The 144179-nt window shown below is 40.8% G+C and overlaps 2 protein-coding genes and 2 long non-coding RNA genes across 11 annotated transcripts in view; 3 read left to right on the top strand and 1 right to left on the bottom strand.

The window, feature by feature from the left end:
* plekha6 (pleckstrin homology domain containing, family A member 6) overlaps nt 1-24006 on the top strand; it is a 208910-nt gene extending 184904 nt beyond the window's left edge. For 4 of the 7 annotated variants that reach the window (XM_037101582.1, XM_037101584.1, XM_037101581.1 and 1 more), the window contains 9 exons: nt 2431-2598; nt 4961-5036; nt 6442-6533; nt 7486-7644; nt 11884-12036; nt 17995-18128; nt 20100-20248; nt 21048-21155; nt 23858-24006. In XM_037101582.1, coding sequence (XP_036957477.1) covers nt 2431-2598; nt 4961-5036; nt 6442-6533; nt 7486-7644; nt 11884-12036; nt 17995-18128; nt 20100-20248; nt 21048-21145 — 1029 coding nt within the window. In that variant the 3' untranslated portion in view covers nt 21146-21155; nt 23858-24006. Of the gene's footprint in view, nt 1-2430; nt 2599-4960; nt 5037-6441; nt 6534-7485; nt 7645-11883; nt 12037-12313; nt 16050-17994; nt 18129-20099; nt 20249-21047; nt 21156-23857 lie in introns of those variants that run through there. The other 3 variants (XM_037101583.1, XM_037101585.1, XM_037101586.1) reach the window with 3 other exon arrangements.
* A 17287-nt stretch (nt 24007-41293) lies between these two features.
* LOC119021313 lies at nt 41294-44863 on the top strand. Its single transcript, XR_005075516.1, has 3 exons — nt 41294-41459; nt 41535-41608; nt 41749-44863. It is a non-coding gene; the product is annotated as an uncharacterized LOC119021313 (long non-coding RNA).
* A 9251-nt stretch (nt 44864-54114) lies between these two features.
* LOC119020956 lies at nt 54115-58206 on the top strand. Of its 2 annotated transcripts, XR_005075452.1 has the most exons (5): nt 54115-54308; nt 54503-54525; nt 56367-56464; nt 56557-56673; nt 56802-58206. It is a non-coding gene; the product is annotated as an uncharacterized LOC119020956 (long non-coding RNA). The 2 variants fall into 2 exon arrangements; XR_005075451.1 differs by lacking the exons at nt 54115-54308; nt 54503-54525 and having other exon boundaries at nt 54839-56464.
* aldh1l1 (aldehyde dehydrogenase 1 family, member L1) lies at nt 57916-128798 on the bottom strand. The gene is made up of 23 exons (XM_037100778.1): nt 128692-128798; nt 127759-127897; nt 125997-126231; nt 125751-125916; nt 124896-124997; nt 123127-123216; nt 118799-118936; nt 90933-91058; nt 90729-90820; nt 85418-85565; nt 85194-85313; nt 84929-85056; nt 81854-82004; nt 81655-81725; nt 81314-81419; nt 79402-79489; nt 76750-76843; nt 76558-76657; nt 76372-76470; nt 64076-64241; nt 59744-59849; nt 59404-59603; nt 57916-58463 (listed from the first exon to the last, which is right to left on the bottom strand). The coding sequence occupies exons 1-23, from the start codon at nt 128785-128787 to the stop codon at nt 58408-58410; spliced, it is 2817 nt and encodes a 938-aa protein (XP_036956673.1). The 5' UTR covers nt 128788-128798; the 3' UTR covers nt 57916-58407.
* Between the last annotated feature and the right edge of the window lie 15381 nt (nt 128799-144179).

Here is a 144179-nt window from a genome sequence, read left to right as displayed (position 1 = left end):
TAGCTCTCCCCCAACCCGGAGGGGACAAGCCACCTTTTTCCGGTCAAGAACCATGGCCTCAGATTTGGAGGTGCTGATTCCCATCCCAGCCGCTTCACACTCGGCTGCAAACCGCCCCAGGACATGCTGGAGGTCCCGGCTCGAAGGAGCCAACAAGACCACATCATCCGCGAAAAGCAGAGATGAGATCCTGTGGCTCCCAAACCAGATCCCCTCCGGCCCGTGGCTGCGCCTAGAAATTCTGTCCATGAAAGTAATGAACAGAACCGGTGACAAAGGGCAGCCCTGCCGGAGTCCAACATGTACCGGGAACAGGTCTGACTTACTGCCGGCAATGCGAACCAAGCTCCTGCTCCGCTCGTACAGGGACCATACGGCCCTTAACAGGGGGCCCCCGACCCCGTACTCCCGGAGCACCTCCCACAGAATGCCACGAGGGACACGGTCGAATGCCTTCTCCAAGTCCACAAAACACATGTGGACTGGTTGGGCAAACTCCCATGAACCCTCGAGTACCCTGCGGAGGATATGGAGCTGGTCCAGTGTTCCGCGGCCCGGACGAAAACCGCATTGTTCCTCCTAAATCTGAGGTTCGACTATCGGCGGAATTCTCCTCTCCAGTACCCTGGAATAGACTTTCCCAGGGAGGCTGAGGAGTGTGATCCCCCGATAGTTGGAGCACACCCTCCGGTCCCCCTTTTTAAATAGGGGGACCACCACCCCGGTCTGCCAGTCCAGAGGCACTGTCCCCGACTGCCATGCAATGTTGCAGAGACGTGTCAACCAAGACAGCCCTACAACATCCAGAGACTTGAGGTACTCAGGGCGGATCTCATCCACCCCCGCTGCTTTGCCACCGAGGAGCTTCCCAACTACCTCAGTGACTTCGGCTTGGGTGATGAATGAGTCAACCTCCGAGTCCCCAGCCTCTGCTTCCTCTATGGAAGACACGTGAGCGGGATTGAGGAGATCCTCGAAGTATTCCTTCCACCGCCCGACAATATCCCCAGTCGAGGTCAACAGCTCCCCACCTCCACTGTAAACAGTGTTGGTGGAGAACTGCTTCCCCTTCCTGAGGCGCCGGACGGTTTGCCAGAATTTCTTCGAGGCTGACCGATAGTCCTCCTCCATGGCCTCCCCGAACTTTTCCCAGACCCGAGTTTTTGCTTCCGTGACCCGTCAGCTGCTTCAGGAGTCCCCCGGGCCAACCAGGCTCGGTAGGACTCCTTCTTCAGCTTGACAGCATCCCTTACTTCCGGCGTCCACCACCGGGTTCAGGGATTGCCGCCACGACAGGCACCGGAGACCCTACGGCCACAGCTCCGGACAGCCGCGTCAACAATAGAAGTGGAGAACATGGTCCATTCGGACTCGATGTCCCCAGCCTCCCTCGGGATCAGGTCCAAGCTCTCCCGGAGGTGGGAGTTAAAGACCTCTTTGACAGAGGGTTCTGCCAGACGTTCCCAGCAGACCCCTGCGCCCGGCCGGGTCCCGTGGGCGAAGACCCGGCCACCAGGCGCTCGCCTGCGAGCCCCAACCCCAGGCCTGGCTCCAGGGTGGGGCCCCGGTGACGCCGATCCGTAAACTTCCTTGGTCTTCGTTCTGTCATCAGGGGCATTTGAACCGATCTTAGTCTGACCTGTCACCTAGGACCTGTTTGCCTTGGGAGACCCTACCAGGGGCATTAAGCCCCGGACAACATAGCTCCTAGGATCATTCAGGTGCTCAAACTCCTCCACCACGATAAGGTGCCGGTTCAAGGAGGAGAAGTTAACATACAAATAATGTATATCATGGCAGTCTTCAGTTCCAGTGATCTCTACAATGCTTATTTTTGTGTGATGGAATTAGTGGAACTCATGCTACTTTATCAAAACTATACATACAGTAATTCTAATATTTCTGTCAAAAAAAAGTCCTCACCGAGCAAAGCAAAGATATGCCTCTGAAACCTGCCATGTTGCAGCCAGTGAAAACGGGCATTGTCTAGAACGGCTGCAATATGCTACATTTACCGTAGCACGAATTTAACTTTAAAATACAGTATGTTGCATGGTATTAAAACATCAGTGACAACTTAACATTCCTATGTCTTGGCAATGCAAAGCTGTAAATATTTCACATAGCCACATTAGCCTAAATAATCCATTTCCTTTTCTGTCTACTGTAGATGACAAAATTACTTACATAGTGATAGCTGAAATGTAGTAGCTGACAGAGCCTTTTTTATGGACTGTTTGGTTTTAAGAATTCATAGAATCTGTCAGGCTTCACCTCTGAGTCCAATACCTAGAATCAAGACCCCGCTCCACAGAATCATTCATCCTTTGGCTGACTTATAATTTTTCTCCTCATGTGCAGCACTCTCTTTTCCTTCTATCCTTTCTCGTCTTCCCTTACTCCCTCCCTCCTACCCTTATGGTGATCTAGGAAAGTGTTCCCCCAAGGCCTCCCCTCCCCAAGTCCTATTACCCTTTGGAGCTCTCGTCTACCTTCTCTCTCTCAACCACCACCCCGCCCTTTGACAGCACCGCCTGGCTTCGCAGCTTGGGCATTGATGAAGGTTACTTTGATTTTGAAGATTCTCACTTCAGAAAGGTATTTGGGCATTTCTGCCCGTGTCTTGTCCTGTCTTGCTTCATCCAGTCCTAACTGTTGTCCAATGCTGTTTTTTTAAAAACATTTTGAAATTTTAATCTTCCACTATCCATGAAAGTCTACTTGTTCTTCCTCTTTACAAACCTCCATTTGTTCACTGGACTCACTGCCTGTGCCTGTGTCGCTGTTGTCAGGATGGTCTGCAAATCCAGACTACACTCTGTTGTGTTCTTGTGCACATCTCATCTGATGCTGAACACAGGCACGTCATGTTGAACTCATGTTTATTCCTGTTTGGATCCAAAAAGAGCAAAATGTTGTCATCTTCTCAACAACTCACCTCTCACAGTCGAACTCAGTGCAGATTGACATAAGCTTGAAGATAATTCATTACATGGCAATAAAAAAGGTACAATAAAATATGACCAATTTTCAAATATTGCTTTGTGTCTAATTACATAACATTCAATTACATTGAATATACATCTTTTTTTTCTTCATATATTTTATTGGATATTGTTCAGTTTACATTTCCAATATGACATGATAAAAGTCTCCATTTTACATTTATGAACAAAACAGTTCTTCCAAACACATGTACTTATTCCAACATTCCCCTCCCCCCACGATCCTAGGAGCCAGGAAAGCATAATGGATATGAAAATTATTTAATTATAACTATAACTATAACTATAACTATAACTATAACTATATATATATATATATATATATATATATATATATATATATATATATATATATATATATATATATATATATATATATATATATATATATGTACAGTACCTCTATAGTAATCAAGTCAGATTATGCATAAAATCAGTGGAGAAAATGAGTGGTACCTGATTTGTGCCCAAATTTTGTACCAGTCACTATAGGGTTAGATGTGTAGAGCGATGGGGAGAGAGGAGGGCTACTGGGCCTGGAATGAACAAGAGGAGCATGACAAGCTGTATCCCAGGAGAAAGAGGCTGACAACAGCCCACACACACAGCAGAAATGTGTTTAGCTAGCTCTTTCAGACTCTCAAAATGCACTTTAAAAGTAGAATATCAGACACAAAAATATGTGGTCTGCCCTAAGGATATTAAGAATAACTAAACCACCCTGTTCACTTAAATCAGCAATAAAAACTTCATAATTTTGATTTATGGAAAAAATATTGAGCTTGGGGCAGACTGACGAGAGACCGGAAATTACACAGTACATCTATAAATGATTGGTAGAGGGCGCCTTTACACAAATCAAAAATACAGCACTCCCAATGCCAAGAATGGTGACCTTGCAAACAGCAGAACAAATGAGGGATTTTGGTAAAATTTACACAAATTACATTAAAACAAATATCAAAAACAAAAACTAAGAAAAGAATATTTTTGTCATTTTGTTCTGTCTTCTCCATATCACTTGTTCCACACATGATTGCTCCCTATTGGCTGTATTCAAAGCCTCTGCCACTTATGTTTATGTTAAACCCAAAAAACCCACTAATGCTCACATACATCTACAATGTGTTTAATTCAGAATGGTAATGATTGAGACGATTTTAAAAACAAACATTTAACATTTTCTGGATGCAGTCTATTGAGGTGTTGGATCTGCTGCTTTTAAATGTTCCCTGTTTGCCAGCCTGTTCATCACATTGAGTGTTAATCACCTGAAAAAGAAAACAGAAGGGCAACCTTACTGGTAGTCTCTTACTTGATATAAGTGCTTGTACCTGGTTATATTTGGTATCTGTATTTGGTATTCTGTCAAACTCTCTATGCCTGTTTGCGTTGTGTCTTGTTAGTGATGTTGTCATGTTAGTATATGGTTGCTCTAGCAAGTAACACACTGACAGACTCTTTCACCCAGTCTCTAAGTGGACAACGACTGAACACAGATAATTCAAGAGAATATATATGTACATTCACCCATATACTGTATATACCATGTTGCATATACTCCCGGCGAAATAACAGTAAGTTATCTCCGTTTCCTCAAAGATCGACATGTCACGTTGGTTTAACAACTGGTCTGAAGATCAAAAGTCAGCCCAAAGCTCACTGAACAAAGCTACTCATCTCTGCAATTCCACTGAAATGAGTTGATTTTAGTCTGAAATTTCACTGTCAACATACTTTTCTGATTATGCGTCTTTAATACATTAATAAAAGATTAATACATGGGTTTTCAAGTAACATATTGACTTTGCCTTTACAGGAATACCAGGTGTTTTGACATGATGCCCCCATGTCCATACATAGCAATCATGCTATTTTATCAGTGGCTATATTTTCACTACTTTGAGGTTTAATTGTAATGACTTGAAAAATGATATCAGCTCTCTGTCTTCCAGCTCAAGATTAGAGAAGAAAAAGCTACCAGTGATGTGCAGGATGAGATCCAGGACAGACAAGCTACCACAAATAAAGGTACCACAACTCATTCAGGATTATGTAAATACATTGATGAAGGTTTTCAGTAATCCAGGTCATGGTAACTCTAAGTGCTGTATTGTAGGCAACTGGACATGTTTCAGTTTCTTGAAGACATTTCACTTCTTCACAGAAAGTATAAATACTGTGGACATTAACATCAACTTTACATGGGAAGATGTCAGCGTAGACAGTGTGCCTTTCTTGGACTGTGCAGTAAACATCAAAGAAGACAGAAGCCTCAACATTGAGGTGTACAGAAAACCTCCACACAGATCAATACTTGCTGTTTGTCTCTCAGCATCCACTGGAGCATAAGCTGGGGGTCATCAGAACCATAAACCATCAGGCTGAAACCGTACCCACAATTACAAAGGGAAAGAATAGGGAACAGCAGCACATCTGGGGAGCACTTAAAACATCTGGCTACCAAAACCGGACCTTTGTCAAAACCTCAAACCCTGACCCTACAAACATGCAGAGGCAGAAACTCATCCTTCCCTAGGACAGAACACCCTGGCATAAGCAGAATAATGTAGTGTATGATGTTCAGTCCAGCCAGGACTGCACAGATGTGTACATTTGGGAGATAAAACAACCTCTCCATAAACAAATGGCACAACATAAGAGGGCCGACTCCTCAGGTCAAGACTCCACTGTCCCATTACATCTGAAGGAGACAAATAATTCCTTCAAGGACAATAATGTTAATATCTTGGCCACAGAAGACAGATGATTTCAAAGAGTAAAATGATCCATCTATGTCAAACTGGAATGGCCATCCTTGAACAGAGGAGGTGGCCTAGAACATTACTTATGACCCACCTACCATGTAAATTCCCTCATGAGAGAGCTGTCACACCTGGGTTCACATAGCCATAGCAGCCCACATGAAGGCCGCGAGAGTCCAAGACCCACAAGTGGCCCTAGTGACTCTGAAACTCAGAGCTCACACATGTCCTTAACAACTCAGTAAGGACAGTCCCACACTTAGTTTAAAACCCTGCAACTCTCCTCTAGTTAGCTAGAACTGAAAAAGCCTCTTGGATAAGAGGTGAAATGTCTTCAAGAAACTGAAACGTGCAGTTGCCTACAATACAGCACTTAGAATTACCATGACCTGGATTACTGAGAACCTTCATCAATGTATTTACATAATCCTGGCATTAACTTTTGGGTTGGTACACAGAACCACACGGATCATGCTATTACACATATGACATTGCTTCTATTAAAATTTGTAGATTACATATGACAGAAAACCCTCTTTTGAGATTTGAATGTCATTAAATCTAGTGAGACAGTCAGGAAATGCATCCATTGTCAAAGTGTTAGCTTTGCGAATTCAGCTCCCTCTTCTTTTTACCGTGATTTTGAATTTGCCTCTTTTGTCCCTTGTCAGTTGGCATTGTTCCACCTAGAACGAAGTCCCCCACCGACGAATCACACAGCAGCTCTATTGGAGTTTCCTGGTATAATGCCAGAGTGCCTAGGGTATGTCAACCTGAACTATATGTTAATTCTATCCAAATGTAACAGATGTGTGGCATCAAGTTTTCATTTGAAACATCGTGTGGAAATCAAACCATCCTCTTTGGGACCCTTGACCAGTATACTCATGTGCACACTGGTCAAAGGGTCCTTGTATCACCTCTGATAGAGCAGGCACCATAGATTGAGAACCTCAGTGAGTGCCTCCTGGTGGTCCCAATATTAGATAACTGCCATTACATTAACCACTGATTGCCTTATCTGAGATTCTTTATAGTATTTCTTCACATTTGACAGATTTAGTACAAGATAGAAACAGCCAAACATAGTATGATTTCCATCAAATGAATACCTTAAAAACGAACAAAATAAATAGTATAACATGAAAACAGATCTTCCGCGCAGTTCTGAGCAGATTGCGATGTTAATACTCAGCTATACGGAATAATATTCATTAAAGAAATCAAAGATTGACATAGAGGTACTGTCAAAATGTGACTAGCTGTTAAAATTATTCCTCTTCAGTCTTGCCTTGATTAATAAAAGTCTGAGGGTACCCATATGGATCAAGTTAGGTTATAGTCATTGCCATAGTTGCCAAGTGCTTAATTTATCATGTTTAAACTTATAATGACTGAATTACATTTGATCTTGTGATTTACATCAACAGCAATAGTAATAACATTAATAATAATAATAATAATAATAATAATAATAATAATAATAATAATGATAATAATAATAATATATGGTTATGATTGGTTTTATTGTTCTGCTAATTTGTCCAGTGGGTGCATAGAATACCTAATATTAAACCTTGGAGAACACATGCTGGTTTTCCCAAATAAATAGTTACAAAGTGAGGTGAAATCGCCTCCATCCTTAAGATCTGTAAGTTCCAATCAGACTTGGACTGAAGTCGTGCCTGTTTTTCTTTGCCACACCTATTTCACAGGAACGTCCAAAGAGTGCTGTGTTTACTGCAGAGGTGAAGTCAAAGATGAGTGTGGAGGAGCAGAATGATCGAATCCGCCGTAACCAGAGCAGCTCTGTGAGAGACAAGAGGCGGAGTCTAACCCTGTTAGGTGGCCAGTCTCCAGCCCACTACAAAGTGGTATGATCAACCATGTGATGATCTTTGTCCAATAATAAAGCCACAAATTTAATGGGGTGATTGGGGAGACTGTGTTCTCGAAGCAGTGGCCAAGGGTTCTAGTCTGACCTGTGGTCCCTTGATGGTATCATCCCCTAGCTTGCATCCCATTTCCTCACTTTTCAGCTCTAAAATAAAAGACATTAAAAGCCTAAATAAAACAGATAAAACAACTAATTTAAAAGTAAAAAAGAAAAGTAAAACCAGTCGTCAGTAGACTAAAGTCTAACCCAGTGTTTGCAGTAGCTACTGGCATCTTTCAGATGACAGAACAACTCAGCTCTCTGCGCTGCACTCCAGGGGAAGGAAGATCATGATGACAGAGTTCTGATGGAAGAAATATTGATTTAAGATTTGAGTTGGCTGACATTTTTACATCTGACAGGTGTTCATGGAATAATTTTTACACTTCACTAAAAGCGCAAATACAGAAGTACACAAGTAACACTGCTGATTTGAGCGGTTATGACAACGTGGATCTATAATTAGTGTTTGATATGAAGTGAAATTAAATGTGAGATTAATCATTATGTGTACAATAATGCCTCTCATGTTTCATTTCTAAAATCTTTCTTTAATTAACCACCTCTGTGTCACCAAATTCCCTAGCATCCACAATGTTCGTAGCATCCTCCTTTGGCCAAAATGAGTATGACAAAAAGAAACACAAAAGTTAGCCTTAATTTCCTCTTGAACACAATGTTTTATTCTCCCTGAAATCAGGTGTTCCAATCACTTCCATGGCCACAGTTGTATAAAAGCAGCACGTAGGCAGGCAGACTGTTTCTACAAACATTTGTGAAGGAATGTGTCTCTCAGGAGCTCAGTGAATTCCAGCGTGGTACTGTGATAGGATGCCACCTGTGTAATAAGTCCAGTCGTGAAATTTCCTCACTCCTAAATGTTCCACAGTCAACTGTCAGTGATATTATAACAAACTGGAAGCAACTGGGAACAACAGCAACTTAGCCACAAAGTGGTAGGCCATGTAAAATAATGGATCGGGGTCAGTGGATGCTGAGGTGCAGAGTGCTCAGAGGTCACCAACTTTCTGCAGAGTCAATCACTACAGACCTCCAAACTTCATGTGGCCTTCAGATTAGCTCAAGAACAGTTTGTAGAGAGCTTCATGGAATGGGTTTCCATGGTCTAGTAGCTGTATCCAAGCCATACATCAGTAGGTACAATGCAAAGTGTCGGATGCAGTGGTGTAAAGCACGCCGCTACTGGACTCTAGAGCAGTGGAGACGCATTCTCTGGAGTGACAAATCGCACTTCTCCAATCTGATGGACGAGTCTGGGTTTGGTGGTTGGCAGGAGAACGGTACTTGTCTGACTGTACTGTGCCAAGTGTAAAGTTTGGTGGAGGGGGATCATGGTGTGGGGTTGTTTTTCTGGGCTTGGCCCCTTAGTTCCAGTGAAAGGAACTCTGAATGCCTCAGCATACCAAGAGATGTTTGACAATTCCATGCTCCCAACTTTGTGGGAACAGTTTGGACCCCTTCCTGCTCCAACATGACTGTGCACCAGTGCACAAAGCAGGTCCATAAAGACATAGATGAGAGAGTTTGGTGTGGATGAACTTGACTGGCCTGCACAGAATCCTGACCTCAACCTGACAGAACACCTTTGGGCTGAATTGGAGTGGAGACTGAGAGCCAGGCCTTCCTGTCCAACATCAGTGTGTGTGACCTCACAAATGCACTTCTGGATGAACTGTCAAAAATTCACATGTGTGAGTCAAGGCAGGTGAGCAAATACTTTGGCGATATAGTGTAAGTGGGCATTGTTTCAAAATTAAAGGATACATGTGGTAATCAGAGCACACTAACATACAGCAAGGTGAGTGCTAAACATTTTCTTCGTCTATGAACACTTTCAAAAGGTTGATGGTAGAACGGACGCGCCATAGGGATAGGAGGGGGACACCCTGCTGTGCGGTCTACGGCAATGAGTTGTTTCCTTGAAACAAGTGATCACAGTGAGATTTTCTGACAGAGACTTTAGCATGATAAACTCAACTCAAATATTCTCTGGTTGTTTGTGTCTTTTTATGGTGGTTTGTTTATATTGTGGTCAAAATGAGTATTACAGAGAGAAACACTTTCAAAACTGAGCCTTAATATTCCTCTTCTGTGCCGGAAAAATGCACTTTCTTTGTCTACCTCTCTGTTGAGGCTGTCATTCTCTGTTCACTGTAGACATCCACTGATGAGAAGGCTGACAATACACAGTATTCCACCCGTGACACTAAAGTCAGATTAGCGCTTAGTATGACAAATTCCTCATCAAAAGAAACTCAAGTTACATAACCTGTCAACAAACAAAAAATATTTTTAGTTCTAAGAAAATGAAGCACTAGAAAAATACCATTCTAACTTGAGACCTCAGGGCTTTCATACATACATGAGGTTGATTGTATGGTTGATTTTGCTGTTAAGGTTTTCCTTAAGGAAACTGTGTAATTCTCTTTTGACAGACACCACAGGGTTTAGACGGGGTTAGGGACAGGGTTTAGATGTTAAAATATTTCACAACCCTGCTACTACTGGTACTATTACTGCAACAACTACTTTAACTACTATTAAACTGCATCAAAGTGGATATAGCATGTGGCTCAGGGTCCCATCTCCTTACTTTATCATATATATTCAAACTTCACAAATGCATACACTTGGTTTATTGGATGGTTGAGTACACCTATAGCAATGTCTAATTGCTTATTTTTTAAGATATCATTTTTACTAGTCAAGTACTGAGAGTACAGATCACAAGTTTACCACTGGAAAAACTATGAAACTGTGTCAGAGTCTCTGTTGATGGATACTACATGTTAAAATACAAAGCATTTCTGAAGTGCCACAGTAGTTCAATTGATAGAGTATGTCCCTCAAATACAACAGCTGTGTCCTCACTATAGTCTGCAAGGGTTTTGATACACCTTGTTTCATTTCCTTTCAAACTATCTTATCCTATCACAATAAAGCTATGCAACATCTAAACTTGTTTAAAAAAAAATAATAATAATAATTCCACATCCGTTATCCTTCAGAACTTTTATTTAACTTTTTCACACATACTGACATGCACATAAACTTTGCAGTCTGGCACAGTGGCCAGGAGGTTTGTAATGTGTGTATCTCTGTACATTTGAGAGTGAGACAGAAAAAAATATGGTCTCTTAATCTCATCATGTGGTTGAGGACTCAGAGTTGATGGCATTCCTGAGGCAGTGGGTTGAATGTTTTCATACTCAACTATGAACTCGAATATTTTTTGAGTCACAACCCCCACGAAATTACTCAGAATTTGATACATAAGCGCTGTTAACATTTGTAAAGTCTAGAAGAGCCATATTATTAAATAATTTAATTCTATTCAAGTTCAAGTTTATGCATTTCAGTTTCATGATATTTCTGGCAATCCATTTCACATCTCTGCATTTTCAGCTATTCTTTCACACTCAGTTCAGCTAGTAGAATAATGGGTTCTTATACAGTTGAGGGAGAGGCCTTCTGCACTTGACAGGCCATAATTTTCAGTGTTTAATCTGAATAGGACCAAATCTGGAAATGTTGTACATAGGGCCATACTGCATCAGTCTGTACATTTTTTTTATAATTCCATCCCCACATGGTGCTACAGAAACTTTGCAGCAACTTAAAATCTAGTGTCTTGAACCTTTGCACAGGAGCTTTCGATTAAAATTGTGCTGCATGTCAAAGCACAGTGCCAACAGCGCCCCTTTGTCGCCATTAATAAACTGTCACTGTATCTTTGTAACACATGAAGATGGAACTTGGTACACAAGTTCTCCTTGAGCATGTGCAAGACTTAATACAGCATGGTACCAAAAAGTTTTTCTAGTTTATATTGCTGTCCGTACATCAGTCTTTACAAAGCAAACACAAACCACTCAGATGTATAAACATACAAGGTATTAAAAAATTTAACCAAGTTAATTCTGAATGTTTTTTTTTTTTATACAAAACCACTTGAAGTCAAGCAAGTTTGACTGACACAGCACACATTTTATATTCATCTGGTGACCTTATCAGAAAGCCTTGGCCATCTTATATCCTTGTCAATAATTGACAATAATTGAATAATTGACTTACTAAAGCTAGGGACCAACTTTAAAGCTTGTGGTTTATCAGATTGTATTTGCTTTTTCATGCATATATCTGTGTGTGTGCGCAGATCCGTAGGCGGCTGACAGCCCATGAGATTGACATCAAACACTTGGAGGCTGCAGTTCGAGGCCAGGGGCAAGAATCACCTCGGGAAGAAATTGCTCGCCTGCGACGGTTACAAGTTGAACCAGAACACTATGACTTTGACATCAGCAAAGAGGTGAGATCATCCAGCTGATGCATTTGGTCCCTCATTCAATCTTTTACTCATTCCATTTGAGGCCCTGAGACAGGGTGCAAGTTACATGGGAGCCAGTGGGAGCTGAGCCCCCATAAGATGTGGTCTGAGCTCTCATGAAAGCAGTAAAATCACACATTTGTGAGATATGAAAGTAACAAAAATGATTATTTTCAAAACCAATACTGATTGTCTCAATGTAATGAGTATTGTTTACATTAGCAACATAAACAGCTTAAAATTTACATGTTTTCCAAAGGACCTATGTTAAAGCATGGACTGAGGAGTCTGAGGAGGCTCTGACTGCTTTGACTCAACTGTGTGGGAAGAACTGTGTTTCTCACGGGGAGGACATTGACAGTTTAACAGGCTGCATAACGGACTACATTAACTTCTGTGTTGATAACACTCTACCCACCAGGACTGTACGGTACTTTTCTAACAGCAAACCCTGGATTAATTCTGATATAAAGGCCCTACTTAAGGAGAAAAAGAGGCCTTTAGGTCAGGAAACAAGGAGGAGCTGAAGGCTGTGCAGAGGGAGCTGTGGAAGAAGATCAGAGAGGGGAAGAACAACTACAGGAAGAAGATGGAGCACCAGCTGCAGCAGAGAAACGTCAGTGGAGTCTGGAAAAGCCTTAAAACAACTAAGGGCAGAGGACTCCAGACTCCCAGGCTGCAGGGGATCAGACATGGGTGAACGACAAGAGCCTATTATTCAATAGATTTGACCAGACACCCACCCCTCCCCCGGCCCAGTCATCTCTGCTGCCCCCACCACCTCTTTCATCCCCCCTGTTTATTGCCCCATTCTCACCTTTACCTCCCTTTCCACAGCTTTCATGTGGCAGACTCCCCCCATCCGACACTCAGCCCCCCTGCTCCAGTGTGTCCCTCTCGTCTCTCTAGGTGAGAAATGAGTTGAGGAAAATGAAGATGAAGATGGTTATGGGTCCAGATGGGATCAGCTCCAGGCTCCTCAAGTCCTGTGCAGACCAGCTGTGCAGGATTGTGGAATATATCTTCAACCTGAGCCTGAAGCTGGGAAAAGTGCCACTGCTGTGGAAAACCTCCTGCATGGTACCTGTACCAAAGATCCCTCACACAAAAGACTTTAACAGCTACACACCAGTTGCTCTCACTTCACACCTGATGCAGACCATGGAGTAGCTGGTCCCCGTCCATCCCTATCCTCTGTTGGGTCCTTTTATGGACCCACTCCAGTTTGCATATCAACCTGGCATCGTAGTGGACGACACCATCATTTTCCTCCTGGACAGATCACTGTCTCACCTGGAGAAGCCTGGAAGCACTGTGAGGATCATGCACTTTGATTTCTCCAGACTACATGTCAGACACAATAATCTGCAGTACGGGAGCCCCACAGGAAATTGTACTGGCAATAGTACTGGCAATATAATGGCAATAATGGCAATATCCCAGATTCCCTTATAAATCGTGTGATTTTAAGAATTGTTGCATGACAACAATTTAACAATTTCTGAAAAAAAACAATTTGTGAAATGTCTACACGTAATTCTGAATCATTGGTGCCTTCTTGTAAATTCAGTATTAAATACAACACATTAAACTGTCTCTTTACTTGTAAAGCATTTCACAGCATCAGTGTCTGTTTTTGATGTTTAACTTGCATCCCATCTGCTTGATTGGGCCATTAAATTGGACTACTGCCATTGTCCCAGTATACGAGCACTAGGGGAGAATAGATTTATTGACAGTATGTCCATAAGTATGCCTGACTGGTGGAACCACAGTAGCTGGTGATAGCCATTGTTTCCACTAGTTGCTACTGGACCCTCAACCAGTTGACTTATTACATCACATACCAAACAAGTTAAGAAGTGGCAAACATACTGCATAGTGAATGGTGAGACAACATGAATTGTGTCTTATCATTTGTACAAAAATGTGCTGTTATGGATTTATGTCATGGACGACTTCCTGGTCAATGCCCAGTGTGGGGACTGTGATGGATGCACAGCACGGCGAGTCCATTTCAGGTCCGACTAAGCTAACCCCAGTTTCTGGGTCTGTTAGTCCGACTTTGAGAAATTTGATTTAGTAAAATTTCAGTCAGAATATCATGTTTACATGGGCAGTTTAAGTTGGACTAACACAATAGTCTGATTTGTTCAAATGTCATGTAAACATAGTGACTGATTTCAACTAGGGTTTTTACCAATTACACCAAATTGATTAAAGAATATAACATACTGAGGGTTAACATGTAAAATCCTACAAATTCAGTAAGAAGTAACTATTATTAGATTCTTCTTTGGAGAAAAAACTAAGGGGAGAAAATCACCAGAAAAAAGCTCCATAAGACTCTTATGGCTGTATGAATGTTGTGAAATGCTGTCTACAACAAACATAGTCACTTTACTGATAAAATACATGCATACAAAAGAACAAGCTGGCAGAAGATAGGTCAAGGACAAGTGGCAGGCTGAGGTCAGCGTTAAGCAGTAGCTTTTAACTGTCACCAAGGCCACACATTTAAAGCATATTTATACATCTGCTGAAGAAAAGAAAAAGAAAAAAATACATGACAAAAAAAACTGCATTGATGTCGTCCAAGCACAACAACCTTAGTATCCTCAAGTGAATTGACTTGCACCACTTGAGACTGTTAATACGTTTTGTCACGCACCTTCTCATATTTGGGCAGAACAAAATGAATCAAGTAGGGCAATTAATGCTATGTACTTTATGATGGTGCTACAGTCCCACCCATTGGTAAAATGGTGCCGAATTTGTTATGGTCACTCAGACATCACACTCAAAATCTTTCTTATATCCACAGGGATGGTGACATACCGACTTTGTCATGGAAAAAACATATTTTTTCTCATACACCTTACAATGAAAAGCAATGGCACCACAAGTGCCAGTCTAGAATATTCTTGTTTGAACTTAAATTGCCTTCTGTCAAGATGATGGTCAGCAAATTCTGAAAGGAATCACAAAACATTCTGCTGGTTTCGGGTGTCAAAACATTCAGTGATGTTTCACCCAACACTAACCAAAAACGAACTTTGCATACAGTAAGTTTACAGATACAATGCAGTCATAATTTGACAGCATTTGAACCAGCTAAATGGCTTTTGTGTCAATTCTGGGAGCATTTGAATGAAAACATTTTTTCAGTGATATGCAGCATATTTGCTTATTTGCATATTATGAAAAATGTAGAATAATAGACTTTTTAATTGAAGTTAACTTTTATCACACAACAGTGCCTGTGCTAAAAGAAATTCAGCTCTGTAAGATGTAGTACTGATTGGTTTTGCCGGTGGAATTTTTGTAGTAATCCATGCCCATCTTAAAGCCCCTCCTTAAGGATAGGGCAGTGCTTAGTGTGTCAGTTGTCGAACAAGAGAAGACGAGATAGCTGTGTTTAGAGCAGACTTGTGTTAGCAGTAAGTAGAAGGAAAAATTTAGCAGAGAAGTTTTTCTTTTAGTAGCCGTAAATGTACAGTTCAGGTTACAGTTTGACCATGATTAAACTTTGCAGGTCGTGGATTCACAAGAAGAACTTATGTTTGAGTGACAGCTAACTATTCCTGCAAATATCCATTCATATCAGTTTTATCGCTAATCCATGCTAATGGTGTTGATTTTGCTAGAACAGAAGTCTGGTTACGATGGTAATAACTATTCATTACTATTAACCATACCCATATTCTTTGTATGAGAAAGAACTTTGAAGTTAGACAGGGAGAGAAACTGACTTGAGGTGGGCTTTAGTCAATCATTGCAAAAGTGTGAATCATCTGAGTCATGATTCTAGATTGTGCAAACAGAATTTTGTAGGAAGCCATGCATGCATCTTCCACAAAAAATATAATCGCTGAACACAGAAATTGTAGAACAGTTCAGGTCACACTTCAGCTGTGTTTTGCGTATTACTGTCTTTTTTTTAAGTATTATGATTTTTTTTTATTATTATTTTATTCAGAATATGCAAATGAAACACAGCTTCCTGATTGCTTTTAACAAATTATTTGCACAACATAATATCGAAATGAAGATTTTGAGGAAGCAACATAATAATGAAGCACGGAAATAAATAAATAAACAAATAAATAAATGACATATTTTAAAAGGAGTGAGAAGAAGCATAGCTTGTTAGCCCTCACACCTTTGGGTAAATGAAATGAATCTATATATCTACATACACATATACACACCCATATATATATATATATATATATATATATATATATATATATATATATATATATATATATAGAGAGAGAGAGAGAGAGAGAGAGAGAGAGAGAGAGAGAGAGAGAGAGAGAGAGAGAGAGAGATAGATAGATAGATAGATAGATAGATAGATAGATAGATAGATAGATAGATTGGTTTGGTTGAGTTCCTCACTTAGGTTGTTCCATAGCTTGACACCAGAAATAGGTATACAGAAACTTTTCAAGGTTGTTCATCTGTTTAATATTTTGAAGTTATGTTCCCCACTTAATTGATAACCTCCCTCCCGATTCCTAAATAAATGTTGTAAATTTTCTGGTAATTGTCTGTTTTTTGCCTTATACATGATGATTGATGTTTGGTAAGATACAATGTCAGTGAATTTCAGTAGTATTGATTGTATAAAAAGTGGATTTGTATGTTCCAAGTAGTTGATCATGTGAATAGTCCTTATAACTCTTCTCTTCTTCAATAACACTGTACTGTCTCTGTACAGTCATTTCACTTACACACTGTTTATCTTATCTTAGTATTGAGTCGTGATGTGCAATATATCAAAAGTAATTGCTAATTTTGACGCAAATCTTTAGTCATCTTTGGCTGCTTCAGGCACCAGCAATGTAATGCCACACATAGGCATTCATCAAGTGGCTACCAGTTGTGCAAATTAGTTCCTAGTTGACAGCAGTGACATATCTGTGGATGACAGCACTTGTATTGCCATGTCAAAAATTATACAATGGCTGGCAAAAAGAAAGTCTCCACCAGGATTGAACAAGTCAAATAGGTAAGACCCTTCCATTGGATAATTACCGCAGTGATTAATATGTTTCTGCTGGCAACAAGTTGATTAACCCTTGCTGATGCAGAGAGTAGCTTCTCATTTCATTAACAACCATTTCCAAAGACATATCCTGTGGTAATGGAAAGTATGTTATTCTGTTTCAGAGGGGTCAAATTATTGGCCTGCATCAAGCAAAGAAAACAACTAAGGAGATTGCTGAAACTACTGAAATTGGGTTAAGATAGTGGTGAACTTTCACCTTCGAGGAAAATAATCTTGAATGATCTTGATCAGGTAAAACCAAATACGTCCAGAGTCAAATTGTAAAAATTCAGCAGTAGAACTCACAGGTATGTTTAATAGTGAAAGTAAGAGCATTTCCACATTCACAATGCAAATAGAACTCAAGGGTTTAATGACCACATCCATTCTGAGAATATTTCTGTTTTGTTTTGTTTTGTTTTTGTTTGTTTGTTTGTTTGTTTTTACTGGATTTCTTTGTTATTTTACGAAATAGAAAATGAAAAACTTTTTTTTTAAAATAGATCCTCCTTTTTGACCAGGAATTAGAAAAATGCCATGCCGTTGAATTTAAAATTTTATATTTGCATTTTATATTGAAAATCAAACAACTAATTTTGTGTTTTTAATACCCATTTCCAAAAAGAAAAGTGAAGGGCCAAAAGAAACACTTACCAAATACATAAAAATACAAAACTGTTTTTTTTTTTTTTTTTTTTTTTTTGTGTAATTTATTACTTTCACCCCTGCACATAAGGCACTTATGAATATCATCCTTACAAAGGTCTTCCTGAGTCATCATTTGGATGCCAAAGAAGGCATATTATATTGGGATATCAGTGTTTTTGCCTGTATAAAAGCTGTATGGATGCCAATTCATGATTTTTGTATCATGTCTCTTGTAGCTGATGGCTCCTGACAAGGTTGTGATCCCAGAGTGTTACCTGGATTTGGGGAATGACACTCCTCTGAGCCCTGAAGAACAGAAGGAGAAGCAGAAGAAACTGGAGCGGATCAAAACCCTCATTGCCAAATCAAAGTGGGTTTTGATTTAGACATAGCTTTATTATTCAGTTAAAAACTTTATAAACCATACAGGTTCTCATTCACGTGAAGGCAAAGTGTGCTTTCTGACAAATGCACTTTACTTAGGAAAGCCCACATTCAGCAACTTAAAAGACCATTTTGGTCGTTGTAGAGAGTTGTTTAAATCAAATTTGATTTGTAGCATGGCCGCTTGACTTCTTCTGAGTGATTGGGATTTATAACAGCTGGTGAGGTTTCTGGGCAAATTTAAATCAGGCTTGCTTGATATACCCACCACACTGCCACAATAGGGAAGAAAATTGGTCAGGATGGTCAAGATTCCAATCCAATCCAATCCAACTTTATTTGTTAATCAATTTAAAACAACCAAAGTTGACCAAAATGGTGTACAGAAAAATAAATAAGACATGATAAGTAAAAGACATAACAGCTCACATGAGGTGCAAAATTTCATAGAAAATACAACAATGAATTTTAAAATGGATCCTAAATTGAATAGGCAGCCAGTGGTGTGAGGCTAAAATGGTGGAAATGTGCTCACATTTGTGTGCCAGTTAAAAGACATGCAGTTGCATCCTGTACTATCTGGAGACGGGCGATGGAGGACCCATTGACCCAAACAAACAGTGCATTGCAGTAATCCAGCTGAGTGGTAACAAAGGCATGGATTACTGTCTCAAATTGCTGCCTTGACAGAATTGGCCTCATCTTGGCCAACTGCCTCAAATGGAAAAAGCTTGTTATTACAACAGCCTTGATCTGATTGTCAATCTTGAGCTCAAGGTCCACTTGCACCCCTAGGTTTGTGATGCTTGGTTTAATATACTGGGCCAAGGAACCCAGATCTATGCGGGGTTCCCTGTGGTGCCACCACAAACCATCACTTTCGTCTTTTTATCATTAAAATTGAAAACGTTCAGAGCCACCCAGGCCTTTATGTTGTCAATACATATTAGTAACAGCTTGACAGAGTATTCATTTTTCTTTTTAAGAGGCACATAAATCTGACTGTCGTCTGCATAGCAGTGAAATGAAATGCCGTGCTTCCTAGGTGTGAGAGTCAACCAAATACCACTAAAAGGCAAGTCAGTCAAGAATACCACGTCAAGCATAGTGGTGGTAACATTATGCTGTGGGATTGTTTTGCTGGCAGCGGATCTGATGGTCTAATGGAAGTAAATGGAATACTAAAGAAGGAGGACTGTCTTAAAATTCTTCAGGAAAACTCATCAGCCAGACGATTGGGTCTGGGGTGCAGTTGGGTGTTCCAATGGGACAATGATCCCAAACACACAACAAAGGTAGTGAAGGAATGGCTAAATCAGGCTAGAATGAACATTTTGGAATCTTCTCAAAGTCCTGACTTTGAACCCCATCAAGAACATGTGGACTATGCTGAAGAAACAAGTCTGTGCCAGGAAGCCAACAAATTTATTTAAACTTAATATTCAGCCAGAGGACTAGCTGAAGTTTGGCTATCAAAACCATTTTATTGAATAAAAAACTGACACTTAACCAAATATTTGAAATTAATATGTGTACACTCATCCAATCACAGAAAAATGACAATTGTAAAAATCAGTGGAAAAATACCATGATATAGATGTTCCTTACAAGTGTATATGTATATATATTAGCAGGTGTCAAAGTATATTTGCCATATATAGGTATATTTGACTATTAAAGCACCACTATTTTGAACTTATGTAGGCAAACTCTTGAAGCAGTTCTGAAAGAACATATTTTATTTTATTTTTCTCATTCTCAGGTCACCACTCAGGTGGTTCACATTCTTCATTATTATTTATCAGGTGTATAGTTAAGCTCAGACACAATTATATATGTATAAATATTACTGACATAGATAAGCAGAATATGTTCAGTTTGTCAGATGCTGCCTAATAAAACCACAACCCTCTTGTTTTGTCTTTGTCTTTGCATCTGTTTTTTCTACCACTCTCAGTTTACAGAACATTGTTCCTCTTCTGGATGGCCCAGTGGAGGGTGGAACTCCAGTCAGTTCCCAGCAGCAGTTGCAGGAGCAGGAAAAGCGTATAGAGCTTTCCTGTGCTCTGGCTGCTGAGGCCTCTCGTCGCAGCCGCCTTCTCTCTGGTGAGGAGTCTCTACACATGGCCGCCAATGACACTTTCAGCACAACTCTTCTGCTAACTGCATGCTGTGATCATATAGCACAGGACAAGCCACAAACAATCTCATACACATTTCTGCTCTCCTAGTATACACTGATCGTCTTGTTAATAGGCAATGTCCTGCTGCAAAACCTTAGGCCCTAGCATTCATGTGGATGCACCTTTACACCATAGCAATGGCACTCCTCAATGGCAGTAGTCCACCCAAAAGGACAATGACATACCACATAAACTGCTCAGGAATGGCCTGAGGAACATGACAAAAAGCTAAAGTCCGGTCCATCGTGGCCCCACAGTTGATCAAACTTTAGCTTTTTGTCATATTCCTCAGGCCATTCCTGAGCATTTGATTGAACTTGGCTTTTGAACCATTGAGGTATGGACATAGTACTTCTTGAGGTGTCCTGCTTTGTCTGGCACTAAGGGCACTGGTGGTGGATCCTGTGGGTTTTGAACGAGGGCCATGGATCAGACTTAGTTCAGCGGGTCCCACAGATGCTTGATCAAATTGGGATTTGGGAAATTTGAAGACCAGCTTGATGCTTGCAGTTCTAGTAAAATACCAGTGAAAAGGATCTGTTTATAGTCATATTTACACCTAGTAATATTACACAATTTAGCAAAGTTTCAAGGTCCGTATCTGTGGAATTTGAGACAGACATGAAAAATAGGTAGGCTTCTGTCCTTCTCTCTTTGATGGTTCATGGCTTGTTTTTCTTTCTATTTTTATATTATTCCTGCCTCCCTCCATTTTATTCCAGTCCAGTGCACCTCCAGTTCCCCCACCTCCCCGACCAGCCTTGTACCTACCCACTGCTCTGCTGACTTTCCCAACCCCATCCACATCATGAAGGTGTGAGTCACACAAGGTGAGTCACTGCACAGCAGCTTTTGTCTGCTAACCTGTTCAGACACTTTTGTCATTTCACGCCATGTGACTGTTTTTCATGTACTGAGGTTTATAATGTGATACAGTGTTTTTGACTCACAGGTTTTAGATAGCAACGCTCATGTTTATCGGTTTAAGAGTCTGATGATCCATGTGTGTAAAAGTGCTCCATATCACCCTCAAGCATGACAAACAAACAAAACATTACAGTCATATTATAGTCATTTAGCTGTACCAACAAAAGTAGTGCAGCAAAAATGAGATTGCATCTCTCTGGGATCAACAACACAAACACAATAAACACACACAGTATCTAAATATAATAATTTAAAACTAAAACTATGATGAAGGATCATTAAGTGCAGTAGTACACATGCAGATCAACAGTTCAGCAATCTATCAGCTCGTGAAAGGAAGCTGTAAATTACTCTGTTTGTTCAGCCTTTTTGATAATCTGGTTTCCCTCGTGTCTGGATGCACAGTTGTGTGTTAGCAGTGTAAACAACAATAGACTGAGTATACAGCCTTGAGGAGATCCAGTGCTCAGTGTAATAGAGTTGGAGTTGTCATTTCTATCAGAAAGTTCCAGATCCAGAGACATGTGTGTTCAGGCCTAGAAGGAGGAGCTTCTCCATTAGTCTCTGGGGGATGATGTTAAATTCTGAGATGAAATCGATGTATGAGATTATGGCATAAGTGTCTTTCTGGTCCAGATGAGTGAGGACTGAGTGGAAAGTGGTGGATATTGCATCCTCTGTGGAGTGGTTAGGGCGATAACCAAACTGGTGTGGGTCATATAGTGCAGGGAGCCTGACTGGGATGTGTGGTTTGACAAGTGTTCAAATGTTCAAAAAGTGTTTTGAGCACTTTGCAATGTAGTTGGTTGGCTCAGCAGACTCTTCAATGTCTAACTGATCTCCCTGGGGGGCTGCTGTCTTAAAAACCTCCCAGGCGGTGTGAATGAAACAGTCCTGAAGTGCAGATTCTGCCGCCTCAGGCTAGGTCCTGATTTGTTTTTTCACGTGCCCGCTACGCTTCAGTAGTGGCTTGTGAGCAGGCACCAGCATAACATGGCCGAGGTGGGGGCGGGGCATTGCCTTATATGCATCAGGGGAGTTTATGTTCGCTCCTGTGGATTTAAAGTCCACAACTTGCTTGAACTTGGGAAAAACAGCCTTTAGACTTGTGTGGTTGGTCCCTTCCCACCACTACACAGGTGTCCGTGTGATTAGTCAGGAGCTCACTGATGGCATCATGTAGCCCTCCAAGTGCCATAGCTTATCATTTGTGCTAGGACCTATGTAAACAATGGCTACAATCACAATGGTGAAATTCCTTTGGCAGATACAATGGCCAGCATTTTATGATGAGGATCTCAGCCAGCTGAGAGCAATGTTTACTGACTAACCTGGCGTTTACACACAGGTTTTTGTTGATATAGATGCACAGGCCCCGTCCTCGACTTTTGCGGTGGTAGATACGTCCCCTCGCATCTGTGATATTGTCCTGGAGCCATGTTTCAGTTAAAACAAACACACAGCAGTCTTTGCACCCTCTGTGGGTTTCTCTCAACAGACGTAGCCTATCTAGCTTGTTGTCGAGTGTCAGATTGGATGTTGGAGAACAGGAGCTACGGTACTGCTGGTCTGGAGGGGTTAGCCTTTAGCCTAGCATAGACCCCAGCACTCTTCCCTCTCTTTTGTTTACACCAGTGGTGTCAAACTGATCCAGTAAAGGGCCATGTGGCTGCAGGTTTTCATTCCAACCAAGCTTACTTGGTTGGCTGATCCAAATCAGGTGTGTTCTTGCTTGGTTGGAATGAAAACCTCCAGCCACATGGCCCTTTACTGGATCAGTTTGACACATATGGTTTACGCCTTCTCTTCTCACGGTTGGCTGACTCCAATAAGATCCCTTGCCAAGCGTCGCAGTTTTGGCAGCCTGCGTTACCCTGATTTTTAGTAAAGTCTCTCAGCTTTAAATTTTGCAAACTGAACATCTGGGTGAAATAATGTATCATAATATGTATATATAATGTAATAACATTTATTCATTTATAAATGCATTTATAATTAATATTAATCAATTAATATTATTGTTTTCATTTGCAAGAAAGAATGTAAAGTGACAACATAATTGTCTACTGCTTTTGTGCAAAAATTTGCAAATCATGTATACTTGATGGGAAAAATACTTTTTCTATCTGAGTATCCTTTTATCGGAGCTTAAATTTTGTTCTCAAAATTCATTCAAGACAAGGTCGAACTTTTTTGAAACCATCTCACATAACAAGAAAGCACCCCCATTCACTGATAGATACAGACAGCCAGTAAGTTTGTGTTGAGAATTTTTGGTCACTGACAAGTATACCATCCATTAAAGCTTAGAACATGTTGGGTACACGGGATAGTAGATCAGAACCACTAAAAATCACTAAACAATCTTTTCTGCCTGTATAAATCCTGCCATAGTGGTGATAACAGATGTCATATTTTTATAAGACAAAATCATGACATTTATCATCATCATCATCATCATCATCATCATCATCATCATCATCATCATATATTTCCTATGAGAATCAACACTAATGGGTATACTGTACCCAATGATACTCGTGTAATCTGAGATGATCTTTGTATCCCTCTTACTCTGTCTTTCTTTACTTCCTTTTGTTTGCAGCTCAAGCCCCAGCTGCAGTAAGGTCCAATGGAGCATCTTATTTTTTATGTTCTTTAGCATCTGAACTACAAAACAAAAACACATACAACAGTCGATGAATGGAAGGGAAGATTTAAAGACTTGCATGCCTCCCACACAAAGAAATTCAAATTGAGTAATATTCATGTATAACTATATAACTATATATATATATATATATATATATATATATATATATAGTGGAAGAAAATCTATATATCTATATATATATATATATATATATATATATATATATATATATAGTGGAAGAAAATCCACTTAAAACGGTTGAACAGCTTGAGCTGCAGATGGAGGAGACAGCGCAGTCTGTGAGAGGAGCAGGGAGCAGGAAGGTTATATATATAAAAAAAACTCAGGACACATCAACAAAGTAGAGTAATGTTTCAATAATGTTTTAAACTTATAAGGACAAATGTCAGTGAATCAGGGTTTGAGGCAGATAAGTTTACAAGGGAACACTGCATATGAGAGGCACATGCTGAAGACAAACAGGACAAAACTGCAGAGAAGAATTAAGGGAAAGAGTTTGTGATGACGCCAGATGAAGGACTCTGAGGTCAACTACTGGACAGAGCCTCACAAATCTATGGAGAGACTTGAATACCTCTTTAAAGCTAAAAGGGGGTATTTATTATTAGATTATCTCCATATCAGCCTTGAAAAACCACCAATGGCTTGTGGCACAAGGGGGAGTGGGGCTCATTGGCAGGTGAAGGGTGTTTCTGCACACTGACACTTGGACAAACGACGAAAGTGAAGCCTCTCAATTTTGTAAATGGTAAGGACTGTCCTTCTGAACTCACTGTGATGCCTGTTCACCCAGACCTCCATCTTCTACACAACTCCATACACTATACTCATCATGTCTGCTGTCAGTTACACTCATATGCAATCATAAACATTCCATACATTTGACTGGGTCAAATTTAATGTCTGTAATGTCCTCGGCCAAGGGTCTGCAACCTGTGGCTCTGAAGCCCCTCTGCAGTGGCTCCCTGTGGCTTAGACATTTTACATGTAAAGGAATTACATATATATCATCATCTTCATAATCAACATCATCATTTAGGCCTATAGTAATTCTTGCATTTTCCAAAAGTAAAAATGCATAGCCTACACACAAAATTGTATCTGTTCTATCAAGTTGTGATTCATTGATTGATCCTGAGTTAATATTATTGTGATGTATGCCCAAGCTCAAGGGTATATTGCAGTTTGTTGCTGAGGGTAAAAAACTAAGGATTTACTCAAATGGACTAAAACAAAATATTTTTGTTTTTGTTTTTGTTTTTTACATTTACTGTTTTTTTAAATTAGCCTGCTGCTATGTGTTTTATTTATTGTCAAATTAGGCTACGTTTGTGTACATTTTCAAACAAAGAGTAGATCTGCATATATAGTTCTGTAATGCTACTCTATTTCTATGTATTGTAGGCTATTTCTTTTGTTTCAGAAATGGATCAACAGATGGCATTATTGAAATGGAAATGTATAGTTCAGGTACCTTATACTGTAAGCACAGGTAGTCAGTCCACTGCAGAGTTGCCACATCATTTGAAAATATAGATTAATGGCAGTTTAGGATTATTATACGGAAGCCATACCGGCCATGCATTCATGTATCTTATTTCCTCCGTTTTCCCATGATAACGAGTTAATTGCATTTTTTTTCCTGAGATCACGAAACTGTAGTTTCCCGAGATAACGATATACTTAAGAGTGAGTGACTGTGTGTGTGTGTGTGTGTGAGTGAGTGAGTGAGTGAATGAGTCAGTCAGTTAGTGTAACAACGGTAAATGACCTTTAATGTGATAATTGTTTATAAGAACATCTTGTTGTTTTGTTTTGTTTACGATATTCTTTGAAGCCAGGTTATTATTTCATTAATTATATTAGATGCTAAACGCAGGACTTTTATTTTGAAACTGTCTAGCTGTGAACCGAAAACATTCATGTTCTTTTAAATCATGTGTGTCTGCATGTTGAAAGTGTGCCTGCATGGTTTATGCTGAACGTGATGAAAATGGCCTGGCTGATAAAGGGTACAAGCTCTTATGGTGTGTCCGAAGGTGTGTTCGAGTGTACAAGGTTCCTGTAATAAATACCTTGGACCATAAGTCTGACCATCACGCATCCGAGGGTGCTACAATGACGACATCAGGCTCACTTCGATTGTACCTCTGATATAGCTGAAGCCTTGCTCACCGTCTTCTTAGATTACACACATTAATGTGTAAATTATCTGTAATAGCAAGGCATAATGCTTTGTCAGCCTGTGTCAGGCCTTGATTGACAAGATATGTGACGCGGTGATCTATACGCTCCTGCTCCTCTGACACTGCTACACTGAATGATGTTTCCTACAATGATTTAATATACTACACTATCATTTTGTCTTCTTGAGATCTCAAATTAATTATATTGTTATCTCGGGAAAACAAAGTTTTGCTATCACGAGATCTTGAGAAAATTATCCTGTTATCTCGGGAAAATGGAGGAAATAAACTCGCTATTACAGGAAAATGGAGGAAATAAAATATATGAATGCATGGCCGTTTGGGAATTCCATATTATTAATAAACTTGATAGGCTATTTTAGACTTTCTAGGCCTCGTTCCCTTCATTACAAGACACAAATATGTTATGTGGCTCCGGGGCAAAAATGGCTCTTTTGATCACTGAGGTTGCTGACCCCTGTCCTTGGCCATACTTTCAATTCAGTTTAGTTCATCAGACTTACAAGCAAAATAAGCTGTAAAACAACATTAAACATGGCAAAACTGAAAGCTACCAAGTTTGAAGTCAATAAGTCAATATGTCCCGACTAATATCCAGTGAAGAATAAATTGTCTTCTGCAATGATTTAGTACACAAAAGGTTAACAGATCTTGTTCTCTACTAGTCCCACCTCCCTAAACTAATATGCTAATATGAATGGCATTGCATTTTCTTGCTAACATATGATAGGCTGGTTCATGAATGTGGGCTTGCTGTAGTAGCTAGCTACATCCTGGCTGAATTTATTTGTGCCAAAGCTGTTCCGTGCACCCGGGGATAAATAACATCTGTCTCATACTGATTCAGTCAGTCACAGTAGCCTAAATTTGTAACATGCTCTATCAAATTCTGTCAGATGTTGCAAAGGCAATTTTTTACATAAATGTGAATGTTAACATGATGAGACGATAAATACATTACTGAAGCTTGTAAAGGCATAATAATCACAGAAAACCAAAACCAAGCCTACATTCTTGGTTTAAAACAGAGATATGAGACAGGAAATGTCATGTTTTTCCCATTTATAATTAAGAGCATAACCCTAGCAGTGAATTATATGTGAAGGGAAACTGTGTGTATTTCATCTTTAACAAAAGCTGTTTCATATAAACAGCAGACAAAAAGTTTAAGGCAAAAACAAATCCAACAACGAAAGTAAGGAATAGCTAAAAGACAAGATTTTGAATTGTACAATATAAAACATTTGTTAACATTAGATTCTGACTGACCCTATTGACACAGTTAAGTTAAGCTGCCCACATGAGTCTCTCTTAATGGAGAGACAAACTCATAGTTCCTTCTGCCGGGGGATCACTGCTGGTAATGTAATTAATATTTTCTTCATAATGATGTACAATTTATTGCATCAGCCTCTCAGAGGCAGAGGTTCCACCAGCTCAGGACTACATTCCCTCAGTAAAAATGTGGTGTGATGTTTAAATATCAATGCCCCAGGTCTGGAAACACCATAGATCGTTTAAATGGGACTCATATTCTCAGTCTGCATAACCTATACAAATCCACAGCAGTCTGTGGGCACAAATTGCAAAGTAGCCTATTTTCTGAGACTTTTGTCAGATGCAGGATTACACTGGGCAGCCTTCATTTATATGCACACAAATGTTCTACTTTTATTCCAAATACAACAATATTCAGAATTGTTGTTTTAACATTCTCTGGATATGTATACAGTGAATTTGTTTTTTTTTTACATCCATTTGTGACACACAGCTGTTGTATGAGGCCTAGCCAGTTTGTGTGCTGGGGTACAGATGAGAAAGAAAAGAAAAGCCCACATTTCTGGACGGATTTAGCAACATGCCTATTTTTAGACATTATAAAAGACTTGGATAACTACAGAAATTTATTTCTATAATTTTAGAGAGAGAAATTCTGCTCAATGCACAATGCCTCAACATCTTGTGAGGAGTTCTCTCACGCCTGCAGGGCTTAATTTGTGTCGGATCCTACCAGGACCTCTGTGAATGGGACCGGTACTGATGTGAAAGGATCCAGCAACTCCATTGTCACCATCAGATAAATGCTGTATAATATTTAATGCTATCTATCTAGTCCTTCTTTTATTTCCCACTGAAGTCTCTCAAAAATCCCTTGTGTTTCTGTTCTGCAGGCAGTCTAAATCTAAATGGCAAGTGATTTTTGCATTTCACTGTTTAAATAATTTGGCAAATTATCTTTGAAAATCTCACAAGGGAGTGGGTGTTTGTGTTTAAGATGTGCGTGCATAGGTGTGAGTGTGCAACACTGTCCATCATACTGAAGGCAATGATCAGCAGACAGGCAGAACATTTCATGTTGCTGGTTTCTTGGCCTGCTGCTTTTTGTAGTTGTTGGTAGATATTTCAACCCCAATTTCTTTCCCCCCATTGTAGCAGTCCACAAACGGGGGGACAGTCAACGGTGGGGTGAAGGGACAGTCAAAGAAAGAGAGAGAATAAGAGGAAAGAGGAAGTGCAACAGTAATGTTAATCAGCTGTTACTACGAACCTCTCTTTGCAGTTAGAGTGTTAATTGTAAATGTTGTGATTAGTACATTTAAATAAATAATGCTCAGTTTGTAACAACACTTTTAATTGTGTTACTGCTTGTCCCAAGGTGTTGTCCAACGTGCTGCAGGCACTGTGTATATTAATGTGTTCCCTCAATTTTTATATATAAAAATATATTGATTAGGTTTCATAAGCTGCAGTGATTCTCCAGCAGCAGAAATGTGTGTCTCAAATTTTCCAAGAGAACCATCTCAAATGGTAAGGAAAAACAGAGCATTTTTAAATGTTTTTACAGTAATAGGATTGTGAATATAAGCAAATATCAAAACCTTTTTTAAGAAAGTGGTTGAAAGAATGAAAGGAGGCAGCAGGGTTCATATGGTTAAAGTAAGTGCATCACCAGTGGAATACTTTGAATAAACTTATTTAAACGCATCCATATTTGATGTGATGAACGACATATTAGAGCACACTAATCAAATTATTATTCACCGCTGCATGTAAATGAGAATATTAGCAGAATGTCTATTATCATTGGTCATGTAAACAGCTTAGTCAGAGTGTGCATGTTAACACAGTCGCTGTAGGGAAAAGATTGTCTGCTAAGCAGTTAAAAAGTTGCTCAGATAAAAAAAAAAATAAAAAAAATGAATTCATGGTTTAATTTAAATGTTATCAAGTCAGAAAAATAACAGCCTTTAATTTGTTGTGAGCCAAGAGATCCTAGATTAAGATAGTGATTGCAAGTGGAAAGGCCAAAACAGCTAAGAAAGTTATCGTTAAGTAATTAGTATTTCACCTTGACACCAGCTGTGTAATAATTCAAAAGGATAGAATATACAAACAGGGCATATAGAGTGTTTAACTGATTAACTTAATCCGCTTAAAGGAGAACTTTGGTTGATTTAAACATGCAGCTTCATTGCTCAAGCTACCCTTGACTTGTCAGTACCGAAGACGCGAACACATTTGGTCCAACCATTACAGGCTCTGTGAACAGAGAGTTAGCATTGACAGCTAACAGCATGGGGTCAGAACTTTACACTGTGTTTTAAGTTTCTTAACATGCTCCACATCTCACCCCAAAAGTTATGCAACATCAGCAGACATCTCACAACACAGCACTGTAGCCTGTATGACTCAAAATGAATAAAAAAGTAGTTAAAACAGTGTGTTTGTGCAAGTAGCTACATACTGGTTTGTTGACATCCGTGTCCTCCGGTAGCTAGACCAAACAAGTCAATCCGCCGAGCGTGTGATTTGGAGCATGTTAAGAAACTTAAAACACAGTGTAAAGTTCTGACCCTATGCTGTTAGCTGTCAATGTTAACTCTCAGTTCACAGAGTCCTGTAATGGTTGGAAAATTATCTACCAAGGGTAGCTTGAGCAATGAAGCTGCATGATTAAATCGACCGTAGTTCTCCTTTAAGTATTAAATACCTAAATTACATTTGCAAAAATCATCCAGAATGGTAAAAAGATCAGAGGACATACTTTAGCATTGGAGTTTATACTACATTGTTTGTATTTGTAAAATTCTTCCAACCCTTCTCTTTGGGTTGATAGATTGGGTGGGTCATCAACCCAAAGTGAAAGTATTTGACGTTGTATTGGATGAGTTGGGAATGAGACTCAAAAATTATATATTCTACAAATAGGAGCTTTATGTTAAGACAGGAATTTAGTTTGAAGGCCAACAGTTATCAAATCAAATCAAATCAAATCAAATCAGATCAAATTAATTTTATTTATATAGCCCAAAATCACAATCACATTGCCTCAATGGGCTTTACAGTCTGTACAGTGAACGACATCCTCTGTCCTTAGACCCTCTATACGAGTGGATCCCTCTTCCAGGACGGACAGACATGCAATAAATGTTGCATGTACAGAAAAGTCCAATAAATCACAGTTTACAAGTTACATTAACAGAAGGTCTGATACAAGTTATATGTAAAGTTATACAGGCATCCAACACCATGAACTCCACACTATCACTGAAGAATATGTGAATATCGCATTTCTGAACTATTTTGGCAAGGAATGTTGGGATCTCTAATCCAGAAAGAGACAGCATCCCCTCACCATCACAAACTGTGTGCAGTTCCTGTATATAATTCAGTGGATGTCCCATAGTTCCCATAAAATCCCCCTAGTGATTGCTTTCTTTATATATATATATATATATATATATATATATATATATATATATATATATATATATATATATATATATATATATATATATATATAACCTTTACTTAACCAAGACAGTCCCATTGAGATTAAAAACCTCTATAAAGCTATCTGTACGTGCACAGTGAAAATAAAAGTGACCTTAGAAGAAGTTAAACTCTGCAAGAAAAACACTTGTCAGTGTAAAGAGGTGTTAGCCTATGATGCAGTGCCATTAAGTCTGAAACATGTGTTTTATATGTTGTCGTGAATAGATATATGCATTAACTGAATTAGAAAAGAGTTTGAATCTGGAGGAAATGCAATGATTGATGGTCCCAGTGGCATTGCCAGTTAGAGGTTGTTTTTTTTTTTCACATCTACAGAGTGGCTTTATGTGTCTTATGTATCTTAAAATTCTTCCATGCTCAGGCTAGATAGGGAGTCAAAATCGACCTGGCAGGCTGCCAGGCTCACATTCACTTCCCATAACTATTCTACATTAAGCCACTGATTGAAAAGAATGAGCATGTGGCTGCGTGGATGGTTGTTACCATGACTGGATTTTGTAAGTTTCCATGAACTGAAATTAGAAACAAATATTATTATGATCTGTATTATGAAAAACATGAGCAAAAATTTGGTTGTGTTTTTATTCCAAAGTATTGTCTTGTTCTTACAGGGTCATAGTTTTAGAAATGCCTCTGCATCATTACAACTTCCTCCAGATTTGAATTCTGAAATCACATAAACACACACCTGTATATGTTATTTATGTGCTTTTTTTGCCTTGCACACCTATATGTCAATGTTATTTTAGGACAATACAGAGACAATACAAACAGTTACATCTCTCACTAAGCAAAAACAAAGTAACATCTTTACATTGTCAGCAATATATTGTTGTTTTTGTTGAAAGTAAGGGAATAAAAGAATATACATATTTTTTTTAGATGCACAAACATTTTATGACAAGTTGACAGGTTCAATTTTTAAAATGACTTACATTTTTTTTCACAAAGAAGACTTTTTAATTTATTGCTCTTGAGGATTGTTTAAGGAAGCAGAACTCAGATTTTTTTTTGCTTCAGTGGACAGACACACACACACACACACACACACACACACACAGACACACACACACACACACACATATATATATATATATATATATATATATATATATATATATATATATATATATGTATGTATATATGTATGTATATATATATATATATATACACACACACATATATATATTATACTAGATGTAGCATTTGAGGATGATGAAAATATAGAATATACATTATATACTTTATGTATATATCTTTTTCGTTTTGAGTTCTTGTTTACTTCACGGTCACATGTATCTATTGCTCCTTTGGGGGAAAAAAAATAGACAAACTGCTTGAACTATGCAAATGAGACAAATAATATGCCTGCTTTCAGAAAACTTAGCAATAAAGTGAATGTAAACCAATAATGTGTTTCTTTAAATGCTTCTGAATTCATCAAAGTATTTTGTATGATTAAACATGTTTTGCTGCCTGGAACGATGATACTGCTGTTAATTTAATCCACTTGTAGCTGATGCATTTCACTGCCAAAAAGACTACTGAGGTTAAATGTCCAGACACATCATTACCAACAGGCTCACTGATGATATTCCACAGTCTTTGTTGTATGTGTGTGAATGAATTAATAAAATGCAAAAACAAAGACGGACTGGATTCTTAAACACCAAAGCCATTCAACTGAATTCATGTAAACTACAAGTTCTTCTACAAGTAATAGTGTGAATGCAGTTTGTAACTACAGTTTTAGCTTTGTGTTCCCTCACTTTTTCACAGCACCCAGTTTGTGTTCCGGGATGTCTTGCCGGAAGACATCCAGTCCACGATGGTCCTCAAGCAGACTTTCTGCAGACTTCCAGAGAGTCTGCATATAACCACCTGATAATACATAATTGTTTAGTATAGACTGTAGAGGTTATGCAAATACATTTTATTACTGTAGTCTTTAAGGCTGTCTATCAGTGCCTTGTAGTCTCACACATTCACTTGACATGATAACAGTGAACACGTCAGGGGATATACAACCAAAGTCCAGAAGTTCAGAGGGTTGAAATTTGAATGTGGCCAGTGTGTAATGTGAGATATCTAGAGGACAGAGGCCTGGCAGTCACACCATTACCTATGAGACAGACATTATGGCTGCCTCTAAATGTCCAGACTTCACCTCACTTGCAGGCTTGGGGACTGTGTGGGTGCCTTTGTGGGAAGTCTGCGAGTCTTAAGGCACTGTCCAAATCCACAATTTATCATCACAGGGGCTCTCAAGTGGACTAACTGCAGACTTCGATAGAGTTTGCTTTGGGAGCAGAATCACCAGACTTCAGTGATTTAATTATCTACAATTCACTGCAATACGGGTGTATATAACAAAGAAAAATGCTCAAAGTGGGCTTAAATGACTTTGGACCAAAACTGAAAAACAATTGAAAATTGACAATTGCATGCCAAAAGAATGATCAAACTTCACATATTCCTTGAAGGGAAACTTGCTAGAAAAACCTATTTTTAGTGATGCACTGTTTAATTCTGTATATATTGCAAAAAGATGCATATTTCACAGAGATATGCAAAAATTGACATTATTTTTTTTACACAGATTGTAAAGCACAGCTCAATTGAAAAAATGTCCTCCATAATGTTTATGCAACTTTACACATTTCTTGGTAGGAAACTTTTTTTCATTGAAATACCACTTTATTTACTTAACTGTGTGTAACAGAGTTTGTAAGGTATGTCATTCTACTTTCCATTATCACCATATTTTGATCAGGGTGTATTTTTTGGAAATGATTGTTTACTTATGGTGGTAAACCAATACCACTAGTCGGAAATGCTGCCATTTGATGAGAGACATGCTAAAGGTGAGTTGTCAAGTGCAGTGCGGTATAAAAATAATGTGTATGAAAGCTGTAGTCTGTAGCTATTTTTGTTATATTTGCTAAAATCGTCATTATGATCTGACAGTGAAATAAGATACAGGTCAGCTCTGTAAAAATCCTCTGTCTGTGGGTCCACCCAGTGGCTGTAATCTGATTTGCAACCAATCAGAGCCAAGGGGAGTATCTCAGAAGTGTCAATCATTCTCGTGCATATGCTGCTGCCAGCCCCCCTCCCTCATCTAGCGCGTACTGGGCAGTGCCCCTCCCCCACATCTGCTCAGATACATGAAATTGCCAAAAGTATTCGCTCACCTGGCTTGACTCGCATGTGAACTTGGAAGTAAAACTCTCGCCAAAAAGCAACCAAGGCTTTATTTGCGATTGAATATGTGTCAAACCTTTGTGTAAATGCATAATTTTGACAAAAGAGGAACTTTTAAAATTTACCGTAGTTTCGTTTTTGGGCAAGCTAATTTTCAATGGGGTGCAGGGGCACTTTTATGCTAGCATCAAAATTGTTAGGCTCAAACAAGCAAAGGCTCAACACAACATGAAACTTTGCTTGTAGTATCACCAGGGTCTCTAAACATGAACATGAGCATTGAGAACATTGTTTGTGTACACAGAGTTTACTAAAAAGATTTTTGAACGACTCACAGTTGCTGCTGCACCTCCCACACAAAAAGGAGGAGGTTTTGTTGCGTGGGCAACAGGGAAGAGCAAGACTCCGTCGACCATAGTAATCATTTTTATTAGAAAAAAACAGCTGATGTCTGTATTCTAAAGATCCTCATACATGACTGCATCTTTTGGATTGCGAAACCAGGTTTCCCACATTGTGAACAGATGTGTTGTGTCCTGTGCCACAGGATTTATTGATAATTTTTTGAGAGTATGATTATATGTGGATGTCACTATAAAGGCAGAAACACACCGGCCCAACCGTTGGATGTCTGAAGCATTTGGGGAGATTCGGACGAGGTCAGGAACAAATATGTTTGGTGTGTTCAGCTGTGTCCGAAGCGGAGCCGCGCGGACACTGTCGGCTCTGATTGAGCATGCGAAGTCTGAGATGGAGGGCAGTCGGGTGTCTAAGCCATTGGATTCTCTGACTGGTTGTGTGCCGGCTGAATGGCCGTTTTTATTGGTGGTGTGCTAGCGAATCAGTGCAGTGTGTGGGAAGGGTGGAATACTGTGTGCACTTTGTTTTTCTATGCATTCTGTTCCGTCATTTCTTGTTTTTATGTTTTCATGTTTTGCAGTCCTGGCACGAGACTGGTTGTTATGTCCGTTCAGGACAAATTAATTTGTGTTTGTTTGGTAATGCCTCGCTGCATGTTTAGTATGCAGCTGTTTTTATCTGAAATAGTTAAGTTTCATTTTGATCAAAAGTAAAGAGAGTTGCGTGCATAAACCTCTCGTTTACAACTCACAACACGAGCGTCACCCGCCTATTGCATCTTGCTCAAGCACAGAACGTACACACTACTGTGCAGTAGGCAGCACATCGAAGCAGTGTGTTTCAATGCAACTTTTATGCCAAACGGTTCAGACAAGAGGCAACAGAGTGGTCAGAGAGTGGTCGGATAAGGAAGTTGGAAGTCTGGGCAGTGTGTGGGGGGCTTAAGGTTTTAAGGACTGTGGGAACAGTAGAAATGAGAGGGAGAGAAAGGAAAGAAGGAGTTCATAAGCACTGACATATACACAAAGTCATCCATAGCAGTGTCATTCAGACAAGAGCATACATACAATACAATAATAAATTAGATATTGTGTTGGGTTCAAATTCATTAAAATGTCTGCAAAGAAAATTCCAGACGGTAGTGTGGATGATGGCTGTGTTGCAGCCCCCTAGGACTGGACATAAAGGTGAAATCGTGGTTGAAGCAACTTAATAGGAAAGTCAAAAGCATGCAAGAGTGTTCCTCTTTAATCTCAATGGGACTGACATCATCTTCCCACTATCATAATAAATCTCCTGTGTCTGTGCAGTCATGTTGGAAACAAATAAAGTGTGGGAGATTAATAAATAGTGTAAGAATCTGTAGTTATTTAATACGTCTTAAATATTGAGGAGGCGGAGTGAAGGGAAAAGAAAAAGCGGAGGCAAAACTAGAAGGACAGGGAGGAGCTGAGGTCATTCATATATGCTGTCTTATAGTGATTAGTATTAAAAGGCAGCCGTGATATGGAAAATACACAACTTTATCTGCCTGGCTGTGAAGGTCTCCCACCTGGTGGGAAGATGTGTTAAATCCTGTGCCACAGGATCCCAAAATAACCTTTTGGGTGTGTTAGCTTATAAGGAGCACCCAAGGGCACTTGAGTAGATGAGGAGTTGGGAGGGGAGGGAGAAGGAAAAGAGAAAGAAAAAGAAAAGAGACAAGTCATGAGTGCGGGCACATAAATATTCACACAGGAGAGTACATATACACAAACACATACATTTCACTTCATTCAGGCAAAATCAAGCATACAATAGAATAAACAGTGGTAAAATGAAATTCTTTAAAATGTCTTAGGAACACACGTAAAATTAGTAAATTATAATTAAGTAAGAAGAATGCAGGAGGCGGCATTCCTGAGAGGGAAATCCAGTGACGTCAGCAATCCACCACCAAATCACCAAATCTCCCGTTTCCGTGGAGCCCGTTTCGTTACATGCAAAGTGTGGGAAATAATATCGAATTGAGTGGTCATTGAATGAGACTGTAATGTATACGTCTTTAATTTCGTGGTATGGGTTTGCAAGATGTTATGCAGCATCTCCGGTATGAGCTTTAGTGGAAAAATCCTTGTTTGTTAAGGGAGGAAAGCAGTGAAGATGGCAGTGAAAAAGAATCTGTGAAGCGCAGTGCTTATGGTTAGGTGAAAGAGGGATTGCTGTTTAGTTCCCTGTGGAGTTTTGACTGCGCGGGCAACATGGAAGAGCAGGGCTCCGTCAACTCCTGGCGTCATCCTCAAACTATCTCACAAAATCTTTTGTTTCTGTGCCATCATGTATGATACAAAATAACATGTGGAGGATTAGTAATGGTGTAAGAGGAAATACTCATCAGTTGGATACTCAATATTGAGGAGGGGGAGTGAAGGGAATAGAAGAGCTAGGGTTGGTTTTAAGCAGGCAGGCACTGCTGATGTAATATGGAAAATATACACTTTCATCTGTCTGGTCACAAACCGGGGTCTTCCACATCGCAGGCAGACGTCTCACATCCTGCGACGCAGGCCCTCATAATGATGATGAGGTTGTGTGGATTTATATGGAGTCCCTAAGTGCACTTGAGACACTTATGAGTCAGGAGCAGAGCATGTGAGCGGAGCCGCTCAGCTCACATGCTCTGGTCAGGAGGAAGGGAGATGGCAGAAAAAGAAAAAGAGAAGGAAGAAGAAGAAAAAGAAAAAATGACAAGAATAAAACAAGTAATAAGTGCTAGCATATACACACACTAACAAAAGGGCAGTTATACTCAAAAACATACATTGCACTGCATTCAAGCAGGATCATGCGTGCAATAGAATAAATAGTTGTTTATTCAAATTCATGAACATGTATACAGAGGAAGAGGAGTGTTGAGAAGGTGGGGTGAATGAAAGGTGGATTGCAGCCCCCTGAGAATAGGCGTTAATATAACAATAAAAAAAATTGCAATTAAATAGGAACAGACATAAGGAAAAACAGGGGTACAAAATAGAAAGCATGCAGAAGGCGGCTTTCCTGAGGGGGAAATCCAGTAACATCATCCCCCCCAACTTAGCAGCCATCTCGATATAGATAAGGTGTGGGGTATTGATAAATATTGTTAAAAAGCAGACGTTCAGGTGAAAATACACTGGTAGATCTGTCTGGCTGCATAACCAGGTCTCCCACGTCCTGGACCATGAATTCTGTTGACAATTTCAGGGTATTTAAGTTTATAAGGACTCCCTAAAGGCACTTGAGAAACTTTAGGAGTCAGGAGGAGAAGGAGAAGGGGAGAGCAATAAGTAAAAAAGAATAAACAATAAATCCTAAGTGCTGATACATATATGTGAATCTATAAAAGAGAGCACATACACACATATACATTTCACAACATTCAGGCCAATTCATGCATTCATTAAAATGAATAGTGATAAAGTCAAGTTCATTAAAATGTCTGAAAAGAAGGAGGAATGTGGAGACGGTGGAGTGAATGGTGCCTGGATTGCAGCCCCCTGGAAGGAGGCATAAATATAAAGAATATGCGGTAATTACTATTCGATAGGAACACACGTGGAAAAAAAATGTAAATTATAAATAAAATGAGTAACATGCAGAAGGTGGGGTTCCTGAGGGGGAAATCCAGTGATGTCATTCCTCCGCCACCGAATGACATCTCCCGTTGTCGTGTAGTCTTTGTCTTTGCATGCAAGGTGTAGGGCATTTAATAAGGTATGAACTTGAGATGGTATTGTCTACATCTCTATTTTAATAGTATGTGTTTATCAAAGTTGTATGCAACCACTCCAGTATGAGTTGAGTAGAAAGAGAGTTCAGTTTGTGACTCCTTGGAAGGGTTAAAACATATATAGGCATGGGAAGTAACGTGACGCAATGCGAGGAGAAGCCACGGAGTAGGGCGCTCCACACTGCATTGCTGCCTTTACAATTTTAAACATTTATGCCAGAGATACTACCATCCAGCATATTGGTTTTTGCTTAAAGAGGGTGCAGACATGTCAAAACTTTAGAAGTCCGAGGCCTGTGGAGATATCAAACAACCGGTCGCATGGAGCTAATGCCATGATGCAAGGTCAAGATCGAGCTGACGAGCCTGAGCAGCAACAAGCTAACGACATAGTGCAAGATATCAGTAACATTTATTCAGTCCAATCAACAAAGATTTCAACAAAGATTTCTGTAGACCTGGGGGGGCTCGCAGAAATACGCAGTCGCACCACCGCGTCGGTAGAGACTAAACTTTCAGCCCTAATTACAAGACTGGACAATGTGGAGAACTGAGTTGAGTACTTGGAAAGAGCCGAGCAGGAGTGGCAAGCTAACCCGCCAGCTAGCAAAACAGATGTCGGACAGAAGTGGGACAAATTGAAAGACATGGAGAATTGTTTGAGGTGCAACAACGTGTGCATCGACTGCTTTCCGGAGGGCAAAGAGGGAGGAGACATGGTGTGATTTTTGGAGGAGCTGTTGCCAAATTTGCTGAACACAAGAGGGGAGACGAGAGATTGAAAGGGCACATCAGGTCGCTGGCCAGCGACCCGCACCAGGAGACAGACCCGGACCAATAGGCTACGAGCACAATGGAACTTCCGGTTTACTTCCGTGTATTGAGTGTACGCGCGACTACTTCCAGTAGGTTTTGTTGTTGTGGAGATTTTCCGGAGATGCTAGTTTCGAGTAACAGTTTGATGGACAAAGATTTAATATGAGTGGATTTCGGGTAAAAGAGAGGCGGTTGGCCTATCAACGCGTGAACAAGACCGCACTCCATTGCTGTGTACCTCTTTGTACCAATTCGTTGAGGTACAATAGTTCTCTAAGCTTCCATAGCTTTCCAGTGGATGTGTATGCGAGATGGATGGTGAGGGTACAGTGGGATGACTTAACACCAAGCAAGATGAGTCGTGTTTGCAGCAGACATTTTAAAAAGGAAGACTTTGTTGACAACCTGGGGAAATTGAGAAGGTTGAAGAAAGTTGCCGTTCCTGCTCTTTTTCTTGGAATAATTTTCAAAAACCATCACCAAGGGCGAGGGTGTGGGAGCGGAGATCCAGAGTGGAAAGCCCTCGTCCTGTCCATGACATCGACTCAGAGGGAGGGATAGAGGTGGCTACCCTGGCACCAGAACATGATTATTGTCTTACTCCTACAACAACAATGATTGCAGATCAGTTGGCTGAGGAAAATGATACACCTCGCCAGAAAGTAAAGGAGCTTGAACTACAAATTCAGGCTCAAGCTGCATTTGTTTTGGACTGAAGCGCTTTGCAGGATCAGATGAAGACATCCGATTTTATACCAGGTAAGTTATAATTACGGTGTTTTGAATTGCAGAAAGCTTATGTCTTGTACCATATTCACAGTGATGGACAAAAAATCACATAAGTCCTGTACTTAAGTGAAAGTAAAGATGAGCTACACAAAATGTTGCTCCACTAAAAGTCCATCTTACAAGCGTATTTTCCTTCAAGTGTACATCAAGTATCAGTAAAAGTACTGTACTTTATGACTAGCATAATGATATGATTGGGCCCAAACATGTGCTACCTACAGCACTCAATCAGATGTTTAGGCACAGTTATTCCTATTTTCTGTAAAACAGGGCATGTGAGCAGAGTGGAGCAAGCGGGGAGCGAAGCATGCGAAATATAGTCAGAGCGCAGAGCGGGTTTTAATCCGAAGGCCAGAGCGATGATTCCGTTTCGCTCCAGTTCCGTTCCAATACTGCTCTCCACGAGTTTAAGGCATGCACAAGTCCACACACTCACGTGTGCCTTCAAGGGTTAGCCTACATCAGAGGTCATTTGTTGAGAGATGGAGTTTGTAAAATATTTCAAAAAGCAAGCAGACAGGTCATATAGGTGCAACATCAGGAATTGCTTCCTCTTTTAAATTTAAGTGAGCGTAGAGCGATTTCACCAGAGCTGAATGAAATTTTAGGTGAGCGGCGAGCGGAGCAATCTGGTATAACAAAAGGAGCGAACACCCACGTAAGCGGGGAGCGGAAATTCTCGCCGCTTAGTTCTGCTTAAATGCTCTGATGTAAAACAAACATAGTATAGTAAAAAGATAATTGACCTTGTGAAACTAAATTAGTCTACAATGACTAACAATGTTATTTTTGTGTATTTTGTTTGAAAGATTCCATTCTTAGGACCACCTGTTGGCATTCTGGAGGCTCATCAAGCCAGAAACATCAAGGATGATCCGTGTGACAAATGCCAGAGAAGCAATGGTCTCTGGGGCCGAGAAGAGAACATCAAACATCAACCAAGTTGCTGCCCATAGATGAGTTTCTTTTTCTTAATTATCTATCAACTGGATGCACACAGAGAGAGCTTGGCCAACATCCATCGAACAGCAGCCAGCAGAATCATCACAACCTGGGCCAACTTTCTTTACTGCCTACTGGGAGCTGTGTGTATCTGGATGACACCTGAAGAAATCACAGCCGACCTACCTCTTGAGTTCAAGGAATATGCAGACACTAAGGTCATTGTTGACTGCACAAAGCTGCGGTGCCAAACTCCATCCTTGCTTGTGCTACAGAGTGAGGTGTACTCACATTACAAATCACACTGTACCTTCAAGGCCATGATTGGCATGGCACCACATGGTCCTCTGACATTTGTTTCTGCGCTCTTTGGGGGGTTTATTAGTGACCGTGAGCTCTTCAGTCTGTGGTTCAGTCTGTCCCTGACATGGCTGTGATGGTGTACAAGGGCTTTAGGGTGGACAACCTTGTGCCAGTGTGGCCATGTGGGTCATCTCCCCCCCTGGTCACTGCATGGCGCGGTGCCAGCTGGTGCTGGTTAATTGTTTGGTGGTGCTGCGGGTGATTAAAACCAGGTGTGTTGGTCAGCGCTCTCCCCCTCTGCTTCTGCTGTGCGGTGCGTCTGGTGTGTTTGGCGTGCACGTCTGTGTCTCCCCATTGTGTCATTAAGGTAGGCATTCTTTACTATCTGCCGTTGCGCTTTTTTTATTTGGCTCTCGCGCTTCATCCTCCCGTTCCGTTGCAGTGCTGGGAGCGACGGTGAGCCGGAGGGAGCGAGCGGTTCCGGTGGGCATGTGTTGGGTGCAGTAGAGCTCAGAGGTATTTGTCTGCTGCTGCAGTTTTCCATTTTGCACTAGTTTTGACACTTTCTTTTTTGCTGTGCAGCGGGGCCGCCATAACCAGCAGCTCCCACTCTCCTAGCTCTGCATTTATTTAGTTGGCGTCTTGGTGTGTTCCAGTCATCGGCCACCACGACAAAGTTGCTGCTGTCCTGGCTCGGCTCCAGGTGGACTGAAAAGCTCCATGCTGTTTGGTCACTGCACGTGTCCACGGCTGCAGTTTTGGTGTGAAGGCATCACGCCATCATCGGTGCCCCCATCAGATCCAGTCTGAGTCCAGCCAAGTTTGGCTCACCTGTCTCTTCTTTTGATTTAAATCATTATTTTCCTTACTTAATTTAAATATTAAAGATTGTTGTGTTACAATTCTGGTTGCATTTGAGTTTAATATTTGTTTGCTAATAGTTTGGATTATTTTGTTTATTGTATTACGCTGATTTTGGGTTTGTTTTTTTTTTTTTGTTTTTTTTGCTTTGTTTAATGTTTGATTTCCTAGACTAAGTTGGTTTATATGGTGTTTCTTTGTCAATTTTCTTTAACTCCTCAGTTGTAGACCGAATTTGTTATTTCTTTTTTTGTGTGTTATATGAATTGTTTCTATTTTGTATTGCTTTCTTCCAGGTTTCTTTGGTATTAATTGATCAATCGCGTATTTGGGTTTCTGTCTTCTTTTAACCGTAGATGCCCTCATGGGTCCCCACACTGTGCTTTGTGTTAATTTTGTGTTTTTCTCTTGTTTTTCAACAGGTGCTGAGGCCCAATCGAGTGGCAGCCCTCCCCTGGTGGTGGTGTTTGACACAGGTTTTGTGGTTGCAGTGCACTGGTAGTTTATCGTAGGATTTTGTCCTTTTTTTGAGTTCCCTGCCGCTGTGGTAAGCCCCAGTCCTGGTTGGGTCCTTTTTTGTTTGTTGCCAGTGTGGCCCCATCTGGGCATATCTCCCCCCCGCTTTGGTCAGCCAACCCATTCTCATACCAGGGTTCAGCAGGATAACAAAGTCACCTGCAGATGGAAGGAAACCCAGGGTGGATACAACAGGGGTTTAAAAATGAATTTCATTGTCGTTTATGGTGTGATTGTATGATTGGTCGCTGTCTGAGTCGAGTAGTTGCTATGTTATTTTTTTTTCTTTTAAAGGTGACATTAAGTGTTTAACATGCATAAACTGAAACTAAATGATTATGATATGTTTTGGTGCAGTTCTGCAGTGTGTTGCTGAAGATCAGAGATTTTTTTAAAGTTCCCTTTAGTTTAAGTTAAATAAGTTCCAGAAGAACAATAGTATTGTACTAAGTTATAGTATGTACTGCTTTTAACCTACAAATCCAGTTTTCCCATTTCATTTCCTCATAAATTGCTTTAAAATGGTTATATTTTCATTTAAAATCAGAATCACACATCCCGTCCAAGATCATTCCTGCTCTCCATTGAAGCCACATGTTTTTACTGAATAACTTACTTGACAAATTTAAATGAACTTAAAACAATCAATAGATGCTCTCAAAGTTCTTCCTTTTGGTACAGATAAGCCATTCTCCGACTGATGTCTTTAATTAGCAAACACCATGAAAAACTGAAATAAAATGAATATTACAAACAAGATATTATTAGCACCAGAATGAATACTACAAACACAAGATATTATTAGCACCAGAATGAATACTACAAAACACAAATATTATTAGTGTAAAATAAAATTCAACCACAACCATGCACCTTCTGACCAAAAACGTAGGAGTGGTTACCATCCTTTTAAATGTTGCACAGCTACTCTTTAGTAACAAGTCTTTACTGCATGTAGCTTTCAACAAAACACATCCTCTTTCTCTGATTGGTAATTGAGCATGTGAGAACAGCACACTGCCCACTCAGTCCTATTTACAGGCTTGGCCAGTAGGTGTCACCACAAACAGGGGAACCAATATACGTTTTCAAAATACCATTTACAATTTAAAAAAGGGAAACAAAAATCAAATCAAATCAAATCAACTTTATTTATAGAGCACTTTTCATACACGCACGTGCAGCACAAAGTGCTTTACACAAGAAAAACAGAAGCATAATAAAGGATAAAGAAAGCCCCTCGCTCCCACCCCCCATACTACATACCTGCACACACACAAGGACATTCAGATCTATGGGGAGCACATTTTCTGCTACAGCTACACAATGCACTTTTATTACAGCAGATATTTATGTAGGTATGTGTAGAAAAAAAGATGTCTGCTTGCTCTCTTATTTTTTGCATCACACCACTGTCCCAGTATATTCTTTGAATCAGGGTGTCAACCTCTGCAAACACCACAAAATTACACCACTCCATCCCTGTTAGGAGCAACTGTCCCTGCACCTGCCAGTAGTAGCTATGACCCTGCTTCAATTCCAGGGTGTCATCTTTCATTGTCAGATGTGGATAATTCACATAGCTTTTAATGTTTGGACATTTTATTTCATTAAAGTTCAGAGCTTTCTGTTGGGTCAAAAACAACACTATGTGGGGATGTACCTACCCATGGAGTGTCAGGGTGTATAATGAAGCCACAAGGGTAGTGGTTCACCCTCTTGAGCTTGCAGTACTCTTCAATGGCATCAGCTTCCATTTTGAGACCGCTCTTCATTGCTGCTGCCTGATGGACCCCGTTTGGCAACTGGTCTGCCATCTTTTCTAAGGTGCATGGTTTAGCATGGCATTTTTCCCCAAAATGTGAGGAGGTGAGTCTGGGATTTCTCAGTCTATGTGTTACAGCTATGAAGACGGCGGACACCAGGGCTTGAGTCTTCAATGATGCTGACTTTATTCTTTACCAAAAACAATTACAGTCACCAAGCACATTAACTTGTCCAGGTCACCAAAGCGAGACTTCGCCGCTGCTTCTCCGGTCTTTTCGCGCCAACCCGCATAACCATGGCAACCAGAGCAAAAACACCTCTTCTTCGTCGGTTCTGTCCGACCCGTGCTCTCCGGTGCAACCTGGTGGCTAAAACAGAGAACTGCACGCAACCACGTACAGCATTGAACACATCACATAAACATGTCACTTCACCTCTTCCCTGCAGAACATGAAATTAACAGTTGTAAACAAAGAAATTATGGGGTCCCCCTTTTAACCATAACAGTGAATCGTCACATATGCCAGTGCTGGGTAACCTCAAGTGACTTGAAGTGCAAATGTTGATGCTCAGTGAAAACAAACGGACAGCATGATATCTCCAGTTTGCAGCCAGCCAATGGCAAATTTGGATGTGGTGGAGCATCGTGGTGAGCAACAGGGTGACTTCTTGCCTTGGGTTACTGGTATGACAGGGGACTGCCTGCTTCTACCAAACCGAGTGCAGAGTCCGCCAGTGGCACCTCACTGGTGATACCCATTGTACAAGTAGTTGGTGCAGAAACAGGGTGAACTCTTTGTAGATCTCTGACACTCAGAAAACAGTCCAGGTCCAGCAACTCTCCACTGATGGCTTTATACAGTGTGGACCTATTTGAAACAAACTGAGAGACATCAGTAAGATTCATCACTTCATAACTACAAGTAACAAAAGTACAGTTTTCTTGATTTCAATGAGAAAAGTAGGCCCAACAAATGAATTAATAGGCTACTACCTACTAGTCAAATTCTCACCTTACTCCCTTGGCCATGGTCCTCTGCTTTGGTTTGGCAGACATCACAGTCATCTTCTCAACGGGACCTGGTTTAACACCTTGTGAATATAGGCCATAATAGCAGTGATAAGTGTCTGTGATGTGTGTGTGTAAATGCAGTATTGAAATTATAGTCACATTATTCCAAGACTTCCCAGGGTTCTTGGTTTGTGCCACTGTTGTTCACTCCCCATACAGCTCAGCACTGGTGGAAATACTGGAATGTCAAGCTGAGAATAAGGTGCAGACTGGAAAAGCAGAGCCACACAATGGTTACACAGCACTGATCCAGCTGCACACGTACAGCTGTGATGGGCCAGCTCTTCAGGGATTGAATCCTTCAGGCCCACCTGTAACAAGATGTTAAACATGTTAAACAATATTAAAAAGTGCAGCACAACTTATTTTTCATATATTTATATGGACCAGTTACACAAGTAGGCTACAATTTATTTTTGTACACTGTCAAAATTAAACAGTTTTTTTGTAAACACTGTTCTTAAAGGGATTAAAAATCTTTTTCTTTTGATGTTGTCAGTGGTGCAGTCCATTTGATTTTCAGGTACACTCAGTGTCCCCATTTAAAAAGTACCAAGATTGCAGAATACCAACCTAGACTCAGCAAGTTTACATAAACTTGTATATATATCTGATGTGTTTCACCTAGCTGGGATGTTCAGCATACCTGGAAAAGCATACAACATACCACTAACTATACTACACTACTGGTTGCTGTAAGTGAAAACATAGTAGTAACGTAGCACTAAGCATACACTGGTCGTTTTAATAACACTAATAAATTATGTCACAATATGTATGTCTGACATGATTTGATGTGGGTTAGAAGTACTTAGCTGCTAGCCAGTCATTGTCTAACAAGCTAGCAGCTAACAGCTGCGGTCTCGCTGCTCACCTTCAAAGTTCTGGATGTAACTTGACATGTACAGTTTCAGTTCTTTTTCACACTTGCAACCAGGTGCAGGTGAACAGTGGTCGACAATCCTGTGGACGTCTGATGGACTGATTTGTTGCCATTTTCATCCTACACACCTGAAGGTTATAGACACTGGTGTAGATTCTTCTTCACGGCAGCAGTGCATGAGGGGTACGATGAGAGGAGCCTCGCAGACCTGACAAGGACTGTCGGACCTCCGTTGGAGGGGCTTTTGTGGAGGTTTGATGTCATGTGGGCGGTGTTTGACGTCCAGTCGACAGTTGCAGCAATCTCTCTGGACACAGAAAAGGCATTTGACATGGCGGATTGGGGGTATCTATTCAAAATGTTAGAGTTTGATCCAGAAGCAGCAGTGCAGACTAATGGGCTGGTCTCGGATTATTTTAGGTTGGGTACAGGCACCAGGCAGGCTTCGCCCTGCCTCTTGCAGCAGCTATATGTGGGGCTACTGACTTCCTGGATATCACTGTAGGTGGTATGGTACATAAATTGATGCTTCACGCTGATGACATTTTATTACTGGTGTCCTACCCCAGCAGATTTATACCATGTCTTCTTAGTATCATAAACTCATTTTCCAAATTCTCTGGCTACAGGGTGAACTGGTCTAAGTCTGAGGCACTCCCTTTAACAGCTTATTGCCCCGCCACTGCCCTCCACCCAGGTGTATTTCAGTGGCCTCAGCAAGGTATTATGTAACTGGATATCCACTTTCCTAGACAGCTGAAAGATCTGATCAAAGTTAACTTTGATCCATTATTACAAACAATTTATTGTGATGTTGAAAGATGGGCAACTCTTAATTTGTCTATGGCAGGTAAAGTTAACGTTTTGAAAATGAACCGTGTTCCCAAACTTAATTATCTTATCCAGTCCCTCCCCTTAGAAATTCCCCATTATTATTTTAAAAGGTTTGACAGGATATCCAAGATATTTATTTTGAATGGTAAACGCCCCGTTTGAACCCCAGCAAGTTACTGAGACCAACTGATAGAGGAGGCTTAGGGGTGCCAAAGATGTTGTTTTATAGGTCTCTCCCTCCTGAAAGGCCCAAGTCCAACAATACTGGATCAATATTTATGATAATTTGTGCAAAATTACAGAGATATGAATGCCAATTAGCCCTAGATTATTTATTTTGGGTGATCATTCAGTTTTTAAAGGACAGGATAAACATGTCAAAAGTTATGTCCAAACCAGTATTGCCCAGTCCTCTGTTTACACGGAAGACAGGTGGTGTACTCACCCCTGCAATCCCAGGAGTAATTTCCCCTGGTTGAGTTGCATGGTGCTTGAATGGTACGTTCACAGAAGCGTCCACGCCTGCCCCTGTAACATACGTGAGTCCACCCGCCATCCTGCTGGTAAGGCATTACGGAGTGGGTTCTTAATTGTTTTTAACCTCTATTTATTTGTTATTTATTAATGAATGAATGAATGATTGAATGAATTTATTTATTTATTAGGGTAGGTATGAATAAAAATTCAAATGAATTGAAAATAAAATAAAAAAAGAAATGAAATTGTTTTTAACGTATGTTTATGATTTTAACTTATATTTAAATAAACTATGTGTGCCTGTTGCGACGTTTCAATCCTGGTGGATCTTCCTCAGGCTGAAGGCACACTTAAAACAAAAAAAAATCTGCTGATTGTAATATTTGTATAAATCCGTTTCCGTTTTGCTTAATCCGTGAGGGTCGTGGGATGGTGCTGCTTTTTTCCCCCTAAGGGGCTGCAGGGCTTACTGGGGCCAAATCCAGTTCACTCGATGGGCGAAGGCCAGGGTATATCCTGCATGAGTCGCCAGCTCATCACAGGACCCTTACTGATGGCAGTGGCTGCCACACAAGGTGCCAACTGCACATCAGTAGCAACTTTGGGGTTCAGTATCTTGCTCAAGGATACTTCAACACATACACACATGAACCAATGACCTTCTGATCACCGTTCCACCAGCTCTACCCACTGAGCTACAGCCAATCAGAATATAAAAATCATTAAATGAATAATAAATTTATTATATAGAAGGTTTTTAATTCATAAGACACCTGCTCTTGAAGACATTATAACCAGCTTAATGGACACGCCGTCTATTTTACCCAGCCTTCTAAAACTACTCTCTCATTTGGGATTAATAAGTGCTCACCTCATTGCCACCATATCTTTAAAAGAAAAAATCCATACAGGAAAAAGAAAAAAGGGGGGGGGGGGGATTATACTTATCAATTATCTAAGTTTTTTTTCATTTAAGCCTGTTGGTGTTATTGCAGATAGTTTCTCAATCATAATATGCTCCCGAGATTTACGTTGATTCACGCTCCACAATGGATTACTCTCCAAGTCGATGTACCTAAAGTTCTGAATGCCCTGTAAAGTGAAGTGAAGTGAAGTGAAGTGAGCATTCAGTTTTGTCTCTACACTAGCATTACGGATCTGGTTCAGATGTTCATAAATGCATATCCTCGATCTTCTTGCTGTTTCACCTATGTATAACAGCTTGCAGTGCTGGCATTGTATTGTGTAAATCACATTACTTGTTTTTGCGCTGTCAAATTCCAATTTCTCAAAATTGGGTGACCCAGCCCTGAACCAGCATTAAAACCAAAAGGAGCGTGAGTCAAAAGCCACGGATCATCCCTTTGTTTTCTCTTATCTAAAGCTGTATGAACCAACATGTCTTGAGTTTTTTATTTCTCCTGTAAGCCGCAATCATTCTAAATTTGGTGAGAGGTTGACAAAGTTCATGTGCCCATTTGAAATTCGCTCTGAGCCTGGCATTAAATCCTCCCAAACGGTATGAAAATGTTTCGACCATCGGGATTAGTGGGAGGCTCTCCCCCTCCCTCTTATATTCCTTATGTTTTATAAAAGATAGCATTAACCTTTGTGCTAGGGCTACAAACAATATTCTTGTTGCCTCCTCTGTGTCATCTGGAAAATTGAGATTTAATCAATCCGAGGTATGTGTGCTGTGGGTGATAGCTGCTCTTCTGTAAAAGTGCATGTCTGTCAGTAGCCTAAAAATAAACTTTTGTGGCAAGTTTTTTGCTACCGCCGCCCAAAACCAGAATGAAAACACCTCAGTATCCAGAAATTCAACTTAGTGTTTTTGTAAATTACATTTAAATTTTATTTGGGGATGATGAGAATTAAGGATTCTTCAAAAGATGCTTCCGTGTCCGCCCACAGACTAAAGCTGTCGTCGAGGTAACACAAATAAAGTATAGGTAATCTTATGACTCCTGTCAGGGCAGCTCCTTCTTTCCCTTTGTTTTGTTGTCTGTTTCCCTCGTCTGTCTGATCCTCATGTCTCCCCCATCCCCTGTCTGTGGCTGTGTCTCAATTCAGGGGCAGCATCCTTCATAGTGCGTATTTGAAGTGCAATTACGTCACTAGTCCGCGCGAAGCCTGTCCCAATTCAAAGTGTGCTCAAAAAGCTCCCCACAAATGCCTCCTTCTTTTGCCTGTTTCTGGAGGACACACCACTACTATCCTTCACGGCTACAAATTGCCCAAGATTCATTGTGCGCCCAAAGAGAATAAATAAATAAATAGATAATGGTGACCTCAAGTGGCGCAGATTTCGCATTTAAATGTAAGTATTGGGTTTATACTTGGTTTTTACTGATTTGAGAGTCAAATGCCAAATATGTTAAACTTCAAGGGACCTTAAAACCTCAAAATATCAGTTAAAATATGTTTGTAATGCTCAGCTTGATGCCTTTTATTGTCAAACATTAGACGTTCAGAGGTTTACTTATATCTTATTGTGACTGTGGAGATGTTATAGACTCGTTTTACTTCATGTACATAAAATGGACCAAGATGAACAGATTTAGTCTAGCTAAACGCTGGAATAAAGAGCTATATATATATATATATATATATATATATATATATATATATATATATATATATATATACTACTCACAAAAAGTTAGGGATATCTGGCTTTTGGGTGAAATTCATGGAAAATGTAAAAAGTCCCCACTACAGTTTGGTATTATATATTATATGATGACAGTAGGGCATTTAAGTAGCAACATACAATGGTGATTTCATCTGTAAAGGTTGTAGTGGATTTTAGGTTCATCGTGAAACAAAAACAAAAGCTCAATATCCCTGACTTTTTGTGAGTAGCATATATATATATATATATATATATATATATATATATATATATATATATATATATATATATATATATATATATATATATATATATATATCTGTATTAGAACTCTTTTGTCTGTTCACATAACACAAAACATCTTTTACATTTCATTGTGTTTTAGGGAGCAAACAGAGAGCTTCATCTATCCAAGGTCAGAATAGAACAACATTTTTTTCACAGGGCAAAATATTCCACGGCTGGATGGAAGTAAGGCAATAATATATAATAATAAATAATAAATAGCTAATTTATCACTCCTGATGTCACTTTTTGTAAATCTTTGCATCCCTGTGTTAATATGATCTTGTGTTGACCTTTTCTCTTGCTTCAAGGAGGGTTAGGGTTAGGGATGGAGAGGCTCTTCTCTGCTCCAGTGTCACATCGCGGTGAGGTTGTCTTGTCTTGGGATCTGTCTTGTGAACTTCCTGTTTTATTTTGAAAGTAACTCTCCTCTCGTTTCAGGTCACTTACCCTTCCTCCTGTGTCACTGGTCTGACGTCATCCCTGATTCCTGATTGTTTCCACCTGTGTTCCCCTCCCTCATGTGTATAAAGTCTCTGTCTTCCCCTGTCTTCGTCGCCTAAGTATTTCGTCTTCCATGTCGCATACTAAAGCCTTGACCCACAGCCTTGAACCTCGTCGTGTTAAGTATTTTCTTGTTTTATTCATCTGTATTTTGCCTCTCTAGGAGAGTGATTTTTCTTTGTAAATTTTCTGGTTAGAAGTTTTGAGTTTGACGTTTGAATTTTCATAGCCTTTTGTTTGTCCTCATTGTGAGTGAATTTTTGTTGATTAATTTTGATAACTTAGAGCAGTGCATTTCATAGCCTGTCTTTTCCTCTTCGGAGAGTTTTATTTTGTAATCGTTAATTTCTTAGAAATTCTAGAATAGAGTAGATTCCTCCTTCGGGAGCGCCTTTTGTTATTTCATGTTCCTTGTTGTTCGTCTTGTTTGTCTCATGAAGATTTTCATAGTCATTTTGTTTTCATTCATCCTGGAGAACAACAAAATCAGATTAATAAAATTTGATTGTACTTCCGCCCAATCTGCATCTGAGTCCTATTTTCTGTCCAAGTCTGTCATCCAGAGGACAATCCTGATATTATTTTGTTAATAACGTTAATGCTATGATGCTGATATTATTTAATTAATGTATGGGTTCTTTTTAAATTATTTGTTAATAATTGTTCATTTTATATAATTCAATCAATCAATCTTTATTTATATGGCGCTTTTCATACAGAAAAAAGTACCTCAAAGTGCCTCACAGAAATAAACAAACAACAGCAGAAAAATAGAAACAGCAAAATAAAGTTAGGAGAAGAAAATTAAAAGAACCCAAACCCTCCCACCCCCTCAGACATGGACAGAGACATACACACTCATACACACACTCACATATATGCACGCAGACACACACACTCATACACACCCATACAGTAGCTGTCACTAAAGAGACATGGCTGGACAGCGAGACCTGGTGCATGGAGGAAGCTACCTTTCAGGAGCCAGCCACACCGGGAGAGATGTCGGGCCAATGCCGCAGGGAGCACCACCACAGAGACCACCCCAACCCGGGCAGACAGGAGGCCCCACACCAAGGTGCAGAGCCCTCTGGTCATCCGGGCCAGAGCCGTCCATGGGACAGCACCCCCCGCGGCCAGACCAGAGACCACCCCCAGCCTGGCAGGCCCCCATGAGGAAACACTGGAGATTAAAAACTGACAGACTAAAACAGTAAAATAAGGCAAAAAGCATAGAAGCTAAAAACACGAGGGACTAAAACATATAAGTATAAAGGCTAAAAACACGAGGGACTAAAGGTTAAAATATGAGAGATTAAAACAGTAAAAGAAAAAATAAATAACAAGTAAATTCATGACAAAATATGGTTCTATTGTTACACGTTGTCTATTCCATTCAGTATTTACAACTTAAGTACAATTTATAACAGCAAACGTCATCAAGTGCTACTTCTTAGGAACAACACGGGATTCAATGTTTTCTTTTATTAAGGTCTTAACATTTACAACTATTGACAAAATTACAGCATCTATCTATTTACAGATTATTATTTACTATTAACAAAAACAATTATTAAAAACAATATTAAAACAGTTACAGATGATGTACAGTAACAGGCTGAGCAGGAGTCCCTGCAGTGCTGCTGGGCTGGATGGTGTCAGTGGGACATCATCTGGGTCGGTACTCAGGGTGTTTGGGGGTCCAGTGTCCTCTGTCCACCACAGCGTCCATCAACTGGGTCTGCAGTTCTGACTCCATGCCATGTCACTGAGAATGTTTTAAGAAAGAGGCAATAATAATGATAATAATAATAATAATAATAATAATAAATCACAACAAACAAAACTATCTACCAAACCTTTTAAATACAATGCCTTTAAAATTAAAATAAAATCATATGTGGCGATCAACAATTTATATGTCAACATTAACGTAATGTTAATTACTCCAAACTGTTAGTGAGCTAATAATGGTAATATTGATAAGATTACTGTGGGATCAATAACAGGTTTACCTCTCCACAGTCCTCTCAGCCTGAGGTAAACCAGCTGCTTCTCCTCTTCCTCCACATGGAGCAGGATTAAAAAGGAAATCAGGAATTCCTGCAACTCGAACAGATCTGACAGTCAAACTTTACTCTTTTTGTCACTTTCGCGGACCTGGGCTGCATAAATATTGACGTGCGGGTAGGAGCGGGAACATCTGGTGACGCAATCAGGAAATGCTTTGAAGGGTAGACTGTCCCAGTTAACAACCGGCTAACACAGCCTGCAGGTCTCTCTGAAGGACCCGGCCTATGCTGGTGGCGAAGGATGGGTCCTTGAAGGATGCTGCCCCTGAATTGAGACACAGCCTGTGTTTTCTGTTCATGGGCGTGGCTAACTCTCTCTGCAGGAGCACCAGGTGATACCACTTCCTCTAATCAACCACTGCATAAAGCCTCTGGACCTTCACCCACTCATCGCCAGATCATACTTTCAGCTACAGCAGTATTTTGAGTTCTGATACTGGTTCCCGCGTGTTCTGTGCTGTTCTTGTGAATATAGCTTGTGTAGCTGTCTTGACCTGTTGTCTTCTTTTGCCACAGTTGCTTCATCTTGTCTTGTGTTGCCTGCCTGCCTGCCTGCCAGTCTACTGCTCCTGCCTGTTTGGGTTTCGAGCTCTCGCTGTTTGCCTGCCAGTCGGTACTCCGGTGCTCCCCGGTCCCAGTCGTGGGCCTTCCACCATGTGACAAGACAAACAGTGGGATGCCCACGCGGCGCCACCATTACACAGAGGACGCTGAACAAAGGGGCTTAACTCACCAGCTACCGCTGCCTTACCTCACAGACTCTGGGATTCTCCAGCACATCACTTCTTCAACCCTGCACTATTAATGAATTCATCATGTCACAAATGATTGAATTTGAATTGACTTCCCAGAGTCTGAGTCGTGCGTTTGGGTTCGATATTACAGTTTTTCTCGATTGTTTACACACAAAAGCTGGTACTTGAGACACAATGACCACAACATGTAACTCATGCACCAACCCCCTGAACCAATTCTGCTAAACTACAAGCACAATTCCTGCTTTACACTCAAATTGCAGTTCTAAAACACACTTTTTTTTCAAAACACTACACACAATTTTCTGCATTTGGCACAACTTTCATGGAGAAAATCTCTTGTTTTCACAAGGAACACACTGTCATTCAAAATTCTAAAGTCAATTGCCCTACTATGCACACTGACTCATCACATGGGCAAACACCTGTCACACAGTTTTACAATTAGCAATCAGAGCTTTAGCATAAAAGGCCAACATAAAAGGCTCTTCTGCTTTGGAGCAATGGATGCCAACATTGGAAACAGAGGCAGAGCCAGAGGAGTAATGAGAATAGGTAAGAAATCTACTCTCACTAGAAAATTGCAGTACTGCATATCAATACAGTACTCAATGAGTACAGTAGTACAGTATTGCCTGTGGACTGTTCTGTTGACTGTAAAAATAAAGTATGTTTCAAGTATTTGGGAAATGTATTCCTACTTTGTATTCCTACACAGTATTTACAGTATTTTACTATTTTTATTGCAGAACTGAAAGATTACCAACACAAGGTGGGTAAAATATATTTGTTACCGCATATTTGTGTGTCCTGAGTATAAAAACAATATTCTCAAATATTTTACAACACACTCATGTATGAGCTGTCTGTAGTAAGTGTAACACTGAACAAAAAAAAGGCCTAAGTCATTATGATCAATGAAGAAGTGTTGTCCATTCATCACAGTGTTTTACATTGAGCACATCAGTGTTCAACTGGTTCTTCTAAATGTCTATTCATTTGATGGTTTGTGTGTGCCATTTGAAAACAAAATACCATTTTGAGAAGAAATAACATTGTTTTGAATGTAAAGTTTCATTTTGCAGGAGAATTGAGGGGTTTTGCCCATTGTGTGTGTGATTTTTGATTTGTGTGTAGAGTTCTGAGAGTATGAGGCATGCTTTCAGAAAATGTGTGTAAACAATCGAGAAAAACTGTAACTATGGATTGAATTATCTGGTGTATTTCAGGTTGCAACGGATGTGCCAGTGGGATGTAATACTTCCTGTCTTGCAGCTGTCTATTAGCCTTTATAAGATAACTAGTGCGATCCTGGAGGACAATCTGGCCATCCTTATCTACTGGTTTAATAATGATGTCCAGCTTCATTAAACTTGATTTTGGCATCAGGAAAGGTCTGTTTTGCCATGCTAACTAAAAGGCCCAATTTTTTGTCTGTCATCGCTGGGAGAAGACGCTTCAGACAGTTATTTAAACCAACTGACATGATTACCTCGCGCACCTTCTTGGCAGGCTTAGGTTTTTAAAACATTTCTTGAATGTAATGACAAGTAGCTCCTGGAAAACTATCGACTTGAATGTCCACATTGTCAAAGATAGGAATGTGGGCAAGATTGGAATCACCCAGAATGGCGACGAATTTGACCACATCTAAATTCTACTCTTTAATTTTCCTATAAGTATTAGGGTGTCTCTTAGGCTCCTTCCTAGAGGCTCCAGGGCGAGGGGGGGGGGGGTACCAGTGGCTGAATGACATCCTCAGAGTTTACCAGTAAGTCATTAGTCTCCGTTCTTTTGGTAACCTTCCTCATCGGATGTGCCACCGTATTCAATTTGGTTACTCTAGCCTTCACGTCACTCAAATTCCTGTCACGTCGTGTTCCAAGAAATGCCCCATTATGTTCAATGGGGATTTCCTGTGACGAGGGGAGAGATGAGATGGAGTCCGGTATTACTGTTGCTACATTATTTAAACAAAGTAGGTTATTATTTATTACCAAACTATTACTTATTGATTCTCTATTGTTTTCTACGTTAACATCCTCATGTTCTGAAGTCTGTCAAACTCATCAAGTTGCGCATTTTCTTCTACATTTACGTTGGCATGGGAGATGGCAGTTGCTGATCACGTGTGCAGTAATTAACATCAGAGGTGACAGATGGGCAGATAGGACGCACCATTTTGGGCTGTAGCCTCCATTGACGGAGTCGAGTCAGTCGGTCTGTCTGGTTTAGGAGTTGTCTCCTTTGTTTGATGTGTAATAACATCAGAAGAACCCCCCCGTTCTCGTTGGTGGACTCTGTGGAAATGGCACTGGTAAGTTATTAGCAGCTATATTAGTGCTATTTTTGCCGTTATTAGTCTGAATACCTGGCTTTATAGCAGTCTGTGATGGTGTTATTGGTCATGTGTCTGACTCGGGTTAGGGGTTAGGGTTTATTGGACACGAAGCAAGTTCGGCTAAGCTAGCTAGCAAGAGCTGGGTCAGCGGCATGGCCATTGTCGAAAGGAGGCCTGCGCTGGGTCGCCATGGAGACTGTCGCCAATGGAGGGCGCTTCGCTGCCACAGTAGGACATGGTGGTTTATTGCTGCGAGCATTTTGTTTTCACAGACTAACCTCTCCTCACAACGAGGCCGTGACCTCCTATTTGTTCGGAGTTATGTCTGCAAGTCCAGATTTACATGATGCTGATAATGACGCCATTGTGTGTAAGTAACTTTTACTGTTTTCCCCTTCCTTGTTTAATTTTACTGTGACTTACGTTTTTTTATCATACCACTGTCATGTAATTGTTTTCCAGCTGCCTGTAAGACATTACGAGACAGTGTGCAGGAGCTTCAGGTACAAACAACCAGATCTTGCATCGCAGGCGGAAGCTGTGAAGAGTTCAGCTCAGAGTTGATCGAGAAGAAAGAGGGTAAGACTTATTAGATTAGATCTGTTTTTGGTCAATGTGACTATTTATCAGGTGCATTAATAGATGTGTTGTGTCAATATGCAGTGCATCATGCAGTACTGATTGTCTTTTGTTGATTGATTTTACAGCTGCTGGAAACGAGACAGTGTGCTCTCTGAGGATGAGGTGGACCTTTGGAAGTGCACCACCATTATGTCTGTCACTTTTTAAAAAAATGAAGTTCGAACAAATTTTGAAATGGCATGCAATTTATTTGAATGAATATTTGAATTGAGGGCAGTAGGCAGTCAGATGAGGTTGTACACTCACCTGCTAACGTTAGTGTAAGAGGTAATCTGCACATTTGTTGCCATTGTAGAGTCAGACAGCTGCTTTGTACAAAGTCGACAAACAGCTTTGTTAGTTACTTTTCCATCTACGATGTAGAACAGTAAATACTTCCATACACTTCATCTCAGATGCTTTGGTGTCGTGATTGTCCGCTCAGGACGGCTTTGCTCGCTAGTGTCCTTTAGATTCGTGGCAAACAAGGGTTAATAGGGCGTGCGATAGGTCAAGCTGATTTAGAGCGCCCTCTGCTGGATCACAAGGCAAATGACTTCATACGGTCTGTTGCGCTTATATACTGTACATTTTGATTTCGAAAAGGTCATTACATTCGAATAAGAACTTTTCCACCCACTTCGAACAAATATTCAAATTTCGAATAAAAAGTGACAGCCCTAACTACCATAGACCTAATGTCTGATGAGGAAGACGGCAGGGTGTCTGGATGGATTGTGCGACCTCCGTCCCTTCACAGACAGCTCTGATTATCTGACAGTAAACGGTGAAAGTCTGCCTCTTGTTGCCTCTTAATGGTCATTCCTAGAAACTGCAAATGGAACTTTTAAATATATGTTCCCTGCCAAACCTTCCTGGCCAATGACCTTATTGTAGATTTTTTTTGTTTTTTTTCTGAAACTTGCTTAAACTCCGATGCACCTGCTATATTCATCTAAATGACATTTCCAATTCTTGCAGATGGGGAAAGAGGGAAGGGTGGGTTGGCTACCATTGTGTGTAAGGCCTCTGAGTGTAGGCATTTGATGTTTTTAGCTCTTTTGAATATTTTGCTACTGTTTTTAACTGTCAACCATATTAAAAATCACTGTATATATTTGGACAGTTCCAAATAACTGTCCAAAGTTAAAATGGATTTTTCAAAGCTTTTATATAATATGAATACAAATTACAACAAAATTCTTAGTGTTGGTGATTTTAATTCGCACATGGACAGTCTCTTGAACATCTTGGTTTCAAGTCTATGGACATACCCACAATCGTGTTCATACTTAGTGAGGGCTGAATGTGGAAATTTCATCAATGAGTTTAAAATGTATTAGAAATATTACATTTCTTAAAGTTTTTTTATCAGTTTTTAACTCAATCACATCGATTACAAAACAGTCTCAGAAGTCACCTTTGCATAGTTTAGGACAACATTTACTACAACATGGCTCAGAGGTGTGTTATTAAGTGGACTGAACCAACTGAATACGTAAATGATTAGCATGATGAGGGAAATAAAGTGTTACAGTGAGGAGCTGACAATGAGTAGAAGAACTCCACAGGTGTGAGGTGATTTTGGTGAGACGACGCCGTCATCCAAGCGACCCTATGCTTCCGTCCAGGCATGTCTCTTATGTCAGCAGGGAGCTGATGTCTCACCATCTCTTTTGGCTCTCATTTGACTTAATACTCAATGGTCACTGCTTTTGTCTTCAGGTATTCGTTCAGAGCCTCTTGCCCTGTTGGATAGACATGGACACTGTCAGTAAGTATGGATATCAATCAGGATAACAAACTTGAGTAATTTGTCCAAATTCTACAGACAGATGTAAACCACTGAGGAAACAGGGATGACACAGACTGATGTTTGTAAATTCAACACAGTGAACAGCTGTCAGCTGAACAGCTGTGAAAATGCTGGCATTTAATGGAGCTACTCGCCACCATATTGAAATCCACACTAACACAAGATACAGTGAAACAGCCAGGAGCTGGTCAGTATAACAGTAGTCTTATTTGTAATGTAGTACAATACAGCATGCCAAAAACTTCTCCATGTCCGTTGAGTATTGTTCCTTAAACCGGCTCATTGGTGCTCAAATGCCAGCACCTGGATTGGTGAATTGTTGGACACACTAAGCTCTGAGTACTGCTTCAGATTTATATGAGGAGAACTGCTAGACTTAACATTTTTGCATAGCTTGGTAAGTCAGCTATTTTCTTTCTACTCAACTACACCCAATAAAGTGTATCAGAACACAGAGGGAAGGGTGCATCTTCTAATGGATGTGAGGTTAGCTAACTGAGCTAGCTAATGTTACAGCAAGAAGGACGCCATTCATTTTTACCTCCCACACAAGCCTCTCTACCATGAGTAGATGCACACCTCCTTCTGCCCAGTTATTAAGTTTGGCAGGTATAGTTTGGTAGAAACAAACTAGTCTCTGCATAAAATGCCCTGAACAAGTTATGTGGATTATCTTGAGGAACCAGGTCTTGATTTCTGGAAAGAGAAATTCCTGTTGGGGTTTTCAAATGTTTTTTTTCTTCCCTCTCGTTTTCACCCTGGCCTTAGGGATATTTTTTTCCTTCCTCTTTTAAGTGGAATTCTGCTGATTCTATTAACCTACATGAATAAAAGAACCACATTGACTTAGTGACAGCTGCAGTTTCTTTTACCAAGGTCTTTGCCAAAGCCAGACTGTTTGAAACCTCCAAAAGGTGATGCCACGTCAGTCTTGTTGTAGGTGTTGACAAAAACTGTGCCGGCGTTGAGCCTTTCACTGACATACAGAGCTTTGCTGATGTCTCTTGTGAAAACACCTGATGCCAGACCATACTCTGTAGCGTTGGCCCTTCTCAGGACATCGTCCACCTCGCTAAAGGGCAGAGACAGACAGGACCCAGGGAAGGAGGGAGAAACAGTTGAAAACATAAGAAAAGACAAGGGGTAAATTAGGTGATTAGGTTAGGTTGGGTTAATTGGTGAATGAATGAAGTAATTGTAAGTTAGTCTTACCCACTCTGGAACTTGGAAATGATCATGACCGGGCCGAACGACTCCTCTTTAGCGATGAACATGTGGTCTTCTACATCAGTAAACACCGTGGGTTCAAAGAAAAAGCCTGGAGGCAGACATTTAAGTCAAACATTTAAGTCAAACTTCATCACAGTCAAACTTCATCATCTGTCATATCAGAGGTGAAGCTCACTAAACCATCAAGCTTCAGTCGAACTGGTTAAAAAATGACACCAAGGTCAGAATTTTAGCAAGATTGATGCCAATCCTGCGCGATGCAATATATGCAAACAAGTCATTGTTGCTACTCAACTCAACTCAATTTTATTTATAAAGCCCTTTAAAAACAGCTGCAGCTGACACAAAGTGCTGTACATAAAATAAGACATATAAAACAAAGAACAATATAAAAACAATAATAAACGATAAAACAATGTTAAAATAATATTAAAACAAAAACAGAAACAGAGTCTCATGCTGGATTAAAAGCCAAGGAATAAAAATGGGTCTTAAGACGTTTTTTAAAAACGGACAGTGAAGGGGCTTGTCTAATACATAACGGGAGGTCATTCCACAATTTAGGACCAGCAACAGAGAAGGCTCTATCCCCTCTGAGCTTCCGTTTGGCCCTTGGTAACTCCAGGAGCAGCTGATCAGCTGACCTGAGGCACCGGGCAGGAGTGTATGGGCGGAGCAGCTCAGAGAGGTAAGGCGGGGCGAGACCATTTAAGGATTTAAAAACAAATAAAAGAATCTTAAAATGGACTCTAAAGTGCACAGGCAGCCAGTGGAGAGAGGCTAAAATGGGAGTAATGTGCTCCCTCTTACGCGTTCCAGTCAGGAGGCGAGCAGCAGCATTTTGGACTAACTGGAGACGCGCCAGGGAGGACTGGCTGACTCCAAGATAAAGTGCGTTACAGTAATCCAGCCGCGATGTAATGAAGGCGTGGATTACTGTTTCAAAGTGCTTTTGTGCAAGGAAGGGCTTCACCTTTGCCAGCTGCCTAAGGTGAAAGAAGCTGGACTTAACTATTGCACCGATTTGCCGGTCAAGTTTAAAATCACTGTCCATCTTAAAACCCAGGTTTGTAACTGTTTGCTTCCTGTAAGGCAGCAAGGGGCCCAAGTCAACAGGAAGTGGTTCACAAGAGCCACTGGGACTGAACACCATCACTTCTGTTTTATTTTCATTAAATTTTAAAAAGTTCAAAGACATCCAGGCTTTAATGTCTTCAAGACATAACAGAAGTGGTTTCAAGGAAAACCCGTCCTTCTTCTTCAGTGGCATATAAATCTGGGTATCATCAGCGTAACAATGAAAAGAGATACCATGTTTTCTCAGGATGGAACCCAGGGGCAGCAAGTACAGTGAGAAAAGCAGGGGCCCTAAAATTGAACCCTGTGGAACCCCATATGACAGCGGAGCAGAGCGGGACTCAGAACCACCAAGGCTTACGCTCATAGTCCTGTTTGCCAGGTAGGACCTGAAGCAGTCCAAGGCGGTACCAGAGATGCCTACTAGCTGCAACCGATGCAGTAAAATGCTGTGGTCCACGGTATCAAAAGCTGAACTTAAGTCAAGGAGTAGAAGGGTTACATAGTTTCCAGAGTCATTTGCCAAAAGGATATCATTAAAAACTCTTAATAGAGCTGACTCTGTGCTATGTAGTGTTTTAAATCCGGACTGGAATACCTCCAGGACCTCGTGCTCATCCAGAAACGATTTCAATTGAGTATACATAACTTTTTCCAGGATTTTTGAAATGAAAGGCAGTTTGGAAATGGGTCTAAAATTGGCTAGCACACCAGGGTCAAGACTGTGTTTCTTGAGAAGGGGTTGCACCACAGCATGTTTAAAACTTTGGGGGACAACACCAGAAGACAGACTGCTGTTGATAATGGCCAGAACCGTCTGCCCTATACTGGGGAAAACATCTTTAAAAAAGTGGGGCGGGATAGAGTCACGGGGAGAACCTGATGGTTTAATCCGGTCAACCACATGTTCTAAGGCCTTCAGAGACACAGGCTCAAACAAATCAAATACAGCCAAGCAAGGGACAAGGTCAGAGGGGTCAGATGCAGGAGTAGGGATGAGAGCCTTTGCAGTACTAAAGCCGGAAACATGACTAATTTGATGAAGCACCTGACCGTGCATGGAATCAATTTAAGAGCAGAAAGTTACTCCATGTTTGACTGCAAGAAGAACAGAATGCAGCCATCCACTTTTCCTGCTTACGTCCCCCTCATCAGATCAACAAAGCCAAGTATCAAAATCGTCAAAGCTTGGCCAGAGGGCACTTTGTCTCAGCTGCAGGACTGCTTTGAACGCACTGTCTGGGATCTGTTTGACCAAGGTGACCTGGAGGAATACACAGAGACTGTGCTTTTTTACATCAAGCGCTGTGCTGACAACGTCGCAGTTCAAAAACAGATTTGTGTTTTTCCTAACCAGAAACGCTGGATGTCAAAGGAGGTCCAGATGCTCCTGAAAAAATGCAACACCACCCTCAGGTCAGGAGACAAGGCACTGTACAGCACTGCAAGAGCCGACCTAAAAAGAGGCATCAGGGAGGCAAAGATAGCCTACAAAAACAGTATTGAGGACCACCTAAGTAAAAGCAACCCAAGGCAAGTATGGCAGGGAATTCAGCACATCACCAACTACAGAGGCAACAGCAACATCAACTCTGCACATGCAGATGCCTCACTGGCGCTGAACAGCTAAACAGTTTCTTTGCCCGCTTTGAGATTAATAAGCCTGCGTCAGTGCCCCCCTGAGCCCAATGATCTACTCCCTGTACACCTACAACTGCACACCAGCCCATTCGTCAAACTTCTTCATCAAATTTGCTGATGACACAACAGTTGTGTGGCTCATCTCAGGATCTCAAGATTTCTGTAGGTTTAATATCACTGCTGGAGACTGATTTAGGGACTGTCATTAAATTACTTAGCACAAAACTTATTAACTTACTTATAACACTTACTTATACTTATTAACACAAAATAACTGCAGTTTTTTCATTATCTTCCAAGTCATGTGGCCCAGTGACTCCAATCCAACAGCAGGTGGTATTAGTAAACTGGAGAAATGAGACACAGCTTTTTTATTATTATTATTATTCTTTTATTGTATTTTAGTGCTTCCCCTATTTTATATGAATGTATAATATGCAGGAATTATGATTTTTTTCTTAATAGTTTCCGTGTCATGTGGCCCACTGACTTCTGAAACAGATTCTGTTTCCATACAAAAAAATAATAAAGAAAATAATGGTAAAAAAAAAAGTTCTCTAATGCTCAAGAGGTTAACATATTGTCAAGCAGCAATGTCAACTTCTACACTATTTTGTCTCATGTCTTAGATTCTGAACTTCTGAAAACGATGATTTTTTTTTTTTTTTTTTTTTTTTTTTTTTAAAAAGTCTCACCAGTAGTCATCATTCAAAGGGTTATTTTTCAAATGTTCCTCCAGGGGGGCATGCCCCCAGACCCCCCTTGTGTTGCTAGGTTACAGACTCTACAGAAAAATCTTGGGGAAACACTGTGTTCTAAGAATTTTGGATGTGAGGGGTGAACTATTTCTTTCTTAGCTGCAGCCAACAACGGGACAAAATAAATGCAAAGAGAGATATAGGGGAGCCGTATATTCACCTGCTTTTTTGTCCTTTGCCAATCACACCTATGAGTTGTAGAGGAGGTGGAAGAAGTAGTACTTTAGATGGTTCCCTACTAAAAAAAACATCATTTTTTCAATAATAATCTCTGTGCTGTTCAGTGTTTTCTACAGGAAATGTGTTAGTTAAAGTTGGGATTGTGAACACTTCAGTGGCCGCTCAAAACATATTTTGGCCGGTAAAATTTCAAACCCTAAAACTCTCAAAACCCAAAAATCTAATTATATACCCTGCTCAAGGACAGTGCCATGTCCCTGCCACCTCAGGCTCGTGTGTGTCCTGAGAAAGCAGACATCTTGATTTTTGTGAAGAAAAACTGCAAAGTGAAAAGGTCCTCAGTATGTAGCAGTGAGCATTATATACTGACTTGTAACTTGTTTGAAAGTGTTCTTTTGCACCAGAAATTATTCGTTGCTTATTTTTCCTGTAAGAAAACAGTTTGGAGTGGAAAAATACCAAAGCTGAAAAGTCAAACTCAAAATTTGTACTGTAATGTGTTATGTCATTTTCTTTTTGTTAGAATTGATATCATTATCATATTATTATTATTATTATGGAAGTGAAGGTATCATAGGTATGGTAGGTGGTGAAGGTATTGGTGCTGGTATCGAAAATCTTTGATTGCTACCCAGCCCTACAGATATCATTGCCTTACCTGGTCGCTGAACTTGTTTGCCACCACAGACCTGTGTGGCTCCCTCCTTGATACCATTCTGACAGTACTCTACCAGTTTGTCTAGATGGGCTTTGTGGTTCTGAGGGCCGTGGTCTGTGGAGCGGTCCAGTGGATCACCGATCTTCATCTTCTTGACCTCCTCAACCTGAAAGACAAGACATTTAAATAAGAAAACCACAAAAGGTAGAGCTGCACCCTGTATACCCCAAGACCTTAGTAAAGTTGTCATGCAAAAGGATTTTGTGATTACAAATCTTTTGTTCTTAAATCTCTCTTTCTCTCATTCCAGTATGTGGGTCTGAGTGAACTGTATTTCTGAATTTCAATCACTTCTATTTGATTTTGTGTCTAGAGTTGAGTCCTGTGTCCTGGCTGCAGTAAGACTGGCTCAGTGAAGCTAGCCTTGTATAGCTGCTGTATGAAAAAAGGTGGAAATGTTTGATTTTGTCGCCCAGTCTTAGTGTTTCTGAAGTGCTTTTGTGGAAACTGAATTTTAATCACATCTATTTGACTTTGTGTCTAGAGTTGAGTCCTGCTGTCCTCCTGGCTGCAGTAAGACTGGCTCATTGAAGCTAGCCTTGTATAGCTGCTGTATGTCAGGGAATTACCACATGACAATCAATTCATATTATGACTATGTGACTATCAAGGGATGCTAAATGAAAGGTATGTATCAGTGCATTAATTGTTTACAACACACTAGAGCTGGACAATATGGCTTGATAATAATATTGTCATGTCTTCAGGCTCTATCATGATACAGAATATATATCATCTCTAGATATTTTTAAATTTCCACAAAAGCACTTCAAAAACACTAAGGCTGGGTGGCAAAATCAAAAATTAAAATGCAATACCTCTATATTGATATTGTGACAGTATTGTGGTGAGTGTAGTGAGTCCAGAAAAAAATACTTTACAGTAATGTAACTTTAAAACCAGGAAAAGACCACACTGATGACCACACTGATCATAAGTCACAGTGTATCACAGCATAAAGATATGAACAATCTAAGACCATATATAGTTGCATACTATGATATTGATATCATCTGGATATATTGCCATTTTGCTAAGTGTTTGGCTGAAGCATACAGGAGCGTGTTAAATAGCGAACTGGATGCATAAAGTCAGTTTACCAGCTTTTTAAAATCAAACAGGGTTACTCACCTTTTTATAAGTAATCCATTACGGACAGTTATGGACAGTTCAGCCAGCGGACATTTAGATTACCAACTTTTTAATTAAGTTTTTGTTGCACCTTGTGTGTTACAGCGCCACCCTGTATTGTTCAGAGGCTGATAAACTGAGGGACTAAACTTTGGGTTGTGAATAAAATATTGAGATTTGTATTTATTTATTTCAGTTGTCAAGGAGTCTGCAGCAAGTTGATGCTGCTCATTTTAGACACAGGATATAGCGCATTAATTTAGAGTAGTAAACAGGACGTCTCACTGGAACCGCTTGAGGTGGTCCAGAGGTGCCTGTATATCAAAAGTTAATTCACACCTACCAGCCAATCAGAACCAAGTATTTACCCAGACCATGGTATTACAGATAACTCACTGACATGACAAGAGAAGCGTCTTTTTGCATTGTGAAATATATTAAGATGGATTTCACTGAAAAAGGGTTTTTTTCAAGTAGGTCTGCTATGCTAGAATATGTTAAGTTGGATGAATATAATGGCAAACATGGTTTTCACTTGTTCTTAAATTGGATTTTGTTCATAAACTCACTTATGTCAATTTCGAGCATTTCTAAGCGAGAGAAGTGTCTTTTTCCACTCTGAAATTGATTAAGCTGGATTTCATGTAAAAAAGTGTTTTACAAGTTAAGATTCCTATGTTAGTATCTGTGAAGTTGGATAAATAGATAAATCTTTTGTCAGTGAGAGAAGCATATTTTGCATTGTGAAATATATCTTGCTGGAGTTCACCTAAAAGGATGTTTTTCAAGTAAGTTTCCTATCTTGGAATGTGTGAAGTTGGATAAATATTATGGGAAACATGGTTTCACTTGTCCTTTAATTCAATTTTTGTCATAAACTCACAGTGTCAACTGTGAGCGTTTCTAAGTGAGAGAAGCGTCTTTTTCTGCTCTGAAATAGATTAAGCTGTATTTCACTGAAAACATTTTGTTCAAGTTAGTTTTCTATGAGTGAAGTTGAATAAATACACTAAACTATACATATAAAAATAATAATACAAAATAATAATGTAACACATTGTTTTTATTAATCTGTGTAAAGTGGCTGTATCATTCATTCATCCATCACATCTGTGGTAGTGAGCTTAATCACCATCACTGGACTAGCCTAAATCCATAAATTAGTGTTAGGGTAAGGGTTCAAATTTGTATTAGCTGACAAGATATATAAGTAGTTATTGCTATTCTCTGAGTGAAGTAAGCATGACTCCGCGATTCCACTGGATGCAGGTTCGCTGCATTCCAGCTCTGGTCTGGTTTTGCTCTGCTGTCCAGCAAACTGCATTTTGAGTCCGGCATGGCGCAGCACTGTCAGACAGCTGGAGTTGCGCGATAATTACATAATCACTCACGACCGCAGTTACATGTATATGTTATAAACACAACACAAAGGGTTCCTGACCAAAGGAATAGAAGAAGAGCTTGTACCTGTCTGTTTTTTTTTTTTTCAGATTTTTGTGCTGGTGTCAACATGGAGTGTTTTATTTTGAAAATTAAGCAGCTGTTATTTTGTTGTGTGACTTCCTGTCTGCTCTGTGCTGAATTTGGTTGAAATGTGCGACATGGCTCCGGCATCAGCCCAAATAGAATTCCTGCATATCTGCTCCGGACGGCTCTGGACTGCCAGAGCTGGGATGGGGCAGATACGCAGAGTGGACCTGGTGGAAGTTAACATATAGACTTCAGTCAAACCTATCAGCTCTGCTGCTGTGGTGGAAACCTGACAGAGAGGAGCCGAACCAGACACGTATCTGGTGGAATCAAAGGATGAGGTGCTCACATTTTTGCTGCACTTCACACATTATAAATTTACGGCAGTGGCATTAGTGACAAACTGTGTATATAAATCTAATCTCATTTAGAGTTTCATTTAGAAAAACATACTTATATCATTTAAACACATCTTAAATGTGACATAATGTTTGTTTTCATCAGAATCTTTCAGTTGATGATACAAGTGTGAAAATTGGCATGAGCAGTCTCCATGGGTCACTTGACAAGACAATTGTCCGAGACCTTTTAAATTTCAAGATGGCGGCCATTTTTTTAAGATTGCCACCACCTAAATGGTGCAGTTAAGCAATATAGTTGTTTAGTTAGTGACACAAGCATGCAAACAAGACACTCACACTCCCAGCCACTTGAATTTTATATGTTTTGGATTATGCTAAAGAACAACTTTTAACGCATCGAAATACAGTTTAGTTGATTTTTGATCATAGATAGATTAGAAAAAAGTGAATATCTGCACTACCAGGGCACACTGGTGATTACAGTTCTCAACGGGTCGGGCTGACTCGACAGACCTGACCGGACTCGGTTCAGGACGAAAAATTATTCAAATGAGCTGGGTTGGGTTGGGCCTTGGGCTTCCTTTTTTATAAAACACATTTCATAAAACACATTTCTTGCAGGTTGTAAATTATATATTGTTTGTTGTGAATCATTGCTGTTCACGTGTGGTGAAGAGTAAGTCTGGCTGCCTGCTTTATGGGGAGGGGAGGACGCAGATCTGACAACGCTGCGTGGCATACTCATGCCTATAGCCTGGCTGGGGAAGATGGAATTGGCTAAAAGTAAACTTGCCAAAGGCGAATTCACCCTTAAGGAAAACAATGCAGGCACGCTTAGTTGTAATTCCATACATCAAAGTGCGTGGTAAAAGGTGGTAAATGGATAAGAAACAGAGCAAAATATCGTTCATGCTGTAAACTTATGTTCAACAACACACAGCTGGAAAGGGCCCAAAAAAGCATCTACTGCTGCTGAAGACACCAAAGATACCAAAAATATCCATGTCAAGAGGCCAAGAAAATCCCAGCCCTTGAAAGGGCTTAATGAAAGGGTTAATGAATGTGCCAGGAATGTGTATTGAAGCTTCTTGCAAAGCTTATTGCTGGTGATGTTGTTGCACAGGAATTTAAATACCATCCTGCCTGTCTCGTTGGACCATACAACAGAGAGCGACACCATCGAAACATCGAACATGGTGTAGCTATCAAGTCACATTTGAATAATGGGGTATTCAAATCAGACATTGCAGTTGCACAGCTGTCGCAATACAATTACTTCTTTAAGTTCAAAGACGGTACAGCCACCCATAGGCACTCAAAAGACCACAAAACTCCATTTGCTGTATACATCGGGATGGCGCTGTATGCGAATACATGAAAGTGACGACCTATCGATTTTATAGAATGGAATTAGCATCTCCTATGACAGGGTGTTGAAGGATTCCGCACTGCTAGGAGAATCTGTGGGGAAACCAATATGTGGTAGATGGGGTTGTCTGCCCACCGATTCTGTGTAAGGGACTCTTCACCACATCTGCTATGAACAACATCAACCATAATTCCACAGCAACAACAGCAAATACCTCCTTTAATGGTACAAATATTTCCATGTCCCAACATCCAACCCTCAACAATAGCAGCGAGATACGACAACTACTCCACCTTTGAGATAACAGACCGAACAAGGTTCCCGAATCCTTCTCTAACATCCAACCAGCTTTCTTCAACAAGAAAAACCCAGAGCCCATCCTGTAGCCAGTTTACCATTGCCACATCTCACTGTATTCAGCAAAAACTTGCACCTGAGTATGAATGGCTGGAGAGGGTTTGCCTAACCCAAGATTTCGATGCTTCTTCCACTATAACATGTCATCAGTCTACCATGCATCCCAAGGAAGAGCCAGGGTTATAATATCAGCATTACATCACTGCTTCCCTTTTCCGAGACCAGGCCCACTCTGCTGCAACAATAAAGCATGTTATGGACAAAGTCAGGGATACAGTAGCATTCCTGAACCCAGGACAAACGCCAGTCATAGCTGCCGACCAGCCACTATATGCTCTTGCAAAGCAGATCCAATGGCAGTGGTCAGAGCAATATGGAGAGGACAAATATGTGATCATGTTTGGTCTACATATTGAAATGACAGCGTTTAAATCAGAATGCTACTCAAAAACAATGTATGGACTAGTGCCCTCGTTGAGGCTAGGGTAGCCTCACCTGGTACAGCAGATTTGCTTCTTTCAGCATCAAGTGTAACTAGAACACAGTACGGACATCAGATAACAGTATGCAGTCTGTACGAGCTCATGAAAGATGCCTACAATGTGTACAGGGAAGAGACACCTGACAACACTAACACCACTTTTGAAGTGTGGTGCACGGAGCAGAGGAGTCCACAGTTCAAGTTCTGGTTTCTCATTTATAGGATGGCTGACCAATCTCATTTTGATCCAGTCATTTCGAGAGGGTAACTTCCAACTGTACCATGAGTCACTGTTTGAACTTGTCCCATACTTTTCGTGGTAAGGAAGCTTTTTTTACCAAACTGGACAGGTCATGGGCAAGGAGTAGGGCAGACAAAACACAGTCAAACAACCTCTCTTGATAGAGCCTTTTGAGAAGCCCAATACATTTCGATGAGAAAATGTATGATTTAAAGATCCACATGTCAGGCAGCAGTCATCCTGAAAAATGGCTGGGTGGTTTCTTGTCAAATGACCCTTTGAGACAGCCAGTGTGCTGTGTATCTGCTCCATCCCAGCTCCGGCAGTCTGGAGCCCTCCGGCACAAATACGCAGGACTTTTTCTGGCGGATGCCGGAGCACAACGCAGAAACTCAGTGGAATTTAGCACGGAGCAGACAGGAAGTCAAGCGCCGAAATAACAAACAACATCTGGTTACTTTTCAATATAAAAAACCCCGTGTTGACACCAGCCACAAATCTAAAAAAAAAAGACAAACACAAGATGGCAGCCGTCTTGAAATTTCAAGTAGCTGTGGGTGGGTTATTGTCAAGTGACCCACAGAGACTGCTCATGCCAATTTTCATGCTTGTATCACCAAATAAACCATTATATCATTTACCTCCTCCACTAAGATGTCAGCCATGTGGAAAATGGCCACCATTTTGAAATTTCAAATGTCTCAGATGTGACGGCCTCCTGCCGGTGGTGCCTGTTGGAAGTTTGCGTGGTTGTCCTGTCTTCCCTTGTATCTGTGTGTCTGTTTGCAGGTCGCTGGTGGTTGGTGCTTTGTCACCTGTGTGGGCCTGGCCAGTCCCCAGGTGTAGGCTACAAGAGGGTGTAGGCCTCTTCCGGTTGCTCTCTCTCTTCGTCACTCCATTCCAGTGGCGGAGCTGGGCGCAGCTCCGTCTCAGCGCCGCGTGGTTTCTTTGTGTTCTTTTGGTTGCTTATTTTTGGGTTGAGATCTTCTTGTGGTGAATAAAACTAGTAATTTCTTATTCTACCCATACGCTTCATCGTATTTGTCCTGCCTCGAGCCGGGTCGTGACAAAATGTGGGGGCTCGTCATCTTTACGCACTGGCTAGATGCTCAGATTTGTGAATGAATTCGGGAAAGTTTATGAATGGAATTGCGCCGCGGGTGTTACCATAGTGTAACGTGGGAACCGCCAAGCCGCGAGTGTGTGAGCTGTTCACCACGTTTTGTGTTAAATCAAATGGGTAAGATTATGGGATGTATGTTTTCTTTGGAGCACTTTGCTTATACTTGCGGCTATATGTTAAAGCAATATTTTTGTGTTTTGTTCGAGCACCCTGATCAGCTTAGCCAGCGGGCGAGCAGATCTTGCCACTTTGTTATTTTTCCTTTTTGGTTTTTGTCAGTAATCCTGAGGAGGGAGTGCGCTAAACTTGGTTTATTGCAGCTGGCCATTTGAGGTCAGATGTGATATTCTGGGGATGGTGATGCTTCGAGCTCGGCAAGCCGACGAAGACTAGGTGAGGTTTTTGGAAGTATTATGGTGGTTAGGTAGTGAGGGGTTGGGGTGTCTCGGTAATTTTTTGTTTTGTTTTGTTTTGTTTTGGTTTACCTGGTTAGTAGCAGCAATTGTGAGTGTTCCGGTGTTTGCATCATTTTGGTGGATATGGCGGAAGTGATTGACTTTGTTAAAGCTCCTTCGGAGGCGTTACTGGATAAATGCACAAGGGAGCAGCTGTTGAAGATCGCAGACCACTATCAAATTGAGGTAGGGGATAAGCGGCTGAAAGATGCAGTGAGGAGTATTTTAAAGGCTAATTTGGCTGATATGGGGGTGTTGGATGAGGAGTCTAGACATCTGCCACCTCTGGCAGCATCAAATTTGGAGCATGATAAGGTAAAGCAGAGGATGGAAATTGAAAAACAAATAGCCATTGAGAAAATGCTTTGTGAGATGGAGCAGGCGAAGCTGTCTCTGCAGAGGAGTAGGTTGGAGCTGATTAAGAGTGGTAAAATGGTGGATGAATCTGTTGGTTTGTCACCACCGCTGGAGTCATCTGAATGTTTTGATGTTTTGGGAAATCTTCGATTGTTGCCTAAATTTAATGAGAAAGAGCCGGAGGCTTTCTTCTCTTTGTTTGAGCGAGTTGCAGAGGCCAGGAGGTGGCCTGATGCAGCCCGCACAGTGATGCTCCAGTGCGCACTGACGGGCAAGGCGCAGGAAGCGTATTCCGCTCTGTCAGTGTCAGATGGAAAAGAATATGAACGGGTGAAGTCAGCAGTGTTAAAAGCGTATGAGCTTGTTCCGGAGGCTTATCGCCAACGCTTTCATACGTGGAAGAGAATGGCGAAGCAGACGTATCTCGAGTTTGCTCATGACCTGACCGGTCATTTTGTGCTTTGGTGTTCCGCATTAAAGGTGGAGACATTTGAGGATTTGTCAGAGATAATTGTGTTGGAGCAATTCAAAAATTCAATACCTGACAGTATTGCACAACACATCAATGACCTCAAAGTAAAAAGTGTGACTGAGGCGGCTTCACTGGCAGATGATTATGTGCTGACGCATAAACGCTCCTTTGGTGAGTGGCGCGCCCATGGCGGCACTCAAGGAAATTTTAAAGACAATTTTGGAGAGCGTCCTGAAGGGACTCTGAGGAGTTATGTGGGTCGTTTTGGTAAAACTGACCCTAAAGAACGTAATGGGAGAGGTTTTGAGAAAACGTGTACTTATTGTCATACGGCATTTCAGAGCCGACTGTTACGCGCTTAAGGCGAGGACTTCCCAGGGGAGTTCCGCGGGGCAACCGAAGGGTGCCTGTTGCACCGTCTCTCTGCCTAGCGGGCCAGCAGTGAGTGTGACGGATCAGAGTGAGTCCGTGCCTGCTGTTTTTCTGCCGTTTATTTCTGATGGTTATGTTTCTCTCGTGGGGGACAGTTTGAAGGTGCCGGTTAAAATACTGAGAGACATGGCGGCTTTTGATTCCTTCATTCAGGCTTCAGTGTTACCCTTTTCAAATGAGAGTCACACAGGTTGTTGGGTTCCTATTATGGGCATGGAAATGAAGGTGTTACAGGTTCCGCTCCACAAAGTTGTATTACAATCTGATCTTTTCCAGGGCGAGTTAACGGTTGGTGTGAGGCCTGCGCTGCCTGTTGAGGGGGTCACTCTGATCTTGGGGAACAGTGCTGCAGGTAAGCATGTGTGGGGTGGCGCGTCGCCGCCGCCGGTGGTTTCTTCCGTTCCGCTGATGAGGAAGCAGCCCGATAATGATGTGGTTAGTTTCCCTTTAGTGTTTATGGCGTGCGCTGTGACCCGTTCCATGGCCCAAAATTCACCTCCAGCAGTGCCTGAGCATGAAGTGAGTGATGGTGAGGAAGCAGAGGGGTTGTGTTTCTCCCTGTTTGATCTCTCTCTCTCTGTCACGCAGGAGGAACTAGAGAGTGAGCAGCGTGCAGATGCGTCCCTGAATGGGCTGTTTGACGTGGCATTGCCCGCACATGAGGTCAAGAATGATTCTCATCTGAATATCATGCTCAAAGTCAGGGGGCCCTGGAGCGTTTTCATCCGTCCTTAAAATCACTGTTAAGATCTTACTGTGTGCACATGGATAGAGACTGGGAGGAGGGGCTTCCCTGGTTACTCTTGGCAGCGAGAGAAGTGACCCAAGAGAGCACAGGGTTTAGCCCTAACGATCTAGTGTTCGGACACACAGTACACAGCCCTTTAAACCTACTGTATGAACAGTGGAAGGACGCGGGCCCGCCAGGAAATCTGGTTGATTATGTCAGTGGCTTCCGCCATAGATTGTATGCTGCAGGGTTATTGGCGAAGGAAAATTTGGTTTCGGCACAAGGCAAGATGAAAACCTTGTATGACCGGCGGACTGAGCAGCATGTGTTCAGTGAAGGGGACCGGGTTTTGATGCTACTTCCGATCACCACCTCTCTGTTTCAGGCGAAATATACCGGTCCTTATGAAATAAAAAAAGAGAACGTCCGACTGTAACTACATCATTGCTACGCCTGATCGTAGAAAGGGTACTCGGTTGTGCCATGTTAATTTATTAAAGCCTTATTATGAAAGTGTCCCCCAAGGTGAAGCTGTTCCAGTCTCCCCGGCACCTGCGCGCCCTGCCTGTTCGGTGGGTAGAGTGTCCACGGTTTTTCTTCCGCAGTCTGTGGCTGCCGGAGTGAGGATGGGTTGTCTGAATCCGATACCACGGTGCAGCAAGGTCGGCTAAAAAACTCAGAATCACTGAAAAATCTGCATGTTTTATTGGGACATTTATCTGAGTTACAGCAAGCGGACCTGTGCGAGGTCATTAAATCTTTTCCCTGCTTGTTTGGTGATACCCCTACTCAGACACCTGTTGTTGAACATGACATAGATGTGGGAGATGCGCAGCCAATTAGGCAAAGATTCTACAGAGTAAACCCTGAGAAAAAGAAATATCTTGATGCTGAAGTGAAATACATGTTGAGTAATGGTATTGCTGTTCCTTCCTCTTCTAGTTGGACCTCCCCGTGCCTTTTAGTGCCGAAGTCGGATAACACTGCCAGATTTTGCACCGATTTTCGAAAATGAAATGCTGTGACTAAACCCGATTCTTTTCCTCTGCCTCGCATGGAGGACTGCGTTGACCAGGTTGGGCACGCAGCTTTTGTAAGCAAGTTCGACCTACTAAAAGGTTATTGGCAGGTCCCGTTGTCTGAGCGTGCTCGTGAGCTTTCTGCATTTATTACACCAAATGGACTTTACGCATATAATGTTATGCCGTTTGGACTGAGAAATGCTCCAGCCACTTTTCAGTGGCTTATGACAAAGGTCTTGGGGGATTTAGAGGGGTGCACTGTCTATTTGGATGACGTGGTGTGTCCAGATACATGGTCCTCTCATGTTGAGCGTGTTCTCGCTTTGTTTATGCGGTTGGCTGAGGCGCGCCTGACTATCAACCTCGCCAAGTGCGAGTTCGCACAGGCTACAGTGACCTTTCTTGGCCGGATTGTAGGTCAGGGGAAAGTTCGGCCTATTGCAGACTGACTGACTTAAGACACGTGTTTCCTTTGTTTGGTCCTCCTCTTGTCAACAAGCTTTTGAAAGCGTTAAGTCACTTCTGTGTGCAGCACCTGTCCTGGCAGCTCCAAGGTTTGACAGTCCCTTTGCCCTCCAGGTGGATGCTGGTCATGTGGGAGCGGGTGCAGTTCTGTTACAGATGGATGATCTGGGTTTGGAGAAACCAGTGAGTTTTTTCTCAAAAAAGTTTAACTCCTACCAGTTGAATTATTCAACGATTGAGAAGGAGGCACTTGCTCTAGTTTGGGCGCTCCAATATTTTGAGGTGTACTTGGGCTCAGGTGTGGTACCTGTAGTGGTTTACACTGACCACAATCCACTCACATTTTTGAGCTCCTTACAGTGTCCAAACCAGCGGTTAGTGCGATGGTTGTTGTTCTTGCAGTCTCATTGGCTTGACATTAGACATATCAAAGGCTCTGAAAATGTTGTAGCGGAAGCACTTTCCAGAGTGCCGCAAGGATAAGTCTGAGTGCAACAATGTATTGCTGCATGTTTTGCTCTCCTTCTCTCGCCCTTTTGTCCTCTTCCCCGCTCTCCTCTTAAAGTGCTTCCTTTTGGTACCAGGTTGCTGAGGTGGTGGATGTCGTGGACAAGGAAGGTGGAGGAATGGATGACCATCGACAGCTGGGGTGCTCCTTTAGCCCTCTGGCAGAAAAAATATTATAGCTGTCTAACAAAAAAAAAAAGTAACCTTTTCTTGTTGGTTGTGGTCTCGGGGTTTGGTCCCCGTTCTTTAGGAAGGGGGGTGTGACGGCCTCCTGCCGGTGGTGCCTGTTGGAAGTTTGCGTGGTTGTCCTGTCTTCCCTTGTATCTGTGTGTCTGTTTGCAGGTCGCTGGTGGCTGGTGCTTTGTCACCTGTGTGGGCCTGGCCAGTCCCCAGGTGTAGGCTACAAGAGGGTGTCGGCCTCTTCCGGTCGCTCTCTCTCTTCGTCACTCCGTTCCAGTGGCGGAGCTGGGCGCAGCTCCGTCTCAGCGCCTCATGGTTTCTTTGTGTTCTTTGGGTTGCTTATTTTTGGGTTGAGATTTTCTTGTGGTGAATAAAACTATTAATTTCTTATTCTACCCGTACGCTTCATCGTATTTGTCCTGCCTCGAGCCGGGTCGTGACACAGACAATTTTCGTGTCATTTGACCCATGGAGACTGCTCATGCTAATTTTCACGCTTGTATCACAAATTGAAAGATTGTAGCACGTATCTGCTCCACTATAAGCAGAGAACAAGTGTACATAGTTATCTATAAAACAAACAAAAAAAACATCTGTGATGTAAATGTTCTTATCTATAAGGGATTAAGTCTTGACATGACTCAAGTGGTTCTTCTGGTTATGCCTGGGGTTTGCAGTTTGGTACACAGATTTCTAAGCCCGTGGTGAACTTTTTATGAGCTTTATGAGCAATGTGCAGCGGTGACAGTCCTAAGCTGTGTGTTTGACTTTTTTTTGTTGAACCAATATTTAGTTCACTGAATAATACTGGTTGCCTGGCTTCTGTCGCCCTTACAGTCACTGTGAAATTTGATTCTATTTTTCTTTTGTACTGCATTATATAAGAGGAAACCAAGCAGATCACAAGTGTGGATATTACAAATGAGATTCTTATAAACTGCATAAACAAGGAAGCAAAAACATAAGCACAAATTAAACCAAGTGATCTTAAGATTAATAAAATGCCACCAAGAAGCTTTTTACTGTTCAGTTGGGTGAATCAAATGTCAAACATCAGCAGTGTGAAGTAAGAAGACACATACCACTCTTTTTACAAACTGGTCATGAATGGTGTCCTCAACAAACAGTCTGCCAGCTGCAATGCAGTTCTCTCCCTTGTTAAAGAACACAGAGCTCATGCCCTGAAATGCAACCAGAACACACAGTGTTTTTTTCTTCAACTGTCTCAATGTGTGCAAAATTAATTATGCTCCCATAAATGAACTGACCATGCGCACAGCTTTGTCCATGTCACAGTCACTAAAGATGATAAGGGGAGACTTTCCTCCCAGCTCCAGAGACACCTTCTTTACATTACTGACTGCACAGCTTTAGACAAAGAAAACACAGGTACACAAGGGTGAGACGGCATGTTACATTTTGTTTTGACAGTTTTTTTAAAAATGTACTTAAGCATTCACCTCTTCATGATGTGTTTTCCAATCTCAGTGGAACCTGTAAAGCCCAGTTTACGGACATCAGGATGGTCAGACAGGCGCTGTCCCACCAGAGCACCTAGAAGAAAAGGAGGAGTTTAATGAATATGTATTCATTAGCCAATTAATGTCCACAAGGAACTTTTTATCATTTTTTTGATAGCACTTAAAAGCACAAATCTAGTAACGTTTTTCAAATTGGTCGAAGTACAATACTAAAACTGGTCTACCACCAGTCTACCAAAACAGGATAAATATGTTAAATCAAATAAGAAATGGGAGCTACCCCATGCACAACAGGGCTCCTCCTCTGGGTGCAGCCAGTACAAAGCAAGTCACAGTGGAGAAAACAATATCCTCAGAATTAAGTACAATCTAATTCATCTAACAATAAATAGAGACTTTTCCCTCATACAGGTAAATAATACAAGATTTAAGAGTTTATTACCTGTATGTCTACACCTCTATATGCTAAAATGGCCATGTGGCTTTGTATATGTAGGCCAAACAAAGCCCAATCTGGCATCATCTCAAATTGAGAATAGATGAACATAAAGTAGCCATAACAAATGAGAACTTGGATTACGTCTTGGAGTAGCAATATCATAACTCCTTTATTGAAAAGGGAAGCATATTAGATAAGTAATGACGAATGTACGTAAAGTTGAGCCACAAAAACATCCCTCCTGGCACAACCCCTCACCTTCCCCTCCCCCATTAAATAGGCATGTCATATTTTTGTAATATATCTTGCATTTTGTATAGTAAATTAAGTAAAATGTTTCGCCTCATATGTTTTTTTATATTTCTGATATTTTATAGCATAGCATACATTCTGATTATAATGAACTTTGTCCTTGTTTGATATGTTCTTTACGAGGAAAGTTAGGTACTTAATACTATTGTATATTTATGATATCCTATGAAATTGTATACATGCTAGGTTTCTGTGATCAAATCAGCCTTTTTTGTATTCTGATGTTATTATTATTATCATTGTTATTATTATTTGTGCCTCATTGTTTTATGTAAAATGGTAATGTAGGTTTATGAATTTGACTTTGTTGGATTCTCTGCTGCTCCGATTATTTAAAGAAATACCTGCTGACAATTAAGTACAGAAGGAATCTGAAGAAGCTGCAGGCCAAACGCATAGTTCCTCCTTTTTGTTTTAATGTAATATATAACAAAATAGGGTCAATCTGTTCTTGTATGCTGGAATATTAATAATAATAATAATAATAATAATAATAATAATAATAATAATAATAAACTTTATATCTATAGCACTTTTAAAAACAAGGTTTACAAAGTGCTTCGACAGACAAAGCAAAAAAGCAATTTACAATTACAAAGGACGATAAAATCGCTTGCATGAAATGGTTGAAATAACAGAGGTAATGATTCAAAATTGGTAAAGTGGGTGAGATAAAAGAGAGGAAAATAAATAAAGTAGGTGAAATAACAGAAATGTAATAAATAAAATAAATAAAATAACACAAAAAAAACCTCAAAGACAGCTGGAATAAAAATAAACATACAAAGCCACACCACATCACCTAAAGGCAAGTCTATAAAAAGAGTTTTAAGAAGTGATTTAAAAGAATTTACCGATCCTGTGATAATCCCTGCCTAAACTCCTCAGGCAGGGCATTCCAAAGTCGAGGGGCCCTGATGACGAAGGCACAGTCCCCTCTAGTTTTTAGTCTCGACTTTGGAATGGTTAGGAGGGCCCCGCCTGAGGATCTAAGGCTGCGAGCTGGCTCATAGGGAATCAAATTAGCTATAATATAGCTCAGAGCCAGACCTGAGTGTGCTTTAAAAGTGATCAGGAAAGCCAAAATTGGAGTGACTGTGTTAACATCTGTTAAAACCTGTTAGAAGCCTCGCTGCTGAATTCTGAACCAGTTGGAGGTGAGAGAGATTTTTGATTAATGCCGGAGAGAAGGGAGTTGCAGTAGTCTAATCTTGAAAAGATGAATGCGTGAATTACTTTTTCCAGATCGGGGGGTGTGAGCATATGTTTTATTCTGGAAATGGAGCGTAGTTGATAGAAGCAGGACTGGACCAGTTTATTGATATGGGGGATGAAAGTCAGCTCTGTGTCAAAGAGTACACCTAGGTATCTAGCAGTGGGTTTTATGTTGACGGAGAGGGGACCAAGGGTTTGCTGGTAATGACTAATTTTGTTAGGGGGAGGTGATTTTGGTGTTGTTAAGCCATAAGAAATTTTGGGCCATCCAACTATTAATTTCGTTAAGGCAGTCTAAGATTGCAGCTAGGCTTCCAGGGTCACCGGGCCTCAGTGGAAGGTATATTTGTGTGTCGTCTGCATAGCAATGGAACGATACATTATGATGTTTAATAATCTGGCCAAGTGGGAGCATAAAAATAGAAAATAAAATCGGGCCTAAAATAGAACTGTGCGGTACACCACAGATAATTGAGGTTGTAGATGTGCAATAATTACCTGTGGTGACCGAGAAGTTCACATTGTCATATGTAGGCACATGTCTTGACAGTGCTAAATTTTGTGATTTCAGCTCTATCAGAAAACAAGCCTCTGTGGGGCTTCTGTCATTAATAGGTTTGTCAACATCAGCTTACTATGACCAGTGGCTAAGCGTGTGTTCCTACCTGATCCAGGCAGAATGTTAATCACTCCTTTGGGAAGCCCCGCCCTTGCTGCCAACTCAGCAAACTTCAGTGCTGTCAGTGGAGTCACCTGAAAACAAATGACTTGTTTTTAGCCACACTAGCAGCTGAAGAGGGATGGCAATAGCAGTCTATCAGCATGTCCACTGCTGTGGTCGAGAACACTGAATTCTCTTGAGAACTTCTGGGTGGACTGCTGTGACTTTTGTTTAATTGTTTGTGTTACCAGGAAGATTCATTCTAAAAGTATTTATGTTTTCAGTTTCCACTTCACAACACTCATCATCCACTTGAAAGATCAGCACAAACTTGGATTCAGATGCAACGGTTACTAAACAATGCATCACAATTACCTCTAACGTCACCATGAGGTTTGTACTTGTTGTTTTAACCAAAGTGTCTTGACCAGTATTAGATGGATTGCTGATATGTGGCATATCAGTTCATGTTCCCCTTCAATGCATTGTACTCACATTCTTGATTTTTTTTTCATCTAAATCTTTAAAATCTAATTTTTTAAAATAATTATCAGTTATCTGTCCTGCCAAATTCATGAAATTCCCATCCAACTGGGCTTTTATTAGCATAATAAAATACTAAACTAAGATGGGGAACATGTTAAACGTAAACTATGCTGGATTTTCCTTTACAAAAAAGAAAAAAAAAATGATGGATAGACTTGCACAGAAATAATTTCATAATAATTTTGTGATGAGTTTATATTTGCAGAGGACCTGCCATCTGTTTGTATTTTTTAGTTTTACTGTGTTTATTTACTGAGATGTTTGTGTGTTAGCCTTTGGACAGTGGTGTGTAGTCCTCAGCCAATAACAGCAAACAGAGGATAAGGGTGATTGGGTAACATCTCAGCATTAAACGCATTTCAGCTGCATTCACTGAAAATCTGCAGAGTTGAATGGAGGTTTGAGTCTGCTAATTTTTATTGTAGAATGTGACCACTATGAAACTGTGAGAATAACATTTTATTTCTCAGATTCCCTGCTTTGTTCTCACCAACACCATTCACTCTCTTCATTCACTCTCTATTGTGTGTTGCAATCGAAAATCAACTCACATCTGTATGAGAAACCTGAGAGAAAAAACTTTTTTAAAAGTAAGTGTTTTCAGCTCTCAGTAATTTTGTAGCCTCTAATTTAATCTCTTTAGCTTCCCTCATCCTGTTTGTACTTTTAAACATCTGCTGTGTGTTTACTGTTTTCTTTGTGTTCACATTCAGCAGTTTCAGTGGTCATGCTTAACTACTGCTGATGAAAACACAATGTTTCCTGTAATGCTGCATCGCAATGAAAGCTGTCAAATCACAAAATATTGGGGGGGGGGGGGCTTTATTGTGAAGAAGCAATAGGAAATGAAATATGTTCATAACTGAATAAGCAGAGCCACTTTGTTAGCAGTGATTCTTCAATAGTACTGTGGTAGCGACACTTGCACATCATTAGTTGAGGACACACCCTCATGCCGGTAACCCAGTTTTGGTGGAAAAACAAATCCCTGCCACATCAAGTCAAACTGAGTAGAACCAAGCCAGTAGATGTGATGGAAAAACAGCACAAGTTACTTGGCCACTGCTGCTTTCTCTCTCTGTGTCTCGCCCCTTGAGCCACGGAGGATGGGCCAACTTTGAATGGTGTGTGTACAAACACAACTGACAGATCCTGCAGAGTACCACACCTTTCATATTTACATGCTGCTAACTTCAGTTAGCCACGTCATTGTGTCATTATGAACAGTGACATGGCTAACAAGGCCACTAGCATGGCAGAAGACTCTTAGTCTTAGTCTCTTAGTTTTAATTCACTCAACAGGATTACTGTGGATTGCACTGCCATGTCTTTTAGTCTTCTCTGGACTGACCGCCAGTGTGGAAGCTCACCTGAGCAGGTTTGAGGACAACTGTGTTTCCAGCTGCCAGGCAGGCTGCTGTCTTCCAGGCCAGCATCATCAGAGGGTAGTTCCATGGGATCACAATGGCACACACTCTGAGAAGAAAAGAGGGGAGGATGCAGGTGCTTTTTTTCAGCTGTAAAAAACATCTATTCATGTAATATTAGAAACAAAACATTGGGATGACTCTGTTATTAAAGGTAACAACTTTAAGCCTCATGTGCTCAAGATTTTTTTTGCTTCCCATTTTACTAACTTGGAACAAAAAAATAGAAAAAAGGCGAATGATATCTATTTCTACTGAAAAAAATCCACTAATCCATCTCTTACCCTATTGGTTCCTTCTTGGTGAAGGTGAGGTTACGGTTGGGTCTGGCCTGGTTGATAGGGATGGTGCTGCCCTATGAAAAGGTAACATAATTTAGTATTTCCACGTATGTATGCATATTCTATAACTGGCTGGCCATACATCGCTATTATTTAGTGTTCATCAAAGTTTTATCTGATTTTATGACTGTCATTGTCTTACTTGGATTTTGTCACACCAGCCAGCAAAGTAGCGAAAGGTCTGGATGGACATGCCCACATGAGTCTTCAGGGCCAGAGTGTAAACAGCTCCAGAGTCAATGGCTTCAATGGTGGCCAGCTCCTCCTGGTGCTCCTCCATCAGGTCAGCCAGCCTGCAGGTGGGTGGAGAAGCAGAGGAGAGACAGGGTCATTGACATTATGGATCATGCTTGAAAATGTGGCAGCATTTCATTATTTTTCTTTGCCCAGTTGCAGTATGTAATTTGCTGCCATTTAGAGTCTTCAATCCAAGCAACGAGTACAAAAGTTATAGCTTGATGATGGTGTAAAATAATGTGGAGTCATGTTAGTTGCTGTCTTCATTTTCAAAGTTTTTGGATGAAGTCTTGTTTTAAAATGTCATTTAAGCAATATCACACAAGAGGGAGTGCGGCTGTACTGTGTAACAGCACTGGTGTGATTCGGTGGTAGGCTGCAGATAATCACACCAGTGCTGTTATACAGTATAACCGCAAGATCGCGAGTGTGATATTGCTTTTATACAACAGTTCTACAAGCGCATTTTATTAGTTTTATTAGTTTTAGCAGTAAACCACAAGAGATTATGATTTGTTTATATAATTAAACATTTATTTGGCTCCGCCAACACAAATAGTTCCGTAACTGGAAGGGAGACTAGGCTGTTGTCAGGCAACACAAACATTTCCTCCAGACCGGTACTGTGCCGCTACTTGTATCATTTACATTCATCTGAATGGTTCCATTTATCATGCAACCACTAAAATAAGAGTCCAATGACAGTTGCTTTGGTAGCATGATGTGTGTTTCTGATGAATTAACAGCTCAATCAGACAGCACGTCGCTCCATCGTTTTCGGCTCTCCATAGATAGTCTCCAGTAATTTTTGAGTGAGCTTTCAGACCTGCAAAACAAGTTTTTGTTTAGATATGTATTTTATATTCAAACTGCGACACAGTATCTATGAATCAAAAGCATCTCACCTATGCCCGCTCACTGACAAGATCTCCCTCGCCTTGAGTCCGGCATCAGACAGCTTCTGTGTGACAGTGGCTCTCAGGCTGTCTTGGTGTAAGACTTGTGTGTCCCTGCCTCCTTGCACATCCTGGGTAACATCTGTGACAGCTGGTTTACTCCCAGGGGAACAGCGGTATACCAGAAGCTGTCTGTCGCCACTGTTACCCTCCTCAGCTGCAGATAGATTGCATCAGGTGGAATTTTCTTTAGATATTTTTTGAGCGACGTTACCGGGCAGAGAGCATTACCTCGCTCCTCATACATAGCGCCCCTCTGGTTTTCTCTGTCTCTCTCAAGTGGGTCATTATGATATTTTGTTTCTTCGTTGATCGTCATGGTGAAATATTTTGCTCCATTGTCATCACATTTAAGGATGAATGAGTCAGGTCTGAGATCCCAATTCCCCTCTTTGCCCCTGTGTCCAAAGTGCAACTGAATATCATACCAGACTTTGTTCAGCAAGCCTTTCAGATTGTCTGGGCTCAGTGCTGAAGAGTATTTTAAGATGCACTGGTCTTCAGGTGAGATCGGGGGTTGGAGTGTTGTTCTGTCCTTCCTTGCCCTTCTTATGTCTTTGACAACTCTGTTGAAGACATTGTTAGGTGGTATAAACTCTGGGTCCTGCATAAAGTTCCATGAACGGCTCACAGGAGGTTCGCTGATGTAACAATTTAATCCAGCCCGATGTCCCGGGTAGCTGCTGATGCTGTACAGCTCTCCTTTAGTTGTCCGGATTGATCCATAAAGCTGCCTCAACACTGTGTTCAGCTCTCTCTGACTAACTGACTGAAAGTTTACCTCGATATTTTTCAGATTCAGCCAAGTCTGAAGGCAGTTCAGAGCCCAGGTTGTGCTTTACAGTGTTGGCTTCATTTTTGCTCTTCTCTAATTTGTCGAGGTCGGCTGATGTCATATCAACACACCTGGTTTGCGCTGATGTATCCCGGGCTCTCTCCTTCCCTTCGTCCTCCTCTGAGTCTGACCATTCATAATTTAAATCAGATGTAATTTGTGGAAATATGTCCATCTTTGCGGTGTAAAGTTTGCCACAATCCAAGACAGGTTGGCAACTGATGTAACGTTAATTAACGGTACCTGGAACATCTGCGCAGCAGAGTGATATGTCTGTAAAAAGTCCCAGTGTGGTTTTACTCTATATCAGTACTCATGGAATGCCTCTTGTCCAATCAAATTGTGTGGTCAGAACAAACTGTTGTATAAATTATGTTAAGTCATGTTTCCCAACTTTCTTCCTCACTCGTTTTCAAATCATCTGGTGTTTACCCAGTAGTCGTGGTGACAGAAATGAAACAGAGAAAATTTCTCTGGGTTGAACACTGAAAAACTTATAATTTCAGAACACAACTCAACAACATCTATAACAGGACTACACATTTATAGACATTTTAATGCAAAAATACTGCATAATATTATATATCTTTAAATATCAAAGACTCCTCTAAGATTACCTTCAGTCAAACTTACTTTGGAGTTTACTTGTTAACAAATTGACGTTCCCACCAAAACACCCTGGATATGTCATAGAAGTATAACAACCACATTAAAAGAATTTCCTTCCATATTAAATATTTTCACTGATATTTTGGAATATTTTTAAAATATTGTTAACATTCTTCTTTGCTTGCTACAGGTCTCTCCTTCACTATCACTCTTGGCACATTGCTACAATTCTTGGTATGTAGAATAACATGGACCTGGCAGCAGGATTGTGAATTGTGGTGCCTGCATACTCTGTCCTTGTGCTCACACATTAGATGCAAACAAGAACCAACTCATCCAAACATTAAATAACTCCATTAAGAAAAAGGAAAAAAGGTTACTAGCTGTCATGACTAGATTAAGTTGATGGGGGCCTTCAGCCAATGACCTATGACTTGGATGCATGGTACACACAGAATAAACAGTTAAGGTTTAGTATGTGGCCTACAAAGACAATAATGTATTTGTGATGATATTTTGCCTGTAGAGTTTAAGCAAAACCATAATGACCACAATTTAGTTTAGAGAGAACTGCACTGACTGGTAGATGAGTCTGCCTCTGTCTCTGGGGTTCATTTTGGCCCACTCTCCTTCTTCAAAGGCCTCCTTAGCAGCAGCTACTGCCTTGTCCACATCACTTATCTGAGCCAGAGACACGTCACATATGGCCTGCAGGACAAATAGATTAAGATACATTAGGACATCAAATCAAAGAGCCAACGGACTGAACAGCAGCACTCCACCCGAGGTGTTACACCAATATTAATGGCATACATTTTGTCTTTATCTCGTCTTTCCATCCTTACCATGCCGTCAGTGGGGTTGATGGTCTTATATGTCTTTCCTCCATCTGCATCAACAAACTCTCCATTAATAAACAGCTGATGAGGCATCTTAATGGTCATGTTGTTAATGTTCTTCTCCACCTGAGGAATTAAACAGTGTACAAGACAGCAGTCATCACACTGTTTATTATGTTACTAGTCAGTAACAGCAGTTCTGAGAATTGAAACACAGCCAATGTGCTCACATAATCGACGACAAGTTCTTCTTCATTGTCCTCCCCACGGAGCTTCCTGATGCACAGCTGGATGAATTCCTGGAAAGTGGTGTTCATGTAGACGTCTTCATTCTGCAGCTGGCAGCTACTGGCCTGAAGCTTCACCTCCTCCACAAGTCTGAAGAAAACAATAGCAGACAGAGAAGAAACAGGATTAATTCATGGGAATTCTCTGCTCACCAGTGGTATTGTAAGCTAATGTTTTCAAACAAACTCATTCAGCCCCATCCTAACCCTTACCCTTTTGCAGATATTTGGTCATACATCAAAGTATTGAACAAACAGAAATTTTGACATGATCATGGTGCTAGATAAAAAATCAGGAGATTAAGCAATTAAAATCCATCCTCCAGGGAACAATATATAAATTAGATAAATATATAAATTTCATGGCAGCCCATCCAATAGTTCTATAGTTCTCCAATAAAGTCAATCCTCTTAATGGCCCTAGAGCAGGTGTAGTGTAAAATAACCATAGTAAGTAGATAGTGGTCAGTATAAAATAACCACAGTTAGTAAATAGTGACTAATGGTAACTGATAATAACTGTTATAATGATAAAAGTAAGAAACAAAGGGTAACAAGTGTGAAAGAGTTGCTGAAACATACTACTGGGCACCAGCTAACTGAAAAGTGCATCTACTGATTCAAGCGGCTATAGTCAGATAATGTGAAATGTGACAATGTAACCACAAATCTAAGAATTACATCATATAAACAAATATGTCACACTTTCATTAAGTTTAAAAATATAATGCAAAGAGTGATCAGATCTAATGGGATGCATCAAGAAAGGGAGTTAACAGGAAGCCTGAAGGCCTCAAGGCCAGAGTTTCTAAGAGCCAGTGATAAGGACACAGGGAGGGCACCTTCTTAAAAAAAACAAAGCGAGGCAAAGAGCAACTGGTCGACATGCAGTTCAGCACGTACCCCAATCTTCGCGCACGCACAGATGGTAATACTGGGTTTTTCCACTAGAGGTACGGGGATTTTCCATAAGAAAAATGGGATTTTTCCATAGAGAAATAGCAGTGTCAGCAGAAATTTAGAAGAATAGGGATTGGTTGAGGCCATGATATCCGAATGGACACACCTATTTTTCTGTGTTTAAAAGAGGATGTTTGGGGCTTTGAGCCTCGGCTCAGTTTGGTTTTTTTTTTGGTTTTTTTATGGACTTTGTCTGTGTCTGATCCTGTTCTTTTTTGCCGGCAAATAAAGTCCTACTGCACTCAGCCTTTAAGACTGCTTGTGACTTTTTGATCTTTGAAATCTTTTGGACCAACTGAGAAAAGTGAAGTCGATATACGACACACATAGATTTTTTTCAATGAACCAAAGGTCCATGTATTGAGGTCGGTCAGGCCACATGCAATAATATTGTAATATTCAAAAGAAAATGTCCTTTTCATTCAAAACAACAACGAAAATATTAACGCAGTCATGCATTATTTTATTATTTATGCCTCTGAGAATGGCTTCTTGTGCTTACCCAAAATCCACACCACTCTAAGTGAGCACTCTGTTGCTTTTTTGTGTCATAGATGTGACAAGATTCCTGCTTGGAACTTGATATGATGATTTCAATGACGATGAATGGAAATTTTTCAGTCCATTCTTCTTTGAATTGCCGATTTTCATTTATTTTAGCAGTGAACTTGGAACACGCCATTTTAGTGCAATCTAGGCTCCTACAGCCGGCAAAATGTCAATATGCGAACTGCTCCAAAAACAAAAGTGATTTTGTCACTTTCTTTGTGTTAAAATCTGTTTTTTAGAGCGAGCATGACAGCTACGCTAGCGTAAACACAGAGTCCAACAAGTTCAATCGGAAGAGCATACCTGACTACCGCTATGAACCGTGGGTAAACTCACAAAGTCAGAAATAAGGTGGAGAGAAGGAAAGACTTTGACCTGCTGGTGGCACTACAGGAAAAGACGGGGGATCAGCTACTTTCATGTAAATGTTTCATTCTGAACTATGAACGTCTGAAATTTAGCCAGTGTATTAGGGTAACCAAAGGGGTAGAACCCTATTGAGTTTGTGCCGTTTTTTTATTATTTGTTGTCTGCCGTTTGAGCTCAAATTCCCGTGAGCTGGAATTGGCCAGAAACTTGAAACTTGACTGAATGATTGGAAATGATGTGCATCAACGTTTACTAAAATATGAGCCCAGTCAGCCAGATGGTGGAGCTGTAATTAAGGCTTGAAAATGGTCTTTGAGATATGCAAGTGTAGCATTTATAGCACCCCCTATAGGTTGAGCTCAACGTGCTTTGGTAGGCAGATTCCCAGTCCCCTTGTGTACCTACCCACCAAGTTTTGTGATGATGGGGCAAAGGGTGTGGGAGTTATGGCCCATCATTTCTAAGCCCTGCCCATTGCAAAAATACATTTGTCTTTTAATCCCCTGACACCATATACTAAAAAGGTACTGATAGAAGCAGTCTATTCTATTCTAAGTTCAATTCATTTTACTGTTTTTCACATTATGCAAATTAGCAAAAAATCTAGGTTCTGCTTTATGGTTTTATGATGCTTTTTTGTGGAACACATTGAGCTAGATTTCTGTATCAAATTTCAAGTCAATCAGACTTATGGTGTGAGGGGTGTGGCCTTCCCAAAAACGCATTTTCAAGCCTTAATTACAGCACCACCATCTGGCTGACTGGGCTCATATTTTCATAAAGTTGATGCACATCATTTCCAATCATTGGGCCAAGTTTCAAGTTTCTGGCCCATTGCAGCGCACGGGAATTTGAGCTCAAGCAGCAGACAACAAATAACAAATATAGCCCCAAGCGACAGTCTGCAGGTTCTAACGTCTTTCGCCCCAAACCGGCCACCCTGACCCTCATCTCCCACAGTTGATGACATTGGCTGCCATGTTCCTCAAAGATCTGTGCAACACATAACCATGATAAGCCCCAGATTTCTCCAAATTGGTCTTTCAGCTACATGTTGATGGCATTTATAGCGCGCCCAATAGGTTGCTTTAGTAGGCAGAATCCCAGTCCCATTGTGAACCTACAAACCAAGTGTTATGATGATAGGGCAAAGGGAGTGGGAGTCATTTCTAAGCCCCGCCCCATTGGTCCACCTCAGTCTGGCTCATTTATATTAGAAAGTTGTCTTTTCATCCCCCAAAGCCATATACCAAATTTGGTGTTGATAGAGTCAATCTTCAAAAGTTCTATTCATTTTACTGCTTTTCACATTATGCAAATTAGCAAAAAAATTTAGGTAGGCAGAGCTTCATGGTACAAGAGGCTGTTTATTAGAGCACATGAAGCTCCACAGATTTCCGCTTCGGGGTTCGAACATTAATTAGTCATATTTTTATGAAGTCATATATATAACAGAATAAAACTTTTGAATAGTTTTTTTTATTTTTTTCCAGCAAATTCATTCCCTTTTTTCTTTCATGACTAATTTTCATTGCTAGTGAAAGTCCCAAAAACAGTTCTTGTCCTCTGAAAAGCAAAGGCAAACATGCTGGTGTATCCTTTATTGCAGTGTCTGCAGCATCCCCTCCCTGTCTTCACTGGGAAATGCTCAACTAGGTACTTGCGCACATCCAAGGGGAGGTATGCACATCTGTTGGATGGTCTCTTCTGAGCATTCAGAGGGTTTCCTGATGTCACTTTCTGTGTTGCTGGGCCCCCTTTGCCTGAAGATGGTCATCCTCTCTTTGGAGTGTTGTGTTCACCAAGATGAGAGAGGATGCTAGCTGTACCCAAAACTGTCGAGGATGATGGTTTGCCAGAAGATGTACATGTACCAGCGATGGGATTTGATGGGGAACTTATATTTGGCTGTAAATGAGTCTGACAAATCCACATCTCCCATTTACTTGTTGTAGGCACCAACAATGCAAGGCTTCTCAACTTAAATGTAGATTTGGTTGGCTTTGTCCCAGCCTAGAATCTTCTGCACAGTTTCAGATCAAACAAAGGATGACACAAGTGTGATGGCCCTGTTGTCATACCATTCGACAGCACAGATGTTGTGATTCCCCTCCACTCTGATATCATAGCTTCCTCCCCCCTTTTTCTTCAAGCTCTTCTCATCTTCAAGGTTAGGGTTGCCTGGCTGTTCTCACGTAATGATTTCCTCGATCAAGGAGCTTCAATAATAATGGGACACAGGTGGAGTAGTTGTCAACATACATTTTGTAGTTCTGACCTCCTGGAAGTGTGGAAGCAAGCTTCATCACAACATCAACTGAAAATCCAAGTTCAGATTTGGCTCGTATTCCATTGACATCAAAGTCACACATCATGCCGGAGATTCCAGTTCTCACCCACACTTCGAATCCCCATGGGTTTGGCTTGCCTTGCATATATTGCTTGATTTGCTTAATTTCCCCTTGAAAGGAATCATCATCTCATCTAGTTGAGTTGAGCTTTTCTGGTACCACCTGTGGGCATTTCCCTCTGGCTAATGGCTTAACCTATGCTCTCTACTTATCATGCTATAAGAATATGCATCCCAATCACCAGCCATTTAGTCACACAATACTGCCTTGACATGACAATACTGCTTGTTATGCTCTCTAATTATCATACTTAAAGGACAACATGCATGCCTCCACTGACATCTTCACCCCACATTCAGGAGCATTTTCACCTTTCCCAGAACTGAACTGTCTGTTGATTTCCTCTTTGTGGACAAAGTCATGGAATTTTAGGTCAGTCTGATCAAATTAACTACATTTCTTAAATCAGTCAAATTTGATCAGAACACAACCCAAAGATAGTATGTACACTGTCCATGGGTAAAGAAAATACTCTGTTTCAGGCAGTGGTGTAGCGGAGGTAATACAACCTGTTTGTGCCCACTGCAACAAGCATGCGAATTTGACTACCACACCCACCCAGTGTTGTAGAATTGCCACAAACATAACAAGCCCTAAATAAAATTTGATGAATCTATTCCACAATAACTACATATGTACTTGTTCTAGACATTGTAATAGCAACAAAAAAAATGTAAAATACATTTTACATAGTAAAATCTGATGAATCTATTCCAATGAAACAAAGAGATGTTGTTCAAAGGAAATCTTGAGAGGTTGTGTGACTTGGCCATTAGGTGGGACTTATTAACAAATTCACTATCCAATAGCATTGTGAGACTGAACAATAGGACCCAATGACTATGTAAATGTCGTAAAAAATAGAATAAAATATAACATTGTTTTTTAGGATGGCTCAAGGTAACATTATAATTTTACAAGGGGTATTACAGGGTTAAGGAGATCTGTCATCCTCTTTTCATTACCTGACTACATCCATGGAAGCAGCACCAGACTTGAAGAAATCTGTGGAGTCTTCAATCTTTGTGACATTAGACAGAATACTCTTCCACACTGCCTGTGAGGAAACATTGTCAAATGTCAGTGTGGGACATTTTTTTGTGGATAAATAGATCTTGATATCTTAATATCTTGAACTACCCTAGAATAAGGAGGAGAGGAGGCCCTACCTTCATTTGTTCAGCAAAGGTTTTCTCCTCTTCAGTGAGCTCCACAGCAGTGCTGCTCCCTGAGCTATAGTACTGTGCTGCAGCAATCATCTTTCCATCCTCAAACTGCAGGTTCTTCACCAGCAGCTGTTGAGACATGGCATGATCAAAAAATTGATTAAATGTGAAACCACTTTCATCTATAATCTGCGTTAAAAGCTTTAGATTAGCACAGTGCTATAGTCTGTGTGTAAATTATACATTGTGCCAACAAAAGTAAACATCTTACACTGTATTCATAAATCATTCTGTGTGCTGACTGTCTTTTGTTTATTTTTATTGTTTATGTATGTTTAGGACATGCAGGGCATAAGAAAGCAAAGAGTTCTCCTGAATTGTATAACCTCATTGGCTCATAAATGTCTGACAACCTTACAAACTTCAGGTTGTTTCACCAGTAGCAAAACTGTAGATTCCTGCAGGTTTACAGCAAGTATTTGTAATAGAAAGGGTAACAGTCTCTTAAAGGTAAAATCGGATGTGAGGACTTCGTTTAGAACGTGTCACTACTGTAATGCTGTCCTGAGACTTAAGAGAATCCAATCATTTTGAACAGAAGAAGCCTCTTGGAGGAGGTGGAATGTCACTGAAAGACGTCCAGTTGCCTACGATATAGCACTTGGAATTACCATGACCTGGATGACTGAGAAACTACATCTACATGAACAGAACAGCATTATACACAGTCCAGTGCAGTTGGTGGCGCCATGGCCTTGGTAAGATATTGTATGTTTGGCAAGGGCAGCAACACTACACAATTCACAACCTGCAAGCGGACAGCTGATGATCAGGTTGTAAAATGGCAAAAGTCACGCTTCAGTCATTTAACGAATTTCTAACAGAAAGACTGAGTGCAGCTGCAGTGGACATCTATGGATTCATAGAAAAGTCACTAACCGACTATCAGGAGGAGGTGAACCGAACAAAAGTGGAGAACCAGAGGCTGCTGAGGCTGCAGGAATTGGTCTATAAACCGGAGATAAGACTGCGCAGGACAGGCACGTTTGTCCTTCGACTCTGAACCTTACCCTGGTCACTCAGCTTACACTGCAGTTAGCCATTAACTAAAGCACGGATGATGTTTCCATTCACTACACCAAGCTACGTTAGCAAGCCATGTTAGCTTATGGTAAACTTTCCCAGCTAATGACATATCGAATTTCGAAGTAAAATCTTATTTATACGTTATGTGTGGAACCGTATCAAATATTAAGACAATAACAGTATTCGTGGTAGCGAACAACAACAACAAGTTCATGTTTTCATTGTTAGTAGCTACTTACATTTACATTAATTTAACATTTTACGCTTGTATTTTTACCATCCCTTAACATCTGGTAATTCTGGAACTGGGGACAGAAACGCCAAACTTACTTACGGGAAATGTTAAGTTAAAGGAGACTCTAAATACCAGCATATATGTGCTATTTCTATTACAATGATATTTCACAAAATACAGTATATGACTGAAGTACTCAGGGAAATTTGGCATATATTTAATCCATATAACAGTGCCCAATTTTATTAAATACACTTCTTATTTTTTGTCCTCTGTACCAGCTGTCAGTTTGGTGGAAGATGGTATGAATTCCAGTAGGGGGTTCATGTTAAAAAAGTAATTTACATAAATGTACTGAAGTAAAGAAATGTACACAGTTTGCTAGTGGGCCAATAAGATGCCATTTAATGTGGACATAAAATCCAAGGTTCTATGTAAAGCATTAAAACTGTGTTCACTATTTTTTTTGTAATGGTAAGCGTGTCTTTGATGTGTGACTGTTGATGTGATGTCACATACTGTAACTGCATTTTGGATCTCTATGCAATGATGAACTGTAACAAAACGAAACGAAAATGCTTTGTCAGAGGCACAGTAGTAGTTTTATCATTGGAAGAGAAATTATTTTTACAAAAGTAAAAAAAAGAGACATGCAGCTGATAACAAATTCCCCTTATCATATGCACACCAAACACATAGAGCATATGGCCCTGAACATACAGTGCGTACTGAAAGTATTCACAGTGCTTCACTTTTTCCACATTTTGTTATGTGACACCCTTATTCCAAAATGGATTCAATTCAAATTTTTCATCAAATTTCTAAACATAATACCCCATAATGATAACTTTAAACCTTTGCAAATTTATTAAAAATAAAAAACGAAGAAATCACTTATACATAAGTATTGACAGCCTTTGTGATCAAGCTCAAAATTGAGCTCAGTTGCATTCTGTTTCCACTGATCATCCCTGGGATGTTGCTACAGCTTAATTGGAGTCCACCTGTGGTAAATTCAGTTGATTGGACATGATTTGGAAAGGCACATAAGTGTCTATATAAGGTCCCACAGTTAACAGTGCATGTCAGACAACAAAACAAGCATGAAGTCCAAAGAACTGTCTGTAGACTTCTGAGACAGGATTGTCTTGAGGCACAGATCTGGGGAAGGGTACAGAAAGATTTCTTCTGCTTTAAAGGTCCTGATGAGCACAGTGGCCTCCATCATCCATAAATGGAAGAAATTTGGAGCCACCAGGACTCTTCCTAGAGCTGGCCGTCCCTCTAAACCACGTGTCAAACTGATCCAGTAAAGGGCCGCTGTGGCTGCAGGTTTTCATTCCAACCAAGCAAGAACACATCTGATTTGGATCAGCCAACCAATCAGCCAACCAAGTAAGAACACACCTGATTTGGATCAGGTGTGTTCTTGCTTGGTTGGAATGAAAACCTGCAGCCACAGCGGCCCTTTACTGGATCAGTTTGACACATGTGCGTCTAAACTGAGTGATCGGGGGGAAGGGCTTTAGTCAGGGAGGTGACCAATAACCCGAGACATCCTTGCAGAAAACCTGTTCCAGGGTGCTCTTGACCTCAGACTGGGATGAAAGTTCATCTTTCAACAGGACAAGGTCCTGAAGCACACAGCCAAGATATTGAAGGAGTGGCTTCAGGACAATTCTGTGAATGTCCTAGAGTCGCCCAGCCAGAGCACAGATTTGAATCCCATTGAACTTCTCTGGAGGGATCTGAAAATGGCTGTGCACCGACGCTCTCCATCCAACCGGATGGAGCTCGAGAGGTTCTGTGAAGGGGAATAGGTGTGCCAAGCTTGTGGCTTCATATTCCAAAAGGCTTACGGCTGTAATTGCTGCCAAAGGTGCCACAACTAAGTATTGAGCAAAGGCAGTGAATACTTATGTACATATTATATTTTGTATTATAGTATTCTACTAATTTACAAACATTTAAAAAAAAAAAATGTTTTTCAGAAAAAAATGAATTTAATCCATTTTGGAATAAGGCTGTTAACATAACAAAATGTGGAAAAAGTGAAGCGATGTGAATACTTTCCGTATGCACTGTAGCACTTCAGAATTGGCTTAAAGATACTTGGCCAGAAACACAAGTCTGTCAACATGTTGAGGCTTCAGTGATGGATGGTGACATGTGACAATGTTCCCTCCTGTACTGAACAGCCGTTCAGAAGGTGAGCTTGTAGCTGGAATACACAGACATTTCCTCGCTAGCACACAGTCGCAGATATTGACCCTTATTTTGCCCCCACCAGATTAAGGGGTCATCTTCACTATCGATGTTGCTTGTCAGAAGATATGACACAAGCGCTGAGGACACTGCTTGTCTTGGGTTGGCAGAATCAGACTCCTCACTGCTGCTTTTAAGAAACTTTCAAGAGTCTTTCAGCCCTTCTTCATGGGGGGTTGCAGGGGAGGCAGTCGACAGGGAGCTCTGCTGCAAAAAGAATTTGTTTCATTTCATTTCGTTTTCTTTCCGCTTAATCCGTGAGGGCCGCGGGATGTTGCCGTTTCCCCCTAAGGGGCTGCGGGGCTTACTGGGGCCAAATCCAGTTTCACACAATGGGCATAGGCCAGGGTACACCCTGGATGAGTTGCCAGCTCATCGCAGGACCCTTACTGATGGCATCTGCACATCAAGAATTAAAAACATTAATGTTAACCAATGTAATTTCACAGTTAAAGTATACAATTACAGCTGTACATGATAACTTACCATAGTTGGAAATACACCAGTCATCTCATCTGTCTCACTTTAACTGTGGCTTTACTCTCCTCACTGATGTAATTCATTTTGAATCTCTGAGTCAAGGGCATCAGTGAAGTCGGTCAATGGGCGGAGAGCATTGTTGATTGCTTCAAGGACTTCAATATCTTGCCATGAGGTAATCAAGTGTGTAGTCTTCTGATCAAGGGACAGTACAGTTAAATGGCTGGAAGCTTTTAAAGTATCCTCTGGACCATTGCTTGCCTTGACCCCCATCTTGTTAGGCACTCCGTTTTCAGTTTCTGCTCAGGTAGTTTTAGTTCCTTCTGGGCCTCAGCAAGGTCTCTCCTCTGTTTCTAGCTGTGACTGAAGGAGCCCACAATCTTTTTGCAGAGACCTACAGCATGCTCAACTCTTTCATTGCATTCTCTACAGGGAAAAAAAAAGGACTTCGTACATCAACTTTTATTAGCGTATTTATTATTATTATTATTATTATTATTATTATTATTATTATTATTATTATTATTATTATTACCATAAGTGTTGTTGTGGTGATACAAATATAATGCAGGTCATTATTGTTTTTATTGTTGTGACTTTATACAGGAGCTCACTGTTGGAATTACTGTACATATTATCACTCGCTTATTTGATGTGTTGCAATATCAACTGTTGCTAAATCAGCTTTCTGCCTGTGAAGAGAAATAACACATGTGTTGTGACAGTTGGTTCACGACCCCGCTGTGCAGCTGGTTCATAACCAGCTAAGAGAAACTTTCACTATGTCCTACTTCAAAGAAGAAATGCACTGAAGAAAATAAGTTGTGCAAGAGCTACTCCCTATAACCTTTTGTAACCACACTGAGGTAATAAAAGATAGGAGAACAGAGAGCGCAGCAGAGCAGTTTGGGGTGTAGGAGACTGCACACACTCTGTTCTCCTTGCAAGTAAAAACTGATCGCTTGATTGTCTTTCTTTCTCTGTCTAGTCTTTGTTTTACGAATGTTTTAGGTGTTTTAACCTGACACTCACCTATTGCAACATTGAGTCTATGGCCAAAACATTGCAGCCTGGTCCAGTCATTGATGGAGATGGCCTTTACTGTGCTTAATCCATTGTCTGTTGTGATGCAGGTCAGTTTATCCTCGTTTAACGTTTGAAAAGTAGTTGCAGGAGGGCATCGAGTACCGTTTGTTGGGAGCGTTTATTATATTCCGAAATCCCTCATGTTGTACAGTGTTTATTGGGGCCATATCTCCTTATGTCTACTGGGGTTTGGTGGGTATGGCGTTGCATTGTACAAGGTTCCGGTTATTGACGTCTGTGTTTGTTTCTTGCCTTGTACAGCTTCATCATGCTGTATTTTGTGGTGACGTTTAAGGTGATTGTAGAGATTTGTGGTGTTGCCATGTGGTGCTGCAACGGGAGCAAAACACAATTTACAATGCACATCACACTGTTTGTCATTGTCTGGCTTCAATCCAAAATACCTCCACGCCGCTGAATGTGAACCTTTTTTGGGCACGAGGTCGGTTCGGATTGGTGGGTGACTCTTGCCACTACCACTTGGGTTTTCGTCGCCATCCATTCAAACCCTCCTTACTGCAGACTTTCCTCTGTTTTAACTCTCACACACTCTTTCTAAACACTGAACTGCAGGCGGGCTTCTGCCACTGACTCACGTGTTGTAAAGACATTTTACCATAGGTTGAGGGAGGAGGCAGTGGCAGTGCTGCGTTCTGGAGCACTTGAAAAAATCTGTGAGGAAAATAGGAGCATTTGTTTGTAGTGCGGCTTGAGATATAATGCTTCAGAATTGTTGTGTGTAGAAATAAGATCATGTGAGTGTGTGAATCCAGATCACGATTTTTTAATGATTTATTGTGTAGCCCTAGTATAGGCTCTCGTTCCTTTTGTAGTGGTTTGACAAAAAGCTTGATGGGACTGTGGGAGGGAGTAAAATCATTGGCCTGAATGGTTTAGACAAAGCTGGTCAGTATTTAATCACACCTCAGACCCAACCCAAAAAAAAGAAAATTAAAGTTGCAGTGAACTGTATCTAGAATTAAGATGACAAGTCAAACCTCAAATGGCTAATGCCATGTTCAAGTCATATCGTAGTAATGTGATTTTCTTTGTTTCTGACATGCATGTAGCAGTTATGCCAACTCATATGTTCACCAAACAAATATGGACACCTCATATGAGTTAAATAGGATCATTCGATATAATTAAACCCTAGTGTGACATGGTACATATAAGGCTAGTTTGTCAAAACCATGGATCTAACAAGGGAAACAAGGATACAGCATTGGAGGCAGAGCCCTGTTCACTCTTTTGAAAGCTGCTTGGTGGCACATGAAGCCAAAAAAATAATTTGTGTATAAAATTACCCACAGCTTCGACATAACTCCTGCATTGTGTGTGCCATAGCACATGCCCTCTAGAGAGTGGCTAACTTCTGTTTTAGCCCTTGGCTTACTTGAATGGGAATAAAAAAGAAAATTAACTGTGCAGCTATTCTAGACTTTCCAAATGTCACTAGACCAAATGGCTCGAAACTGGACAGTGAAATGAGTCATTTCACAAATGTACCCACCATTTTACAGCCACTTATTTCACACTGTCAGCTTATGGAAAAAGTATTTTTGGGCCAGTTTGCATTGGAGGGGTGAATCTTCAATGGCTCATGATTTGATTTGATTCGATTACAACGATTCTCAACGATTTGAATGCAAAACAATTATTGATGAATCTCAGTGTATGAAATCCTCACTGATCTATATCATTACACATGGATACTTTTTCATTATTTAAACTATATTGAGACAACGTCTACAACAATCTACAATATAAAATCTGCATCTTTTCAACACATAAATAATACAAAAACAAACCGTTTATCCATCTGCAGTGCCTTACACGTTTGTCATTACCTATGAAAATACTGTTTTTACATGGCAGCTGTAAGATAAGTCATCTAAGGACTCACACACCTCTCTCAGATTTGGACGTAAATTTAATGAGGCCGGACAAGTTGCGGAGTCTCAATTATGCTGTATTTCTGCATTCATGCAGAATCTTCCACTTCCATATCGTGATGCATCATATAGATAAGAAATCTAGTGTGCATTGGGTGATGTCAACAGTTTGACTGCTATGGCACAGTGGCTTTCAAAGCTTTGCGCTGTTCCTGGGGCTTGGTCAAAACCTGAGAAAAACTTAGCCAGAGTAGCTAAGATAAGTTAAATTCATTCAAGGCTAATATCTGACCTTATTGTTAAACTTGTTGACATGCATATATTTAGATTTCAGACTTTATGGATTTTCCTCCCAATGTGACACTTGTGTACTTTCAGTAAAGGCTAAATTATTCTTTTGTGTCTATGTGCTGCATGCAGATGCTCTCTTGTGATCAGGGAAAGTTGTTTCCAATAAAAACCATCTGTCACAAAGTCTATAGTATAATTTAGTTATATATACACTATAATATATGTATCACCCATCCATCCAGTGTTATGGTAGTGCTACAGCATTCACCATGCTGAATCCTATTCTGGACATTTTTTTCCTACAGCATAATTGTGCCACACCTAGAAGGAGAAGTAGAATCAGTCATCACCCAGAAGAAAAAACAAAAATCCAATATGTGACAGCACTACTGTATACAGACAGTTTCAATTCCTTTTGAGAGTGTATGGTAAGTGTCTGTTTTGTATTGCATTCACAAGCATTTTACCCAGTCCCAATTAGGTTAGGTCCCTTCCTGACCTTTGGGATCATACAATTAGCGCTGCAACTAAGGATTGTTGTTATTGTTTATTAATCTGTTAATTATATTCAAGATTAATAAAGTAGTTGTTTGGTCCACAAAATATCAGAAAATTGTGAAAAATGTCAATGTTTCCAATAGCCCTAAAATCTCCAAATGTCTAGATGGTCCTTAACCCAAATATATTTAGTTTACTGTCATAGATGATTAAAGAAACTCACATTCACGCACATCAAGAAGCTGGAATCAGATGATTGTGGCTTGTCTTAAGAAATGACTGCAACTGATTGATTATCAGCATAGGCGATGATGAATTTAATAACTGACAATTAATCAGTTAATTGTTGCAGCTTAACTGTGTCATGATCAATAGGGTTAATTTTTTCAATGTTAACTTACATTTACCATCTAAGATGAGATCTTTCTTTCATTTGAGCCGAACTCCCTACAAAAATTGCGGGTGGTATGAAAAAATTTCTAAAGTAAAATCTCAGACATCCAAATCTTAACAAAATTGATTGATATGGAAAGTTTCCACCAGCTCACAAGACCTGTAGTCCACCATGTATTGGCCTTAAATAATTGTCATTGTGTAAATAAACAGTTCACACACAGTGCTCAGCGTAAATGAGTACACCCCCTTCAAAAAGTAACATTTTAAACAATATTTCAATGCACACAAAAGCAATTTCCAAAATGTTGACAAGACTAAGTTTTATATAACATCTGTTTAATGTCATGATTCCTCTTTGTGTTGTGTTCTAGTATCTGGTTTTTGGTTTCTTGTATTTGATTTACACTATATTACCAAAAGTATTCGCTCACCCATTCAAATGATCAGAATCAGGTGTTCTAATCACTTGGCCTGGCCCCAGGTGTATAAATTCAAGCACTCAGGCATGCAGACTGTGAAACAAGACATTTGTGAAAGAATGGGCCGCTCTCAGGAGCTCAGTGAATTCCAGCGTGGAACTGTCATAGGATGCCACTTGTGCAACAAATCCAGTCGAGAAATTTCCTCGCTCCTAAATATTCCACAGTCAACTGTCAGCTCTATTATAACAAAATGGAAGCGTTTGGGAACAACAGCAACTCAGCCACGAAGTGGTAGGCCACGTAAAGTGACGGAGAGGGGTCAGCGGATGCTGAAGCGCATAGTGCAAAGAGGTCGCCGACTTTCTGCACAGTCAATTGCTAGAGAGCTACAAACTTCATGTGACCTTCAGATTAGCCCAAGTACAGTACGCAGAGAGCTTCATGGAATGGGTTTCCATGGCCGAGCAGCTGCAGCCAAGCCACACATCACCAAGTGCAATGCAAGGCGTCGGATGCAATGGTGTAAAGCACGCCGTCACTGGCCTCTAGAGCAGTGGAGACGCGTTCTCTGGAGTGATGAATCACGCTTTTCCATCTGGCAATCTGATGGACGAGTCTGGGTTTGGAGGTTGCCAGGAGAACGGTACATTTCAGATTGCATTGTGCCAACTGTGAAATTTGGTGGAGGAGGAATTATGGTATGGGGTTGTTTTTCAGGAGCTGGGCTTGGCCCCTTAGTTCCAGTGAAAGGAACATTGAATGCTTCAGGATACCAAAACATTTTGGACAATTCCATGCTCCCAACCTTGTGGGAACAGTTTGGAGCGGGCCCCTTCCTCTTCCAACATGACTGTGCACCAGTGCACAAAGCAAGGTCCATAAAGACGTGGATGACAGAGTCTGGTGTGGATGAACTTGACTGGCCTGCACAGAGTCCTGACCTGAACCCGATAGAACACCTTTGGGATGAATTAGAGCGGAGACTGAGAGCCAGGCCTTCTCGACCAACATCAGTGTGTGACCTCACCAATGCGCTTTTGGAAGAATGGTCAAAAATTCCTATAAACACTCTCCTCAACCTTGTGGACAGTCTTCCCAGAAGAGTTGAAGCTGTAATAGCTGCAAAAGGTGGACCGACATCATATTGAATTCTATGAGTTAGGAATGGGATGGCACTTCAGTTCATAGAATGAGTAAAGGCAGGTGAGCGAATACTTTTGGTAATATAGTGTATGTCTTTGTATCATGTCCTGTGTCTCATGTTTTGTTTTTCCATGCCCTCGTGTGTCCTTTAAGTTTCCCTGTGTATTTCCGTTGTAAATTTCCATGCCCTCTTGTGTCTCTTGCCCTTTAAGTTTCTCCTATGTTCTCCCCTCTGGCTCCCTCTGTCTGTTGTATTGTTCTCTTCATGTTTTCTCTGTGCTCCTCCCATCGTTACCTCACCTGGCTTCCTCCTTCCTCCTCTCTCCTCACCTGTTCCTCGTCATGTCATTAGTGTCTGTGTATTTAGTCTCTGTGTTTCCTTCACTCCTTGTCTGGTTATTGTTTGTATTCTGTCTTTGGTTGTCCATGCTCCTGTCCATGCTCTTCCTGTCTGGTATGTTTTGGTTTTGAGATTGCCATGTTTGATTTGTACTTTGCCTTTTTCTTTGCACTTTGTTGAACTGTTTTATGTTGCTACTTTGCCTTGTGGTTTTTGGTTGCTACTTTGCGTCTTGCCCCCGTTTTGTCTGCTTTTGGTTTTTGGACTAAGCTTTAAAATAAAGCTTTTTTTTTTTTTTTGTTGTTGTTTTGTTTTTTTTGTTCCCCTTTATCCTTGCCTCCTGTGTGTAACTGCGTTTGGGTCCACCTCCCCTTTCCATAGTTTTCCCCGTTTTTACCCCAACCTGACATTTAACTTGTGACATGAAAGTAAAGTTAATAATATAACTTGGAGAACAAACTTTTCAGGCTTACTCAAATTAGGGTGATGCAAAAATGAGTACACCCCACTGAGTCTCTGGAGCAAGGCTAAATCTTAGACTATAAATGTCTACCTTAACAACCACAGGTGAGTCTAATTATTCACTACACAGGTGTCCAGCAGACAATTGACCATAAAAGGCTGTAGAAAACCCCTTTCCCATTTCATGTTGTTAACAATGGCACCACATGGAAGAGAAATGTCTCAAGACCTGAGATTGAAAACAATTTCTTTACACCACAAAGGTGAAGGCTACAAGAAGATCAGCAAAGCTTTACTTATCAGTCCGAATACTGTAGTGAAAGTGGTACAAAAACTGCAACCATCTCACAGAGACATCCAGGTCGTCCATGGAAGTTAACACTGACAGGAGCGTCCTCTGATGAGAAGGGTCAAAGAAAATCGGCATGCAAGTTCACTGCAGTTATCCCAGGAAGTAGAAAGCCAAACTGGGGTAAGTATTTCCAGTGACACAGTACACCGTACACTGCAGAGTGCATGCATGGGAGCTGTCCCCAACGGAAGCCTCTCCTAAAGCCCAGGCACAAAAAAGCCCACCTAGAGTTTGCCAGGGCCCATGCTGACGAAGATGAAGACTACTGGGATTCTATACTTTGGAGTGATGAGACCAAGATAAATGTTTTTGGAACTGATGGCTTCAAAACTGTATGGTGTCATAACAGTGAGGAATACAAAGAAAAATGCATGGTGCCTACAGTGAAACACGGTGGTGGCAGTGTCCTTATGTGGGGTTGCATGAGTGCTGCTGATGCGTTTCAATGATGGCATCATGAATTCACAGATGTATTGCTCCATACTGAATGAAAAGATGCTACCATCTCTCTGTGCCCTTGGTCGTTGTGCACTTTTCCAACATGACAATGATCCTAAACAAACATCTAAGGCCACTGTTGGATTTCTGAAGAACAGGGTGAAAGTGATTCAATGGCCAAGTATGTCTCCTGATCAGAACCCAATTGAACACCTATGGGGAATTCTGAAGAGACAAGTTGAGCATCACTCTCCATCCAGCATCCAGTCTCTAAAAGAGAATTCTTGAAGAATGGAAAAAGATTGATGTAGCAAAATGTTTCCAACTTGTTCATTCCATGTCTAGAAGACTTGGTGCTGTCATTAAAAATCATGGAGGCCATACAAAGTACTAGATTTAGTAGTTTTTGTTGTTTGCATCGCCCTTATTTGAGTAAAACTGAAATGTGTAATCTGAGTTATGTTATTGACCTCATTTTCATGTTATAAGTTTAACAGATGTTATATTAAACTTGCATATATTCAACATTTTGGAAATTGTTTTTATGTTCATTGAGATGTTGTTTAAAATGGTACTTTTTAAAGGGGGTGTACTCATTTACGCTGAGCACAGTATTTGAAACAAACACTTGGTGGTACAAATCTAAAGATAAAACATCTTGAATTTGAATTTCTGTTTCTTTCATAGTGGTTTTTTTTTAAGTGATTATGATATTATGGACATCTAATAATGTATATGTGCAGTAATCAACTGAAAGTGTGATATTGTGAAACACACTTTCCTCATGGAACATGGCCTCTATTATGCTTGCTGGTTTGGTATGCTTTTCTTTACTGACTGTAGGACAACTTGTGTTGGCTTTTGTGGGTAAGGCATCACCACTGGAAAACATTCAAGTTTCTCAACATCTTGTCAAAAACATTTTCATTTGTTTTTAGAGATAGATATGTGGGAACAGATAGAAACTGAAAGGTCATATAAAAGAAATTATGATGACTCACACTGGTGAAAGGCCTTACACCTGCTACAACTGTAGGAAAAGCTTCAACAGATAGTCGACCATGAGTAACCACACCAGGATCAAGCACACGGAGTTCATGACGTTCAAGTGCATGGAGTGCAACCAGTTCTTCCTTCTGCTTGTCATGCTCAAACAGCACATGAAGATGGTGCACATTGTCACCTTCTCTATATGAGATTCTCTGGATATAGCAATCCTGACTACTGTTAAAGGATAAGTTTACCCAAAAAATAAAATTCTGTTAATATCTCCTCCCTCCCAAAGCTTGTAGAAAGTCAGTGGAATTCTGTAGTCCACAAAACATTTCTGAAGCTTCACAGCAAATCAGCATTAAATCATTCTTCTAAACAACTGAAGTAGCTGGGAACTAATGAGGGAAACAAATGACTGAAAAAAACACAACATGGTTTCATACAGATCCACCGGTGTAATCCAAATCTCCGAAATCGCAGGAAAAGTTGAATTCATTGAAAGCTACAGATGTATCACCTGTTTGCCGCTGTGTTACCGCTGTGATGCCGTGGCGGTAAGGGGGGGGGGCACGATGATGGGATTTTCCTGTGTAACCCATTTAACCCAATGTGCTCAGCAATGGCAGAGTGGCACAGTTTGTATTTCGGCTGGTTGACTCCATGGGAAGTGGTATGTAGTCTAATTCTATGTTAATATGACTGCTTCGCTGATATTTAGATTTAACAGCACTTCTGTTACCTAGTCAAATAAACTAATGATGTCTTGCGTTTACACCCAGCTCAAAGGCAGTGGGGAGATCGCTTGTCATTACCTGTGACAGTGAGTGTGGTGTGTCAAGATAAATGTGTGATTTAACTTTAACCAGTGGTGCAGGTATATGACATATAATTACTTATTTTTCAGCTGGAACTGTGTATGCCTCTCTGATGCGCATCTTTGTTTCATTGTTTGAGGGAACTATAGATAACTGCATACATGTAGATGCAACCATCCCTAATGCAAAAGTAGATTTAAGCTGTTGTTTTCCAAATTTTGACAATCTAACCTGCAACAACACATTAGTTAAGGTTGTGGACTATAGCTGTTGGCAGCTCTTGTTGATTTTGTTCAAATACATCAAATAATAATTTGTATGGGTTATTGTTCTTCAGACAACAGGGCTAAACTAGTTATGTGTTAACAGCAGGTACCACTCATTGCCATAGCAATGGTTAATATCACGTAACATTATGGGTTGATGGAATGCAAATACAAGTGCAGAATCAGGCTACACTGTAAATACAGATAAGACCCCTTGTATTTGGCACAGCATGCAAGATTTTAGTAGATAGTAAACCTATTGAAAATAAGACCTTGTGATATATTATATTGAATAATTCTTTAGGATAATTTTGGGATACTGTAATTTTGACAAAATACTCTATTACCATATATTATTGTAAATTTCTTCATTTTGTATTTCTGTCGTTATATATTAACCTACTGATGAAAAAACTTTGAGGAGGTCATTTGCATATAATTAGGCCCCTATGTGTTTTGTACATACAGTCGCTTGTCGCAGATTGTCGCAGGATTCTGGAGGCTAGAGAAAACTACAGGGGGAAGCTGGAGTGGAAACTTAAGCAGAACAACACGAGGGAGGTCTGGAGAGAAATGAGCACCATCACTGGATTCAGGTCAGCTGGCAATAGATGAGTTGAAAGCAGCATGGACCAAGCCAACGAACTCTAAGGCCTTTGACAGATGAGTTGATACTATGGCCCCTGCACCCCCTGATAATCCCACCATCAACCCTACTGCTGTCTGTCAACTTCTCCACCCCTTCCTCCTCCTTACAGCCTTCATCTCCCTATGATATCTCTCTCCACACCTCCTCCCCTGGTCTCCAGACTAACTACACACTACAACCAAATGACTCTAAAACTCCCCCATCCCCTATCTGTCACCTCTACAGTGAGCATCACAGCTGATCAGGTTGGGTGGCAGCTGGTAAGACTCCACTCTGGCAAGGCTGTAGGAGGTCCAGGGTGCTCAAAGCCTGTGCCCCCCAGCTAAGTGGAATACTTCACCATGTCTTCGGCATGAGCCTGAGTCTACAGAGAGTCCCTGTGATGTGGAATACATCCTGCCTTGTCCCTGTGGCTTCAAGGACTACAGACCTATGGCACTGACCATCCACATCATGAAGACCCTGGAGAGACTATTCTTGGAGCAGCTCTGGCCCTTGGTCAAACCACTCTTGGACCCCCTACAGTTTTCCCATCAGCCCAAATTTGTAATATCTGATTGGCAGACCATAGTATGTGAGCTTACAACACTGTGTGTTAGATAGCGTGGTCAGCAACACTGGACCCCACAGGGGACTGATTTTCTCCTTTCACCCTCTACACCACGGACTTCAGCTACTGCTCAGAGACCTGTCATCTCCAGAAATTCTTGGATGACTCAGCAATAGTTGGATGTATTAGTGAGGTTGTTCAGGATGAGTACAGGACTACTGTGGACAACTTTGTCACATGGTGTGAGTGGAACCATCTACAGCATGTGACAAATACCAAGGAACTGGTTGTGGACCTGAGGAGGACCAAGGTGCCATTGACCCCTGTTTCCATCCATGGGGGTAAGTGTGGACATTGTGGAGGACTGTAGGTATCTGCGGGTCCATATTGATAATAAACTGGACTGGAAAAGGAACACTAATGCCCTCTACGGTAAGGGACAGAGTTGTCTCTATTTAATGAGATGGCTGAGGTAATTCAACATCCACTGGACTATGCTCAGGATGTTTTATGAGTCTGTGGTGACCAGTGCTATCCTCTATGCTGTTGTGTGATGAGACAGCAGGCTGAGTGTAGCGGACGCCAAAAGCCTGAACAGACTGATCTGCAAAGCCAGTGATGCTGTGGGAGTGGAGCTGGACTCTCTGACAGTGACAGCCAGAGAGGAGGATGCTGTCCAACTTACATGTCATCTTGGACAATGGCTCCCATCCACTCCATGATATGGTGGTCAGCCACAGGAGTACATTCAGCACTAGAATGATCCCACCAAGATGCACCACCAAGAGCCACAGGAAATTATTCCTGCCTGTGGCCATCAAACGGTTCAACTCCTATTATTATCTTTCTGCATATTCTTTACTTTGATTGAGAGCAGCTGTTACACAATCAATTTCCCCTCTGGGATCAATGAAGTATTTCTGATTCTGATTCTAAGAAACACCACATTTTTATGGTTACAAAGGCTCTGTGTCACAATGCATCTTGGGGGAGCTGGAAGTAAACAAAAAAGGTCCATCAGTGGGGTGTGGATTGGTGAAATAATTCTTAAATGATGAACACATTAATAACCTAACCTGCAATGGACTCCATCAGCACAAATATTAAGTGCATCTCCCCCTTATGAGAGGATGCGTGTAGATTAACTACATGATTATTAAAATGTCTTGACTCCTGAAGGCCATCACATCTGTTTCCTCTGGAGATTATCCTCTGAACTGTCTGTTTATGACTAAAGATTTTAGTTCTGCTGCTTAAATGAACCATGATTTTTGCTACAGTGACATTACTACATGCATGAAAAGGAAACCCTTAAATGCCTGAAAGCACCCTAATCCTTAAAGCACAGTTTACATGCACTGTGAACCTGCTTATGGAGGTGCATATTATTATATTAATACTGAGCCCTGTATATAGCGGGTAAAACTCTGCAACATTTAGATCTAGGGTCCATCTTATGACTAAAAAAACACTTTCTGCTGCTGCAAGATTTGCCAGATTCTATTTATCTAAGAATATCAAATGCACCACTTCAGCCGGGAATAAGATTGGGCCTAATGCAGGAGAATCGCAGGAGGATGTTCATCGTCAAAGATTGTTTATTTCACCCACCCATCCCCTATTAATCAGAAGGATAGTCTGTATGTCCTGTCCTGTCCGATCAGAGGACTGAGATCCAAGCACCACATTATCCACACAGATGCACCACAGCACTCCTCCTCCTCTAGTTAAATAGACCATTTTGCTCATATACAGTCAAATGGAGTTGTTGCCATCATCTTGATTAGTGATCACTATCAAAGGCAAACTCCATGTGGAAAGATACGACTGTCAGTAGCTGTGGATTGTTTGTATCCATGGTGCCTCCAGCTGGTCAAGGGAAAAATCTGTGCACACAGCTTGTTAATCTGAGAGCATGGATTTACAAAACCATGTGCACGGATGGGAGGAACGAGAACCTCAGGGCCCTGATATCTTGATACCCTGATAACTGCTCACATGTGCCACCTGGTGGTTGTTGGTGCATACTGCAGCTAATGCCAACTCAGCTGGATGAAATAAAATTCCCCCTTCCTTTTCTGTTGTGTTGTAGCACATCTAAACTCACAGAAATGGTGTCATTCTGAAAGCAGAAACATCTGTAATTTCTGACCATGTTAAACATGTCAACTTGCATATATTTAGATTTTGGAGTTTCTGGATCTTTCTACTAGTGTGGCACAAGTGTACTTTAAGGCTATATCATTCCTCTGTGTAAGTGCTGCAGTACCAACACGCAGATACTCTCTTGTGATCAGGGAAAGCCATTTCCAATACAAACCATGTGTCACAAAGTCCACAGTATAATTTGGGTATACATACAGTATAATACACCTAATACAAAAAGTATAGAAATGTGTGTTTGGTAGATTTTTTCTTTGCTGTAACAATGCTTCTTGGCAATAAATCTTATACCATTAGCCGATTTATTCCCCTTTTGAATAGTGCCACATTTTTAAGTAACATGCATATGTGAGATGAGCAAATGAGCTGAGTATGAGGATTGTGCCCATGAAAAAATTGCCAAATCTTCTCTGCCAAACAGCATATTCTGCTATTGACTCTTGTTTGGTGGATTGGATGATTGAAGTCTGAAGAAACAAGACGTACTGGCAATTTAACAGTTTATTAATTTGACGAACAGGACCTCAGTAGCGTATGGAAGAACAATGCACAGCCACAACAGCCTGGCACCTCCTGAGTGTTGATCACTCTGGCACAAACAGCATGCCCAAGCTAATTCCTTTCCATTCCCAAATTCTGGAGGTAGTCTCTGAGTGCTGTCAAGTTAAAGTGCACATGTTGACGACACCAGTGCAAAAGGGCCCGATGGTGAAAGGCAGTCATGGTAGGCACTATTACAGCAAATAACTAATATACCAAACACAAATGTCCTTACTTTTGTGCCCAGTTTATTTGGCAGTGCTACAGCAGTCATCACACTGAATCCTATTCGGGACTGGACATTTTTACCTGCACACCAGCATAATTGTGGTACTGTACTCCCAAAGATCAGGAGAACTCTATTGTGAAATATGCGGATGACACCACCATCACTGGCCACATTATAACTTGAGGAAAGAAAGGAGGCAAAGACACACCCCTGTCTACATCAGTGGAGCAGGTGAACAGTTATAGGTTTCTTGGCTATCACTGAGAACTTATCAGGGTAATCACACATCACCACCCTGGTTAGAAAAGCAAAGAAAGACTCTACTTCCTATGCATATTCAGGAAGGCTAAATTTGTGATCATCTAAACATTCAGATGTACACAAGGCCTTGTAGAAATCTGTTATTGATCACCAGTGGGTCTGAAGTCACATCCCCTGGAGGTTTCTTGATGCTGCTGACTGCCTGTCTGACCTTTTTATTAAGATGACAAGCCAGTAGTTTACCACATTTTTCTCCTTGATCATAAGACTGTTTTAGCCACATTAAACTTTTTGTGACTTCTTTATTGACAGCTTATATCATTTGGCTCTTGCAATTTGCACTTCCTTTGTTTTTTTGTTGGTCATAATTGTTATACAAATCTTGTTCCAACTATTTAATTTGATGTTCAATTATTTCCATTTCCATACACTGTTGTTTGGCTTTGATTTTCTTAGAGTTGTAAACAAGTGTATTTATATACAAATGTATACATATTGTATGATCACTTATGACTATACTATCATACCAGCATTGTTTAATTTTTAATAGAAGTCCAAAGGAAACCAAAAAATGGTCAATTTGTGAGTGGGTGCCATGTATACTTGACAATTATAACATTTTCTGGGAACGCAGACACCTCTTTAAGGCAGATGGATTCTGCCTTAACAAGTCAGGAGTAAGGTTGTTAACCTTCAACATATTCTACTCAGTGCACCACACACCAGTTTCTCCTTCCAAGGACAACAGGCAAGGCAAACCAAAACAACTGATAAGACAGCCCTCGGAAGGAGAACTACTTGTGCCTGAGATAAGCTTCAAACAGACAAGACAGCTGTGCCAGGAGGAAGAGTCCTTGCTGTCATCTTCGCGCCCCAAGGAAGAGTGCCCCCCAGTTGCAACTAGAGAGAACGTCCACTCTCTACCAACCCCAACCAACTCTCTGCCCTCTCCAGTCAGCCTCAGCCTCTCCCCCTCTTCCCCCCTCCTGGATTTCACAAACGAGATGAAAAAGCATGTCAATGTTGGACTCACACCCCATCCAAATCCATCGCCAAAATGTCATTGTGCCCCTCCACCTCCTCTGAATCATCCTCAGTCTCTACAGTGAAAAAACAGCGGAGCACATCCTGTCCATGTAGACAGTACAATTAACGCTTACTGATATGTGCCGGGTCTAGGTTATGAAGTTGATATCACTATTGTCCAAGAAAAGTCAGGGCCCCTTGGAGTTCAGGCAGCCTCCTCAATTCCTGTGCTTACAGGTGATAGAAAAATTGTGAATTTGTTGAAAAATAGGAAATGCCTAACTAAATGTGCCAATCCATTCAATTTAGCTCCCATTCCTCGACAGCCACAAACTGTCGCAAAAAATTGCACACTTGTTGACACTGCAACTGTAGCTCCATTAAACATCAGGTCTCTGCCAGGAAAATCTTTTTTTAATGCATGATCTTATCATCGAACACAATCTTAATTTTATGTTTTTAACTGAAACTTGGTTAGACCAGGATAACAGTGCAGTTGTTCACATTGACTCAAGTCCTCCAAATTTCTCTTTCACAGGTGAGACTAGAATGCATAAAAAAGGAGAAGGTGTTAGTATTCTGCTTATTGAGTTACTCAAATGCAAGCAGATGTTTTATTGAAGTTTTACCTCTTTTAAATATGTTGCTCTTCAGGTAAACTCATCTTCTCGGGTTATATTCCTAAACATCTACAGGCCACCCAAATACTGTATGGATTTCTTTAAAGACATTGTTGAGTTACTGTCTCTTATCTGCACTGACTTTGATTGTGTGTTAATTGTTGGTTGACAAACCTGTAGACAGATGGACTGAAGAACTTTACTGTGTCCTCACTCAGCATGTGACGCAGCCCACACAACACGGGCCACATCCTAGACTTAGTTATCTCAAAGGGTCTGAACATTTTGAAGGTTCTGGTATCTGATGTTGCTCTCTCTGACCATTACTGTGTTTTCTTTGAGAGTGATATATCTGTGTACACAAAAGTTCAAACTGAGGTTGTCTGCAAGTGATACATCACTGAAAACTCTGGTGACACATTCATTAAGACCTTCTCTTCCACACCACTCCTCTCAATGTTCTCTGTCAATGACTTGTACATCATTTCAATTCCCAAATTACAAACGTCATGAATGCCTTTGCATGCACTAAAGTGAAGTTGTCTGGTTGTGCGGGTACCAGAGTGGTCTCTGGTAAGAAAAAAATCTCCTAGGGGAAACACCATGCTAGTCAAGATGGAAAAAAAGGAATGTCGAAAAGCTGAGCGCAGGTGGCAAAAAACATCTCCGGGTTCATTTTGACATTTATAAAAAGAGACTTTACATTTATAATTTAGAATTGAAAAAGTCAAGGCAGTCCTTCTTCTGAGATATTATCACCAAGAACAAAAATAATGCTTGCACCTTGTTTGCTACTGTCAACAGGCTAACAAACCCTCCTGTGCCAATAGCCTCTGAACATCTGTCTATCAGTGCCTGTGAGGAATTTGCATCATCCTTCATTGCCAAAATTCAGAACATTAGACAAGCGGTCAGTGCCACTGTAACAGGTACAGGAGATGTGTTGTTGTTTTGTCCATCTAAAACCAACTCTAATACCATGACACAATTTGATCCAATCAATGACAAAAACCTGCAGGACATTATACAGCATTTGTAATCTTCCTGCTGCAGCCATGATATTTTACCAGCAACGTTCTTCAAATAAGTTTCAGACTGCATGACTCCAGATCTGCTACAGATTTTCAACATGTCTCTTCTCTCAGGTGTCTTCCCCCAAGCCACTAAGACTGAAGTCATGAAACCACTCCTGAAGAAGAGAAATCTAGACACATGAGTAATGAATAATTATAGGCTCATTTCAAACTTGCCAATTTTAAATAAAATAATTGAAAAGGCTGTTTTTCAACAGCAGAACAATTACTTAATAATAAATGGCTGTTTTGATGTTTTCCAATCAGGATTTCAACCACATCACAGCACCGAGACGGCTCTGGTGAAGGTACTCAATGACATTCGTTTTAACACAGACAGCAGAAAAATCTCAGTCTTAGTATTACTGGATCTCAGTGCTGCGTTTGACACGGTCGCCTATAATATACTACTGGACCAACTGGAAAACTGGGTTGGACTCTCTCGTACAACACTAAATTGGCTTAAATCTTATCTAAATAAGAGAGATTACTTTGTGTCTATTGGTGATTACACATCTGAAAGGATGGAAATCACAAGCGGGGTCCCGCAGGGCTCCATTCTGGGGCCTCTACTATTCAACATTTACTTCCTCCCTCTAACTCAGATAATGGAAAACAATGAAATTTGTTAACATAGTTATGCAGATGACACACAAATGTATATAATCATATCACCAGGGGGCTATAATCCCATACAAATACTGAGTCGATGCATTGAACAAATCAATGATTTGATGTGTCAAAGTTTTAGTTAAACAAAGATAAGACTGAAATAATTGTTTTTGGATTCAAGGAAGAATGACTAAAAGTCTCTGCTTAGCTACAGTCTGTAGTGTTGGAAACTACTATCCAAGCTAGAAACCTTGGTGTAATTATGGACTCAGACCTGAATTTCAGCAGCCATATTAAGACAGTTGCAAAGTCAGCCTTCTATCACCTCAAGAATATATCCAGGATAAGAGGACTTATGTCTCAGTAGGATTTGGAGAAACTTGTTCACGCATTTATCTTTAGCAGACTTGACTACTGTAATGGTTTATTTACTGGACTCCCTAAAAACTCCATCAGACAGTTGCAGGTGATTCAGAACGCTGCTGCTTGAGTCCTAACAAGAACCAAAAAAATAGATCACATCACTCCAGTTCTTAGATCTTTATACTGGCTTCCTGTCTATCAAAGAATAGATTTCAAAATCCTACTGTTGGTTTATAAAGCCCTAAATGTTTCGGGCCAAAATACATTGTTGATCTGCTGCCACATTATGAACCATCCAGGCCTCTGAGATTGTCAGGTACCGGTCTGCTTTCAGTCCCCAGAGTCAGAACATGGAGCAGAAGCTTTCAGTTACTATGTGCCACATATCTGGAACAAACTCCCTGAAAATTGCAGGTCTGCTCCAACTCTCACCTCTTTTAAATCAAGACTTAAAACATTTCTTTTTGCCACTGCTTTTAACTGAAGCAATTCAAGTCTTTGAACTGCATTGTGACTTTTATTCTACAGTCTTGTTTCTTTTAAAGCTTTTGTATTTCAGCCTACTTGTTTTAATGTTTGTTTCTTAATGTTTTTACTTGTTTTTAAATGCAATTTTTACGTCACCTACTACAGGGTGGAGGTCCTGAGGCGTTAATCTCTGTATAGTGAGTGAGTATAGCGAGTATAGTCAAGGTTAGCTAAGCGATCTTTTGTGGGCACCAATGTGCAATTAAAATCACCACCAACAATGCACATACCTTGCATGGCAGACAGAGTGAGGAAGAGATTCTGAAAAAAACTTGGATTGTCATCATTTGGACCATAGATGCAAACCAATCAGCTTGTATGTGGATATGTTACCCTGAACAATGATATATCTTCTGTATTGATCACAAATGATATTAGCAGCTTGAAACAGTATAGATTTATGTATGAGCACACCTAGCATGATTATTGTATGGAGCACACAAAACCTGGCCACCTTTTTTGTGATCTATCAATTTCTGTTGCTCTTAGGTGTGTCTCCTGCAGGAAAACTATTAAGGGCCTACGTTGTCTGATTCTGTGTAACACCTGATTTGTTTTCTCTCAACATTCCAGTTGGTAATTTCTATTTTAGACATAATAGTGTTTTGGGTTTGTAAACAAGTTGTAGCTCTGTCCAGTTGGAGAAACCAAATAAGAAAACAAAGACACTGCTGTTAACAGCCCTGTTGACATAAAAAGGATCTCCCTTCCCCCTCGCCCTAAGCACCTCCTCAGCTGAGATGCTTTAAACTTGAACATTGTTCCCCCTGTTCCCAAAATTTCACTAACTAACTGAGGAGCACTGATCCACATATCTGTCATGACTCCTGTTTGTGTTGTCCTTTGTTTCTGGTTTTTGGGTTTTGATTCATGTCCTTTTTTTCTATGTCTTGTTGTGTTCTGTGTTTTGTTTTTCCATGTCTTGTGTCTCATGTTTTGATTTTTCCATGCCCTCATGTGTCCTTTAAGTTCTCCTGTGTTCTCCCCTCTGGCTCCCTCTGTCTGTTGTCTTGTTCCCTCCTGGTCTGTTCCTCTGTGCTCCTCCCCCTCATTATCACACCTGGCTTCCTTCCACCTCTCTCCTCACCTGTTCCTCGTCATGTCATTAGTGTCTGTGTATTTAGTCTCTGTGTTCCCCTCACTCCTTGTCCAGTCATTGTTTTCTGTTTTCTGTTTCCTCCATGCTCCTGTCCATGCTCCTGTCCATGCTCCTGTCCATGCTCCTGTCCAGTTTGGTATGTCTTGGTTTTGTGTTTTCCATGTTTGAGTTGAACTTTGATTTTTTGATTTGTACTTTGTCTAGCTGTTTTCTGTTGCTACTTTGTCTTGCCCTTTAAGTTGTTACTTTACCTGGCTGATTCGGTTGTTACTTTTTGTCCTGTTTTGTCTGCCTTAGTTTTTTGCATTTTGGCTTTTGCTTTATTAAAGCTCGCTTTTCGTTCCTCTTAATCTTTGCCTCCTGTGTGTACTGCATTTGGGTCCACCTTCCCCTTCCATAGTCTTCCCTTTTTAACCCAACCCTGACAATATCCTCCATCAATAGTTATTATTTTCACAGAATATTCAAAAGAAAATGATTAATAATAATAATAATAATAATAATAATAATAATAATAATAATAATAATAATAACAATAATAATAATACCACCTCCTTTTTCTGATGTTTTTATCATCCTGTAAAGAGCAACTTAACTTTAATAAAGAAATTAGCTGAAGATTTTGGAGTTTATCTTTACAATAATGGTAATGTCTCTATCAAACATGGAACTCAAGATGCGTGGGGTAATAAGACCGGCCCGTTTCACACTCTGTACAGATCGTTCGTTATTAATACGTGAGGAGCAGAGTTTGTCCTTTTGGCTGAATTTCACTGTGAAATTTCGCCGCTTCACGCAGTGAAGAAAAAAGGATCACATTTCCATCATGGACCATTCTCATCCCGTAGGGATTCAGTTGAAATCCCCAGAATATTTCCTTCTCAGTGAACAGCTTTCTGGCTGTGTTAAACTCTCTGGACCTGCGCATAGTTTCTGCTGAGAAGTCCTGTACAAAGGTTAGTTTAGCTCCATCGTGTAGGATATTGTTCTGTGATGAGAGACAGTAAACAGTCTGTTTATCCTGGAATTTCCAGAAGCAAACAAGAATGGCTCTGTGTTGGTTAGGCTTTGCTGGTGCCAAGGTGCGATGCACCCTTTCCTGTACTGGAATCTGAGCCCCAGCCATCTCCCAGATAAAACCATGCAATGGTCGTGTACCCTTAGCATGTTCCCGGAGACCAAACATGCGTAGGTTCTTCCTACTACTTCAATTCTCCAAGTTTTTGGCCTCCAGGTATGTCAGCTGTTTTACAGTTCAAGCAAATTCTGCCTGTAGCTTCTCAAGTTCTTCCTCTGCTGCAGCCACTCTGCCCTCTGCTCCATCAATGCATTCAGTATGTTCTGACATGTCCTGTTTAACTTCAGCTACCTTACACACTAACACGGTTATGGCATCGCTCACATCTGCAAGACTGTTGTGCTGTCTGGCTTTAGTCCAAACTCAGAGCAGAGCAATAGCTCTGTTAATACATCTGCTATGTCGGCCATCTTGCTGGTGTCCGCACCTTCAGGTCTTGAGGCCTGCTTTGAGTTGTGAGTGGCCGATTTATGAGCTCGGGTAAAAATGTTGCACTCCTTTTAGTATGAGATTTTGATATAATTGACCTGACACTGGAAACATGAATTCACAGCCACTATCTGGGGAACAAAGGGATTTTTGTGCATGGTTGACCGGAGCTCCTCCTCTAAGCTGCCATCATTATCGGGTCACGTGACCTCCTTCCACTAGTCTGTATTTGCAGGTCAGCTTTAGTTAACCCTATCCTAACCCTAACTTTACAACTTGTGCATTATTCAATGTAAAGAAATGTGTATACTAATTGTACATTAGACACTTGGTGGTGATGTTTAAGTCATGTGACCATGATGCAGTCTGTTTATAGCCTAACATTAACTTTTTATGTTTCAAAAATCACAAAAGTGGTGTTCATCTGTGAAGAATATCTTGCTGAACAAAACATGTGAGTATCATAAACTTGTGTTCGTCACAGAGACTATTTTCTCCAGTAATCCAATAATCTCACAGGCTTTTTGTGGAGGGAACCAAGGCAATGCTGACTTAAGGGTTAGCCTATAAACATAACCCGTCATCCTTACACCTCTGTATTTGTTACTACTAGCATAACAGGTATGAATTTTATACCCAACTGTTGAGTGGTCAACTTGCATTGTGTGTGTCAACAGCGAAGAAGAATCTGAGGAATTCAAAAACATATTTCTGGGTCTGCTGCATCAATTGTAATATTTACGAAAGTATTCAATAGTCTGCATAATTCAAGTGCTCAATCTTTGGTGACATGCACATTACTTAATGGACATGATGTAGCTAATCAGAGGCAGAGTAGTGCAAGGTAGTGTGATCTATATTAATGCCATTACAACAGTAGCAACTGTATGCTTACTGACTGGAATGTATTTATTTCATAATAAATATATAAACATTTATATTTATATAGCACCCATTACATAGTGCCTTCTGTACATAAGTCTCTGAAGTAAAGGCCCAACTGAAAACCAGGTGTTTGAGACAGTGCAGGAGAAGTGTTTTCTGCAGGAGAGAATAACTGACCTATGGGCTTTTTCACTTTGCAGATCTTTTACAAGCATACAATGCTACATGACAAAATAATACAGAGGAAAAAGAAACAAAAGCATAATATGTTCATTTTAGTCAGAGGAGTACTCTTGAAGATTGTGAACAAGGAAGACGTTTTACTGCAGAAAAGGTGATATGTGTTCTCTTGCAGATGCCAACACTGTTGCTAAATTATGTCAACGGGTTGGCATGGCAATCTTTTGGAATTTCTTTTACTTATAGGTTGGCATATGTGATCTTCTTCAATGTATGACAAGTTTAAGTCAGATGTTAAGATACCAGCTGTGTTCTAAAACAAGACCTGCAGTGCACCAGTGTAGTGTGATTTCATGGCAGAAAATTGTCTTGAAGTGGATAAAATATATTCATATAGTTTGATCCCTTCCAACCTCAAGGTCATCCAAAACTCTGCCAGTATTTTAGTTGATTTCAAGCTAATATTAATTATTGACAAAGCCCTGAGAGGCCTCAGACCATATTGTTTCACAGACTTTTCCCCCCCTTCCCCCCATTCCCAACCACAGAGCCACTACAGCACTAATTATGAAAGAATATAGTCATATTTTATATCAAATTAAGATGGGCTGCAACATGTAAAAAAAAAAAAAAAGTTTATATGACCCAAGCACAGCCCAAACACTACTCAGATAAATAACTAAAACATCAAACTTCGTGAATCACCCTAACCCTAACCCTAGAAAATTGCCTTGGGGCTTAAGGGGTTAAAAAAAAAACCATTTTTTTAGGGCCTGAGCAGTTCACAGACCTGCAAGGTCCCTATTGGAATTGTAAGGATTATTATTAGGTTTCTTGCTCGGAAATGATCACATTTTTGGAAGTCTGAACATTGCAGGAAACGTGTATAAATTAATCAACCTGTCAGATGTGGTGAAACATTTTAGAATCCATCATCGTCATGAATTTCCACCACTAGGTGGCGCTAATATCAAGGAAAGTGCGTTTTGGCTTCTAACTCCCATATGATTTATTGCACATTCAAAAATCTTATATCCGCGCGTTCCCTGAAGTGTGCTAAATCTTATGACATAAACCACGGCCATTTCCGCCAATCTTTTTTTTTTTTTTTTTTTTTTTTTGCAAATTAACAAAATGTTGTAAACCTACTTTTTCAAAGTCCTCCCAGATGATTTGTCCGATTTGCATCAAACTTTGAAAGCAGCATCTGTGGACCCTCCTGACAAATGTTTTTTTTTTTTTTTTCTCTTTTTTTTTTTTCCAAACAATACTCAAGTTATTAAATAACAACTTCCTGTAGGTTTTGGTCAAAACAGGAACTGTTGCAAATCTCCTCATTGGTGTGTCCGAATGACATGAAACTCAGGTTACTGCTTCCCCATCAATCAATCAATCAATCAATCAATCAGACATTATTTATAGAGCACTTTTCATACATCGTAATGGAACGCAAAGTGCTTTACAGAGTTAAAACAGCAGCAATTACTACACCGCCCCCCCCCCCCCCCCACACACACACACACACACACACACACACACACACACACACACACACACGGCTACTTAAAATACAATAAGTAAAATAAAAAATTGAGAAGTAAAAACTGGTAATAAATAAAACAGGACACTAACAACAGGTATTGTGGAACTGAGGAAACACTATCATATATATATATATATATATATATATATATATATATATATATATATATATATATATATATATATATATATATATATATATATATATATATATATATATACATACACATACCTATATGCAGTTTAAAAGACTTGCTCATCACACCCCATATAGTTTCTCTTTTGACAGCAGACACATTGAAACCTCATATATAGATGTCTTTCATTCAGACAGGTGTATGGACATTGTCTACCTATGCAGTGAACATGGTGCAGATTGGTTCATAGACTCATGATCTAATGATACTAACTCCAAGATTTTAGGCAGTACCGGAGCAGAACAAACCTAGCTCACGGTTAGAGGGTCTGTTTGAAGTCAGGGTCTTGTAATTGTATACTTGCTTACTATTGTGAGGATGTTAAGTAAATATTTGTCTCTGATGCTCAGCTCTTCAGACCCAGCTATGGAATTTAACTTACTGCCTTGTTGTCATTGCCAAACAGCACCAGGCCTGCCTTGGTGATGATGCCAGGTTTGCTGGCTCCAGGGATCTCAAGGGGCTGACCTTTAGCTGCGGAGCCGTTATCCATGAGAGTGGAGCCGTAGAAAGTCACTTTCTACAGGAAGAGAGACACAAACCAGCAATTTAGTGAAGCCAAGATCTATTGGAACTCAACTGTTGTTAATGTCATTGAACATGTTATGTTGAAAAATCACTGACAGCTACAGGCATCACTGCAGTGCACCGAATCATGACATCTAAGTTTTTGTATTTCATGACTAAATCAGCAAATCTGTTTCACCAGATTCTGTAATCAGAGTCTCATCCAAATGTTGCTAAGCCCTTATTGTTGAGTGCACAGCACCACTCCTGTCCTCAGAGTCCCACCCATATTAAAGATATATTCTACTATTCTAACATCAGTAAAAATGTGTTTATTGATGTAAGATTCCATTACTCACAGCCAGGTGATTCAGAAAAATATTTTCCATATCTTGAAATAAGGACTTCTAAATGATAACTTTCCAAAGGACAGTTTGTCACACAGAGCTGGAGTTGTAGCATGCACGGTGTCATTCTTTAACTAGCTGCCATTTCATTTACAGTATCTCTAAACTGGTAACTTCATCCAGGTTAAAGTTACATAAAACACCAGCATCAATGGCTTTTAACTCATCTGAACAAGACTGGAGCCAAAAACTAGAATCTATGAACATTCTAATGGTGATATAAGATGCTTTATGCTGCTAAAAACCACAGTTTTAATGAGATAATGCCTTGCAAAGGACAACCCAGGAATCTGAATCATAGCTTGTTTGTTCAAAAAGCAGATTAAGATTTCTTTACACTTTCGATGCAGAAATTCAAGTCAGCTTTCAGTCATATTTGAGCAGCTGTGAAAACGTGTTACATGATGACATAAGATTATACTGTTATAACTCTGTTATACCAAAATCTTTGTAATGAGAATGATTAATTAATTAATAAAACAGATCATCACACTAGAATCATGGACCAAATGAATAGTTCACTGGAAAAAGGTAAATATTTCTAAAGTATTTATAATTAAGGGAACAGTGAAGGAAATTAATGTGAGCACTGGCCATCACAACCAGCCATTACCACAAAGCACATGCACAAATAATCATAGAAAACCAATGAAAAGCAGACACAAAGATATACAGACGAAGACTGTTCAAAGATGGCGGGCTTGGCCACGTCATGCTTAGCGCTGGTCAATGGAGGTGACTGTGCAAGGCTTGAACAAACTAATGTGCCTTTAATGTCAGTGTGGTTGGGACAGAGCTAGACTCTGATGTTCTGAATTTGTTCTAGGTGATATCATGACCCACGTGTCAGATGTTAAAGTAGGATTGTTAACGATTCATGTGGGTTAGGGTTAACGCAGAGTGCAGCAATGGGGGATAAACAGCCATGGAGAGAAACAGTACTCGCCTTCCTATCACTCAGAGGCCAATGAAAAACAAATCACCTTTGGCTGATCCTTGATAGAAAGTGGAAAGTGGCTTACTATATGCTCACACAAGGCCAACAATTATGCTCCACAGAGTGGAGAGGCCTTAAATCAGCTCATGATGAGCACAAAGAAAAGCAAGCAAGCGAGCACAAAGTTTTACAGTGTAAACCTAGCAGCAAAAAACGGCTCAGTAGTCCACAAACATGCTAACTTCTATGATCTGCACAGATACTAAACAAGCCTCACTTGTGACCACACTGATGGCGGCTAGCATGTCTGTCTGTCTCCTCAATTCAACTTGCTCCATCTGTGTGGATTAACGGTGTTGGCCACTTTAGCGTCCTGTGGGCTGATGGTGCGGTTGTTTTCTCACAGGTGAGAGGCTGGGTTGCACAGCTCTTCCCTGGATCCTGAACAGCTTTGGTAAACACAGGGTAGTCTTGGATCGTCCAGCAAGACAAAAGACTGCAGCCAAGGCAAAGGTAAAATCCAAGCATTTGGATGCTCCCTTTGAGTAACACCTGCACAGCCAAAAGCTTGTTCACTCTCTTGCTGATTTTGAACTACCAGAAATAACCAAAGAGAGAAGGAAAGGAGGGTGGGTAGAGGAAGGGTTAGTGGGTTTGTCCTCATCCTTGAGAGGATTGGAGCTAGATAATGATGAGTGTGCAGAACATGCGCAAGGTTGTGTCGTGAGGTACACATGTGCTGCCTTAAAAGAAACAAAACAAATGCTAACCCACCACTTAACAGATTTCTAGGTCTTTGTAACTTCTGGAGGTTTCAGAAAAAATGTTATTGTGCTGCCAAGACTGCAGATCAGGTGTACATGAAGATTTACACAATAGTTGTAGTAGCAGATCTACGGGTTGCTCCATGAGACAAAGGGGACCGAATTGAATCATATTATTCAAGCTGTCAACCTAGAAGCTAGTAAGATCTCTAGCTGCTTTAACTTAAGCTACATTTTCCAAAAAAAAAAAAAATACTTGTGAGCTGTGACAGGGTCTCCAAGGCATGCAAAAAGGGGCTATCATGCTAGGGAGGAGAAAACGTGTTAAAGTGAAACTCTCACCTTAAAGCAACCTAGGCTTTATTTGTGAATGTATATGAGTCAAACCTTCGTGTAAAGTGTAAATGCATAATTTCAACAAAGAGTAGTTTCGTTTTCGGGCAAGATAATTTTCAATGGAGAGCAGGGGCACTCTTACGCTAGCATCAAAATTGCTATTTTTTTAAACAGTAAGAAGGCTTGACACAACATGAAACTTTGCTCGTAGCATCACCAGGGTCTCTACACATGAACATGAGCACTTGGGGATCAACACTTTTTGTCTGCCATGACGGCAGCGCGCCAGAGATGCTACTGCTAACATGTGTACACTAACAATGTTCTCAATCATGTTAAAAGTGCCTCTTTTGTTGTAATTATGCATTTACACGAAGGTTTGACTCATTTACAGTCACAAATAAAGCCTAGGTTGCTTTTTGGCAAAGGTTTCACTTTAATGCATGCTGATGGGGTGAGTTGGCATGTGGCTGTCACTATGGGCAGGACAAAAACGCCAGAGCTGACAAGACCCTTGGTCAGAGCCCTCTGGACTCCAGGGTGAGAGTGACTTGAGAATCAAGGTGCTGTGTCCATCAGGCAGGCCATTAGAGGCACTGGATAGCCGTCCGGTGTTAAGTGTTCAGGGACAGTACCACTGAGAGCTGTGGGGCTGCTAGCTGTGGAGTTGACTGGGGTGACCTGGATAGGTTGGCCCAGTTGCTGGGAATCTTTGACAGGGAGGGCTGCTTCTCTCACCTAAGAGGCTTGAAACTTTGCACGAAACGCCTCAGCTGGATCCTCTTGGAGCAGAGGTCCGCCAACTGCATCTGGAAGCCGGCCCGTCTCCATGTCATATGACTCCTGATTCAACAGGAGAGAGGCCGTACTTACATCGCTAACCTGTGTTCCATCCATCCTGGTCTCTGCCTGGTGGTGGGGGTCTGGACTGGAGTGTGTTTAAGTTCATCTGTCTGTTGAACTCCACACAAAATAATCTTCCCGTGTGTAGGAGGTCTCCACTTTACCAGCCTGAACTTCCTGTCGCAGACAGGAGTTGTAACACTATGACTTGCAGCTGGGCTTTGCAGTGATATAGCAGCGCTATCTGACCAAGCACCTCCCGGATGGTGCGCTGCAGCCTTCCCTCCAGGTCAGTCAGATAGCTCATTAGCTCCTGTAATTTCTCATCACAAGTGCTAATGTCATAACTATTTAGATGGCCTCTATCCTCTATGGTGAGGTGAAGGAGACCAGCAATCGCATCCTGCAGGCCTAGGTGGTCTGACTCATGAGGACTTGTCACACTGGGGTTTTGTCTACTCTGACAAAGGGTAAATGCATCAGAGTGGACAAAATTGATTGTAGGGTCTTGTAGGATGAACTAACACACACACACAGTGTCATGAGTGACTTGTTGGAAACTAATCGTTAATGACCCCACTATAACATCAGACCCGTGTGTCGTGGCAGAACCTCCACCAAATTTCGAAACACTAGAGTCTAGCTCTGTCCAAACTGAACTGTGATTAAGGCATGTTAGGTTGACAGACACTTTTCTGCCAATATTTGTTCAAGCCTCACGCCATCACCTCCAGTCAAAAATCTTGGACACAAGATGGTTATCTTGGCTCTCTCTCTCCATGTCCAGCATTTTGGCTCTCCTACTCTCTTTTGTCACTCACACACACGCACAGTTGTCTTAGTGTTTTAGTTACATAGTTTCTGTTCATTCTGTTAGGACTGAGCATTCAGTCCAGGAGTGTGGTGAATGAGTTACCTGTCCATCAATGTCTGCCCACGCACCAGGTACTTTGTCATTTCCTCTGATCCAGTTGTGGAGCACCTCAGCTGATTGGTTCCAGTCAATCTGCCAACACACAGAGGGCTTTCAAAATGAACTCTGAACTGAACGCAATGTCCCAGAATTCCCTATTCTTCACACCTAGGTACAAAATTCAGGTCTGAGTTACTACTGGTCAGGGTGACAGAAAGAATGGGCAAATATTTCAGTCTCTATATGTGCATCACTGGTAGAGACTTACCCAAAACGACTTGCCTTGGGGGGGGGGACACTTTTGACCACCACACTTTTCAGTTTATTTGTAAAAAAAAATTAAAACTATCTATCAATGTCCTTCCACTTCACAATTATGTACCATTTTGTGTTGGTATATCACATAAAATCCCAATAAAATACATTTACATTTGTGGTTACAATGTGACAAAATGTGAAAAAGTTCAAGGGGGGCTGAATACTTTTGCAAGGCACTGTATATACAGTTTTTGAATGTGCGACAAAGTACATGTGAGTTATAAGCCAAAACACACTTTCCTTGATTATAGCGCCACCTAATGGTGGAAACTGAGGACAACAATTGATTATGAATTTCTCTGGCAGGTGTGATGTATATTCCAAATTTGGTGAGTTTAGGGTATGTTCACGTAGTGAAAAATGTTATGATTTGGGATGCAAAAGTGGTCATTCAAAAAACAATAGGGACCTCGCAGGTCGATCTTCCTGCTGGAGTGACAGTTTGGTGTGGTGGGTGTTTTTTGTGCGTCTGGTGATGATACACATGCCTACCGAATTTCATTCATGTATGTGCATGTAGGAGGCAGGTCTTTGTTAATATTGTTAATATTCCAGGGGGTGCCATAGAGTCCCCCTGGTAACAGCTGTCCTTAGCTATCGTCAGGAGGGCATTGTGAATGATTATACCAAGTTTCGTCTTAATCTGACCAATCAATGTGTCAACTAGTGGTCATCTGACAAAATTTTGCACAGAGCCTAAGTGGCTCATGGGGAAGTAGTCACTTAAGTTTGTGTGGAGATATGCAACACTTTGTGTTTTAAGCAAGGTGGACAGGAAGTTGTTATTTAATAACTTGAGTATTGTTTGGAATATCAAAATTATTTTAATAACTTTTTGTCAGGAGAGTCCACAGATGCTGTGTGCAAAGTTTAGTGCAAATGGGTGAAATCGCCTGGGAGGAGTTCAAAAAAGAAGGTTTGCAATATTTCGCAAATTTACGGCAAATAAACAAGGCAGAAATGGGTGTGGCCTATATCATGAGATTCAGCAAATTCAGTGAGCGTGTGGATATATGTTTTTTGAATGCATGACAAAGTATATTTGAGTTATAAGCCAAAACGCACTTTCTCTGATTATAGCGCCACTTTATGGTGAAAATTGAGGACAACAATAGATTATGAAATTTTTCAGCAGGTGTGACGTATGTTGGGACGAAAAATCTCCATTCGAAAAACAATAGGAACCTCGTGGGTTAAGACCTGCTCGGGCCCGACAGGCCCGTGTCTGGCAACTAATGCTCAACATTTATGTGGTGAGGTAAAGAGGAGGGAGGAGATGGTTACTGCAAAACATACAGGAAGTTAGCTTGAACTACAACAGAACCACCAAACTAAACCACTTACAGCAGTTTTAGTCATATTGTTCTCTTTATAAATGCATTATTATTAAATAATAATTATAATTAATAATTATAATTAAATAATTTCTCTATCTGGATGTCATTGTATATTACCTTGGAATTGTCTTTCTTCTGAATGCACTCATATGTTGCTCCCTCCTGTGGCTGGGTTATCCTGGGGGCCTTCCCCTCTGCAATCAGCCTCACGGCTTCCACCTGGAACCAGAACAATGCACTCAGGAAGTCAGTGAAGACAAACATAAGTGCTATCTCTATGGACTTTGCCATCACAGTGGTTTTAATGTTGGGAGGCAGATGGCTGCAGGCAATTGACAGTAGAAAAATAGTCCATTACATAATACACTAATTTATCCACTTGTCTGCTTTATTTAGCAACACATTGTGATAGGTCAAGACTTTCAAAGAGATACCTCTTTGTTTGTTGTTAATGAAAAGAGATGATCCTTATATTTTGTACTTACTTTTGAATATTATTGTGTTAAGTTTTATTTAATCTTGCTGCTTAAAAGGACGCGTCACTGGTTTTGTTTGATTTACTACAAATGTTTCTGATTTTGGATTCCAGTAGCAGTGTCTTAAGTGAGGGTAAACATCAAGTTAACTTATGTCATTGTTTGATTGTCAGTGCTGTACAAGCTTAGACTGATTTGAAAGGTCTGCTCTGTATTTCTACCCAATGGAAATGTAATTTAAATAGTGGTGATAGTAGTACATATAAAAGCTAATGCTTGTTATGCTAACATGCTTTTTATATATCTATTTAAGTATATTTTGTGTGAAGGGAAACAAGCAAATTAAGAATATCATTGCCTGGCGCACACTATGTTTCCACTGTGTATGACAGTAAACATCTTGAATCTTGAATATGGAATAACGCTATTAATATCAAACATGTGAGTTTCAAGACATTTTTTCACCCACAATGCCTTTCCCCATCACTACACTTACTGTGCCCTTGACTCCCTCTGGGAAGAGGAATCTCTTGTATATTGTATTTACAGTGTCATTGGGTTCAACATCACACTCCCTCTGCAGCAGGATTGGTCCGGTGTCCAGTCCATCATCAGCCCAGAACACAGTGAACCCACCCTTTTTGTCACCATGGATCAGAGTCCTGTGTGTCAGAGACAGCAGCTAAACAAATGCACGTGTCACCATGTTTACTCCAACCTGATAAACATGTGTATCACTCACCAGTTGATGGCAGAGGCTCCCCTGTGGCGAGGCAGCAGGGAGGGGTGGTAGATGATAGAGCCGTGTTTCGGGTGGTCGATGACCTCCATGGGGATGAACTGGGAGCAAAAGGGCAGAACATTGAGTTCAGCACCTGTGGCCTTGTACTGAGCTACCACCTCTGGGATGGCCTTGCCCTTCACACGCCAGCGGGGGGACTTGAATACAGGAACACCATCTTTCTCCGCTTCAGTTGCTGTGACCAAAAAAAATATCAAAGTCTTCAACTGTGCTGCAAAAATTGTTTTAGTAAAAATACACACAGAGTATTTGTACATTTGTTGTTAGTGTAGTGTTAAATGTCTTCAAGGAACAGTTCACCCAAAAAGTTAAATCCAGTCATGATCTCCTCCCATGTTGATGGGACAAGGAGAACTTCGGCTTAAGTTTTGGAGTCCACAAAACATTTCTGGAGCTTGACAGCAAAACAACATTGGAGCACCCTGTCTGAAGGGTGACGCAAACACACCAATTAACGTCTCTTCAAACCAGTTTGGCATCTTGGGGCTTCTGAAGACTGATGCTGGGATGCTGTCCCCTTGGATAGCAAAACTCTCCACTCTCCATCCGCAAGCAGCAGATGGTGTGTTACAAATCACAAGCGGTCGATTAACCATTAGTGAGGTAGCTGTTGCATTTCCTGACACCAGTTGTTTTATCCCCGTTTAAAAGGCACTCTGCTGGACTAACTATGTCATTACACCAACTTTTAATTACCACATGCATGTTTATCTGCATTACACTTTTTAAAGATAAGGTTTTAAAACCCATTAAAGGTTAATTGATAAAGCCAAATATCAAAAAATCAGTCAGGCCCTGCTATTTTGCACAATGTTCATTGTGTGTCCTTTAAGGAATTTAGATGGCAAAAAATTCCAAGGGGTCATGTGAGTCATGTCACTTAAAATAACCCTGCTTGTAGTGTATTGTGAGAAACATGACAAAACCCTGCCTGAATAAACTCAGTCCACTGCATACAATTAAAAGGTGTATGAATTACTTTAATGCAGTTATAAAAAGACAACTGTAGTGGGAGAGAAGGAAGATAACTGGATAAAATTGAATTGTAGAATTAGAAATGTCACAAATATGATTATGGCGTCCTGTAACAATGTCCTTTGGGAGGTGTACATAGGTGTGTCGTCAGGGTAGGGTGGTGCTCCCATTGGGCCATCCCCCCTGTTAAAAATTAACAAATCACCTACTGGTTTTATCCATTTTATGTCCCCAGTGAAGTTGGAAATGTTGGAATGTTGGAAACCTTCCATCCTGATGTTATTAGGGTGAGTAGATAATGACAGAATTTTTATTTATTCTTGGGTGATTTTTTTTTTTTTCTGACTGTATATTTCTGAAGATATACTAGTACATAATAATGCATTTCGTTGTACAATTGTATAAGTAATGAAAGCACATCTACAGCTTCTTTAAGATTTCATATTAAACTGGCATAAAGTTAGACTACAGGTAATGGCAAACGTACTTGGACACAAACAGTAATGATTATGCAACTTTTACAGGAGTTTAGGGACCAAAGTGATAAAAACCCGTGGAGTGAGGAGTCCAAATTCCATCTGGCACCTGTACAGAAACATATGACTTTTTTTTTTTTTTTTTTCTTTTTTGAGACTTCAGTGACAGATTCAATTCTACTCTAACTGCTCCTACATGCCTTTTTGGCAAAGGTAAGGATTGGAGGTCCCAGTCAGAGTAGAGCACTCACCCAGTGGGTCAGCCTTTCCATCCTTGTCAGGGATGGTGAAGACTCCAACAATGGTGTGGCCATCCTTCCTCAGCTCCTTGTAAACCTCCTGGCCAAAAAGACTCTGACCAATCACTGCAATTTTCATCCTCACAGCTTTCTGTGTTGTAGAGAGGCAGAAACACACACACTTGGACGACCAGAAAATAAGTTTGTAAATGGAACAAGGAATCAGACTATATGGGTTGTGTCAAACATAGGACAAAATGTGACATGTGAGATTTTATAATGCAAGAGGGTTTCCTGAGCTGTGTACATTTTTTATAGTATGAAGCAATGCAAATGCACAAGCGTGCTCCAGTCTTTCTCTGGCAAAAGGGTGCTTAAAACTATAAGAGACCAGGAAGAGAATTCAACTCACTGACTTCAGCACACAGTCAACAAAGTTGTACATCTGTTAGCTTTGTGTGCGTTCAGGTGTTTCATGATAAACTATGTGTGGTCTACTCTTTTGGAAAGAGTGAGAGGTCAAAAGTCACTCACATGTCAAAGTCTTGACACTGAGTGACTGGGTGGGTCCAAAGAGCAAACTGTGTGGTTGCTTCAGCAAGAAACATTTTGAAGAAATAACACCATGTGCAGACTATTTATTCATGTGTCCATTAATGTTTTTGGATAGACACACTTAACATGATCTCTCAAATTTAAGCACAAACTGACATAAGGAAGAATAATCACATTAAACCACCAGCACTCTACAGCCATAATGTTGCACTGTAGTTTGAATAGTCTCCACAGCTGCTGCAAAGAAACTATCTCTTAATATGAAGACAAATAATCTGTGTGCATGTGTCTGTATGCGACCAATTAGCAGTCTGCTCTCTCACCTATAAGCGTTATGCATCATGCAAGGAACTAGGAAAGAGAAGGAACAAACTAAAGTATGATCCTTACCCCCTGCCTGTCTGCAGAACCAGCACTCCTCTGCTTGCCTAGAAAGAGTGATCGGACAGAGACAGCTGCTTTAAATTTCTTCTTGCAGCCACACATGCAGGCGTCCCAATTACATAACAGGCAAATGGAGCAGGGTGATTGGACGGGATGGGCCGTGAGGCTTCGGGGGCAGCCTATCAGCTGCCACTGGCTGTGAACAAGCCAAGCCACACAGTAATGTCAAATCACCCAAACATCTGAGTTAACACCGATTGTGTGGTTTTCCTGTCATGTTAGTTTACTTTTTTCAATGACCATGAAGTATGTCAACAGAGAGGAATGTGCAGGCCTTCGTGTGAACAAATCTCAAGTGTTCAACTTACATCCACAAGTTACACAAATAATCAAGTAAGAAAAAAAAAAACATTTCTTAAATGAGACCTGAATATTATGGAAATACTGCTGTGGATTTAATGTTGGCCTGCTCTTATGCTACTATGATAACAATGCCCACAATCATTTCTATGAAATTTTAATCAATTGGTTCAATTCAACAATTGTTCGATTAAGGTAAAACAACAAAAATCATCTTAAAGTCAATTAAAAGTAAAGACAGAAAAGACAGAGAAAGCAGTTGTTAATTGCTGATGACGATGATGACGAATTTACATATACATAGTCATGCTGTGCGGGGTCAAGGTGAAGTCTTGAGTGAGTCTTGACTCTGAACTCTGAACTAAAATTACAGCTGCACACTATCAGACTATTGGAGAGAAAATGATATCGAAAGTAGCAAGAGTCAGTGCTATTTTCAGACCGACGCAGTTGTCATTTTTATGCCCAGCACCCACGTTGTGTAAATAGCAAATGTACTTGTCCCCACCTGTGCGCCCCTAGGCATGCTGGTCTTAAAGTGGATGTGGTCAGGCGCACTGATAGCGGATTACTATCTGGAGGCAGGAGAAAGCGACAGCACTATAGACCAACAAGAAGCTGGTTAGTAAGTAAAAAGCACAGTCTGTTTCCTGCTATATAAAGGACACATCAGATGCGGCTACACAGGCCGGATCACACAGTTCATATGCTCTGATTTTAAGATTTGAGAGGCTGCTTTCAGTTATTTTAAACATTTCCATGAACACAGTCATGTCACAAGTATTGTGGCACCTTTAATCAACAAAACGAAAAGCTGTAGTAATAAACTCTTCAAAGGTTTGATTTGTTCTGTCCAAAACACATCCATCGCTAATTCAGAGTCTAAATACCACGTTTTCGCAATGTGCTCCACCCAAATTATCAACCATTTACCTTGCAAAAAGGACTTGGATCCTTCCCTTAATGCATTAGCCCACTAACTGTGTGCTGTAAGGGCCATAGGAATAACACAATTCAGGAAGAACAAGTAATTAACATTTCAGGCATCCCACTCTTAAACTGCCATGTCCTTGTTCTTCTGAAGGTCTTACTTTTGCCCCCACCAATACAACCACAGGGTTCCAAACAAAAGTAGTATGATTTAAGTTCTATCACAACTTCCAATTCAAAGTTTGGTATCATACCAACCACAGTCAAGCAGCCACATGCTTGTATGCTCAGCAGGATACATCAAGAACACCATTCAAGCCAAAGTCTGCGAAACATATAATCCCACTCTCTCTTTTATTTATCAGCAGAAATGAGCATCACAGGACCAACATCAAAGTTTTGTTGATTTTTACACTAAACTGCATGTGTTAAATCTGCCCTTTTGCATTCAAGACAGCACATATGATAAATTAAATTAAAGCAAGAAAGAACACTGGATCATCATTTTAGTGACCTTGGATGGGGAGTCACAATATACTAACATTTATCATAAAGAGTGATGAGAGGCTTTATCACATTACTAAGGAAAAAGACACCCTCCTCAGATGCCTCGCACAGTTTTCATTGCACAACTTACAGAATGGACTTTGAATAATAATGTCTTCTTATTTCAGAATCAGCTCCTTAAACAGAATAGACTCTGATTTAAATGGTGTGCAGTGTTGGAGTTATTTTTACAGAGTTGATCATATCAGTGTTAGCCTAACTCTGCAGAGATGTAATTTAAGCTCCGCCCATGTATTTCACTTCTTCGGTGGGAGTCGGAGCCATTTTCCTCCTCTCATGAAGTTCTAAGTAAGTGCAATTTACTAAATCAAACTTAGTGAAACAGTTATAAGCTGATGCTGTAAACTGCAGTATGTACAATGAAACATCTTGTACATCAAACGGGGGACGCAAAAATCATGTCCTTGACAAGAATACCACAATTACTATTACAATTATTTTTGCAGTAATGTGTAAACAGAAATATGCCGTAAGGTCTCCTGTAGCCAATACCACAATTTTTGCATTGATTTCTCATCAAGGTTTGGAACTGTTATATGTACATACTGTTGTAGCGATAACGGAAACGTGCTGTAATTTTACTAACAGCAAACATGGCAATATTTGCATTAATTTCTCATAAATTATTATTTTTCCAAAATAATCATTTAAATGATAATGATAGAGATAAAATCGAGGACACGTACGTCGCCCGGATCTGCGTTACCAGGGCCCCACCCTGGAGCCAGGCCTGGGGTTGGGGCTCGCAGGTGAGCGCCTGGTGGCCGGGTCCCGTGGGCTACACGGGACCCGGCTGGGTGCAGCCCGAAGGAGCGACGTGGACCTGCCCTCCTGTGGGCTCACCACTCGCAGGAGGGTTCAGAAGGGGCGGGTGCGGTGTGATTTGGGTGGCGGTCGTGGGCGGGGTCCCCGGCGACCCTATCCCCGGATGGTGACTCTAGCCATGGGGACATGGAATGTCACCTCACTGGGGGGGAAAGAGCCTGAGCTGGTGCGAGAGGTTGAGCGGTACTGACTAGAGATAGTCGGGCTCTCCTCTACGCACAGTCTGGGCTCTGGAACTGAACTCCTTGAGAGAGGCTGGACTCTCTTCTATTCTGGAGTTGCCCGTGGTGAGAGGCGGCGAGCTGGTGTGGGCTTACTTATAGCTCCTCGGCTCAGCCGCCATGTGTTGGAGTTTACCCCAGTGAACGAGAGGGTCATTTCCCTGCGCCTTCGGGTCGGGGATAGGTCTCTCACTGTTGTTTCGGCTTATGGGCCGAACAGCAGTGTAGAGTACCCGGCCTTCTTGGAGTCCCTGGGAGGGGTACTGGAGAGTGCTCCGACCGGGGACTCCGTCGTTCTTCTGGGGGACTTCAACGCTCACGTGGGCAACGACAGTGTTACTTGGAGGGGTGTGATTGGGAGGAACGGCCTCCCCGATCTGAACCAGAGTGGTGTTTTGTTACTGGACTTCTCTGCTAGTCACAGTTTGTCCATAACGAACACCATGTTCAAGCATAAGGGTGTCCATATGTGCACATGGCACCAGGACGCCCTAGGCCGGAGGTCAATGATCGACTTTGTGGTTGTGTTATCTGGCCTCCGGCCGTATGTCTTGGACACTCGGGTGAAGAGAGGGGCTGAGCTGTGAACTGATCACCACCTGGTGGTGAGTCGGATCCGTTGGCAGGGGAGGAAGCTGGACAGACCTGGCAGACCCAAACGTCTGGGAACGTCTGGCAGAACCCTCTGTCAAAGAGGTCTTTAACTCCCACCTCCGGGAGAGCTTGGACCTGATCCACTTCTATTGTTGACGCGTCTGTCTGGAGCTGTGGCCGTAGGGTCTCCGGTGCCTGTCGTGGCGGTAATCCCCGAACCCGGTGGTGGACTCCGGAAGTAAGGGATGCTGTCAAGCCGAGGGACTCCTGAAGCAGCTGACGGGTACCGGCAGGCCAGGCGGGCCGCAGCACAGGCAGTTGCGGAAGCAAAAACTCGTGTCTGGGAAAAGTTCGGAGAGGCCATGGAGGAGGACTATCGGTCAGCCTTGAGGAAATTCTGGCAAACCATCCGGCGCCTCAGGAGGGGGAAGCAGTTCTCCACCAACACTCTTTACAGTGGAGGTGGGGAGCTGTTGACCTCGACTGGGGATATTGTCGGGCGGTGGAAGGAATACTTCGAGGATCTCCTCAATCCCGCTGACGTGTCTTCCATAGAGGAAGCAGAGGCTGGGGACTCGGAGGTTGACTCATTCATCACCCAAGCCGAAGTCACTGAGGTAGTCGGGAAGCTCCTCGGTGGCAAAGCACCGGGGGTGGATGAGATCTGCCCTGAGTACCTCAAGTCTCTGGATGTTGTAGGGCTGTCTTGGTTGACACGTCTCTGCAACATTGCATGGCAGTTGGGGACAGTGCCTCTGGACTGGCAGACCGGGGTGGTGGTCCCCCTATTTAAAAAGGGGGACCGGAGGGTGGGTTCCAACTATCGGGGGATCACACTCCTCAGCCTCCCTGGGAAAGTCTATTCCAGGGCACTGGAGAGGAGAATTTGGTCGATAGTCGAACCTCGGATCCAGGAGGAACAATGCGGTTTTCGTCTGGGCCGCGGAACACTGGACCAGCTCCATACCCTCTGCAGGGTGCTCGAGGGTTCATGGGAGTTTGCCCAACCAGTCCACATGTGTTTTGTGGACTTGGAGAAGGCATTCGACCGTGTCCCTCGTGGCATTCTGTGGGAGGTGCTCCGAGAGTACGGGGTCGGAGGCCCTCTGTTAAGGGCCGTACGGTCCCTGTACGAGCGGAGCAGGAGCTTGGTTCGCATTGCCGGCAGTAAGTCAGACCTGTTCCCAGTGCATGTTGGACTCCGGCAGGGCTGCCCTTTGTCACCGGTTCTGTTCATTATTTTCATGGACAGAATTTCTAGGCGCAGCCACGGGCCGGAGGGGATCTGGTTCGGGAGCCACAGGATTTCATCTCTGCTTTTTGCGGATGATGTGGTCTTGTTGGCTCCTTCGGGCCGGGACCTCCAGCATGTCCTGGGGCGGTTTGCAGCCGAGTGTGAAGCGGCTGGGATGAGAATCAGAACCTCCAAATCCGAGGCCATGGTTCTCGACCGGAAAAAGGTGGCTTGTCCCCTCCGGGTTGGGGGAGAGCTACTGCCTCAGGTGGAGGAGTTTAAGTATCTTGGGGTCTTGTTCACGAGTGAGGGAAGGATGGAGCTTGAGATTGACAGGCGGATCGGTGCGGCGGCTGCAGTAATGCGGAACGCCTTGGGATCCTCCCAGAAGAGCTGGAGGAAGTGTCTGGGGTGAGGGAAGTCTGGGTGTCCCTGCTCAGACAGCTGCCCCCGCGACCCGGTACTGGATAAGCGGAAGAAGATGGATGGATGGATGGATAATTAATTTCATATTGGAAATTGTTTTTCAGGAAGCCCTAAATTATTTAAAGGATAAGGGAATCATGCATAAAAAGATAAATGGCAATCATAATACAAAAAAGGAAAAAAGGGGGGGGGGGGGGTGAGAAAATGTAACACCAGCAGTATTTCAAATATATAATACATATGGGGCCACTGTGAACAAATATATACATCAATAAATAAATCAAACAAATAAATTGTACATATTTATTAATTTGGGTTTGTATTTAATAAAATACCCATTATTACCAACATTAAACCGGGATGAATAGAAGACGGTCTGTCTGATCTCGCTTTTCTGAGACCACTCTCTCCCCTGAAATTATGGATCTGATTCATGTGCTCGTTCAGGAGCTGTTTAATTGGGTAACCCATCCCCGATCCTACACTAAAAAGTAAAGGAGTATGATTCAAAAGCCAAGGATCTACTTTTGACTTCTTTCTATCCAGAGATGTGTGTACCAACATGTCATTTAAGTTTTATAACGCCTATAAATTGTAATCATTCTGAATTCCTTTAAAGGTTGACGAGATTCCTGTGTCCATTTAAAGTTCATTCTGAGTTTGGTATTGAACCCTCCTAAACAGTGGGAGAAAGTAAACCTTAGTGGCTATGTTTTTGCTGACACCGCCCAAAGGCAGAGTAAAAAATACTTCCATGTCTAAGAACTTAACTTTTTGCTTCTGTAAATTATATTTCAGCTTTATTTGAGGATGATGGCAATTCAGAATGGCTACAAATTCCCTAAAAGATGTTTCCGAGTCCTCCCACAGCCCAAAGATGTTATCGGGGTACCTCAAGTACAGTTAAGGTAATTTAGTACATTTGTTCTTCTGGAATTTATCTTTATCTTTATTAGTGTGAATGCTGAAGGCATTCACACTAATAAAGATAAAGTACTAAAGTAAGTACTAAATTACCTTAACTGTACTTGAGGTACCCCAATGACATCTTTGGGCTGTGGGAGGACTCGGAAACATCTTTTAGGGAATTTGTTTCTATTTTTCTTCTGGAATGTATTATTAGTGTGAATGCTGAAGGCACTATTGTTCTTCTGGAATTTTTTATTATTATTCTTCCGTATGTTTTTTGGCTCGCTTCTCCTTCTACAAACTTTGTGCTACAGAAACCATTCAACCATCAAAATGTTCAGCTTTTTTAGGACATGATGGCGTCTATTTTTCTTTTTTCTACCTTTTATACTTTTGCTAATATTCAGCTTTTTCTGCTAAATTTTTCCCATTCATCCTTATGGGGATTTTGTCAAATTTCATCCTGCTATAACTTCAGCATACCTTCAGCTATAGAAACCATTCAAACATGAAAATGTTCAGCTTTTTAAGCTCTTTCAACCTTGTGCTTTTCAACTTTTCAACCTTTCAACTTTTTCAAATATTAAGCTTTGTTTAAAAAAATTTAACATTGCCGCAAATGGGAAAAGCTTCAAATCCTCTTCAAAACTCCTCGACTTTCAACCTCTTCTTTTCCCTCATACCTTGAGCTAGAGACACCATTCAAACTTTAAAATACTCACAACGCCTTGAACTATTTGCACTGTATTCAGTTTTTTAAAATCTTGTATGGTTTTGAAATCATCGCAGTTTGAGTTTGAAGGATTTTTAGCTCCTCTTCTCATTTTATAATGGGTGTGTATTGCGTCAGCTAGAGTGAGCGCGCACCAACTGCCGCAGCCCAGAGTGTAGAACAGCTGGGAAAAAAGGGAGAAAAATTCTATTCAGCTCGATTTGGTTCCCACATCTTTTACTTGACATAGACAATATATGCATAGAAATGTAGGAAATCTTGTGGGCTTTCATCTGATGGTCTTATTTCAGATGTGGGACTTACGGTTTTGGATCTAGAAGCCCGAGAGCGACAAGAAGTCCAACAGTTCCTCCATAAGCCGCAATGTTAATTTTGAGCCAAAATTTCTGCTGAAGAGCAGACGGTACCTTTTCTCTCTCTCGCTTCTGTGCCTTCATTTCTCACTTTCCAGAAATAAAAACAACATGACCGCGTTCAGCAACTCCTCCTCTCACTCACCATATAGATATTTCAGCTACAACCATTACAGTTTTCTTTCAAATCGGAGGCGTTTGGGAGGCGTTTTCCCATTCATCCTTATGGGGAATTTTTCAAATTTCATTCTGCTATAACTGCTGCATACTTTAAGCTAAAGAAACCATTCAGCTATTAAAATGTTCAACTTTTTAAGCTATTCCAACCTTGTACTTTTTTGCTTTTTAACTTTTCAACTTCTTTAGAAATTCGGCTTTTTCTAAACAAAATTTAACACTGAAGTGAATGGGAAAATCTTCAAATCCTCTTCCAAAGTCATCGACTTTGCACCTCTTCCTGTCCTTCATACTTTGAGCTAGAGACACCATTCCAACTTTATAATACATAAATATTTTGGCCATAACCATTACATTTTTTTCAAAAGTCGCAGGAGTTTGTCAGGCGTTTTCCCATTCGTCCTTATGGCGACATTTTCATCTTTGGCTCTGCTCCTGCTCCAGCATGTGTGCAAACATTTTAAGCTCTTTATGCCTTTATCCTTTCACCTCTTCAACCTTTTTTCCACCTTTTCTGTCTCTTCATCTTTTTAATATAATCATCTTTCTGTCATTCCAACTCCTTGTGCCCTCATTTCGCACTGTCTAGAAATATAAATAACATGACCGCATTCAGCAACTCCTGTAACTCCACATACGAATATTTTGGTGATAACTATCATAGTTTTTTTTCTGAAATGGCATCAGTTTGGGAGGCGTTTTCCCATTCATTCCTTATGGGGACATATTCAACTTTGGCTCTGCTCCTCCTGCAGCATGTGGGCAGCCATTTTAAGCCCTCTCTGCATTTAAATTTCCACGTTTTCTGTCTTTTTTCACCTTTTTACGCGCTTTCTGATCTCTTACTCTATAACTGTTCACTGTTTTTTCACCTTTTTAGGCTCTTTCACCCCCCCTTACTCCAGAGCTTCTCGGCCTTTTCAGCTTTTTCAGATATTCATCTTTCTGCCTTTTCAACTCTTTAAAACATTCAATTTTATGTTCAGCTATCAAAATGTTCACCCTTTTAAGCTCTTTTAGCCTTTCACCTCTAAACTTTTCAGCCATTGTTCATCTTTTTAAGTTCTTTCAGACCTTCAGACCTTCAGACCTTCTTTCAGACCTTCTTTCAGACCTCTTCCTGTCCTTCATACTTACATATTTTGGCCATAACCATTACAGTTTTTTCAAAGATTGCAGGAGTTTGTCAGACGTTTTCCCATTCATCCTTATGGGGACATTTTCATCTTTGGATCTGCTCCTGCTCCAGCATGTGTGGAACCATTTTAAGCTCTTTATGCCTGGGCGTGGAGGATGCCATCCTCTATCTGCTTCACAGGGCACACTCTCATCTGGACAAGGAGAGCGGTGCTGTGAGAATCATGTTCTTTGATTTTTCCAGCGCCTTCAACACCATCCAGCCCCTCCTGCTGAGAGACAAGCTGACAGGGATGAATGTGGATTCACACCTGGCGAGATGCATTACAGACTACCTCACAGAGAGGCCGCAGTACGTCAGACTGAAAGACTGCATGTCAGACACATTGGTTAGCAGCACCGGAGCACCACAGGGGACTGTGCTCTCTCCCGTCCTCTTCACCTTGTACACATCTGACTTCCAGTACAACTCGGAGCTCTGCCACATGCAGAAATACTCAGATGACACTGCAATAGTGGGCTGTATCAAGGATGGACAGGAGGGGGAGTACAGGAGCCTGACTGAGGGCTTTGTGGAGTGGTGCAGGTCCAACCGTCTACAGCTGAACACCTCCAAGACCAAGGAGATGGTTGTGGACTTCAGGAGGAAGAAACCACAGCTCCAACCTGTGTCCATCCAGGGGGTCGATGTGGAGGTGGTCAGGACCTACAAATATCTGGGGCTGCAGCTGGATGACAGGTTGGACTGGACAGCAAACATGGACGCTGTACACAGGAAAGGACAGAGCCATCTGTACTTCCTGAGAAGGCTGGGGTCCTTCAACATATGCATATGCAACTCATTCAAACATTCAACTTCATGTTCAGCTATGAAAATGTTACATATTTTAGACTCTTTCAGCCCTCTTCAACTTTTCTGTCTATTCATCTTCTTAAAATATTCATCTCTCTGTCATTTCAACTCCTTCAACCATTCCGCTTCCTGTTCAACTATCAATATGTTCAACTTTTTAAGCACTTTCGGCCTTTAACTTTGCAACTTTTCCAGCTTTTCGACTTTTTCAACTTTTCGCCAGGACGTTCAGCAGATTTTCAAGAGCGGTTAAGCCTTCAGCATTCACACTGTATTTTCGAAGGAAATACAATTTTTCTAGTTAGTGTGAATGCTGAGTCAGCATTCACACTATTGTTCTTCTGGAATTTATTATTAGTGTGAATGCTGAAGGCATTCACACTATTGTTCTTCTGGAATTTATTATTATTCTTCCGTACGTTTTTTGGCTCGCTTCTCCTTCTACAAACTTTGTGCTACAGAAACCATTCAACCATCAAAATGTTCAGCTTTTTTAGGACATGATGGCGTCTATTTTTCTTTTTTCTACCTTTTATACTTTTGCTAATATTCAGCTTTTTCTGCTAAATTTTTCCCATTCATCCTTATGGGGATTTTTTCAAATTTCATTCTGCTATAACTTCAGCATACCTTCAGCTATAGAAACCATTCAAACATGAAAATGTTTATGGCCATAACCATTACAGTTTTTTCAAAGATCGCAGGAGTTTGTCAGGTGTTTTCCCATTCATCCTTATGGGGACATTTAAAAAAACCGTTTGGCTTCACAAATCTTCAGCTTTTTAAGACCATTCAACCTTGCAGCCAGCATTTAATGTAATAAACCCACAAATTTAATACATTTTCCACAAAGGTAATGGCCGCTGCCTACTTCAAATGTAACATGTGATTTCCCACGAATGTAATAACTATTTGGAGGGATTTATTATGTTTGTGGGAAGTGAAAATCCTCATTATAATAACTTCTCACAAATGTAATAAAAAAAATGTATAATGGTCATGGTTGTTGTTTTTTTGTTTGCCTATACGTCTACTAATACTGACCGTGGCTGCAAAATCCAGCTGCTGACTCTTCTACTGTCACAGAACGGATCCCCCTCACCTTGTTTTAATATCTTTGGGGCGTGTGTGTGGTCTCTCTCTTTCTCACCGCTGTCCATGGTTCTGAACCACAGAAGCCCTGACCTGCGCATCACTACCCGTCAGGTCTACTGATTTTTTCCCCCTCCATTCAAAAATGTGAATGTCATTTGTTACATGACTTTTCCTGTGTTTGGATTTTAATTTAGAATAGGGCTTTTTATGGAATTTATTATTAGTGTGAATGCTGAAGGCATTCACACTATTTAGTGTGAATGCTGAAGGCATTCACACTATTGTTCTTCTGGAATTTATTAGTGTGAATGCTGAAGGCATTCACACTATTGTTCTTCTGGAATTTATTAGTGTGAATGCTGAGTCAGCATTCACACTATTGTTCTTCTGGAATTTATTATTATTCTTCCGTACGTTTTTTGGCTCGCTTCTCCTTCTACAAACTTTGTGCTACAGAAACCATTCAACCATCAAAATGTTCAGCTTTTTTAGGACATGATGGCGTCTATTTTTCTTTTTTCTACCTTTTATACTTTTGCTAATATTCAGCTTTTTCTGCCCGAGAGCGACAAGAAGTCCAACAGTTCCTCCATAAGCCGCAATGTTAATTTTGAGCCAAAATTTCTGCTGAAGAGCAGATGGTACCTTTTCTCTCTCTCGCTTCTGTGCCTTCATTTCTCACTTTCCAGAAATAAAAACAACATGACCGCGTTCAGCAACTCCTCCTCTCACTCACCATATAGATATTTCAGCTACAACCATTACAGTTTTCTTTCAAATCGGAGGCGTTTGGGAGGCGTTTTCCCATTCATCCTTATGGGGAATTTTTCAAATGTCATTCTGCTATAACTTCTGTATACTTTAAGCTAAAGAAACCATTCAACTATTAAAATGTTCAACTTTTTAAGCTATTCCAACCTTGTACTTTTTTGCTTTTTAACTTTTCAACTTCTTTAGAAATTCGGCTTTTTCTAAACAAAATTTAACACTGAAGTGAATGGGAAAATCTTCAAATCCTCTTCCAAAGTCATCGACTTTGCACCTCTTCCTGTCCTTCATACTTTGAGCTAGAGACACCATTCCAACTTTATAATATATAAATATTTTGGCCATAACCATTACAGTTTTTTCAAAAGTCGCAGGAGTTTGTCAGGCGTTTTCCCATTCATCCTTATGGGGACATTTTCATCTTTGGCTCTGCTCCTGCTCCAGCATGTGTGCAAACATTTTAAGCTCTTTATGCCTTTATCCTTTCACCTCTTCAACCTTTTTTCCACCTTTTTAAGCTCTTTCTGCCCTCTTACTCTACAATCTTTCTGCCTTTCCAGTCTTTTTTCACCTTTTTAAGCTCGTTCTGCCCTCTTAAGCTACAGCTTTTCAACCTCTTCAGATATTGGACTTTCTGCCTTTTGATCTTTTTAAAATATTCTTTCCAGAAATATAAACAACATCACTTCGTTTAACAATGTCTCCTGTTACTCATTAAATAAATATTTTGACCATAACCATTACAGTTTTTTCAAAGATTGCAGGAGTTTGTCAGGCTTTTTCCCATTCATCCTTATGGGGACATTTTCATCTTTGGCTCTGCTCCTGCTCCAGCATGTGTGCAACCATTTTAAGCTCTTTCTTCCTTTATCCTCTCACCTTTTCAACCCTTTCTCACCTTTTTAAGCTCATTCGTCCCTCTTACTCTACAACTTTTTGGCCTTTTCAATCTTTTTTCATATTTTTAAGCTCGTTCAGCCCTCTTAAGCTACAGCTTTTCAAACTTTTCAGATATTCATCTTCCTGCCTTTTCAACTCCTTCAAACATTCAACTTCATGTTCAGCTATGAAATTGTTACACTTTTTAAACTCTTTCAGCCCTCTTCAACCTTCCTGTCTCTTCATCTTCTTAAAATATTCATCTTTCTGTAATTTCAACTGCTTCAACCATTCCGCTTCCTGTGCAGCTATGGAACTGTTCAACTATCAATATGTTCAACTTTTTAAGCTCTTTCGGCCTTTAACTTTGCAACTTTTCCGGCTTTTCGACTTTTTCAACATTTCGCCAGGACGTTCAGCAGATTTCCAAGAGCGTTTCAGCCTTCAGCATTCACACTGTATTTTCGCAGGAAATACAATTTTTCTAGTTATTATTATTCCTGCTTCCGTACGTTTTTCAACACTCTTCTGCTCCTTCAAATCTTCAGCTATTCAAACCATTCAAATATCAAAATGTTCAGCTTTTTTGGGACATGATGGCGTGTATTTTTCTTGTTTCTATCTTTTATACTTTTGGAAATATTCAGCTTTTTCTGCCAAATTTTTCCCATTCATCCTTATGGGGATTTTTTCAAATTTCATTCTGCTATAACTTCAGCATACCTTCAGCTATAGAAACCATTCAAATATTAAAATGTCCAGCTTTTTAAGCTCTTTCAGCTATGTTCTTTTCAACTTTTCAACTTTTCAACTTTTTCAGAAATTCAGCTTTTTCAAAAAAAAATTTAACATTGCCGCAAATGGGAAAAGCTTCAAATCCTCTTCAAAACTCCTCGACTTTTAACCTCTTCTTCTCCCTCATGCTTTGAGCTAGAGACACCATTCCACCTTTAAAAGTGACACAAAACCTTGAACTATTGCCGGTGTATTCAGTTTTTTAAAATCTTGTACGGTTTTGAAATCATCGCAGTTTTAATCTTGAGCCGTTTTAGCTCCTCTTCTGATTTTATAATGGGTGTGTATTGCGTCAGCTAGAGTGCGCGCGCACCAACTGCCGCAGCCCAGAGTGCAGAGCAGCTGGGAAAAAAGGGAGAAAAATTCTATTCAGCTCGATTTGGTTCCCACATCTTTTACTTGACATAGACAATATATGCATAGAAATGTAGGAAATCTTGTGGGCTTTCAGCTGATGGTCTCATTTCAGATGTGGGGCTTACGGTTTTGGATTTAGAAGCCCGAGAGTGACAAGAAGTCCAACAGTTCCTTCATAAGCCGCAATGTTAATTTTGAGCCGAAATTTCTGCTGAAGAGCAGACGGTACCTTTTCTCTCTCTCTCGCTTCTGTGCCTTCATTTCTCACTTTCCAGAAATAAAAACAACATGACCGCGTTCAGCAACTCCTCCTCTCACTCACCATATAGATATTTCGGCTACAACCATTATATTTTTTTGAGAAAATCGGAGGAGTTTGGGAGGCGTTTTCCCATTCATCCTTATGGGGATTTTTTCAAATTTCATTCTGCTATAACTTCTGCATACTTTAAGCTAAAAAAACCATTCAACTATCAAAATGTTCAACTTTTTAAGCTATTCCAACCCTGTACTTTTTTGCTTTTTAACTTTTCTACTTCTTTAGAAATTTGGCTGTTTCTAAACAAATTTAACACTGAGGTTAATGGGAAAATCCTCAAATCCTCTTCCAAAGTCATCGATTTTGCACCTCTTCCTGTCCTTCATACTTTGAGCTAGAGACACCATTCCAGCTTTATAACATATACATATTTTGACCATAACCATTACAGGTTTTTCAAGGATCGCAGGAGTTTGTCAGGCGTTTTCCCATTCATCCTTATGGGGACATTTTCATCTTCGGCTCTGCTCCTGCTCCAGCATGTGTGCAACCATTTTAAGCTCTTTATGCCTTTATTCTTTCACCTCTTCCACCTTTTCCCACTTTTTAAAGCTCTTTCTGCCCTCTTACTCTACAATCTTTCTGCCTTTCCAGTCTTTTTTCATCTTTTTAAGCTCGTTCTGCCCTCTTAAGCTACAGCTTTTCAACCTCTTCAGATATTGGACTTTCTGCCTTTTGATCTTTTTAAAATATTCTTTCCAGAAATATAAACAACATCACTTCGTTTAACAATGTCTCCTGTTACTCATTAAATAAATATTTTGACCATGACCATTACAGTTTTTTCAAAGATCACAGGAGTTTGTCAGATGTTTTCCCATTCATCCTTATGCGGACATTTTCATCTTTGGCTCTGCTCCTGATCCTGCTCCAGCATGTGTGCAACCATTTTAAGCTCTTTATTCCTTTATCCTTTATCCTCTCACCTTTTCAACCCTTTCTCACCTTTTTAAGCTCTTTCTGCCCTCTTACCCTACAACTTGTTGGCCTTTTCAGTCTTTTTTCACATTTTTAAGCTCGTTCAGCCCTCTTAAGCTACAGCTTTTCAACCTTTTCAGATATTCATTTTCCTGCCTTTTCAACTCCTTCAAACATTCAGCTTCATTTTCAGCTATGAAATTGTTACACTTTTTAAACCCTTTCAGCCCTCTTCAACCTTCCTGTCTCTTCATCTTCTTAAAATATTCATCTTTCTGTCATTTCAACTCCTTCAACCATTCCGCTTCCTGTTCAGCTATGGAACTGTTCAACTATCAGTATGTTCAACTTTTTAAGCTCTTTCGGCCTTCAACTTTGCAACTTTTCCGGTTTTTCGACTTTTTCAACATTTCGGCAGGACGTTCAGCAAATTTCCAAGAGCGTTTCAGCCTTCAGCATTCACACTGTATTTTCGCAGGAAATACAATTTTTCTAGTTAGTGTGAATGCTGAAGGCATTCACACTATTGTTCTTCTGGAATTTATTATTATTCTTCCGTACGTTTTTTGGCTCGCTTCTCCTTCTACAAACTTTGTGCTACAGAAACCATTCAACCATCAAAATGTTCAGCTTTTTTAGGACATGATGGCTTCTATTTTTCTTTTTTCTACCTTTTATACTTTTGCTAATATTCAGCTTTTTCTACTAAATTTTTCCCATTCATCCTTATGGGGATTTTTTCTAATTTCATTCTGCTATAACTTCAGCATACCTTCAGCTATAGAAACCATTCGAACATGAAAATGTTCAGCTTTTTAAGCTCTTTCAACTCTTTCAACTCTCTTGCAACTTTTCAACCTTTCAACTTTTTCAAATATTAAGCTTTGTTTAAAAAAAAAATTAACATTGCCACAAATGGGAAAAGCTTCAAATCCTCTTCAAAACTCCTCGACTTTCAACCTCTTCTTCTCCCTCATACCTTGAGCTAGAGACACCATTCAAACTTTAAAATACTCACAACGCCTTGAACTATTTGCACTGTAT

Source organism: Acanthopagrus latus, chromosome 6 (assembly GCF_904848185.1).
Source record: "Acanthopagrus latus isolate v.2019 chromosome 6, fAcaLat1.1, whole genome shotgun sequence".
Classification (NCBI taxonomy): Eukaryota; Metazoa; Chordata; class Actinopteri; order Spariformes; family Sparidae; genus Acanthopagrus; species Acanthopagrus latus.
This window is presented reverse-complemented; position numbering and strand designations above follow the sequence as displayed.

Coding starts and splice junctions, on each gene's coding strand:
- aldh1l1 (XM_037100778.1), bottom strand. CDS start 128,787: ATGTGTGGCTGCAAGAAGAAATTTAAAGCAGCTGTCTCTGTCCGATCA. Junction 126,232..127,758: donor TGGAAAGGCTGACCCACTGG/GTGAGTGCTCTA, acceptor TTTTGGTCACAG/CAACTGAAGCGGAGAAAGAT. Junction 76,471..76,557: donor TGGACAAAGCTGTGCGCATG/GTCAGTTCATTT, acceptor GTTGCATTTCAG/GGCATGAGCTCTGTGTTCTT.